At 35.6% G+C, this 121983-nt stretch overlaps 1 protein-coding gene and 1 long non-coding RNA gene across 8 annotated transcripts; one reads left to right on the top strand and one right to left on the bottom strand.

Annotated features, from left to right (window-relative positions):
* Positions 1–1318: 1318 nt before the first annotated feature.
* CD36 (CD36 molecule) lies at positions 1319–78484 on the bottom strand. 5 transcript variants are annotated; one of them, XM_009203547.4, is made up of 16 exons: positions 39230–39358; positions 31738–31831; positions 31588–31655; positions 31087–31295; positions 21280–21440; positions 17342–17489; positions 15062–15241; positions 13748–13839; positions 11796–11842; positions 8365–8434; positions 7227–7414; positions 6374–6492; positions 5574–5647; positions 5011–5065; positions 4235–4399; positions 1319–2204 (listed from the first exon to the last, which is right to left on the bottom strand). In XM_009203547.4, exons 4-15 carry the CDS (start codon positions 31204–31206, stop codon positions 4235–4237), a joined length of 1419 nt encoding a protein of 472 aa, XP_009201811.1. In that variant the 5' UTR covers positions 31207–31295; positions 31588–31655; positions 31738–31831; positions 39230–39358; the 3' UTR covers positions 1319–2204. The 5 variants fall into 5 exon arrangements, with proteins under 5 accessions (XP_009201811.1, XP_003896447.1, XP_009201810.1 ...); XM_003896398.3 differs by lacking the exons at positions 31588–31655; positions 39230–39358 and adding an exon at positions 78262–78484; XM_009203546.4 differs by lacking the exons at positions 31588–31655; positions 39230–39358 and adding an exon at positions 78194–78378.
* Positions 15364–50494, top strand: LOC103883116. Of its 3 annotated transcripts, XR_001901073.2 has the most exons (8): positions 15364–16027; positions 20924–21007; positions 36874–37019; positions 38649–38772; positions 45936–46082; positions 47784–47867; positions 48889–49095; positions 50348–50494. It is a non-coding gene; the product is annotated as an uncharacterized LOC103883116 (long non-coding RNA). The 3 variants fall into 3 exon arrangements; XR_004183190.1 differs by lacking the exon at positions 38649–38772; XR_645223.3 differs by lacking the exons at positions 38649–38772; positions 50348–50494 and having other exon boundaries at positions 48889–49134.
* Positions 78485–121983: the final 43499 nt, after the last annotated feature.

Raw genomic sequence — 121983 nt, 5'->3', positions numbered from 1 at the left:
GATGCTATTGATTTTCAAACCTGTTATGAGTAACTGCTATGATTCTGTGGTTAATAACCAACTTTGGAAAGAAAATGTGCTTCTACCAAAGGGTACAATTTTTCTAAGACTAAAATATATAAATTCATCCATGAACAATTGCAAGTGTCCAAACATTTACCCTTTCTGAACAACATTCACTTCACCAGGGCAAAACAAAGTCACACATGTAACATATTCCCCAAATTGCCCCACTCCCACCACAGTGCACATGCGTGTGCACACATACATTTCCAAACCCCAGATTTCATGTAAAAAAACCTCCCCTTCTTTAAGTAATTGTTTTTCCTACTGCATATTTTTAATCTCATTGTCTTTGTGTATGAATTCTTTCCTCTTGTATTCCTTTTACAGAATTTGAGAAATGAAACAATGAGGAATGATAAAGATTATACATGTATTCAAACAATATTAAAGATATATAGGTCAAAACCTTTTCTGATATCTAAATGCTATTAGATCATCCCTGTATTAAGATCTGAGTAATGATTAGTCATAATATACAGGTCAATATGTATATTCTCATCCAATTATCTGTAGAAGTTTCTACATTATATAACTCAGCCCTACATGTCTTGATGATTAAAAAAAACTTTATATTAGATGGAAATATCCACAAATATCCTAATATTCTAATACAAATAAAACTTGTATTATCAGAATAACATGTCTACAATGTTATCTTACATATTAATATCTTGGACAGATACTTTTATCCTCCCAGTTAAAAGGAGAGGCACTAACTATGCTTTAAGCGCCTTCAGAGATTCAAAAGATCTTTCCAAACAGGTAGAATCTTGGTTTGTGGCTTTTCCAAAGGAATGTTCAGCATTTACCCTGGCAGCTTTCATAGGGAGGCTAAGTTATTTTCAATTTTAGTATCCAAACAGGCCAGTTACTACTCCTTTGTCCTGTATCCTTCTGTGGGTAAAACACAAGATAGAATTTGATTTGTCCTCCCTTTCTTTTTAGGAGGACTAACGCTCTCAGAAATAAGTGAATCCCTGCTAAAGAAAGCAGGGTTACCTATTAATGTGTCTCCTTATGAAAGAGCAAAAACCCTTACAATTGTCCTACTGCTGTAAAGGATGAAACCAAATGTCTTTTTTGTTCTTCAATTAACTTAAAAAATTAGCCTACAGTGGTCAAAATTTAGAAAGCATATTTCAGCAAGAACTATGGATTTATAAAGAAATGTGGATTCAGATAAAATATACTTCGGACAGAAAATGAGGATAAACATTTTATGATACAACAGGAACTAGAAAACGCACAGGAATGTAAGGAAGAACATTTTTTAATGGTTGAAACCAGTCTTTATGAGGCGATTATGATGCAAAAAATATTACAATGAATAACAACGCATATTCTACTCTTTGTAATATTTCATACAATAATTCCTTTATCATTTACATCTCTTAATGCTAGAAAAGCATTCTGAAGATGCCAAGCATAAGTTGCAACTGAGTACAAAAAACAGCAAAATTTACTCTATTTCCAGAAGAGTTGCAGAACAGAGAATAAAAGTCCTTAAAATATGAATAGCTAAAGTGTGCTAAAATGTTGTCCATTTGCATGATCAGTGACAAAATATATAAGCCCATAAAGAAAAGAGTTATACTTGCTGTATGAAGGAATTCATAGAGAAATGTGAGTCATAAGCGAATTATTTATAAATGTCTTTCAAAATATTTGGTGTGCATGAAATGCAATATGCTGATGGTCCTGGAGACTTGCAATTGAAGGATGATGGTGTTTTCCCCTGGATGAGGATGACAGGAATGCAGGGCCTAGGATTTGTTGAGAATGTCCACTCTTCTGAATTGGCCACCCAGAAACCAATTATTGAATCAGAACAACACAGAGAAACTGGTTTGTGCTTGAGCCAGGTCTGTAGAAATGGAAATCAATTCAGTTGTGGAAATGATGAATTTTAAAAGCTGCTGGAGATTTTTGTGCAAGGTAGAGATTTTCATAACATCTCAATAATCCTTTTGAAATGTGCAGTTGCTTAATACAAAAAAAGAAATAGTGCCACCATTTCTTCAACTAAAAGATAAGATGTGCTTTGTAAAAGTCAAGCATATCCAATTTTCATCCTGTAGGTCGGTATTACCCAGGGTCATGACGTAGCTGGTGCATAAATGTGAAGAATCATTTGCTGCCTGTAAAGTGGAGGAAATATTACTAATCAGAAAGCAGTGGAATATTACAACGAATAATACTTAAATTTTCTATCTGAGATATCATACTTTTTATTAATCAGTTCAATTTCTCTAGCTGCAGAGAGAAGTTCTCTAATGGGCTTCACCAATAAGGCAAAACACATTCCTATTCCAGAAAGGCACATAAAAAGGGTGCTTCTCAACCCTCAAGACCAGCACACACGAGACAAGGAATGGTAGCTAGAAGTACATCTGTCTTGGACCAGCATTTCCACACCCTTCAGACCAACTTCCATGTAAAGGTATATGTACTACTTTCCAAAGGACCATTGGGTTATTTTCCTTGTGACCCCCTGAGTGAAACCACACATTAGCTCCACCATCTTACACTTTGCTCCTTCTTGCATACCCGTCTTCTTACTTGTTCCTATTGTTCACAAATCTGCCCAAAGATATAATTTTTATGATATTAAAAGCTGAACTTTGCTTAAGAAAATCTACATCTTTTGTGATTCTTCTAAATCTAGTAAATCAAGTAATCAACAGTTTATTCTCTGCTTGTAAAAAAAGGGCAGTAATTTTTCCTTATAAAAATCAAATATATAAGCAAAACTAATATATTCATTGACAAAGTTGCTCCAGCAAGCCTTGAATTTTTCATTATAGTTTAGCTATAAATAGACCCAAGGAATCTGACATCCAAGAATCATTAAGCAATCATAAAAATGTATCACATAATTTTAATTCTGAATACTTACAAAACATGTTTATGACTTCTGCATTTCCTTTTATTAAGTATGCTTTCCCATTAGGACAAGTTTTTTTGTTATTTTGTTTTACTTTTCAGTGGATGATCTCTTGAATTACATAGTCATACAAATACCTTTGTTTAGTCATAATTTGTCAGTAGGCTAATGACAGGTATTGAAGGTAATATTTAATGTTTTATAATGTGAATATTTTAGGCTAGCATTTTGAAGACATTCTGTCCAAATAGTTTGGAGGCAGAATTATTGTCTTTTTGGTGACTAAATAGTAGTAGAAGTGATTAGAACCAAATATTAGGTTGCCTTCTCAAACACAAGCTCTCAATCTCACAAAAGGAAATTACGGGTCCCCAGATTCCACTTTAACTGATTTATGCTTTGGTAATAGACAATTCAAATTTATAATTTCATGGAAAACCTCTAGAAGATAGAATGGATGCCGATGAATCCAGGCTATTGGAAAATCATGAAATTGTATTAGGGATTAGATGAGATATAGAATCTTTAGCATGTACTGGCACATAGTAAACAACTAAATAAGTTATTATAGCACATATACTGCTTTAATTTACATTGCCTTGAGGTGAAGAAAAATAGAGAGAAAGTAAAAAATTCTCCCCCACAGGCGACACAAATGCTACCTGCGATAAATAAAAAAAGGTTTTCCATTTTATGTATAAGAGTGCATGGACAATAATATCTGAAGCACAGAGGCCTAAAGTCTCTCTACAATTCTGCCAGAACTCTTGTACACATCTCTTTTTTCCTCTAAACTCTGAGTACTTGGTTTTACTATGTCAAAGACTATTTTCCTCTATTTCCTGATACTATTATATTCAAATTTTCGTTCAGGACTTTTCTGGATTTGGAAAATGCATGGCCAGCATGTCTACATGCAGCAATCCTGTTCTTATGAAACCATTTCCTAGTCAATTATTTTTAAATATCAGATAATTTAATATATAACTAGCTATATAATTGAGAAATGAACCAGTCAATTTTGGACAAGTTTTGCACAAGTGCTATATTTGTGCTAATGTTACAATGGTCACAAATACATCTTTTATCTCATTTCTCCCAGAATTAAAGGTATACTTTAGTGATCTGCTTGATAATATTTATAGGTTTATTTATATTTAAAAATGATTATTGGCTAGACATGTCTAGAAATATATATGGCCTAATATATAACTTCTCTTTGATAAAATGAAAACAATATATAAGCTAATATTATTGAAGCAATATTTTTGGGTATGTACTTACTTATTTTATTGTTTTTGATCTGCATGCACAATATGAAATCATAAAAGCAACAAACATCACCACACCAACACTGAGTAAGATCATTTCTATCAGGCCAAGGAGGTTTATTTTTCCAGTTACTTGACTTCTGAACATCTTTGCCTTCTCATCACCAATGGTCCCAGTCTGTAATCAAGTTAATAATCAACATTATTTGGGTATATTAGTAAAACAAAATATTCAAACCCTTCAATTGCCTATCACCCTTTTTTCTAACACCTCTACTGGTGTTAGTCATCAGTGTCTACAAGACAAGTCAATGGAATTTTGCAAGTCAAGAAAGGCAATTAAGTGCCAGATAGGGTGTAGCCCTCTTCAGAATGATCTCAGAATGATTTCCCAATGGGTGTTTCCCCATGACAAAGGGTCACCAGTTCCACTTGCTCCAAAGACTTATTCAATGCTTTTCCTACTTTATAGCTAATCAATGCACGGATTTATACTAAAAATCCCTTGTCAGGCAATAGGATAGACTATCTTAAGACAAATGTTACAACAAGAAAACATGTTTAATAGATGAATTTTTGAAGAAAATCTTATAGGAAATGTTTTCTAAAACCTGAAAACTAATGCAAACTTGATATTTTTGTGCAATTAGGTTATCTCAAATAGGTTTAATAAATGTCTACTCGTCCATATGGGAAATGGAAATACATATAGCTTTAAATACTATACATTCTTTTGAAACATCAAGAGCTTGTTTATTGTTTTAATAACTAACAGCTGAAAATACAAACCTCGTTAAGCCAAAGAATAGGCACAATATAGTTCCTCTTCAGACGCTTTAATACTCTGTAATATACATTGAAAATAATTATGAACATATAAACTAATATTTATACATAACAAACTTTAAAATAAATGTTCAGAAATTAGTTGCTGTTGCTAATTTGGTCTTGTTCCTGTAATGACTCATGCACATTTTAATATAGTTGTTTTTTACTTCCTTTGCTCTTATGTGTCTTCTAATCACATTGATTTTTTTCCCAAGTGTGGATTTTCCCTTTCAATAAATTCTCGGGGAACTAAAATATGAATTCCAACAATTATTGTCATAGAAATTTTTGGGCAGCTAACAAAATGAGAGATGCTATCAAACGCTCAAATAAAACTATTCCAAAATCTGTGCAAGTACCATTTCAATAAACACAAGATATGGTACTAAGGTATAGGTGAAATTTGTCATAAGCATTTAATAATGATATTGGATGTTCTTTCCACTTACTTACATAGATTTACTCATGTTCTTACAAGAAGATACTACAGATTTTATCAAAATAACCATTTTCAAGAGACTCACTGAATTTTGTTTGATGGCTTGACCAATAGGTTGACCTGCAGCCGTTTTGCAAATTGTAAAGTGAATCCAGTTATCTAAAAAGAGAACAACTAAATAATTACCAACTTTTTAAAACATTCTTTTATACTATTCAAAACTTATTTTTCTTACAGCAGAAGAGAAGGTAGTAACTTAAGGTCAAACAGGACTACTTGAAACTTTTAAAACTCTCTATATAGTTATATTTATATACACACGCATCCATATAGATACACAATTTATTTGCCCAATCGAATGTCAAGGTTTTAGTTAGATTTGTGATTTACTTGAAATGGTTTAAAGAAATCAACAACAAAATATAAGATCTCAGATAATTCCTAGTCAAATATATATGCTGTTAGAATCCATGTATCATTAGTTATAATACTACTTGTGTCATTGTTTAAACTAAAACATGACTAGTAAAATTCTAGAATTTCATTTACTTTTTGAAAAGGAAAATACAAAAATAAAGATTAAAACTGTTGTGCTATAACAATTTTATACATTTTAACAAAAAGTATAGTCAAATTCACATACACTCACTCTTTGAATTTTACATAATATACAATAACTCCTCATATAAGCATAATTTTATATAAATATTTTAAGCCAATTAGAATCACTTCATAAACAACAATAGGAAAAAATCAACGTAAGTTTCAGTAACTTAAAATAATGTGATTCAATAACTATGATTAGTGTTATCTCCAAGATTATTTTTATTTCAATTGTATTGTTTAAAATAGCAACCAAATCAGATCAATAATGTGTTTTCTTACAGGTTCAATATCCAAGTATGTCCTATGTTCTTCTTCATTTGGGTTTAATCCATCAATAGTTTCTGAAACGTCAGGACTTGCATATAGAAAATGAGGAAGTGAAATGTACACAGGTTTCCCTGAAGACGAGTTTTAAGAGTCAATTGGAATTAATAGGTTCCTTCATTTCATGTATAACTCAAAAAATATTTCCACAAAACTAAAACTTCTTAAATTAAAAAAAAATACATATTTGGTTTTTAACATGGGTGGGGAAGAATTATGTCAGTTGATTTCTACTGTAAACCCCTTCAGTATTAATTTTCGATATGTAAAGTTTTGTTGATGAACCCAAAGTTTCAACTATACATGTTCAGCTTTCAGGCAGTAATATGTCTAGGGACTAAGAATTTATTTAACAGTAGTTTTTTTTTCTTCCTCCACACCCATGTTAGTATGATAAATATGTACAGTATAAGCTAGTCTTCAAATTTTATGTTTAACTCTAGCTTTAGATACATACTGAAAATACATTTACCTGTACCATTTTCTAGTGAAAAAAGTTAGAACAATGACAGATGGATAACAGGATGCGCAAAGTGTTCTCGGAATTATTTTCATTTCACCCTAAATCTAAAAGCAGCCACAAGGAAATGCTGGTGTGGTTTTAACTAAATTTTGTAACACTGAAACACATATTTGGGACCTTCCCAAAATACAAAATCAGCACTAAAATTTTCTGCCACCATTCTGCCCTAATTACTTTCTTACTTTAATTTTAAATTTTGCTTGCAAAGGGATTGTGGTAAAGGTCTCATTTTAAAGAATATCACAAATTATGATATGGACTGTGCTGCTGAGGATATTTACTCACCTTCTTTGCATTTGCTGATGTCTAGCACACCATATGATGTACAATTTTTTGAGATAATTTTTTCTGTGCAGAAACAATGGTTGTCTGGGTTTTGAACTGGAGAGGCAAAGGCCTTGGATGGAAGAACAAATCTATACACAGGAATTCCTTTCAGATTAACGTCGGATTCAAATACAGCATAGATTGACCTAAATACAGAGAAAAAAGAGCTGCATTCCAGGAACCTGAACTTACATTCTGGAGATTCATTTTTTCTTATTCTTGCTTTACCTTACAAACATCATACACTCTCTTAAATTCTTGTTTCATTCTTAGAAAAAGAAGTGATTGGGAAATTTTAACACATACTAGAACTCAATACCCAAGTATGAACTATTCTTGTTTGTGAAGTACCATGTTTATTTATACCAAAGTTAGTAAATATTTATAGCACTTCTTTCAAATACTTTATTTGTGATCAGTTTAAATGAAATAAAGCTTCTTTCACAGCTTAACTAGTGATGGAGAGAAAGACCACTCACTGGAGTGTGTGCATATACATGCTGGATATATACCTGGTACATTTCCATCATTTACCAAGTGTCTACTTGTATAGAACCATAGGGTTCAATACACATTTTTTTTCTAATCCTCAGATACACCTATATGAAGAAATACTGCTGTCTTAAATTTTACAGATAAGAAAAAAAATCCGAGATGTTAAATGCTTACCCACCATCATACAGTCTTTAGGGACAGAGCTTGGGCTCGAGGGTAGTGGTAAAGGCTCCAGTGTTCGTGGGTTATCTACTGGGCCCCACAAATTTGAGCAGAGCACATGAACACAGTTCTGTTACATCTGCATCATCTTCTCTGTATGTCTTTAGAAAGACTGGACTTACTCTTCTGGACTTCATTGTTATTAGACTACTAGTTTAGTTTCAAAAAGGCAAAATGGTTCTTGCTTAGATAGAAATAGCAAAAAAATGATTTACGCTATTAAAAATTGGAGGATATAGAAGAATATTTTGCAGAGTTAATGAACATTATGAATTTTCTATGCTGTGTTTAATCATTATTTGAGAAAAATAATAAAGTTTCTTGGTCTGCATTTTGTCACCTGGGGTCTGACTCAGACATACTTCAGTTTTTCTCTTACCTGCAAATGTCGGAAGAAAAGAACTGCAATACCTGGCTCTTCTCAACAAAAGGTGGAAACGAGGCTGCATCTGTTTAAAATTCGAGTGGCAAATGATTAGATGTAATATGTGTTCTAGAAAAAAACCTAGAAATCTCTCCTCCAGTGTAGTCAATAGAAATATAATGCAAACTACCTAAGTTATTTATCTAGCAGCAACATTTTTAAAAGGTAAAAAGAAATAACCGGCCAGGCACGGTGAGTCAAGCCTGTAAGCCCAGCAGTTTGGAAGGCCAAGGCGGGTGGATCACCTGAGGTCAGGAGTTCAAGACCAGCCTGGCCAACATGGTAAAACCCCATCTCTACTAAAAATACACAAAATTAGCCGGGTGTGGTGGTGGGCACTTGTAATCCCAGCTACTTGGGAGGCTGAGGCAGGATAATTGCTTGCACCCAAGAGGCGGAGGTTACAGTGAGCCAAGATTGTGCCATTGCACTCCAGCCTGGGCAACAAGTGGACAACTTTGTCTCAAACAAAACAAAACCAAATGCTATTTTATTTAACTTATTAATATTCAAAATATTTTAACATGTAAGCATTATAAAATATTTTAAATTCTTAAAATCTGAAAATCCACGGTGCATTTTATATTTACAGCACATTTCAAATCATACTAGCCGTATTTTGAGTCCTTAACAGTTACACATGGCTAGGGGCTGCTATAGTCAACAACAAATCTACATACTATACATATTTAATGGTACAAAATAAAAGAAACTTAAACATAAAATGAAATGTCAAGGCTAACATTGTGTTTGTTTTTTGAAATGCCCCACCCCACCAGCAGAGTGGCACTTTTCTTCCAGGGAAGTTCATTTGGAACTCCTGCTATGTCCACATTTCTTATTTGTAGTGATTTTGTTTTTCATTGGCCCTATGGCTGATGAATACTTCTAAAAATACTTACTAAAGTTCTCTCACTAAACAGAACTTCAAATGCTTTGAAAGTATATAAAAAAAGTCATTTATTGAATTTACTTTTTGCTACAACTATGATCCATGGCAAACATTGGATATATGAAGAAATAATTAGTTAACTCCTCCATGTACTTCTCACATGAATATCACTAATATGAGTCATCATTGAATAAATTTTAAATGGTAAGTCTCATCTTCAATTATGCATTGCAGGTTCTTTCTCTGGCAAGTGTGTCAACCTTGCGACCTTATTTTCATTACTTTACACTCTTGTGACAAGTGAAATATAAGCCCCCATATGGACATTGCCAACACCTGCTTTCCCATTTCCTTAATAATTAAAGAAAAATACATTGAAAAACTTTTAAGATCATTATCTAAAATATCATTGAAGATTATGTGCAGAGCTTCCCCCCACCGCCCAAAATAAACATTCTAAATGTATACCAATACTTCCATTTTAAGTCTTTTCAAACTTACTGAAGAAGGTAAAGAGGATGCACTTCTAAATTATGATGAAAACACATTAGAACCTTACTGTTTTATTACTTTCTTTTCCCTGGTGCCATAAGCAAGAATCTCTCTCACAGGGATCATCCCCTGCTCTGTCCAAATTCCCTCTTTTCCTAGTTTGTTTCAGGTCTATTTTCACCCTAGATATTTTTAACATCATGCCTGATGCTCATGCATTTATATTATTGTCAATGAATCCTCTTTTTAAAGATTTCACCCCTTAAACCCATAAAGAATCCTTCACTAGGAGTAACACAGTATATTTATCTCTGCATCTAAGGACTAAGTATTCTGCTTATACAACTACTAGCATTGGTAGTATTGAGGACTTGAAAATTTATTTCCAGAAATGCTTTACTTAGAAAATAACTTCTTTACCCACTCTTATGGCTTAAAACCCTGCAAAACCTTGGCTGGTCACGGTGGCTCTAGCCTGTAATCACAGCACTTTGGGAGGCCAAGGGGGATGGATCACAAGGTCAAGAGATCAAGACCATCCTGGCCAACATGGTGAAACCCTGTCTCTACTGAAAATAACAAAAATTAGTTGGGCGTGGTGGCAGGTTCTTGTAGTACCAGCTACTTGGGAGGCTGAGACAGGAGAATCACTTGAACCTAGGAGGTGGAGGTTGCAGTGAGCCGAGATCGCACCACTGCACTCCAGCCTGGTGACAGAGCCAGGTTCCATTTCAGAAAACAAAACAAAACAAAACAAAACTCCTGCAAAGCAAATTCAACAGTGTTTTTGCTGTGTTTTTTTTTTTTTTTTTTTCCCTACCAGGCAATGATAGAAATAAATATGCATAGGAAGTCAATAATCATACCTTTGGCAAAGAAAACATTCTCTGTGCTTCATTTTTACTTAACTGTCTTTATCTTTATGGGATATTCCCTAATTTTGTGAACTTCGTGCTTTTGTTTCCTAGTAGTTGAAAGCTTGCCTCTGATATTAATTCATGATATTTGATTCCCACCACTTTTTCCTTTTTTTTTTCTTTTTGAGACAGGGTCTCACACTGTTGCCCAGATTAGAGTGCAGAGGCACAATTATAGTTCATTGCAGCCTCCACCTCCTGGAATCAAGTGATCCTCCTGCCTCAGCTTCCGAAGTAGCTGGAACTATAGGCATGCACCACCATGCCCAGCTAATATTTGTATTTTTTTGTAAGGATGGGATTTTTGCCATGTTGCCCAGGCTGGTCCCAACCTCCTGGGCACAAGCAATCCACCCACCTTCGTCTCCCAAAGTGCTGGGATTATAGGCGTGAGCCACCATGACCAGCCTCCCATTGCGTTTTAAAAATCTTAATTCTTAAACTAATAGGCATATCTGTACTTTGCTTATCCTGAAGGAGAATAAACCTGATCTAACCATACCCTAAATCTAAGTTTATAGCTCTTTTTCCCAATTCTAATTTGGAATGCTCATTTTTTACATATATTTTTCATAGTTAAGAAGACATCTGACCTTGTTTTTGTTTTCTCTCTTATTCTGACCACCTTACCCAAAAATGGATGTTTCTGTCTTGCAACTTTATTCTATCTCAGCTATAAGCCTTGCTTAGATATGTTTTCTCTTTTGTAATTAACTTTTTTTTATTCTTTCAATTCTAACTTATCTGTATACTATTTATAAAAGATTGGAAAAGTAAAGTGTTTTTTGTTGTTTTTTTTACCATTTACTTCTGTTGCCAGGATGACAGTTAAGTTTTTTCAAAGCAAACATTTCTCTGAGTCATGCAGTAAGAGCTAATTTTTTATGATTAATCTTCACAAATCCCATTACATTGAACACACATTTACTAAGCCTATATACAAATAGGGACTCTGAATTATGTTGTGGGGATATAAAGGCAAGTAAACACACACCCTCAACTTTCAGAACACTGTCAGTATAATGGTGGATTTGTGGGAAAGGGAGGTGGATTCACTGTGACGACCACAAAACAAATATTCTTACCTGTACCATTAATCATGTCGCAATAACTTTCCCAATAGGAGAGATTCCTTAAGAATAGAAAAAGACAATGAATAAACATTCTCATTTAAAGAATACCTTTCTTACATTACTTTTTCTATTATAATTCAATACTTCTGTTAATATGATGCTTTTAAATGTGACAATACTAAGTTTAAGAAATGTTTAATTCTGTTCATGTTTTGTTTGAACCTTTTATCTTATTGCAATGTACCTGATGCCATTAGGTGGCCAGATCATAAAATAAAAACTGCCAGGTGTTAATTAGAAACATCTTGGAATAGGGAAAAAATTAAAAACATTTATCAGAAACTTAAATCTCTACTTAGGGGAGAATTTTTTTTCCCAATGGGATACATGAATTACTCGCTCAGTAGCATAAGTGTTCAGAATGAATAGATGGAAAGTGTTAAATGAGTAACTGAAGTAAACTCAGTATAAGGCAGACAGAAGAGAGAAGCAGGGAAGAGGAAAGAAAGAAGTTGATGTTTGGATCAGCAAACATTTAAAACATGTAGATGATTGATTTATATTCCTGCCCCTTCCCCCCTTTAATTCTCACATGGACTAACATTAAAGTAGGAAAGAGTTTATTAATCTATACTTTGTTGTTTAAATAAGCTATATATATCTGAAAGTGATAAAAACAATAGTAATAGTTCCCCTGCATCCTCACCTTTTTGGTGATGGAAAAACTTTTTTTCTACTCCTAACAGTGACATGTCAAGACAAGCCATTGCATACTTTTTAAACAAAATAAGTGGTTAATCATGTTCAGTCTTGCCATGAGTTAAATCAACCTTATAATCTTAAAGTGACGTGAAATTCTTACTCTAATTAGGAGCTCTTTGCAACTCCCCTCCACACCTCTGTAATATTAGTGAAATGTTCGTTATGTCTCAATATAAAAAATTGCTGTGATTTCCTCTTAAATGAATATTTAGAAGTGTTTTTTTCCGTCTACTGACTTTTCTTTAAAAATATGTAACTGTGGACTCTTTAGAAGAAAAAGTAATCCATTAATAATATTTTAGCTGTTAAATGCAATTATTAGATAGACTCAGTTTGAGGTAGGGGTTACTTTAGATTCATAAAAACATTTTGTGTCTTTTGGTTTTGATCACTTCATTCTTTTTCAGAAAAAAACTGGTCTAAAACACAATTGTTAACTTTATGGAGAAGAAAGCTTGTTCGTTCCCCCTGATATTAGGGTTCTTCCTAGTTTACATTTATGATAAATTATAAATTCTTTAGATGAATAGGCCAAAACTAGGGAAAAATAAGGAAATAATGGCTTAGGAAGCTGATTTTTTATTTTACCACTTTAAAAGTGGCATAGTCTTCATTTTCACATTTTGTATGTACATTGTAGAACTGCACTTGAAATATTCATTCCATTTTTGCATTGATAAAGACTGTTTGCAGGGGGAAGGTCATGAAAGCACTTGCCTGGATTCATTAAGCTTCCATGCTTCCATCTTTATAGACACATTTAGGTCATGGCACTGGAATATAGAATTTGATCTGCTCGATTTAAAAAGTAAAAAAAAAGTTTCCATCTACTAGACAATCAGTTTTTTTTTTTAATCTTTTCATTTATGGTACCTAATTGTAAGAATAATTGTATTATAATGCTGGATATGTAGCAGAGATGAAAAAATAGTCCCTTTGGGGATTTATGTAACATAACCTATGCAGAAAGGTGAACCAAACCCTAAAGTGGAGCTGATAGTCAGCAGCTATGCACTGGTGTGAACGCACCAGTTGCCACAACTAAAGGGTTAATACCTAGCAGAACAGGAGTTTCCAGAGCTGAATTATAACCAGGTCTGTTCTATAGTTTGGTGTCTGTGTCTTATGAGACGTTAAATGAATACCATTCCTGTTTAAGAGTACCCTAGTAACACACATGCACATTTTACCCGAATACCTACCTTTTACCTTTATAGGTGTCGATTATGGCAACTTTACTTATGCTGTCTTTTCCATTGAAAACTTTATAAACTCCATCCGCAGTATTGTTGTACTGAAAATATATGTATGGGAAAAATTTGCTTCTAGAACAAATCATTTTTTCAAAGTTATACAATATATAACTTACTTTCACATTTCTCAATCACTGGTTACTCATATGACTTGAAATACATCTGCAATACATTTTTAAAAAATATTGGCCTTAAAAAAATTGTGAAAGGTGCCTAGAAATAAGTGCTAGATGCAGAGACAAAGAAGCTACATATCAGAAGCTGACAAGATGTGAACTCTAGCACTCTTTGTCATCATTAAGCCAATGAGGGCATTTTGATCACTATTCTTACTATGTTGAGGTGAGGGACATTGAACAAACCTATAAGAACAATGATTTATAGGGGTATTCTAAATGTTATGACCATTAATAAGTGGTTACTAAAATGATAAAAATTAGGCATCCACAATTTAAAGCATTAGCCAAAGAAAGAGCTATGAGTATTGAGTTAAAATGAGAACGAATTTGATTCGTTATGGCTTTCTACATTCTTATCTAATTGATATATAACCTTGTCATCCTAACAGTATCTAAAAGTAAAACAATGAACTAGAGAACATAATATTCACATATAGTGCCAAATGAAGTCATAGTCAAACTTCCAATTCAATAGTTAGCTTATCCTATTTGTAATTCAAAACATTAAGCTGTAATGAAGTATACCACCAAGTTCACATTTTCCTTAATCTTCAAGCTGCCATCTCATGACATTGTGGACTACTAAAAATTCTTATTTACAGACCCCATTAAAATGAAGTCTATTAGCTTATCAGTATTGAGATGTGAACATTAGGCTAACTTTTAAGTAAAAATTAAATGTGTAAGAGGTCTAGAAAAGGAGGAGTGAGGAGTATATTTAAAACAAATAAAAATATGGTATTAAACTTGATTATGTGAAAAGGGAAATAAAAGCCAAAAACAGCACTCAAAGATTTACAGACTAGCTTACCAGCTAATTTAAAACAAATTGTATATTTATAAATGAGTAGAAACCTGATTAAATCTGATCTTCAGGTTTAAATTTAATTGTTAAATTCAGATGAATTTCCTAACTAGGAAAGCTGAAGCTACAATGGGAAGGGGACTTTTTAAAAAGTTAGGATATTTATCTCCAGATCAGCAATAAGACTAATGAGCTAAATTATAAAATTATGCCTTGCCAATGCCATTGAATTAATTCAATTAAAATGTAATAATATTGCCATTCATATTTGGTACTTACAGGATAAAACATACCAACTCTAGTAGAAACAGGGTATGGAACCAAACTCAAAAATGGATCTGTATAGCCCCATAACAGTTCTCTCAAAGTTCTGACTTGGAACATAGAAGATTTTGACTTGTTAATAAGCGAATTGAGTACCACTTGAACAAATGGATTTGGATAGATATGGGATGCAGCCTACAAGAAAAAAAAGTCACTGTTTAAGACAGGAATACAATATTAGATTTTAACAAATAAATGGATTAAATACTAATACTGAGCTTAATACAAGACTTTTTGAAGCTTATCTTTAAAATTACTGCCAAATCCTACCAAAACTCAAAGTATAATTTGTCTGATTCCTAGATGATTACATTTCTTTGCCTCAGTGCCAGCCACAAGAAGAAGATATTCCAAGTTAAGCTCTATTTATTTAATGATACACTTAAACTGGTCTTCTCAAATACCTAATGCATTAATGTATACGGGGCTTAAAACCTAGATGACGGGTTGATAGGTGCAGCAAACCACCATGGCACACGTATACCTATGTAACAAACCTGCATGTTCAGCACATGTATCCCAGAACTTAAACAAACAAACAAACAAACAAACAAACAAAAAGCCAGAGGTCTGGTCCGAAAGGCTCTGGAGCCATACGTGACAGAAATGGTGCAGGCAATTGTTGCAGGCATGTTCATCACAATGGCAGGTTCCACGTCTAATGGCACGAGGCTCTCTGCCAGTGACCTGACCAATGGTGCAGGTGAAATGCTGACCACAAGCTCCAACAGGTCTCCGTACAGCATCTCCAGGGTGAAGACCCTGGTGTCCCAGGTTGGGGAGGACGAAGAGGATTATGACGAGGACAACTGACGTCCTCTCCATTTCAATTTCAGCTTCAGGAAAATGTTTAGGAAAAGAAGCTTCTTTTTTTAATGTGGGTTTTCTGTTTCCTTTTGGCCTACTCTCAAGAAGATATTGGTAAGCTATTGAACTTTGACATGCACCTCCGGTAAGCAAGGATTGTTTCCCATAGAATTAGGATGTGCTGTGGATGTGCGGTTTGATGCCAGTGTGCTGATGCAGAGCCTTCATATACTTTTTAGGATTTTGTGTTTTCATTTTCTATTTTTCTTAAAATGCAGAGTTCATTTTTGCCCCTTAAGGGTTTTTGCTGAGCTTGCTGAAAAATTGTACTTCATCCACATAAACGCCCTCGTGTTGCGGATGGTGAGCACCAAATGCCGTTTATTTGCCGTGAGTTAGGACGGCACCCCCTGTTGGCGGATAGCGAGACTCGGCGGAGTTTTATGTTTGTTCAGTGGTGTGGTGTCTAGAGCTCCAAGCAAACAGCAGAATTCGACTTTCCAACGAATAGACACCGTCAACCTTATCGACTTTATTTTCCCTTAAATTATATTGACAGTTGTGATTCCAATCAAGTTTATACACTCTTTTCTCTCCCCATTTTGCAGCAACAAATTGCAAAGTGCTTTTGTTTGTTTGTTTTGGCTCTGTTTGGTTAAAGGTTATTGCCAGGCTGGTACAGCTATGGAGACTGTCTGGAAAGCTTGAAATGGTTTATTGCTTATGGTAAAATTTGGCTGATTTCTCACAGGCAGCGTCTGGAAACCTTTTATTATACAATTGCTCACATACTTAAAAGTCTATCATTTAAAGACATACTGAAACAAATGTTATACTTGTTTCCTAAGCATCTTCCTGTAATCTATTATAAAATTGAAATTAGGCGGGGCGCGGTGGCTCAAGCCTGTAATCCCAGCACTTTGGGAGGCTGAGACGGGCGGATCACGAGGTCAGGAGATCGAGACCATCCTGGCTAACACGGTGAAACCCTGTCTCTACAAAAATACAAAAAAACTAGCCGGGCGAGGTGGCGGGTGCCTGTAGTCCCAGCGACTCGGGAGGCTGAGGCAGGAGAATGGTGTAAACCCGGGAGGCGGAGCTTGCAATGAGCTGAGATCCGGCCACTGCACTCCAGCCTGGGTGACAGAGCGAGACTCCGTCTCAAAAAAAAAAAAAAAAAGAAATTAAGTATAGAGAATGTTTCAACAAAAAATAATGAAAAAAAATAAAGTGGTCTTCTAATGCAGTTGATTCTTACGATTTTTTCACTTTCCAAATGACCATGCCTCCTTTCAAAATAATGACATGGGAATACATTTATGACAAAAATGGAAAAATAAGTAAAACCTAATAATTCTAATGATAGGATTAATTACAGTGAGTTCTAGAGTGTTTTAAAATAGATAACTTTGTTGTTTGTCTACTCACTGCCACAGCCAGATTGAGAACTGTGAAGTTGTCAGCTTCTGTTCCAACTGATAGTGAAGGTTCAAAGATGGCACCATTGGGCTGTAGGAAAGAGACTGTGTTGTCCTTAGGGTCCTGGGTTATATTTTCCTTGGCTAGAAAACGAACTCTAAAGAAACAGAAGTAAGCAAAATTCAAAACATTTGTCATATGTGAACGTTAAATCTCAAATGTCATTCATTCATTCAACAAATGATTTTTGAACATATAGAATATGCCAGATATTATGGAAGCAATGGTGTTAAAATGAGAAATCAGCCAGGGTCTCTAGCAAACTAATCAGAAGGGGTCTTAAACTGGTAAACTGGAAATTAAAATAGTGAGGGAGAAGGAATATTGCTATAATGGAGACTCCATGGGAAAACACAAAACAGATACAGATCCAGATTTAGAATGGTCAGGGTAGGGGTGAGAGTTAAGACACTTTTTAGTACAAGTCTACATAAGTGGTCTATGTAACAAATAGAAGTTTAGTTAGGTAAAGTAGGGCAGATGGTAGCATGCATAAGAACGAACATAATATATTTTGGGAAATGCAGATATTTGACTGTGGTTGGATTACAGAGTAAGAGGTGAGGAGAGTAGTGGAAATAAAGCAGCTGAAATAAGAAAGATCTCAAACATAAAACAGTTGCATGTAATACTCAAATGACAGACTTTATCCTGAGGGTAAGGAGGAGAAAGTACAAGGACTTCAGCTGGGGAATATTTAGAGCACATTTTCTTATATTAGAAAGAATGATCAAAATATGTAACCTATCCAGCACTGCTTTTTCCCTTTTTCAGTACTTTAATGAGAATTAGAGATAAGAGAATATCATTTCCATTTTTAAGGGTTATAGAACAACCTCCCCAACCCCTCAAGTATATTGAATACTTTTGTTAGTTCTAATCTCCTGACTCTAACATATCTAGGCTGCAAAGTACCAACTACATTTTAGGAATGTAGTGAAGGGTGATTATTACAGGAAAAATACATTTCACAAGTGGAAGATATTCACTGAGAAGAAATAAGATATACATCATAATTGCACTGTCATATTTGAATGTCTGTGAAGTGAGTAAATAGCCAAGGTAAAGACTTAAACAGTTGGACTGAATTTTTTAAAAACCCTTTTTATTCCATTATGATAAAAATGTAAATTCCTACAGGGTAGGAGTTTATGAGTGTTTTGTAGCTCTAAGCATCATACCTGGTATATAATGAGTTCTCAGTAAATATATTTACTAAATAAATGTCTCAGATTCTTTAAAAAGAGGATTCAAAGTTGGCTAGAAATATATTTTCAATATAATTTTATTAAAACTTTATTATTCTTGAAGTACTGCAGACATACAAAGAATATAAAAATCTGAAACAGCACTCAGGAAAATTGTATTTTAAATTAGTGTGCATATTACTAATATTTCAAATCAAAGTACTTTAATTTTCAGAAATATGCACATATATTAAAACAATAGCAACGTGATTGTCACGGGTACTGACAACATTATACCAGTAGATGGCAGTCACTAAAAGAAAAATCCTTAAACAGCCCTGTCTTTAGAATGTTGTTTTAAAAAGGGAACATAATTACTGAATTTTTTGTTTAAAACTTAGATTGTATGGAAGTTTTGGAATGTGTTTGTTTATAAGGTCAAGGGAAGGAATTTAGACTTTTCTCAAGATTACTTTATGTTCTTTTCAAAGCAAAGTAACTTAAAAAAATGAATTATGGATCTAAGGATATTCTGAAGGAATTACAGCATCTTCGTAGAGTTGGTGTAGGTAAAAACACACATAAGATCTAAACCTGAGCAATTTTGTGCTTTGATTCAGGTCATATCTTACTTTAGCAGCCATTGGCCAAATAAAGCCTGTGGTTCTGTTTGAGGAAGGACATTCTCACATACTTCCAATGTCAGATGGATTTAGGGTATAATTAATTATGAAAAAGCATGTTTAGCTCAACACAAACACTATCAAAGTGTTAACTTTTTTCTAAAAGGTACTGGTTGTTTTTCCATTATTTAAGGCACTCAGGCAAACAATAAAAGACTATTTTGGTGACATCATGAGACAAGATGATCTATAGTTAATCAAGAATCCCTTTAAAATTGTCATAGAAAGAGCTGTTTATGGATTCTAAAATTTAGCTGTAAATGCAACTGTTCTTCTCCAGTCTTTGCTCCATTGCCTCTCTAAGCAAATCAAATATACCTAACACATTCCCTTTTTGTCCCTTAGAGAGATAGGTTAAAAGCTCTAAGAAAAAAATATAGATTAGTTACCAACTACCAGAGGAGAACTATTTCAATAACATGTTTTCTCATATCCCAAATAATATACTTAAAAGTGAAAAATATGGTCGGGCATGGTGGGTCACACCTGTAATCCCAACACTTTGCAAGGCCAAGGCATGTGGATTGTTGGAGCCCAGGAGTTTGAGGCCAGCATGGGCAACATGGCGAAACCCTGTCTAAAAAAAAAAAAAAAGGAGGAGATTCGGGTAAAACTGCTAAGACAGGACATGCACCGAGGCCCTCTGTGGCTTCCATGTCATGTGCTATGGTAGTAGGCACCACTCTCACGACATGCCTGTTATTTCATTTTATTTTGAGTGTGAGTTTTCAATGTGGAAGCATAGTAATGCTTTAGAGAGGAAGGAAAATTATACAATCATCTGATAACCAAAACAGATAAAGATACTAAAACTATAAATTATAAGAAATCACTGGAAATACAAAATTTTATGATAAGAACTAATCATGATGTATAACTAGTTGTGATTATCCGTGAGGGAAAATACACATTTAGGTAATGAATTCTATAGCAGAACATAACTATGTTTCCATATGGATACCATAAATATATTCCTAATCCTTGGTTAAGGTGATGTTTTTAGCACCTTAATCTCCCCCCTTTTTTCCCTTTTTTGTGAAAAAGATAGAGGCTATAATTGAAATAGGAGAAAATGTATATAAAAATCTAGGAGTTACTAGTACCTACATCTGTGTGAACACAGACAAGTGACCTCACATCCACTAGATCAGGCATTTTTAATTCACGAAATGACAGATTCTGGCTGATCATTTCCTCTAGTTCTAATACTCTAAGATTCTGTTCAAAAGTGTATTAAACTATTAGGGAAGGCAGAGGAAAGATAAAAATATTCAGTCTCAACACTAGAGAAAATATAAGAGTGAAACTAAAATAGATCAATGTAAACATCTATATGACCTGGAAGTTAATTTGAATATAAATCCTGAGTAGGTACCGCAGCTGGGAAAAATGAATTGAGCACTGTGGTTCTCAAAAATTGTGTATTCAAATCACCCAGGGTTTGTAAAACTCTTTAGTGGGCCTCAACTCTTTCATTCATTTGTTTTGGGATGAGGGGTAGGGATTTGCCTGTTTCCCAATTCCCTGTTGATGCTGATGCAGCTGATGCAGCTGGCCCAGCACATTGCTGTGGCCCAGCTATACTTTGAGAACCACTGTTAAAATATGCTTTAAATTTCAAGATGTGAAAACTGATTTTTTTTTTTTTTTTTTTTGCTCAGCGGGAATATTTCAGAGTTGTTGAGAATATATGCCACAATAACAAAACACTAACTTCATAAACATAGGGAAGTTATTTGATACTGGTAAGTTTATAATAAAATGTTTACCTTTTCTATATACTGTCTAATAAATATTTGGATAATGTATATATCTTCCAGTTTTTTGAAAATAAATACCTTAAAATCATTAAATTCTTAGATTAGGATGCTACACAGATAGGAAAACTATTTTAAAGTATATTTTTGGCAAGAAAATAAGAAGTACATTTCAATACAATGACATTTTTCAAGTAGAAGACTTCTCAGAAATATATGTTCAAGGTAAGGGTACCTCATATTTGTGGGGACTCACTCACCTGTACGTATAAGGACCTCTTTGCTTAACTTGAATGTTGCTGCTGTTCATCATCACTTCCTGTGGATTTTGCACATCAAAGATCCAAAACTGTCTGTAAATTTCTGTGCCTGTTTTAACCCAATTTTTAAAAGCAATTGTACCTTCTTCAAGGACAACTTCCTACGAAAAAGAAAATAAGTTTGGGTTATGTCTTTGTAGTAAGTACAGGCACTTCTGGGCGATTGTTTGTAGTCTTGAGTCAGCCAGAATAAAAGGACCAAGTTCAAGTGCCTCATTCATGAGAACTTTGGCAACCTTGCCATACACTTGCAACAGAAATGTGTTCAACAAATTATTATCACAGCAGTCTTTTTAGCCTTTTACAAAGAGAATCAGTGTGTAATAGTGAAGACATGACTATTGATTTTAAGGCAAATTTTAAAGTGACCCTTTGGCAGCTTTAGAGTGACCGTTTGAAAATATTGCAACAGTCAACATGATTTATTAAGCAAATTTTACCGAAGTTCAAAAAAGTTCTACTGAGTTGAACATGAACTTCTTCTCTGCCCCTAAGCTGGATTGATGAAACCAAACACAAAAACTGAGTGAAAAATCTAGTGGTATAGGAAGCTTTTTCTTTTCCTTCAAGAGTTAGTTAGACACTCCAGGGGATGGCACTTAACACTTACTACATTAAGAAAATAAAAATATCTACATGAAGAACACAAATTTGACATCACGTCTTCAAAATCCTGCTCAATCTGGCTTCCCCAACCCCCCCTTTTTTTTTTGAGACAAGATATTGCTCTGTCACCCAGGCTGGAGTACAGTGGTATAATCTTGGCTCATTGCAACCTCGGCCTCCCAGGCTCAAGTGATCCTCTCACCTAGCCACCATGCCCAGCTAGTTTTTGTAGTTTTAGTAGAAACATGGTTTCACCGTATTGGTCAGGCTGATCTTGAACTCCTGAGCTGAAGCAATCCACCTGACCTGGCCTCCCAAAAGGCTGGAATTACAGGTGTGAACCACTGCATACAGCCCCTAACTTTCACTATATTTGCAACAACCCATTAGCATATGTTTCTAAAAATTACAACAGCCTCACTCACCATCATTGGGTTGTAGTTTTTAAAGAAAAAAACAGGACAAGAAAGCTGTCCTATTACTCCTTTGTGAAATCCACTAAAAATCACTGATACTCCTTTTGCTAAAAATAGACAAGTGGAAAATACACCAATAAGAGAATTAAAAATCCTGTATTAGGAACTCGATTCCTTGCTTTAGGAGCTTTGGGACTGGGTGGAGAGTCATCAACCCTCCCTAGGGTCACTTTCATTATCCGTAAAATAAGGGAGTTAACATAAATATTCTTCTAGTTTTCTTCCACAGCTTTCACGCTCTGAGCCAGAAGTCTATTACACTGTAGTAGATAGTGCAAACAAAGGTGATTTTGAAGCAGGCGGTATTTCCAATGAAGTATTGGGAAGAATGCCCAGGTTAAAGAACTCCAGCTTAACCTGAGTGTGCTAGAGGAAGAGGAATGCAACTATTTCATGGAAAATGAGCCTAAAGAGAACCATGACCACAGGAACATTCTGACCTATTTGTTTCCTTCACCTGGAAGCACCACTTCACAGAATGACAGATTAGGAAAGGACATTGAACATGATCACATTTTCCAGTAGAGCACACTGAAGCTCTGAGAAACCAGACAACTGGCCCAAGGACAGCCTAGGCAAACAGTAGTGAATTCATGACAAAAATCCTCATCCCTGACCCTTAGACTAGTCCTCCTTTACACCATGCTATGACTGTCTTTTTTTTTGTTTTGTTTCTGTCACCCTCTGCACTTAGTTGGTAGAACTCAAATTAAGCTTCATATCTTCAGGATATTTTACTTATTGCTTAATGCAGGGAATAAGGGAATTCCTTAGAGAAGAACTGGGCATCAAGTTAAAATGGAATTACAAAATCCAATGCTGCTGTTATCCACTTATACGGGGTACACTGGACCTGCTAGAGTGATGGAATCTTTATTACTTTTTACAACAAATTGTCCTTGAAAAACTTTTTATTTGCTCCCAAAAAGACTTATTTCCACACTAAGTCTAACAGTAAGACAAAATTGCTTAAAGTATTATGGATATTCTTCTAAATGTAAATATGTTTGATGAGGATGTTGAAGCTCAAAGCTAAATAGAAGCTGAAAATGGCTGATTTCTCCATTTCAAGAGACTTAAGAAGGGAGAACACACAAACACACACATTATTATCCTCACACTTTTAGAATCTTAATGCTCGAAAACAATACCTGTTATTCATCAAGTGCCTCTCAAGGTACATATTAGGTTTGTACACAATTACGGTTTTTGCGACTTTAATGACAAAATTCACAATTACTTTTGCACCGACCTAATATCTCTTAATGAAAGAAACTCAGTCAATTCTTATAGAATTGAAGAGAGTCTGTGACAGAATGTACTTGACAGGACTGAATGCCTTCCTAACTCTACAATGAGTGTCCATCTAAACACCAAAAGACATTGTATGTGTATGAGACCATTTTTCTAACCACAAATCACTTTTCCCTTAAAAAATATCTCTTGCAACAAATAAGGCAAAGGTGAAACACAGGGTTGAAATAAGTGTATTGGATTATCAACTGTTAGAATCGGGACCATCTAACCCCATCCATTTTTTTAGAGGTGGAAAATGGGTTCTAGAGAAAAGAGATGTCTGGCTCAATGTTATGTGACAAATTTACTAGCAGATATAGAAAAATCAGGTCCTTTCACTTCAATTTTGTATAGTTTCCATAGCATCATGATTTGTTTAGAGACACAGAGAAAAATATTGAAGTAGTCAAAGTAGGAATACAATGCTTCTGATACTACCACTACTATATGTATTAAATTGTAGTCACTCCTTGAATACCAAGACTAAATATGTCACAAGAAACAAAAGATGTTATGTCCTTTGTGAATTTAAAAGAACTTGATTTTAAATTATATTTGGACTATCTAGCTGATTTTGCAAATATTTTACTAAATTTGAAGTACAAAGCTGATAAGTATGCACACAGAAAAAGCAGTATAAGATTGTATCACTTGGCTAATGTGTACGTGTATATTTGTCCCTGACTCTAGGTATGCAGACTACCCAGCCCCAATAACAACAGGATTTCAGCCTGGTGACTCTCACATAGCATGGTCTATAGCTGAGTTGAAAGCATTGACCTTGAAACTTCTATTCTGCTACATTAATTTGAAAACAGACGTTTGCTGGGACCATGATATCCTATATGTAGTCATACACTCACTTGAATACTGTTTTCATGCAACTACAATAATCATCTACATGACTGACAACTTTCATTATTAAAATGCCCTTCATGTCTTGCTATGCAAGGAGTAGAGTACAAATGTAGAAAACATTTTGTTTCACTTTTTGAGGACTTTACGAGGTACTATCAAGAGACAGATGTGTGTTTAGCAGATTTTAATCTATGAGTTAGATTTTTTTACCCTATCCCCACCCTAACAAAGTATAGTGGCTTCTTCCCTAAAGCATAGACTGAAGTGGCCAACAATGAAATTAGATGCTATGAATTTGATCACTTAATAATAACAATCATTTAAGTTTGAGCAGGTTATTTAATTTCTTTATACCTCACTTTCCTTATCTGTGAAATTATAACAGCAATGTTAGATTGAACCATACAAAATTAGTATTTTTGAAAATCAAAAAAGGTTGAATTTTGTCATTTTCATGTGACTTATGTATCCTCATAGATTGTTATGGGGATCAATAAATGTGAATACTTAGAACAGTGTTAGTACAAACCAGACATTCAATAAATGTCAGCTATTAGTATTTTACAAATTCTATCCATCCTTTAGAAGAAGAACTCTAATACCATTTACTTCTCATATTGCTTTAATTGCTTGGTTCGTAGCATTTACTGTCTAAGCCCGTCATGTGCCAATAACTTATGTAATATCCTGTGACAATTATTTTTCTGTTATTTAATCATAAAACTTATCTTTCTAGTAAAGTTAAAACTTCCTTAAAAACCAGAAGCATACTAAAAATAGCTTCCACCCTTCCCACTAACTGCTACCATTTGCTTGTAATTGGGCCTAAAGAGAATCATTTCCCCATGTTTAAAGAAATTCTCATGTTTTTGCATTATGCAAGTGTGTGTAAGTTGAGAACAGAATGAATTAGAATTTTAGTGACAGTTGTGCAGAGAATCTGAAAATGGCTTTAGTTTCAGACCATCATCATCAACTAAAACCCAGAATAAAATTTGGTGAAATGTATTGGAGTAGTAAGCTTTACTATGTTTCTGAAACCCAGAAATTAGCCTCCAAGAATTCATGTAAGTACCTAAAATGGAAGATTTTGTGTCTGGCATGAAAAGTAAACTAGGTTGATATTAAATTGGACTAGTGGAAGAAATATATATGCTTGTCTGCTATTTCTTGAAACGTTGTCTTTAAGTGACTTTGTTATTACAGCTATATGCAAATATATGTAGTGTTTAATTCCTTTTTATACTGCTATTTTAATTTAAATATTTTGATTTGTTCTTACTTATTAAATATAAAACAAATGTTACCATCTTTAATATTTCAGTCATTTCTTTCTGAGCTTTTAAATACTATGAAAAAGTACAAATTATTTTATATCTGGAAATACCAGAAGCATACATTATAAAGTTAATGTAAACAAATTATATGATTAAAATATGGACTATTCAAACAAATTTTTTGTGGGGGAGACAGGGTCTCACTTTGTCATCCAGGCTGGAGTGCAGACACGTGATCGTAACTCACTGCAGCCTCAACCTCCTGGGCTCAAGGGATCTTCCCACCTTAGCTCCACAAAAGCTAGGACTACAGGCATGTGCCACCATGCCCAGCTATTTTTTTTTTTTTTTTTGTATTTTTCGTAGAGATGGGGTTTTGCCATGTTGCCCAGGCTGGTGTCAAACTCCTAAGCTCAAGTGATCTGCCTATCTCAGCCTCCCAAACTAGGATTACAGGCATGAGCCACTGTGCCCAGTCAAGTATAGCCATTTTAATGATTCATTAAATTTATTTTCTCTGAAGGCATTTCTTACAAGCTACAGAAGGATCACTGTTTTCAAGAATGGGAGTAGGAAATAATGGTATCATTAATTGAATGATGATATTTAATACTAGTTCTCTAATAGGAACAAAGAAACCCATAATTCCTTTTTGGTGTTCTATGGTTAGTTTCATAGGGAAATTAAAATTTATTTAAATTGTAGTTTTTTTCTTCCAACTTTTATTTTAGGTTCAGAGGTACATGTGCAAGTTTGTTATATAGGTAAATTGTGTGTTGTGGGAGGTTTAGTGTACGGATTATTTCTTCACGCAGGTAATAAGCATAGTACCTGATAGGTAGTTTTTTGATCCTCCCCCCTCCCACCCTCAATTAGCCCCAGGTGTCTATTGTTCCCTTCTTTATGTGTATTCAATGTTTAGCTCCTACTTATAAATGAGAACATGTGGTATTTGGTTTTCTGTTCCTGCATTAATCTGCTTAGCATACCTGTGTTATGTTATACAATATTCACTAAACATTTTATCAACTGACATTAATAATGTCAAGTGATAAATTATCTTTTGTAAATGGTGCAGAATTTTGACCCTTGTCCACAGTGCGTTGGTAGTTTGTACATTCATGGCAGCTCTTGCTATTGACTTTCAGTTTTCTTTGAAAGACTGCATAAACTTGCTGGCTGCACACTACTCTGTTAAGAATCATGGTCAAAAATACTGGTAAGAAAGATTGCAGCTATAATCCATAAAAAGCATGAAGATACCAGAGACATCCCTTGAAAATAAAGAGCAAAAATAAAATATAAATAAGGTTTCTGAACTGTTTTAGACTATTTCAAATGATAATGCCATCTTTCAGAATTGGAAGGTATTAGAGCACTCCAACTCTACACTTAATATGAAATGATTTTCTCATCATTCTCAATTAAACAGTTTAATTCTTTTTGCAAAAATCACTTGTATACAATAGCTTTCTTAATTTTCTATTAGTCAGTTAAACAAAGTAATATTAAATGAGTTTTAATGGTACACAAATAAGAAGTCACCAGTACCAAAACTCATATGTTTGTGAAATAGCATTACCCTAAGTATTTCTGAGGCAGCAGTAAGACACTTGGCTCTCTAGGTTTACACAAAATTCAAATATTTGACTCCTACTGTATGCCAAAGATATACGTATGCCAGTATCATTTTAAAAATAATCTGTAAACTGAAGAAAAAAGAAACAGTCTATTTAAACAAAATTCCACCTACTTCATACAACTAAAATTGACAAGGTCAACATGGTTGTGTAGGAATCTGAGAGCACAATGAAGCTTAGCCTTAAATGTACCATACACCTTGACCAATATAAGGATTTTGATGATGAGTCTTAGTCTATGGACATGTAGGGGGCTTACAAAGTGCGCTGTCATTTGACAGTTTTTATAAATCTCTGTTGTACCACACCTCCTTGAGTTTGAATCTACACTGGGAAGCCTGAATCTCCCGTTTTCCTTGTAAAAGATTGCACAGATAATTCTTATTTCAAAAACAAGAAGGAAAAGCACTCCATTGATTTAATTCCCCCTTCTTTATCACACTACTCAAAGTATACTTTCAAAATTATTGGTGACCATGTTCTCGAATCATTATTTTCTTAATTTTCATCTGCCTGAGAACATTTGATCCTTTCTTTCCTTGAGTTCTGGCCTCCTGTTAACTTCTAGGATTGCACTCTTTGTTTCTGTTTCTTCATATAAGATCATTCTCTTCCTTTTCTACTTTTGTCTTCCTGCCTCTGAATTATGTACAAATTCTATAATAATTATTCTGCTTTTTTCCTCTCTCCATTAAAACTCTGAATCTACTGTTTAGATTTATTTGTAATCTCTATAGCAATGATCAAATCTATTTGAACTCTGAACTTTGAAACACAGACTGACGTTCATAACACATCACTTATAAAATCTGTTTTACTTTGTAAGGTATATACATACCTTCTATCAATAACTCACTGGACATCTTGAGTTTGATGCTTTTACTCCTCTCTCTAATTGAATCTCTCTCCAAGCTTCCATTTCATCCTATTATCTATCAGCTTTTTTTATATACTCAACCACACCAGACCAGTGTACCTTTTGTTATGTAATGTGCAGATTATGCAAATATCTTTCTAAAAGGGAATCTCATATTTTCCTTGAAAGTGGCCATATCCTACAGTTTTTTATTTGTTTGTTTTCCTATCTCTGGTATCCTCACTTTGCAACCTTTCTGCTGTAGAGTAGTGTACAAGGCTAGGTTTTTCATTTAGGCTCTTCCTACAGATTGCTTATGTTTGGAGAATGACTTCTTTCCCTATTGGCTAGGTGAGCTGGCAAGTTGATTTAAGGACTTGTGCCTGTAAAATGGGTGAAATAACAGCAACTTCTCAGAGATATTTTTGAAGATTAAGTGAACTAGTATATAGGAAACTCTTAGTAAGAATTAAATGTTAGCCATCTAATCTCTAAATGCAGGCTTTATTACGTCTTACAGTTGCTGGAAAACATACTGACAACTATTGTGTATCATATCGTCAACTAAGTATTTTTCTGCCTGATGTTCTAAGCTTGCTTCCTAATTCTAACCCCATGTTAACTTCTAATCTTTTCTCCTGTTAATAAAGTATTCCGGGCACATTCTCTACCTTCTTTCTTCCATCTTCACTGCATTTGATAGCATTTTCACAGGATTTTTCATACTATCAATCAGTCCTTTGACATGGTTACTGCAGTTATTTGGGACTTTCAAAATTCTACACTTCTTTAAAATCTGAACCAAGTACTACCTTTTTCCTAAACTGTCTTGAATACTCTGAGAGATTTCTCTCTCAAAGTATTACAGCATTTACTTTTCCAATTCAATTCTAGAGTCTCATAGGTCTCAGTACTTTTTATTATAATATACCTTCCCGTGGTTTTAGCTTACAATAGCTGAGATGATTTTATTCTCTTAGTCATTATACAAAAGCACATTTTGATGTCAGAAAATTTACTTTCTCATGGTTAACTATTATGAGCATAAAGATAAATATTAAAGAATTACAATAAATGCTAGCCCCTCACATGCTATCCAAAAGAATCTACATGTACCAGTTTTGTTGCATGACAAAGAAAAAATTAAATGATCGATACTCAGTTATTGACCAATAATTTTGTGTCAGAAAAAAAAAAAAAAGTCTAAATTGCTATGCATTGGAAGATTATTGTGATTTTTTATTTTGGAAAACTTTTCCAAATGATGTTATAGTCTGTGTGTTAACACAGACACTGATCTTGTGCTTTCTCTGCATCAGATCTGGGTGAGAACACAGTTTATAGAGTAGGAAGGATGTCAGATCAACGGCCACTCCATCTCACTATTAGATAAGCCCCATACCTCACTATTACCTGTCTGTTTCCATTGGCCTATATCAAAATACTATCAAGAAAACTAAGACTTCCAAGGCAGGGGATACTATCAATTTACATGTTTTTTTCAGTTAAATGCATGAGGCTGAAGTTCTGCAATATGTTAGCAATAAACACAATACAATCAGCCCTCTGTATTCATGGGTTCCAGGTCTGCAGATTCAACCAACTGTGGATCAAAAATATTAAAAATGGTAACAATATAGCAATAAAAAATTAATAAAAATTCAATTCCTGCTGTTCTCCATTGTGCACTATGCTTACTAACCCTTTGTCTAGGTCATTGCCATCCTAACCAGGTAGAGAGTTGAAGGCAGAACTCATGTTTTATTTGGCCAGTATTATGTTTAATAAAATGAACATTTATGTCTTCTGGCAGGAAACACACAGTCTAGTTCACAGCAGTTCCTGTTCTTCATTTTATCTTGTTCTTGGCACCTTAAATTTTGTTTAACCCCTGTATCCAAACTCCTGAAGCCATCTGAATTTGCCATCCCTCATTTAGAACTTCAGCAGATCTGCTTCCCTCTATTCTCTTCTTCCCTCTATCAATCAGCATTTCTGATGAGTGAGTGTGTAGCTAATTCCAATAAGCTGTGGGGGCTGGGGGGAGATTAATTCTAGATTGTTGTGCAAAGCCCATCTATTCAATCACTCTGTTTTTTCACACTATAGTCAATTTGTTATATACTAATATATGTTCTGCATATTTCTGAAAGCCTTTTTCTAAGATTCAAATATGAAGCTTCATAAATAGAAAATATTTATGAGATAATGAGATTACACATATATAAAAATAGTGGATTACTAAACAGTGTATTACCAAACAACAAGTTTACCTAACAATAAGGATTTGTTTCAGTATTAAACACATCTCACACACACACACACACACACACACGCACACATGGTTTTACTTTTGTCAGTATTAACTAAAGTACAACTTCTTTTATAAATGTGCTTTTACAGAATATACTCACTTATTTCCTATTCAAAAGCATGCCAACATGCTCTTTGGACATAACTTAAAACAATTATTTCTAACATGCATACCTATAGACAGCTTTTAATAGAATTTGGTATTTATATTTAAGATAGCAATGGAGTCATGTTAAATATACATTATACTTACAACATTTCACATACAGTCACATCATATAGAGTTGCAGTGGTTCATAAATACCTTTATGTCAAAGATACAAATTAGCAGTTACCAGGAAATATAAAGCAGGTAAATATAAAGCAAAAAAAGAGAAGACAGAATGAATCAAAATGACAAGGCATATTCTTTGGACTACTTGTACCTTTTTAATTGTCTTCTGGATAAGCATGTCTCCAACTGGCATTAGAATACCTCCAAACACAGCCAGGACGGCACCAATGACAGCCCCAGTGATGAGTCCACAGTTGCGGTCACAGCCCATTTTTCTTGTTCAGGAGGTGAATTAGTGTTAAGCACCTGTTTCTTGCAAACTCCTGGATACGATTGAGGTGGTTTCTACAAGGTCTGGTTCTATCATTAGAAAGAGATCATAAAACAGAAGCTTTAATATCAGTACAAAAAGATCAAAGTACAAAGAAAACACCCACTGAAACAAATCATTTTGCCAGTTATAAATAAACAAATGCTTTTCTTTTTGTTTCACCAAAGTGACTTACTCAGTCCACCTCCCTTTTCTTGCTTCTAATGCTTACCAGTGACAGAACTAATAATGTCATATCTGAAATTCTTCAAATTCCTCCTTTTTAACTTTCTTTCTACACATGATTAACATATTGAAACCTTATCTAAGGAGAACTCTCACCCTTATCTCAGCAACTTTGTTGCATCCTCACATCCAACACAGCTTGCCACACCTTCTCTTGAGTTCTCCTGCAAACCGAATGTGGGTTGACTGATGTGTTTTCCATTAAATGATAAGCAAGTATGGTAACAGATGTTTTATTTACTATACCTTATTCACAAATCAACAGCGAGACATGAATTTTACAGGAAATGAACTGATGAGTCGCAGAAATAATCAATTCTTCTAATCATTTGAAAGCTATCTGTGAAAATGAGAAAAGCATGGGTAAATACAAAAAAATATGCCCAGAAATTTTATACTGGGGCACTCTCTAATATCACCATACTTAAAATAACTGTTGAAAGAAAGTCTAATGTTCATGAATACTGAGTTCAGGCCTGAATTGTTTGTCCTAAAAACTGTTTAAAACATGGAATTATTTTAAATATCTTATTTTCAGTTTTATTATTAATGACTTTGAATAGCCTACAGGTATAAAGAATTTGAAGAAAATATAAAATGTAGAGGATTTCTTGTTTCAACTATGGCATTGCTTTCTTACTAATCTCAAATAATTTTTCCCTAAATATTCAACTACAATATAGTTTATTTTGTCATTTGCAGTTGATGCTAATTCTGTGAAAATCAGGTAGTTTGTGTTAGCATATGTTTGTCAATCTATTGTTTGGTATCTTTATAAAATGTGTGATTATTATTTTTTGAGATGGAGTCTCTGTCACCCAGGCTGGAGTGCAGTGGCGCGATCTTGGCTCACTGCAACCTCTGCCTCCCAGGTTCAAGTGATTCTCCTGACTCAGTCTCCTGAGTAGGTGGGGTTACAGGTGTGCACCACGACACCCAGCTAATTTTTGTATTTTTAGTAGAGATGGGGTTTCATCGTGTTGGTCAGGCTGGTCTTGAACTCCTGACCTCATGATCCACCCACCTCAGCCTCCCAAAGTGCTGGGATGACAGGCATGAGCCATCGTGCCCAGCCATAGTATGTGATTATATAAAGATTGCAAGAGCTGGGCGTGGTGGCTTACGCCTGTCATCCCAGCACTTTGGGAGGCTGAGGAGGGCAGATTACCTGAGGTTGGGAGTTCAAGCCAGCCCGACCAACACAGAGAAATCTCATCTCTACTAAAAATACAAAATTAGCCGGGCGTGGTGGCACACACTTATAATGCCAGCTACTTGGGAGGCTGAGGCAGGAGAATTGCTTGAACCCAGGAGGCAGAGGTTGCGGTGAAGAGTTTCATGCCATCACACTCCAGCTTGGGCAACAAGAGCAAAACTCCGTCTCAAAAAATAAAATAAAATAAAATAAAATAAAATAAAATAAAATAATAAAGATTGGAAGAAAGAATACAATTTGTGAAATGAGTGGATCCTACTGTAATAATAAGAGTTAATTCTAACTAGTATTTGAAAACTCATTTATTTGAACTTTTTTGTTGTTGTTGTTGTAATGACATTTTGTCAATAATGGAGTTGGCCTGTCATTTATAGTCAGAATGCGCTTTATAGTCTATAAACAATTATTCTCTACTTTGAAATGCTCATGGCCAAAGAAAACATATGTGCCAACAGAATGAAGGCTACAGTCAAAAAAGGGCACATAGAATATCGTTAATGTTGTAATTGTATTAAAAATTGTGGTTTGTTATAATTTCAGGTTTTCCCTCCACACTCTCTTGCAACAGAGGTACCACTCTTATGATTGTATTAGTATTTATTTCCACTTTAATAATCATATGGTTTTTCAGAAATATGACTTGTAGAGCTAAGAAAAGAATACAAAAATGATATTTTCCCCAAAAATGTAGGAATAAATGTTAAATTTTTTTTTCTTGCCAATTTTATTATTTACATATGTTCCCTTCACCTTTGGGATTCCCCTTTGCCTACTCCCTTACATAGGGTACTTTTCAGTATAAACCATAGGATGCAATAAACTTCATTTACATCAAGGTCTTGGTGATTAAGAAGACTGACTAGTTCTTTAGTGTCATTTTTCTCTAATGTAAAGGGAACACACATAAATCTAAACAAGTGATTTGTTTGATTTGTTTTTCCTATGGAATTTTATGTCTCACTGAGCAAGTAGGGCTGGCTTTTATAATTGTGCAGGGGTGGACTGGTAACAATAGCTTTCCCTGCCCTTGGAAATCATATACCATGCTACCTCATATGGCTTTGTCCGTGGCTGTCCTAATGCAATGGAACGAGTAATTTAATGCTGGTAATCAGGACTGGATATTGTCAAATAGAATATCCTTTGCAATGTATAATTGTAAAGCACTTGAAACTTTTCTTGAAACCATCTTTTAAGCAACCATAGTTATTGCTAACTAGAGAATGTCATGCTGGTGTTCTGTATGTTATGAACTGATAATAAGATTTAGGGTAGCTTATTAGGTACATAATGTTTTATTGAATGCCCATTTCATAGACCATCCCCAACTATTTTCCGCAAGTTATACTTAAGGAAACAATTAAAATACAGGAATCCCAGCTGGTTCAATTGAGAATAGGGGACAAGATTAAGCCAAAGACTGATTTGTCACTGTCTTGCTAAATGAAAGTGGGCAAACCACGTAATCTCTCTACACCTCAATTTCCTCATGTGTAAAATGAGATCAGCCATTTTTAATTTAAGCAGCTGAACTGGTTCTTCAATTCTTATGTGGAAGTCTATTAGGTAAAATGACTGTGATTCCACAACAGTGGTTGGAACCCAGAGACTCTGTTTCCTAACTTTGTCTCCCTGTTCCTGCCTAACACTCCACTCTTTATCCTCACTGCTAGGAAGCTCTAGGACAACCTCTGTAGAAACCCACAGCTTTATGAGCCCATATAAAAAATGCAGCAGGAAACCCCCAGTGTCATATTCCAGTTTTGTTAATATAGTATGAAAATCTATTTAAAACATATATAACTCAAGGATTAAGTTATCTCTCTAGGAAAGTTATTTTATGTTCCACATAAACGTCACTAAAAATTACTCATTCAATATTAATATCATTTGCAACTCTGACAAATGTGATACAAAATGATTTAAAATTATAAATATATAGCAGTTAGAATAGGTATATATGCATATATTTGCCCTTCTCCAGATTCTATGCCACAACCTAGTTGTAAATCTATCTGGCCTTTCCCAAATCATTCTTCTTTATTCAAGTAGCTCTATGCACTACAGAGAAAAGTTTCTGCAAGGGGTAAAGAGTTCCAACAGTAACCACCGAAGAACCCAGGGAGTAGTGCATGCTCTCCAATGGCTCCCTCTCTAGACCTGAAAACTAATTATTATAACTTCTATGGACTCTGAGCCTAGATATGTTGAGCAATGGACAGGCCTCGGTACTGCCTATGTCTGCTGTGAACTTAAAACTGAAGTGAGATAGTGTACACATCCCACTGCTGTCGTCACATACATTAGAAAACAGAAGTACCTAGTAATTTATTCCGTTGAATTCTATGGTTACACAGTTCTTAATCTAACATTGGTCAGGATGATATAAGCAAAATTACAAGTATTAACCTAACAGAACTTCAAATCCATGTGCTATTTTGAAAAAAGAGCTAGACAAACTGAACTTGTCTATTTGTTCAAATTTTCAACTGATTGATTCCCTCTTATTAAGTTTCTACCCTGTTCCTAAGAATAGGCAAAATACGTGACACTAGTTGGGTTCATTTATCACTCAGTGCCTTGATACCATGAGTAATGAAGTATTGTTATTATAATCATACTCTATCCTTAAGTTGCATATGACAAAATTATAATTAGTTTTATTCACCTGAGGCAAAGGAGGACCAAATATCCTACGTAAGATGTGTACCAAATACAAAAGAGAAAAGCTCAGGTTAAATAGCACATTGCAGTCAACAGCTTTTCCATCTATATTTATCTTCAGAGAAAGAATGTAGTTTGTCTCCACCATTCCACCAAATTTAGCCATCTAGAGCATAAAAAATTTGGGTCATGCTTACTCAGTTTTCTTAATAACAAAGCTCCTTATATATTAAAATAGGTAATTAATTTCATTTGCTAATTGTAGATTAAATTTTATTCTTTACTAATTGTTACTTGTTCTTTATAAGAAACAGAGAAGATATTGATACTGTATCTGTAATAATTTACTTCCTGCTTAAAGTACTTAAATTTAGAAAGCCAAGATACAGAAAACTAATTGAGACTTGTATAAAGAAGAAAGGGAAAATAAGAAGACATGTTTTAATAGGCAACTAATTTCATGCCTTTCTTGATTCTATAGGTAGCTCAGTTGCCTGCTGTCCAGTTTATAGATTATAAATCCTATTCCTTTTGTAGAATCCATGAGTGGAGCCTATTCCGTTGGGTCATCTTTGAAAGAGGGAGGAAAAATATAACTTGTAATTTCTTTTTCTTTTTTGGTTGTCAGGTCAACAGTGTTTCTGTAATGAACTTTTAAGCAAAATACCCTTCCACTATATTGGGAACCCAGTAGAAACAGAGACTTTTGTGAAGTCTCTGTATTTTGCAAAGCCCGCATTAGGCTGAGATATAAGAAACCTCTTCAGTAAATAGTTCAGAATATTAGAGCAAGTCTCCGGAGCATCTATAATTAATCCCTTGTGTTTATAAAGCTGTGTTCCCTGGGAAACTCCACCCAGAAAAGGCATGGCCCTGAAGTAACATCTGCTGGGATGTAAACTATGAAATCTGAAAAGTTTTACATTTCCAGGGTACTTGTACCATAGATAATTGTCAGACCTAAATGACGTTTTCTTACTGATCAGTAGATAGCTAAAATTTTCTTTTTTTCTATCTATAAGCCTTCCTCCCACTTTTTCTTAGGATAGAAAACCAGACTACACTCTTCTGTTTTCCATTCTCTTGATACAGAGAGTTCCTTACCTAAAAAATACAGTGTCTGTCCATAAAATCTAGTTTTTGTAGGACTTGGGGGAATTCATTCAACAGTTTACGTAAGTATAGAAGTTAGTTTTAAAAATTAAACTTTATTCAGATTCTTATCATGACTATGTATATTTATAAAGACACAGTTCCCTAGACATGAGTAAAAATGTAGATTCAAATTCAAGGTAGTAGAAATGGGTGTAAAACAATCACTTAACTGTAATTATGTTTCATCAACATAAGGTCATTAGGTCACTCTTTATAAAATCGTGTTTAGAGATAGAATTCCCCTTTCAAGGTAAATTTTATGCACAATACCAATATACAAAGATAGTTCAAAGAAGAGCTATTTGGTAAAAGAAAGGAGCAGAAACTGTGCCTCTTCCCTTTTCCAGGTACACTTCACTCGGGCTCTGAGTCATCTCCAAAGAACCCATGGGCTCCACAAATAATTTTCAAGTAACTGGACTAGGAAATCTCCTATACCTTATCTTACTGAAGTTATCTCATGTCCATTTCCATCCTATCAGAATATATGAAGGTAAAAATGTATAACAGAAAAAAAACTTGATAGACATCTGTAATATAAAATTATATACTTCTCAAATATTGCAATTTGAAACTTGTTTTGATGGTAGTCTTAAAAAATTAATGTAATAAATAAACTCGACTTTATATATTATACTTGGGATCCTTCTAGAGCAAGTCCCATCTTTTAAAGACTCATGAACCAGGGATTACTACAGGTTTGAAATTATTCTTTTAAGTTCATACTGACTTAAAGAGTATTATCTAGACCCATTCTTAATTTTTGAACCTTAGACAAGAATGCTAATGTCTTTTTTCCACACCCCAAATTCCACTATAAACAGACACTATAAGGTTTGTAATGCCAAAAATGTTGGGCCTTGAAGCCAAGAAATGTAGATTCAGTTCTGGGTGTTAGTATTGAAGTTTGTCTGTGATACAGTTTTCTCTAAAATGAGTTTATTTACATCAAAGAAGGCTGCAAGTGTTAAATGAAATGAAGTAAAATAATGTATAAATATTTCTATTATAGAAAATGTTATTGTAATTTTGAAATATTACTATGAAGTGTCATTTCAAGCCATAATAGTAAAACGGCATTTAATATTGGCTAAGTGTTTTAAAAATCTAATAAATGTGTATATTTTACAAAAGTAGAAATGATTATTTGCAAAACAGATTATAATGAAATGTGATCATATATGTATGAAATTAAAATATGCAAATGGAAAGACAGCCAATAGTTTAGAACAATGTTACTTGCAAGTTTTAGCCACATCTTGGGCCAGTGAACAAAAACATCTCCTGATTAGATCTGAGGATAGTTACAGAATTAACTATCTGATAGTTACAGAATTATCTTAAACTTTCCTTTTCAAGAAAGACACAGGAAATACATACACATGCAGGATTCAAATGTGTTGAAGCAAACAAGGTTAAAAAAAATTCCCTAAGAGAAAAACAGGTTGGCAACTATAACTTCTGAGGTGAATTCCAAATTCAGTACACTCTGTGCAAGTACCTGCAATTGTAATTAATATTCTTCCCAGGCTAACCCATTATCTGATGGTTCTCTGTTTGGTTTATTGTTATGGTTCACTAATGAGCCTGGTAAATTAAAAGATTTCTACTTTAATTCTTATTTTCTTATAAACTCCAAAGGACCACTGGACTTTTTGTATAACAAACATTTTTAAATATTTCATTTTGGTTTCCTTGTGAACTAATATTTAAAGCAATGTTTTCTTAGCTTCAACACACATTACTGACTTAAAACTACACAGAAAAAGACTAAAAAGTACATGCAAATCTTTACAAAACAGGTTTCAATATGCTACTTGATTTCAGAAACTGGGATGTACTCTAGAGAATTTATGCCATTTATAGTTATTTATAATTTTAGTTAATATAATTAATTTGAGGCTTTTAGTTAATTCCTCCAAATTGATTTATACTTTACTTCAACTTGATATCATCATCTAATAATTCAGTACTATTTGTAATAAGCTTCCTGAATTGAAATAAACATTAATTTTGATTTATTTTTATTCTACTAATCTACACTGAATTAAATTTCAGATTATTTAAAAGTAATATACTTTGCTATTCCCAGTAGCAATGACAATATCTTTGTTCATTACAGAAAAGCACTTAAAAAGCACATATCCAAAATACACATTGCATTTGATCATGTAGAGCAAGTCAGATACACCAAAAGTTGTGCAGTTCAGATTGAAAATTAAACAAGTTAATGACTCTGTAAACTGGTAAGTAGTTAACAATTGCATATTAGAGAACATGTTGACATAAGAGCTGTAAGTCATTTATAACATCTAACCTCATTATATTGGTCTGCATCATAATGATCTTCATCATTTAAACATCATGTATAAATAGCCTAAGTATAAAATGAAAGTTTTATAATAATCCAAATTGGATTGTAAATCACTTCAAATATCAACTTATACATATGATGTGAAATGCCATTGGGTATGGTTTTAATACTTTTTAAGCATAAAATATAGGAAGATTGATAACTTGAAAATAATGCAAACCTGATTTTTAGATAAAGCCTAGTGACTAAGCAAACAGTTACCACCTTTTTTCCTGTCCTTGTTATATAACTTCTTAGGAGTATTTATACAGTAGTGTCATCTCCCATCATCTGGGTGATGGGAAAAATCCCTTAATCTTTTTTATTTAAAGAAAAATCATACAACTTACCTTTAAAATGGCTAAGACGGATTTTTCAATCAAATGCTCCAACATTTGGACAATTCTTAATGGGATCAAATGGTATTCTGCAGAAAAGTCCTACACTGCAGTCCTCATTACATAAATGTGTGAGAGTTTAAATATGCAACCACACCCCCCTCCCAAAAAAAAAAAAAAAAAAAAAGCCAAAAAAAAGCACTCTACAATGTTAGATCCCAGTGTGTGGTTTGTTGCCAGAGGAACTGAAAGAAAAAAAAAATCCCCACATAGCACATTACTGATATGGCTAATAAGGGTCTATTTTTATGTTCTGGTGAAGACCCATTACCTATATCTGAGATATTCAGCATTACTTTTTTTTTTTTTTTTTTTTTTTTTTTTGGCCATTTTCCATCCAACTAAGTCAGAGGCCAGAAAAACAAAGGCAACTCACTTGCTGAGCTTTCCCTAACATATTCTCAGAGGCTGAACTGAGACCGGGGGTGAAAAGAGTAAATTGAGAAGAATAATCATATTCTCACTTCCCTGTCTTGACTGAGCTTGTAAAACTTATTTCATTAAGTTTAAATTTAATGTACTTTTTATACAGTGTAATTCTGAAATACCGTGAGACTAATAATTTTGAAAACAATTGGAGACTGTCAATCAGCAAAGATGACAAACTGACTTTCAAAAAGGAAACAGCCTATTGTTCTAGCTGGGAATTCTTAACTGTTTATCATTTCTGTTAGTTTTGCAAAAACTTCATGATCACAGCACAGTCCTCCTACAAAAAATAAATTACTTAAATTTCTTCAACCGAAATATATCTAAGTAGAATTACTATTGAGGATAATCTTTTAACATAAAAAAGTACTTAAATCACTTTCATAAAAAGTATTATGTTGATATTGAATCAAAATAGAAAGCCTTGCACTTTGGGGAAAGAACCTTCACTATCAAGACCCTGTTCTCAGAATCATACAGGAAAACCTTTGCAGGGTTAACCTGGCATATATTTGATAGGATAGCTGGATAAATGCATTCAAACAGCCTTAGAAGTAAAGCAACCTAAGAATAACAGGCAGAAATATATTTAGTTCATTAGATCATATTTAAACCAGTCCTTATAGTTAGAATGCTCATGCTGTCTTTTCTGGGCATGTAAGGCACACAATGAATCCTTTCATTTGCAAGTAGTGCTTCACAACTGAAAAAGAACCCCAAACACTCTTTCCTCCTCGAGCATTGTTTTTTTTTCCCGAGGAATTTTTTACTGACACATTTATCTAAAAAATAATAAGTCATAAAAATATTGTAAGTCTATTACTTTGTTTTCAAGTCTCAGACCACTTAATTAGGATTAAGTAAAAATGACTGTATGCAATCTCTTTATAATGTATTCTTTCAGTTAGAAAAGAGTAACTCACAGAGATTTCATGAAACTTAAGAAGGTAATTCCCTTAAATAACTGTGACCTTTTTTCTTGGTGGCACGACATAAAATGGTAGTATAAAGACGAATATTATTTTGGTTAAGAATATTTTGTAGATAGCTATTTTGTATTTAGGCTACTTTGATATATTTATTTCTCAATCTTAATTCTTATGCATTCACACTCTAATATGACAATTCAGAAAGAGCTTACCAACACAAGGGTTCAGATAAGACCAATTTTAAAAAGCATATTTTAAACATAGCAAAAGACTAAAGTATAATGAAAATATGATCACAATCAGAGAAAGATATTTCTGAAAAAAATACATGCAAAATAGATGCCTAAGTTGACATTAAACTTACTTGGGTATTATTTAATCAGTAGCCTAATGCCATTCAAATCTGCTGTCACTGGAGAGGAAAATGTCACAGAGTCCCATGAGTAGTCCAAAGAATCAAATTTACATTCCCAGAGACAGCTGTTAAGTGTTCAATCCCATAGACAACAGTTCCTGAGTAGCTTAGCATACAAGACCCGAAAGCACATAGCTGAGTCAAATCTGCCACTGTGGATTTTGAGAAAAATATATACCTTAAACAATAACACAATAAAATGCTGTACCTATTTTAGAGTAAAGAGTGTTGGGGTTTTCATTTTTTAAAAGACTGTGCACCCACTATATTATGAAGGGATGTGTTTTATGTGAGAATATACCTTTATGTAAATCCACTATAACACTAGATTAACTTATTAGAATGACAGGATATAATTTTCAATCTACTTCAGTCAGTTTAGACACAAATCTTTTTTTTTTTTTTTTGCGGGAGATCACATAGGGTTAGAAATCGGAAGGATGTAAGTTTAAATCCTCAGGCTACCGGGTCCTAGTTATATTGACTTGCAATTGGAAGTTAACTGCTTGTTCTTCTTTTTCCAGATTTATCGAGGTATGAATCATTTTGACATGTGTATACACTGTAAAATGATTGCCACAATCAAGTTAATTAAAATATTCATTGCTCTCATTTTCATAATCAAAGAATAGAGAAAACAATAAAAGAGTAATAATAAGAGCTGAGATGAGAAGTGTACAATACTTGACAGGAGCCTGAAAATTACTAGGCACTCAACCCTCCCCATTTCATCACCCCCACTTCCTACAAGCCTCCTCCCCTCTCCATTCTCTGCTTTATTTTCCACAGGTCACTTATCACCATCAAAGAAATTCTGCCAATTGACTTTTGCTTTTGTCCTGTCTTTGCACCTGCTAGAATGTTGTATTTTTGAGGAGGGGGATGCTTCTCTGTTTAATTCACCACTGAACCCCCATAGTATAGAACAAGCCCATAGTTGGTAATAAGTTGAATAAACAGACACACACAAGACTATTATAACCATAATAACGGTTTACAAGTAGTGAGAATGAGTGGAAATGAGAAACTATTATGCTGCTTGTTCATACCATGGATATGCAATGGTTTGATTCGGATTAAGAACATCTGCTAGGAAAATGAATGGAATCTGAGTCTGAATTTGTAATTCATCACTTCCTAAGTATATGACTTATTGCTAACTACTTTAACCTCTCTTAAACATAGTAGAAATATCTCCCCCACAGAATTGCTGTAAAGATTAAAAGGGATAATATGAAGGATTTAGCACAGAGCCTGACACAGTTTTTGTTTAACAAATAATTGTTGCTGGGCTTGGTGGCTCACATCTGTAATCCCAGCACTTTGGGAGGCCAAGGTGGGTGGATCACTTGAGTTCAGGAGTTCGAGGCTAGCCTGCTAACATGGTGAAATCTTCTCTCTACTAAAAATACAAAAATTAGCCAGGTGTGTTGGCACATGCCTGTAATCCCAACTACTCAGGAGTCTGAGACAGGAAAATCACTTGAACCTGGGAAGCGGAGGTTGCAGTGAGCTGAGATTGCACCACTATACTCCAGCCTGGGCAATAGAGTGAGACTCTGTCTCACAAAACAAAAACAAAAACAACAACAAATAATTGCCATGGCCATCACTGGCTATTATGCACAATTTTATTTTAGAAAATGTATTAAGTATGGAGAGAAATATTGAAAATTATAGAAAAGTATAAAATGATCAATCCCCAATTATATTCCTCAGAAGTAACACACGTTGTGTGTTAACCTTCCCTCAGTAATTTTATAATTTTCTAAAGTATATTAGCCATTTTTATTTTATTTATTATTTATTAATTTATTTATTTGAGATGGAGTCTCACTCTGTTACCCAGGCTGGAGTGCAGTGGCGAGGTCTTGGCTCACTGCAAGCTCCACCTCCCGGGTTCACTCCATTTTCCTGTCTCAGCCTCCCAAGTAGCTGGGACTACAGGTGCCTGCCACCACACCCACCTAATTTTTTTGTATTTTTAGTAGAGACGGGATTCTACTGTGTTAGCCAGGATGGTCTCGATCTCCTGACTTCGTGATCCGACTGCCTCGGCCTCCCAAAGTGCTGGGATTACAGGCGTGAGCCATGATGTCCTGCTGCCATTTTTATTTTAAACATTTGTAACAATATCCTTTTCACCTTTTTTATTCCCATAAATTGCTTTGCCCCTTTCTTAATAATTAGTAGGAAAATAGTCTTCAGACATTTGACAAATTTTTTTTTATTTTGACAATTTTTACTTTTTTGTTTGTATGTGTAATTTACAGAAATGTTTACATTTTTATTCCATAAACTTTGAGTCATTTCCTGTTGAGGATTGTATTATGCTTTGAAAACCTTTATCCACTTTGAGAATACAATAAATAAATAAATAAATAAATAAACTTTCATTTAGCATTTGTATAGTTAAAAAAAAATCCTTTTAACAGTACTTTTGGATAAGCTGATTCATGGAATGTAACACTTGTGAAATAAAAGAGGAAGAGTACAGTAAGTTGAGTAACAAATATTGCAACATATTTGAGAAGCAAATGACAGATGCATGACAAGAGTTCTGGAAGAGGAATCACATGACCCATGTGATTCCTTTATTAGCAATAGGATTTGTGAACTAGGCAAGACATAAAAATCATTGTATTCCTGTTGTCCTTTCTTGTTAAATGGGATAACCTATAAAGTCTACTTACCTTTAAGCTGAAGATCAGATAGTAGATTTAAACTTCAAAATGTAAAGTTATATACAGACACAAGAAAATCTTATAGTAGTAGATACCATTTAAAAGAAAATTAAGTGATTTTTTTTTAACAGTTCAGCAAATGAAAAGAAGCATTTTAGTATAACTTGTATTGTAATTCTAGACTGAATGGGTGAACAAAGTCTCATAAATTACGAAGATGATCATACAATAACACAGTTAACACATAATAGAAGCTCACTACCTGTCATGTGTGGAGCTAAGTATTTCACATTTATTACCTTGCTGACTAATCATCCCTCACTAGACTCTTTTTTTTTTTTTGAGACAGAGTCTCACTGTCGCCCAGGCTGGAATGCAGTGGCGCCATCTCTGCTCACTGCAAGCTCCTCTTCCTGGGTTCACGCCATTCTCCTGCCTCAGCATCCCGAGTAGCTGGGACTACAGGTGCCCGCCACCATGCCCAGCTAATTTTTTGTATTTTTAGTAGAGATGGTTTTCACTGTGTTAGCCAGGGTGGTCTCGATCTGCTGACCTTGTGATCTGCCTGCCTCGGCCTCCTTGCTAGGCTCTTTAGATGACTAGCTGAGTTCACACAGCTATTATTTGGCAGAACAAGGGCTGTAACCCAAACAGACTGACTGAAGGACTTATATTCTTTTCTTAAAAGAAAAAAAAAAAAGGATACATTTATCCTTGATCAAAATCTAATTTTACATATTTTTCTCAAAATCTTTGCACAAGTTGAATAATTTTAACCTGATTATTACATTAAGAGCAAAACAATATCTAGACACAACAAACAATGAACTGTGAACATATGTCGGTGGCAATCAACAGAATTATTTTAGGTTAAATAAAACATAAAATTTCATTCTACCGACCTATGAACTATCTCATAACATTAGCTACCAATGTAAAATTAGGCAACATTTATCACTTTAGTCTTTAGGAAATACTAATCATGGAGATTTATACATACAAACATTTAGGCATATTGTACACACTTATGCTTATATATATGTAATATATGAACATTTTCAGTTGCTAGCTCATTACTTAAAGAAGTATTAAAGTATTAGTATGTTCTAACTGCTTTGTAAGTTGACGAAGGACTTCACATGCAGTAATAAAAAATCTATGTAATTTGAATATTAAATTGCAAAAGACAAGAGCATCATGTAATGCCAGTGAAATGTTGAAAGACTGAAATGGAGATTTCTAATATCACCTTTAAAAGAAAATTCAAAAACATTATTAAAGGTGAAATTCTGAATATCAGAATAATTTTGTTTAGACTTAAACCACATGGACTAATGAATCAAAAGCCAGGATAAAAACAAACACACTCCATTAAAAGTAGAAAATCATCTTACCTATATGTTTAATAGAAGTCATGCTTGTAACATTAAAGAGAGCACTTCTGTATATGTAGATAGTTCTCATGTGGGCATGGCCAAATCAATATGCAAATTTTACAGGCCATCTGAAAATGTTGGCAGACCTAATTCTTACTAGAACAGTTTGCAAAAACAATTCTCTAAGTAGGAAAAAAAATTAGTCAACATTTAAATGATGGTAAGAAATATAAGGAAATGTCATGGTCAGCACAGTTAGGTAAATTGTGTTCATACAGTAGATAGGAAATTATTAGAGGAAAAACAGAAACATTTAGGTAAAAGAATAACTAGGTCTCAAAACATGGTGTGATGAAATAGCAGGAAAAAAATCAATAATTCATAGGCAAAACAAGCATTTAGTTGATGAGTACCACATTGTTTAAACGTTGAGAAAAAAAAATAGCTATTAATTAATTTGGAATTTTACCAGGCAGAAGGATAAAAAAATTCATTGTAATTAAGGGTACCACAAATTTTAGTTCTGAGAAATATTATGATAGCCCTGGACTAAAAAGGTAGTCCCTAAAGTGGAGTCTTAAAAATAAAATAAAATAAATAAGCTTGGGCATTAGCTTCCTAAAAGACTGAAATGCATATACAGACATGCATGTGTACACACACACAAATGTTTTCCAGGGGCACAGAAGCATGCCTGATTACATTTTTTCTCAAAGCTTGTGGGGTGAAGTTTCTAAGAAGCATACAGAAATAACTTTAAAAAAACACAGGAAATAATACATCTCTGATACCTTGTTTTTTTTTTTTTTTTTTTTTTTTAAATAGAGAAGTGATCATTCTGCCCTGAGACTTCACAGAATTATTTGGCACAAACCACACAGTTGAGTGGCACAGCAGCTTCTGCTAATAGTTTCAAAGGAATGTAAAACAATCTATCAACTCCTATAGTGAAACCATAACATCATTTTCCAGGTTGGTTCTCAGAAACCTTAAGGGAAGGTTTTGCTCTTGGACAAGCTTCAGTTTTCTGAGTTCTAAGAGACCAACAAGTTTAGTTTGGAGTGCTACTTCTCAAATGAATCTGTTCTAGTAACTTGACACATATTCTTAAGATTTCTAAGCATCTATAGAATTAACAGTGGGAACATCTTACACTAAATGCATTTTTGGTTTTAACAAAGCCTTATATATTACTTTGTAAAAAAAACACATATATGTGTGTTTTGTACATTGTTAATATATATCATTTATGTATATATGTAAAATATATATAAAACTTCCAGAAATGTTTTTTCTGGAAATGTTATGAATTATTTAAATCACTTTGTTTTATATCATGTTTACATGAGTATATTCTAGAAAATATTAGAATTCAGACAGTGAAAAGTGGCAGACTATCATAATACATGAGACAAATATCTTAGAAATTCAGAATCATCCTAAAACGTTGAAATCCTTCAACTGTCCTGTATGTGTCTTTGTGATAGCTGGTTATCTTCTTGAATTAAAAAAAAAAAACATTGCAAACTTATCAGCAGTAGAGTAAAGCCTTCCCTTTGGAATTTCCACATTTAAATTTTGAATAATAGAGAGGTCTGACTTACCCCTTAAACTTCATTTTAGCCCTGACACTTAAGTAGCAGCATTTAAAGTTTGCTTCACATTATGGAGCAATTACAATGGATTTGATAAAATACTTCATCTCGTGGTTATGCAGAAAGAAACCTTTCATCCTTCTAACTTTCCTAGGTAGGTTTAGTTATGAGCCATGTCTTTATGAAAGTGTCTCTCCTCTTTATTGTTCTCCAGCAAACAAGGAAGGACTCAAAACATGTATACTGTGATCATCCCATTTCAGATTCTGAATGTCACTTTTCTTTTGTATTCTGGGGTTGTGAATTAAGTAAACAATATTAGGTATGGAATCTTAATTGCTGCAGAATGTCACTCTCAAAAGACACCACTAGCCCTGCTACTTTTGCACTGCTCATTTTGTACTTAGATCCTCAGAGACTTCTTGGACATGATGTTTTGTTGGCTTTTGGAGCCCGAGGTCTTTCAGCTGTGGTATGTTGGTATGCAAACTGTCCTGTTCTACAGTGCCCCTGTTCATGGGTAAAGATAACAAATCTGAATGGAAATGTTTATGTTTCCTATGTTTTGGCATACTCTGCAATACTCCTTTTGTTAACCACACTGTGCTTTCGTGTTCAGAGTGAATACGCTAAGCATATTTATTTTCCCAAGCTGCATTTACAAGGCTTGGAGTGGCATCCTCCATGTATTCCAAGGACTAAAAACATTTTCTGGACATGATCCAAGATAATTGCTAGGCCTGTTTTCCTCTCATTTTCAACAACCCCTCTGGGAAAATTGGGTAATCACAATAGGCAGGAAGAAAGGAGCCTGCAGTGAACAAAAATTTGAGGTGAAATAAATCCATAAAAACATGGAAACCACACCATTTCTGGAATCCCAAATTAAAAGCATCAAGTATTTCCTATGCTATAGAAAAGTACATCCCAAGATTGGTTTGTATAAGCTTTCAGTATAGACTTTTCTCTTAATTTTTTCTTCTTTGATTATCCTACATTTGTCTGTTCTGGTTGATTTTTGGCTATTTGATATCTCATTTTTATCTTAATTTTCTTTCAAAATGGTCCCTGGTTTTAGGTATGTAAATTTGTAACTGTCTCCAAATCAACTTCATACAGTTCCACAAAGAAAAACACAAATATCTCTAAATTAGAAGAAACGGTAAGTTCATTAGCTCTTCTCCTTTTATGAATGTGCTCATTTTATCCACTTAACAGATCCTTGTTTTGATGGCCATACCACCCCAATGACAGTTTGACACACAATAAGGGGTCTTCAAATATCATCAAAAAATATTTCCGAAACTAAACCTTATTCTGCCACTTAGTCTCCTAACCTCACATTTAGCACCTTAAGTATTAAATATTTTGACTTTTCAAACTATTAAAATTCAAAAAATGAAGATGAAATTTGTGCTATTTACTAATTTTTCCCTTGCTTATCTGCCATGTCATCTAGGTTAGGGGAAAAATAAAAGAAATATAGCAGTGATTTTCTTTTTAAGTCTTTGATGCAAATTAATTACCTAGAAAACTTCTTTTCATGATATCAAAAAAAAAAAAAAAAGGTTGCTATTGAATATATCAGTCTCCAGACAATCTTCATCCCATCCTAGGTGAATAAAATTTAAACTAATAGGCAATGTCTATTTTAGAATAATCCAATACATGAGTGTTAAGGTGTATGTTGAGGGATTTCCTTCTATTTATACACATGAAGCACAATGAATAAATCTGACAAAATTCAGCCATCTCAGTTAACTGAATTATAACCTCTAAGGACTAATTCAATATGCTTAAGCATTTTCCAGAGAAAAGAAAGCAACATTTCAAGACTTCACAACTCCAGATGTATAATTCATCTTGTGTAGTGAGGAGTACCTTCAACAAGGCTTTCCAGAAAGTCTTGGCTGGCTAGTTTCCAGAGATGCCCTCTAACTCTAAGTTCAGAGGGAAAGATTCAAAAGTTTCTCCATATGTTGATGTGGAGCTATTAATGTGGTATTGCCTCTAAAAATGTCAAGGTACTATTTAATATTCTCATTTAATTAAACAGCGAGTGTTATAGGAACATACATTTCCCCATCACTCCTGAAAATGTGCTCCTTTGTTGAACAGCAGTGGGAATTGATTTTTCTAACATCATCTATTCTCTATTCTAATCCCCACTGCTTATGTATAAGGAGGAGGAAGCCTAGAGCCGTGCTGCTGAAGCCCTCTTACAACCTCAAGGAAAGCCAGCCTGTGTCAAACCTACCATCCACATAAGGAGAGAGCAGAGAAAGTTAAGAAGAGCCAGCAATCTGATCCACCTGTGCTGGAAGAGTGCTAACACTGGAGTTTTCAATGATGTGGGCAAACCTGTCCTCCTATTGATTTAGCTAATTTAGGTTTGTGAAAGGAAAATAAATCTTGGGACCCCAAAATCACTAAGCTAAAAGGAAAAGTCAATCTAGGAACTGCTTAGGGCAAACCTGCCTTGCATTCTATTCAAAGTCACTCCTCTGCTCACCGAGATAAAAGCATAGCTGATTGCCTTCTTTGGAGAAGTTAATCGGAAACTCAAAAGAGTGCAACCATTTGTCTCTTATCTACCTATGACCTGGGACCTCCTCTCCACTTTGAGTTCTCCTGTGTTTGCTTTGTGTTGTCCCACCTTTCCAGACTGAACCAGTGTTCATCTTACATATGTTGATTGATGTCTCAGGTCTCCCTGAAATGCATAAAACCAAACTGTGCTCTGACCACTGTCGGCACATGTCGTCAGGACCTCCTCAGGCTGTGTCATGGGCGTGTGTCCTCAACCTTGGCAAAATAAACTTTCTAAATTAACTGGGATCTGTCCCAGGTATTTGGGGTTCGCAGGTTGAAAGCACCCAAACTGATACCTTGTGATTCTATTTAAAACATAGGCATTAGATCACAGGTATTTTTAATAAACTAAAACACTTAAACGTCTAGCTCATAAGTGCAGTCAAGAAACATGGCTTAACCAGTAGGTCTCTTAAAGGAGGAGAAAAAAGATGTTTCTGCAACATGGTTTTCTACACTCTATGTAACAAATATAGATATTAATATAACATGAAGCACATATATCATGTGACTATATTTTACTCATTTATACAGCTTTAGAATATTTTAGTGTTCCACTTATACAAAGGATTCCAAAATAGCTCAGTTCATCTTTTGTTCATTCATAAGTAGCAAGAGAGTAGGTCACAATGAAACTCCCTATAACATATTACCACGGATCATGCTGGTAGTGTTTAGCATAACATCCCAGAGTTTTAAATAGTGCCTGATACATAATAGGTGCTCAAATGTTTTTTTAATTGATTCTGAATAAACTATAACTCTAGGTATCACAGCATAGATTTTTAAAAGGCATGCATGTATATGTTAAATACCTTTGTAGGAGAAGAGGTACTTTTATTTATCCTAGTATCTGATCAAGTCTAAATGCACTGATGATTTTCCAGATGTGCATTTTTTATGTGTAATAGACACCACGCATGTAATGGAATAAAGAACAGATGTACTCTTTTCCAAGCAAAAATCTCAATGTAGTAAACAGGTAAATAGATTGATTATTTCACATTAGAAAATATTCTTATGAAGGGCTTTAATTCTTCCCTTTCACAGGTATTTATAAACTATAATACAAGAATGAATGACGTACTTCTACACAATGAGCTTTTCCCAAATATTTTAAATGATGCAATGTACCAATTGTGTTTATGTATCCATTGGCAGAAACAGACATATTAAAATAAAGTTTTGCAAAATTTATTAAAATAATTCAGTCACACCAAAAAGCATGATTAAACATCAAATGTGTATCATTCAATAGTTGTATTGTTTTGCTTTTGCCTGTTGAAAATCCTTTCCAAGTCTTCTGAATATTTGTACTCTACCACCGAATTTTTTTACATGCCAAACTACTATCTCCTTAAAGGCTAACACACATGATCCCTTGATAAGAGTTTGGTTCCTTTGGGTTGTTGAGTGTTCTGGACTGCTCATTTATTCTGTTAGAGAGTAGTGGGTCTGTAGTTCAATTTAAAAAAAGCCCCTCTGTTAAGGGAGGAGTTCAATATGATGTGCTAACTGGAGGCTTAAACAAGGACCTCTGGGAATTGGGTTTTCTGTTCCAATGAGAATTAATTCCAATAAAATAATCTAAGTTCTGTCTTTGTACCTGTTGCCATCTGTGAGATGAGACATATCATCCACTGGGGCATAGCCTAGTTGTACTGATGTACTACAGGATTCAAAAATAATTTCATCATTTGCAGAATTACATGGCAATAGATAAAATATAAAGAAAAATTTAAAATATAATCAAATGTAGCATTCTCCTGTAAAAACCCGAGTCAGACTGATTCTTTCAATCTCAAGAGAACCTTTAATATGATGAAGTCTTAAATATCAAAACAAAATGCATAAATGCCAAAACCCAGAAGTAAAGGACAGAAAATAGAATCTTGTAATAGTCTGTCTCAGGAGGGAATCCTGGCTCTACTTCTGCTATTGACTGTGATAAAAACAAAAGTTGGAATCAATAGGGAGATAAGATGAATGCAATACTTACATATGAAGAGGTACAGAGAAGACTGTAGTTTATATAGAGAGTAAAACAATAGAACCTGTTATTAAAATCTAAAAGCATGACTAAAATCAGAACGGGCAAAATTGTTGTAAATGTACTACAGGGAACAAATACTCAAACAAAGGATGAGAATATGTTCCCTAATGTCTTTCCCATGATTGCAAAAATGTGCTTTTTAAGTAAATTGGTTTTCTAATACATTTGTGTATCAGATTACATGGTATATTATTTAAGACATAAGATTTTAAAAATACATAATACTGTAAAATCTCTTACACTTATATATGAATAAAGAGTTTGTAATGTAAAACAAAATTATTAAATTATACTATATATACATAAATTTATCTATTAATTGAAGTATTAAAGTTAAATTTGCAGAGCATTTTTATTGGCACATAGATAATAGACTGTACTAGTTTTATTTTCTCATGCTCTTCATATAGTACAAATTACAAATCACATACTGTAGATTTAAGCTAAGGCAATGGCCTGGTAACCGGCAGACAGTATAAATTTGAAATCTAAAAATACATTCAGAATTTAAGCTTCATTTTCATGTAGTTCTAGACCATTATAAATCATAATTTATTATTTTCAAAATTTGATAAATATTTAGCTCAATAGTGTAAATAATATAAATACTAGTATGATAGAAGAACTTATCTGAATATTCTTACCAGCAAAATATGGAGATTTGCCACAATGCCAGCTAAGTTAGTTTTGCAGTCACTGATAAATTGGGTTGCCATAGCAAGCCCATAGTCACTGAGTTTCTAAGCAACCTGAGACTCCACACACTGCAGATAGTTAGGAGTCCACTGATCTTTCATCATCCCTTAAGGAAAAATATAAAAATTTGTGGTACCAAACTCAATAGCAGATCCCCTGATTACCCAAGAGAGCAGTGATCTCCATGAAATACCCCTCTGTATTGATACTCATTTAATTTATTGAATAATAATATTTGTCCTGGGGAATTATTGGATTATTCACAGTGCTAAGTGGATGAAATTAGTTACAGAAAATGGTCAGTGCCTGGTGTGTATTGGGCAGACAAATATTTGTTGAATCAATGAACAAAATGCGATATATCATCCAACTATTTAGAGACAGTCATTTACATAATACTAGCCTTCATAAATTCCTTGCCTTTTAATATAAACACATATCTGTTTAGTAGCATTACTGTATAGTACATCACTTCAATTTCTTTGTTTCTAATTATTGTAGCATAGGTAATATGGGTAATTGTAAATCAGTAATTCCTTGAGGTCTTCTGTTGAAATATTTAATCGCAGCTTGTCTATAACACTGAATACTTGAGTCACAATACTAGCCATCCAGATGACAAATAGAATTACATAGATCTGAAGTACAAGCAAGGTTATGATTTTTTGAATGAGCATGCAGTAGCATTTCCTGTGTCTGTCTATAAACACCGTCTTCAGTCCCTTATCTTCACACAATGCCCACTGCGGCAAACCATGACCTCTTGTACTCTCTTTCAATACATCAGACTCAGTTTCCAACTGTTTTAGATAATCACAACAAAGTTAAGGCATATAATTTGTTTCTATAGAACAATGTATCACAATACAAGTCCAAATAAAATGTAACCAATGGAAATAATCATGTGTGACCAGCAAAACAATTACACCTGTAATCTGTCAAATTTTAGCTAGTTCCAGTACCCCCCATTTTTCTATATTTCACAGTATCATTCTGTGTAGCTAATTCTTACCATGGAAAACATGTTAGAAATGGTTTGCAAATTGAAAACTGTCTTTAATGGTTACTTTTTTAAAACACTACTTCATATATCCTATTGGCTGTTGTATCCAAGATTCACTAGCCCAAGCCAATCCAATCCAAGGACTAAATTCTCTAACCTGAAAGTAAAATAAATGTTCAAAGTCACCTCTCGAACAAGTCACAGTAGTCACTGTTGACCATGCCAGGAATGCCAGCAGCAGAGACTGCTTGTGACCTCTCCTTGTCACTATTAAACATCAAAAGCAGGGGAGGATTCTGCTTGCTCCAACATTGAGAAGTCAACCGCTCTGTCTTACAATATAAGATCATCTAAATTTTTATAATCATATTCATTATAATACATCTTTGGCTAAAAAATGACTATTTATAACTTAACAGTCTTCCTAGGATATACTAGGAAGTCTATCCTAGTATTGTATTATTGTATTTTTGGTAGAGACAGGAGACAGGGTTTTGCCAGGTTTTCCAGGCTGGTCTCGAACCCCTGGCCTCAAAGTGCTGTGATTACCATGCCTGGCAGCATATATGTATTCCTAAGGGTAAAAGATAGCTGCACACGAATTTGCCCTATTAAGATAGTCCTCCACTGTTGTATGCATATAAGCATATGTGTGTTGAAGCGCTTACATTATTTCAAATATTTTTGAATGCCCTCTTACCACTTGTTAACATAATAATTACTGAGAACTCATAGTAAAAGTCATTTGACCCACTCCCTTTACTTTCTTTTAGATACAACTTCTTATCTAAAAGTTAGAAACAGGCTGCCTAAATGCCTACAATACCATAAATTCTACTCCCTGATAGAAGAGAGAGAAATGCAAATATCTATTAAACTGGACAAGAACAAAGCAAAAGTCAGAACAAAGTAGGAAATTTTAAGTATTGCAAGCAAAGTGTGAAATCTTACATATTTCAATTAAGTAACTGTACTGTGATTACACAGGCATAATTACCGTTAGAAGTCCGACGAAAGAGCGCAAGGCCAGAAATGTTAATGCACTTTCAAAATGCTAGTTGGGAAGACCAGGGAATTAACACCGAAGACTCTGGTTGTGTTTGCCCCAAGTGCTGGGTCAAATCACTGCTGTATATCAGTCAGTCCCACCTCCTAGTGTCCAAGAATGGCTGTGGAATTTTGATTGACACTCCTGTGAGACAGTGGTATTCCTAAACCAAAGTAAATCCTGCAACCAGTGTTTGTTAACCTCTCCAACTTTGAAAATCAGCGCTCTTCACCCTGGTTCTTTCCTTTAAAAAAAGAAACAATTATTCTGTGACGTCTAAAAGCACACAGAAGCAGTCCCCTCTCCAGGGATATTCCTTCTTTCTCATAGCAATTCCCTTGATTCATTCCATCCTGTGTCTTTGTTAGAGGACTTTACAGTCCTCCTAGGAACCACATAACAACATGTATACTGGTCTGGGAGAAGAAACAAAGCATCAGTGAATATTCCAGTTTGTGGAAAGTTGGGGATGAGGGCAACCTTGGGCAGGGCCCTGCAAGACTAACAAGTTCAGGCTTATAATAGCTGTTGTTTTGCAACATGAAAGAATTAAGCAATATTTGATGGGTACAATGTTATATATGCAACACAAATCAAACAAAAATAAATGCACCCCCAAAATAAGTATTAATTACAGTGTACGCTAAATGAGACCAGAAATCTGGCTTTTTCCCAGAACACTTAAGGCAGTCATTCTCTGAGAATATTGATAACATACATCCTCATACACTCACATACTGAATATTTATCACATGGTCACTGTGTGCTCAGAACTCTGCCACAAAGTGGAAGAAAACATGACCCTTACTGTGAGGATCTCTATAATGTACTTCAAATACTTTGATACATATTATTGTGTATATATGAGAGTTTGGTACTTTTAGTCGACTTTCATGAAGTGGACAGTTATCCTGGTTGAGAACATTCAGTCTAGAGCTGGTCCTTAGCCTTTAATAGAAGTCCAAAATTTAGTTAATTTTTATCTCTTTAGAACAGAAGATTGGCGTAATAAGTACTAACAGTGAGATTTTCAATAGAGAAATTAATGATTTATGAACTGGCTAGAAATATTACTAGTTAAGTCTCTACTTTTACTAACAGAGTAAAAAAAAATCTACCAAGGACTGTTGTCTAAAGTTTAGGTCAGAGATTGCCTGTTGTCTAGCTATAGATTTTAGAGCATTCTTGGTTTTTGAAGTTACCAGTATTTACCAAGACAACTCAATAGTGCTGTCTGTCTAAATTGGCCTAGGTAATTAAGCGTTGCTAGGTAGTTTCAAGGAGTTCACATTCTAGAGATGCAGCTTATACACAGAGGACAATTCTTTATGTAAATGCATGGGTAGAAGACCACAAAGTCTCCAGCACTAATAGGAAATGCACATTTGTTCAGATATAAATAGCTGTGACTCACAGTTTAAGGAACTTTCCCCTACTTCTGTGTAGAACACATTTCTTGTCTTTCCTTTCTTATTTTCTCACCACAGATATCTAGATATCTAGTCCTGATCATTTAACAAATGAGGGTTCAGAGACCCCCAGAGTTACAAACACTTGTTCTAATCATCCTAATGATTATTTTAAAAAATGTAACTAGAATATTGCTTTGTTTCACTCCTTTTTCTATTTCCACTTGTTATCTCTTTTTAACATCTTTCTCTAAGTTCTGCTGTAATGTTTGATACAGTAATTGCTTTAATTTTTGGTGTATGCCATTATTCTTCTTTGTTCTCCTTCAGCAATGCTAGTGATGTAGGATTTTTCTTCTTGGTCACTTTGCAAGCCGGGGACCCTCTGCCAGCCATGCCCCACCTGGGCCTTTCTTGGCCACACTGGCGTGTCTCAGCTTATACCAGCATTCATCATTTCCTGAGCTCTTATCTCATGCCCAAGAAGAATGAGGATATGGTGAATATTGGACAGTGAGGAGGACAGAGAATAATTTTATTGAGTGATGTAACAGGTTTCAGCAGAGAGGAGATGCAAGGGTGGTCCCCCTACCTGAAGGTGGGAAAGTCCCCCATGTGACTGGGTCTGGGGCCTTTTATGGACTCTGAATGGGGAGTGTGTGCTGATTGTGAAAAAGATTAAAGCAAAGACACCACTCAAAGGTGGGCATGACAGTGTAGAAAAACCAATTTGGAAAGGGAAGGTATTTGTAAAATAGGTGAAGGGTGGGGATCAATCAGAGGAAAGCACGCCAAACAGGAAGAAAAGTTCTCAATCTAGTCTGAGGATTTAACTTGTAGTGTGGCTTTCAGACTTTAAACTGTCTTCAGCTGGAGGTGGGATTTCAGCGGGGACCTGCCGCTATCTGCCTAGGCATTTGGCTGTCTCTTGCCACTCTCACTAGTTAACTTAATATTAAGCTCCTGGATAACCGGAATAATATATACCTCTTTTTCATTTCCATACACTGTTACTAGTGCCCTGTTACTAGTATTAAGTTAATTTTTAAACTTATTTTGATTCTCTAGTGTTCTTTGGATTTTTTTAAATGACCTTTAAATTATTTAAATTATGAAACATAATACCTTATTTTTGTTCTAATACATTTATTTATTTCTTCCCTCACATGTGAGACAACTTGAAAAATTCTATCAAAGGATATGGAAGGGGACAAATTTTTTTCAGCTATTAGCATGAGTCAGCTATCATGTTAAAGGCTTCCATGTACTATTTGTCCCAAAGCATTCTATAAATTATTGCTAGTCACATGTTTACAGATGAGATAACACAAGAAAATTTTGGGAAAATTAGATCAATGTAAACATGCCCAGAATATGGGCATCCTCTGTAGATATTGGAAGTTTGGTTTCAGACTGCTATAATAAAGTGAATATCACAATAAACTTGAGTCACACAAATTTTGTCTCCCACTGCATAAAAAAGTATGGTTACCCTATACTGTAGTCTATTAAGTGTGCCATACCATTAAAAAATGTACATCCTTTAATTTTAAAATACCTATTGCTAAAAAAAAATGCTAACAATTATAATAATCTTTTTGCTGGTAGAGAATCTTGCCTGGATATTGATGGCTACTGACTGATCCAGGTGGTGGTTGCTGAAGGTCAGGGTTGCTGTGGCAATTTCTTAAAATGAGACATTAAGGTTTGCCGCATCACTTAGAAAAATCATTTGACTTTCCTATAGCATGCGATGCTGTTTTGATAGCATTATACCCAAAGTAGAACTTCTTTTAAAACTGGAACAATCCTCTCAAACCCTGCCACTGCTTCATCAACCAACTTTATGTAATATTCTATATTCTTTGTTGTCATGTGTGGTGTTATGATATATATTGGTTTTTGTCCACCTTTTGTGGTTCGTAATTCCCATAGCCCTAGTTACAGACTTTTTGTTATCATGTATATCAGGCCTCAGAAAGCAGAATCTCCCTCCAGCCCTCCTTTCACTTGCCCCAAGACAGGACACTAATCTTTCCCCTCCCTTCTGATTGTTAGTCTCAAGACTCCCCAGAGAGGGTCCCACTCTATATCCTGGGGGAAGGAATGCTGAAGTCAGGAAGCTTCCATAAAAACTCAAGAGGACTGGGTTTGGTGAGCTTCTGAATAGCTAAATGCTTGAAGGTTCCTAGGAGGTGGCATGCCAGGAAGGGCATGGAAGCTCCGCATACCTTCCCCCATACCTTGCCCGATCCATCTCTTCATTTGTAAGCTCCACACACCTTCCCCCATACCTTGCCCCATCCATCTCTTCATTTGTATCCTTTATAATAAACCGGTAAACATAAATGTTTCCCTGACTTCTGTGAGCTGCTTCAAGCAAATTAATCAAACCCAAAGAGAGGGTAATGAGAACCCCAGTTCGAAGCTGGTTGGTATTCCTGGAGGCTTGGACTTGTGACTAGTGTTGAAAGAAGGGGGCAGTCTTGGGGACGAAGCTCCCAACCTGTAGGATGTAAATATTTCCATGTAGGTAGTACCGGAACTGAGTTGGAGGACATCCAACTGGTGTTCGCTGCTTGGTGTGTGTGGAAAACCCCCACACTTTTGTAATGATTGCTGTGGCATGAGGCAGAGGAAAAATATGGTTTAGAGAGTTTTCCCCTACACATCATGTCAACAGTGTTCATAGCATCTTCACCGGAGATTTCATCTTCAAAACAAAACAAAAAACAAAACCCAAAACAAAACATTTTCTTTACTCAATTAAAAAAGCAACTTCTCCTTCACTGAAGTTTTATCATGAGATTCCACCAATGCAGTTACATCTTCAGGCTTCACTTCTAATTCTAGTTTTCTTGCTATTTTCACCACATCTATAGTTGTTTCCTTCTCTGAAGTCTTGTAACCCTCAGTCATCCATGATGGTTGCAATCAACTTCTTCCAAACTCCTATTGACGTTGATATTTCAACCTTTCCTATGAATCACAAATACTATCAATAGCATCTGGAATGGTGAATTACTTTCAGTTGGTTTTCAATTTACTTTGTCCAGATCCATCATATGAATTACTATCCTTGGAAATTATAGTTTTTTGTTTTTTTTTTTCCGTTTTGAGACAGAGTCTCACTCTATCACCCAGGCTGGAGTGCAGTGGTGCGAAATTGGCTTACTGCAACCTCTGCCATCTGAGTTCAAGCAATTCTCCTGCCTCAGCCTCTTGAGTAGCTGGGACTACAGGTGTGTACCACCATGCCCAGCTAATTTTTGTGTTTTTAGTAGAGACAGAGTTTCATAATATTGGCCAGGCTAGTCTTAAACTCCTGACCTCAAGTGACTGCCAGCCTCCTAGTTCTTAAGGAATAAGTCTTGAAAGTCAAATGACTCTGATCTCTGGGCTACAAAACGGATCTTGTGTTGGCAGGCATGAAAACAACATTAATTTCATTGGACATACCCATCAAAGCTCTCAGATGACCAGCTGCATTGTTAATCATCAGTTGTATTTTGAAATAAATCATTTTATTCTGAGCAGTAGGTCTCAACAGTGGGCTCAAATTATTCAGTAAACTATGCTATAAACAGATGTGCCAGCATCCAGCCTTTGTTGTTCCATTAATAAAGCTCAAGCAGAGTAGACTTAGAATCATTCTGAAGGGCCCTAAGATTTTTATAATGGTTGTAAGCATCGATTTCAACTTAAAGTCACCAGCTGCATTAGCCCCTAACTAGAGAGTTAGCCTGTCCTTTGAAGGTTTGCAACCAGGCATTGACTTCTCCTCTCCAGCTATGGAAGTCCTAAATGGCACCTTTTTCCAATGGAAGGCTGTTTTGTCTACATTGAAAATCTGTTGTTTAGTGTAGCCACCTTCACTAATGATCTTAGCCAGATCTTCCAGATAACTTGCTGCAGCTTCTTCACTTGATGTTTTATCTTGCACTTTTATGTTATGGAGATAGCATCTTTCCTTAAACCTCATGAACCAACCTCTGTGAGCTTCACACTTTTCTTCTGCAGCTTCCTCACCTCTTTTACTTTCATAGAATGAAAGTGAGTAAAGACCTTCCTCTCGATTAGGCTCTGTTTTACAGGAATATTGTAGGTGGTTTAATCCATCCAGACCACTCAAACTTTCTCTATATCAGCAATAAGGCAGTTTCACTTTCTTACCACTTGTGTGTTCACTGGGGTAGCACTTTTAATTTCCTTCAAGAACTTTTTCTTTGCATTCGCAACTTAGCTAACTGTTTGGTGTCAGAGGCCTAGTTTTCAGCCTATCTTAGCTTTCAATATGCCTTCCTCACTAAGTTTAATTATTTCTAGTTTTTTATTTAAAGTAAGAGATGTGTGACACTTCCTTTCACTTGAACATTACAGGCCATTGTAGGGTTATAAATTGACCTAGTTTCAATCTGGTCATGTCTCAGGGACTAGGGTGGCTCCAGGAGAGGTAATGAGAAAGGGGAACTGTGTAGCAGTCAGAACACATACAGTATTATGTTTGCTGTCTTCCATGGTACAGTTTGTGGTGTCCCAAAACCATAGTAACATAAAAAATTACTGATGACAAATCACCATAACAGATATAATATCAAAAAAGTTTGAAATACTGCAGAAATGACCAAAATGTGACACAAAGACATGAACTGAGCTCACACTGATGAAAAAAAATGACACCAATAGACTTGCTCAAAGCCAGGTTTCCATAAACCTTCAATTTGTAAAATAGTAATAACTGCAAAGCACAACAAAATGAGGTATGCCCGTAGTATGCAGTAGGTGACCTTGAGGTTATGCATCCAGTTGGCTGGTGATATCAAAGATTAGTAGGAAAACATAAGGATATGATATAGTTTGAATAGCTGTCCCCTCTGAACCCTTGTTGAAATTTGATCCCCAATGTCAGAGGTGTGGCCAAATGGGAGGTCTCTGGGTCATGGGAATGGATCCCTCATGAATGGCTTGGTGATGTCCTCCTGGTAATGAATGAGTCCTTACTCTATTATTAAATAGTTCCATGGGATCCGATTGTTAAAAAGAGTCTGGCACCTTCCTTCCCTCTCTCTGCATGTAATGTCTGCTCTCCTTCCCCTGTTGTCATGGGTGGAAGCTTCCTGAAGCTGCTATCAGAAGCAGATGCTGGTGCCATGTTTCTTGTACAGCCTGCAGAACCATGAGTTACAAATAAACCTCGTTTCTTTAAAAATTACTCAGCCTCAGGTATTTCCTTATAGGAACATAAAACAGACTAAGGCAGAATGCATGGTAAAGGACAGGCATTTTCTGGTTCATGTCTAAATCCTTGCCTTTTGTCAATATAAATCTCTCAACAGATGCATTTATCTATGCAACTTTGACGTTTTAAAATTATTTTTGTTATTTCCATATACATTTCAGTTAAAACATTTATTCACATAGTCATTTATTTTAATAAAGTAATTATTCTTGAAACCAGATATTTCTGGGTCCAGAGAATTTAAAAATAAATAAAATCAATAACACCCTAGCTTAATGGTAATAAGCTTACACTGAAATTCAGAAAATTATAAACTAGCACAATAGGTACTATCATGGAAAGTTTATAGCACAATCTACAAAGCGAGAAGGTTTTAGGAGAGATGGCAAGCTCCATAAAGAAAATGATATTCCAGTCTCTTTCTCAAACAAGAGTCAGAGATCAGTTACCATCTATTGGTCAATGCAGAGGAGGGATAAAAGCAGAGGATATTTCCCCATCCATAGAAAGATTTGGCAATTTTTACCAGAGGCCAGGGACTTTGAGAATGAAAACATAAAAAAGATATCGTGGTTACTTCAAAATAAGTAAGTCATTTCAAATTAATTGAGCATCTGCTATGTTCAGGTATTATTAGGGAAAAGGTGTAATTTTCATCTTCCAATTCAAAAGCAATTAGTTTTAAACTGCTAAAAGTTCTATGTTGACTTATATGAAGAAGCACTAATAGAGACTAAAAATTCTGCTTCAGAGCACAAAAACTGTACATAATGCTATAAAGTGAAGAACTTACTGGATGTATTTTATAACCATCTTTATTATTTGGTAACTTTAGAGCTGACTTATATAAACATATCCAAGTTTACTTTGAAAATAATGAATGCAAAGTTAAAGGTCTATATATAAGTTTGAAAGCATTTTAATGATTTTTAAATCTAAAACTATTCAAGCTTAAAATATTAGGAAGTATTTATGGCAGTTATGAATTTCTTTGCTCTTTTGTTATGTAAACATTACAAAGACTTTTAGTATATTCAATGCCTCTTACTATGGATAAATGCATATCATCTTACTGTGAATGTTAGGGGTAAGAAAAATCAAACACTTATATTCAGGCCTGAGAACATGAGAAACCCGAGATGGTGTAAATAACAGTTCACAATAAAATAGAAAGTAACACATTCTTAAAGCAATTAAATACAGAATAGTTTTTTCCATTTGAAAGCAAAGATGAAAATATTTTAAATAAAATTTTCTTTTTCACCCTAAAACATTCTCTTACACTAATGGCTAATGCTGAGAGTGTTTACTGCAGAGCAGACAGTGCTTACCACAAACCATATCCTATTCTGAAAACACAGGACGATCTAAATTGATCTTCAGAATACTCTTTAAGTGTCACTATTTTCACAGTATTACAAATGACAAAAATGATGCTCTGTAAGGTTAGCTAAATTGCCCAAGGTCAAACAGTGCTGAGCTAAGAGTTAAATGCTGGCTGCTGCATTCAGACCCTGAATGCGTGGTCTAAATATATATATCACACTGTAATCTATTCCTATCCATATGAAACAATGTAAAAAACCAAAGCATTTATGAAATTTATAAAAATTTTAACAATATTCATGAAAGAATATGTATTATGCACGACAGAAAATGGTAATAATCTTTACATAAATGGAATAATATTCTGTCCTAAACTAAGTAATTTTTGCAATGAATTTAGGCGTGACCAACTTTTGGTACTTCAATGTCTTATCAGTTTCACCTTCCTCTAATGACAATGCACTAGAAGACCGCAGCACAGATATAACTGAAAAGAATGTCATAGCCAAGTGAGAAACAGAAACTTCAGCATCCAATGTATATTTGAAGAGTTTGTTTTTCTCACAGCAATTTTTTTTCTTTTTTTTTGAGTGGAGTCTCGCTCTGTTGCTCAGACTGGAGTGCACCAGCACAATCTCTGCTCACTGGAACCTTTGCCTTACGGGTTTAAGCAATTCTCTTACTTCAGTCTCCCAAGTAGCTGGGACTACAGGCACCTGCCACCATGCCCAGCTATTTTTTTTTTTTTTAATTAGAGATGGGGTTTTGCCCTGTTGGATAGTCTGGTTTCGAACTCCTAACCTCAGATGATCCACCTACCTCAACCTCCCAAAGTGCTGGGATTATAGGCGTGAGCCACCACGCCTGGCCCTTCACAGCAATTTTACTTTTTAAAAATTATTTGGAGGAATAACTTTTAAGTTCAGGGGTACACATGCAGGTATGTCACATAGGCAAACTGTGTCATGGAGGTTTGTTGTACAGATTATTTCGTCACCCAGGTATTAAGCCTAGTACGCATTAGTGATTTTTCCTGATTCTCTCCCTCCACTGTCCACCCTCTGAAAGGCCCCACTGTGTGTTGTTCCCCTGTGTGTGAAGACACATATATTTTAATTTTCAAAAATTGAACTCATGTAAATTAGAATAGGATGTACTGTGACAGAAGTTACTTCCACTCTTTCCACCTCATCTCTCCTCACTGAGCTCTGATTTTGTATTAGATATTTCATGTCTATGTGATTATGAAACCTCTCCTAAGCTACACAGGTTGAATATTGATTAGTCTAAGCCACATTCTGCTTGATAATGAGATGTATACCAAGTATCTAAAATGCTGACACTGAGGCATAAAAACAAGTCAGCTACAGAGCTGCAGTGATCGTTTTCTGTTTTAAAAGACTGAAAGAAGACAGAAATTTGTTTCTTACTGCTGTTAGGCATTGTTATATAAAGACATGATCCTTCCAACTGCTGTAGTCACTTTGTACTTTTAAGATAACAGTAAGAAAAACCAACCTAAAGCCCTACGAATTAATTAATATCAGTGAGCCTAAGGATGATTCCAAGCTGGTTAATTCAGTCTATTGACTCCTTATTATATGAACAACAAAAAAAGTCCCTCCGAAACTGCTTTTTTTTGGATTGTTTTGTTACTTGCAGGCAAAATCATCCCAACTGGTCACAACTGTAGACTTAAGAAAACGCTTGAGATTTATTCTCATAGTATTTGTCAAACAATAAATATTAGAAAATAAATCAGTTTATAAAATGCTAACTTTTCTCCAGAGTAATCACTTTAAAATATTGGACTGTCATACCATCTTGGTAACACAATTATTTGCTCAAACTGCATATGTGTGTGTGCGCACGCATACACACACACACACACACACACACACGGTCCCCAAGTTACAATGATTCAACTTACAATCTTCTAACTTCACAATGATGCAAAAGCAATACACATTCAGTAGAAACTATAATTCAATACTAGATTTAATAAATTCCATGATATATTCAACATTTTATTCTAAAATATGCTTTGTATTAGATGATTTTGCCAAAATGTAGGCTAATGTAAGTGTTCTGAGTACATTTAAGATAGGCTAGTCTGATCTTTGGTATTCAGTAGGTTAGATGTGTTAAATGCAATTTTACAATGATATTTTCATATTTTTAACTTTAGTAGATTTATTGGGATATTACCTTAACATAAAGTCAAGGAGTATCTATAGAATCAACTCTAAAGAACAAAGAAATACCATAAGATTTCCTATTGCTTATAAAGATAGAGTTCTTTAAAGGAAGAAAATGATATCTGTTAAGGCCTTAAAAACAAATCAAAATTAAATCAAAATTCAAAATTAAGTCCAAGCTTCTATCCTTCCTAAAAACAGAATTATCCTGACAAAGGAAAAGTGAAATATAAAATTAATCCATCTGAACCAAAGAAAAGCTATCATGGAAACCAAGAAAGAGTCTTCCATTTGTTTTGGTAAGACTATTAGAGAAAACTCCGAGTTTTCATGAAGCTTGCCACCTTAGAATTTTTTGGGAGAAATTACGAAGAGTAAAGCAATAATACGATTCCAGGCTGTGAGTTAAGAGAAAGGAAACGTGCTAAAGAACTAACTTGTTTATTCAAACACGAACTGACCTTTCATCATACTCCAGACTTTGAGCATGACACTGGCATACAAAGATGAATAAAATGTGGTCTTGAACAGATTGTGATTTTGTTGATAGGAGATAGATTGTAAAATAACAGAAGGGCTTCAATGGATGAATAGATATTTTCTAATCACAGAAGATGGAAAAAGGGCAATGGAAGCAGAAAGAACAGCATGCATAAATTCAGAGGCAAAAAGGAAGTGATATGCTTGCAAAAGTACAAAAACTGTTTTCAGGGAAGTGGCAAAAAGTGAGGAAGATGGGTGGATACCAGACCTTGAAGCCCCCTGCATGATATTCTAAGGAGCTTGAACTTTATTCTATAAGCAGAATAGAACAATTAAGTAATTATAAGTTGGGGGAGTGACAGGATACGAGTTTGTTTTTTAAAAGGTCACATGAAAAGCAATAAATTGGGTTGAGAAATTCAGCTAGATGACTAATAAATGAATGCTGGAAAAACACAAGACCCTGAACTAAACTTGTAGTCAGCCTAATGAAGGGAATGTGATCTCATTCTAGGCAAAGTTTGGATTAACGGGGAACGTGCTTGCAGTTTATAGTGGCAGCCATGGCAAAGAGGGCTGTAAAATTGAAAAGCAAGCCCTAAGAGTCATTATCACAAGTGGGAGAAATACTTTTGGTTAGCTTTCATCTTGATGGCATTCTGGAACATAACAGCAGGGGTAGATAGAAGAGAAGTAATGAAAATTGGATATGTCCCTATGCAAGCAGAGGCGGAAAAAAACACTAACGGTCAAAGGAACAAAGAACTTAGCATTTCTTTTATATTGGCATTAGTTGAAGTGACAAATCCAGTATAAAGCTAACGAGTAGCAGAGCAAATAACAAGGGCACCCACTGTTTTCAACTGATAACAGGAAATATTTAATCCCGCAATTTCCCACTTCACATTATAAACTGGTGTATTGGGATTGGGGTCAGGAATCCAGATCTGGTTTCCAAGGAAGGGCAGAATCAGGGAAGTACTTCAGTGTCATGGTGGGGAATTTGAGGGAAAAATGGAGCTGCGAAGCAGCAGCAGCAAAGATGAAGACACAGAAGGCTCCCTTGCAAAAAAACCACAGACTAATGAACAAGAGACATTGATAATTTCATTTTTATTCTGCAGTCAGGAACTGGACTTAAGTAAAGAAGAACCTAATCAGGAAGAAGGAATGAATAAACTAATTGTACGAACCTGCTTTTTAGTGAACATATGTATAGATTCTCTTGTTGGCCACTGGGTGTATAAAATGTAAATACATTATGACTGTCTAAAAATGTAGGACAAAGAGTGAAAGAGAACCTATGTCTAAACCCAGTGGAAAACAAGGAGGCTCTCCAAGAAATAATCTGGGTAGTTTTTGCAATTAAAAACAATCACCATTGTTTCTCCACAACACGAATGTGCTCTGCAGAAACAAGGACTCGATGTAAACAAAAAAGAGAATGATGCCCATTTTATTCTGGTATAATTTATACAAGTAGTTTAAGACTATCTGTGATGTGTTAAGAGTTTGTGGAAAAACATTAAGTATAGGAATATTTCTAGTAAGAAAGCTGATTGGCATTAATGCTCTTTTATTTTCATTTCAAATAGATAACTGCTGCTAAGCCGGGCATACAAAATATCCCTTTGACTTTCAGAAAAATAATAAATGTTTATCTGTAACAACTTTTCAGACAGTAATATTACAGAGTATAGACATCCAAAAGCATATTAGCTAATTATATGCACTTGGTTCTGTATAAAATAGATTCCAAAAGTACTATCTTAACTTCCCAAGTAACTAGTAGATATTTTATATTTATTGATAGTATTTACCTTTTATTACTGTTAACAAGGAGTCAACTCGGTTATCAGGATCCTACTCTTTTTTTAACTTTTGAACCATTCAAATTTAAGAATCTGCGCAGTGGCTCAAGCCTGTAATCCCAGCACTTTGGGAGGCCGAGACGGGTGGATCACGAGGTCAGGAGATCGAGACCATCCTGGCTAACACGGTGAAACCCCGTCTCTACTAAAAAATACAAAAAACTAGCCGGGCGAGGTGGCGGGCGCCTGTAGTCCCAGCTACTCGGGAGGCTGAGGCAGGAGAATGGCGTAAACCCGGGAGGCGGAGCTTGCAGTGAGCCGAGATCCGGCCATAGCACTCCAGACTGGGCGACAGAGCCAGATTCCATCTCAAAAAAAAAAAAAAAAAAAAAAAAAAAAAGAATCAAAAGCGCTGGCTAGACTTAAATAAACTCCATCTCTTAGGCCCATGACAAGCATCTCTCATCTGTAAAAGATTCATGCCTCTTTGTCCCATTAAAAGTTAAAATTTTTAACTGGGATTTTTACTTCTTAACTACAGTTTCCTGTTCAGTAAATTATTTCTGGCTCACATAAAACAGAGCTACATGTTTTATTCCAAAATAGGAAAGATGAAGCAGGATCTTGTGAAAGGATAGACCTTAAGGAGGAAGTGAAGAATGACATCTTTCTTGGTTTAGATGATATCTTCAAGAGTAACTGAAGGAACAAACTCTATAAAATAGAATCGAAGTAGCTTATTAACAAGATACTATGATAAATACAGCAGAGGTTAAAACACACTATTTCGCTTGTATTGCCTTTATCATATTTTAAGACCGACCCCCACCTCCCTGCAAAAAAAAGAATAGAGAAACTTAATTTTACATACAGCACTGAAACATTGAATTTATCATGCAGCTCATGTTTAAAACGCATATATGTATAATGTAAATAAAGTAGTACACATATGAATATTAAAAATGTCTTAACTATTACATTACCACAAAGAAAAGATGCTTTTTCTTTGTGTGACTTATGGAATCCAGTTAATTTATAGCCTTATCTCTCCTTGTCTCTCTACCACTACTTCCTCTACAGATTTATGAGAAGTTACAAAGTAGATTATTACCATGGGATATTTGTCAATATTTCTACTCATTTTCAATCCATATGCTACCTAAATATATGGAATATTATTCAATCACAGACTTGAATCACTTACTAGATTTTTTTTTTTAATTTAAGCAAAGCTTATGATGAAAGTCTGAATTCTTAAAAAAATGCTTAGTGTTCTCACCACAAAAATAATAGCTATGTGATATAACACACATGTTAAGTAGCTAGATTGAGTCCATTCCACATTGTTTATACATTTAAGACACAGTGAATACATACAATTATATCTGTCAATGTGGAAAATTAAATAAATAAAAATGACAAAAGAAAGTCTATGGTTGTATCATAGAAAAAGTCAGATTATCTCTTCTATTTCAGGTGATATCTGGAATATCTAAATAAAAAGTTGAGTATATGTATTTAACCACATTTGTATAAATTCCACAGAGGTACATATTTTCAGAAATACGTTGTAAGATAATTCCCAACTGCAGGATTCTACGATCTGATTAGCATGCTATTCATCTATATACTAAGTAGAAAGACCCCTTAATTTCTTCATAAGAAGCTTTGAGTAATTAAAATTTCATTTCATTGTATTTTATATGTGCCAATGGCATAATTTTTTCATTTATATAACAAATTAGTTTTTATGGTATATGTGCAAAGAAAAGAATCAATTCCCCCAAACAATTTGTGCACATTATCATTTTTATACACAGACTGATCTCTTGGTTTTTCAGGTTGCTAGCATAACAGGAATGATATTTTGTACTAAAGTACTCCATATATTGAGCATATTATAGAGCTTAAGAAGGACATTTAAAAGAATCTTATTTCAACAGTCAAAAGTAGTAGAAATTGGATTTCAAGGGTGCACATTTAATTACTGAAGTAGCGAAGAACTTTGTAATGTAAAGAGAAAACAGCCCCTCATCCAGGAGCTGGCCTGGTATTATGAGTTAGGTCTTGCTGTTTCTGGACGTAGGTCCAGCATTCACTGCTTGGCCTTGGTGTTTGTTCTGCTGAACACAAACAATTCACAGAACATTTACTTTAGATAACACCATTCTGTGATCATGATGAGTCAAGACAAAATGAGACCCTTTTATGTCTGAACCCAGAATGATTATGAACACTGCCCAAGCCACAGATACTACACATTCCCTTCCCACTTACTATGAGTGACTCTGCTTCTTTATAAATTACAGCTTCAGCTTCAGTCTAGTCTTCCCTTGTCCTAGATAAGATTAAGGCAACCAATCATAAGATTATCCTGCCTCCTGACAACATCCAATTCAGAGTAAACCTCTATTTCCTTCAGTATCACCCCCCAACCCTCCCTAGTCAACAACCAAAGTCCAAATTCTAGAACAGATTTTTCCTAATATCTTCTTACTGGGTCACTGTCAGTTCCCTATGGTACACTTCTCTCTCTTTGCAATGAGTAATGAACTTGTCTCACTACAGGTGTGTTCCTGTTGTTCTTTGGTTAAAGAAAGGACATTGGCAGTAATAAAGCACCTAAGAAACTTGGCTCCTAACTCCAGTGCTATCAGGAGGCTCTGATGTATATGCTAGCACGATCTCTCAGAATTTTCAAGATGACTAAAGAGAAACTCGAAGAAAAATTAGAAGATGCTAGAGTAATGAGAAACAGGAGAGATTATTATGGATGTGCAAAATGACATGGGACAACAATTTTGAGGTTAGAGCTTCTGTGTCATGTATGGGAGAAAGAAGCAGGCCGAGACAAGAAACATGGCCAGGTCAGAATACGGGGGCAGAGCATCCACTGAAAGGCCATGAAACACCCAAGAGCTTTATTATAATTCTGTTCAAGGCAGGGCACAGTGGCTCATGCCTAAAATTCCAGTGGATTGCGGGGCCCAGTGGGGAGGACTGCTTGAGGCCAGGAGTTTGAGACCAGCCTGGGCAACATAGAGACCCTGCCTCTACAAAAAGAAACAACCACAAAAATTAGCTGGGCATGGTGGTGTGTACCTGTAGTACCAGCTTCTTGGGAGGCTGGGGCGGGTAAGATTACTTGAAGCCGGGAGTTTGAGATTACAATGAGCTATGACTGTGCCACTGCACTCCAGCCTGACTGACAGAGCTAGACCCTGTCTCTAAAAAATAAAAAAATCTTTCTGGGTGCCATGGCTCAGGTCTGTAATCTCAGCACTTTAGGAGGCCAAGGCAGTTGGATCACGAGGTCAGGAGATAGAGACCAGCCTGGCTTACACGATGAAACCCCGTCTCTACTAAAAGATACAAAAAACTAGCCGGGCGTGGTGGCGGGCGCCTCTAGTCCCAGCTACTCCGGAGGCTGAGGCAGGAGAATGGCGTGAACCCGGGAGGCGGAGCTTGCAGTGAGCGGAGATCCGGCCACTGCACTCCAGCCTGGGCGACAGAAGGAGGCTTCTGAAATAAATAAATAAATAAATAAATAAATAAAATAACTGTTCAAAATCTGTTCAAAAGAAGATAGAGGAAAATTCTGTTTCACTAAAACTTCACTAAAGAAGCCTCAGTGACTGCACTGAAGGTATACTATTCTTGTATTTATAAAAGATGACATAAAAATAGCATAATATCAGGAAACTAAATTACCCTCTCAGTAAATGGCTACCAAAATAATTGTAGGTGGATTTTAAATAACTTCCTAGAAGGGATTAAAAATCTTAGGTAGTCTGAGGTGGGACATACAGAGCACAAATATAGATTCAGGGAAACAATAAGGGTAATGATGATGATAATTACAATGACAATATAGTAACAATTTTTAAAAAGGCATTGTGAATACCAAGTTAAACATTTTTTTATCGTTCTCATGCACCAATTTTTGAGAACTACTGTGATAAATCTAGGCTCATTTAATCAGCTGTTAAAAGTGAGCTGTGCGCTTTTGGATAATACTTCTCACTCTTCAGTTTCCAGTATTCACTTGCCAGTCCTTGTTTTCCAAGGAAAGATTTAAACCTAGATCAGACCCAGAGCTTGGCTCACCCCTCACAGTGCACGTCCTTTCCTAATCTTATCTTGCCCTCAACCCTTTGCCTACATAGCAAGCACCTGCTGGGTGATTATACTTGTAACCTGAACCAAATTCTGATCTGGCTCCCCTCACCAACAGATCACAAGCTAGAAGACAGGCAAATACTAACTCAAGCTTTTTGCAACTATTTTTTCTGACTCTAATGCTGTATTACATCTCCTAACAAGCTCTTGTTGAAATCTTCAGATTACATGTGAAATTATTCTGCTATCACAGTTTGAATCATCACCTTTCTTTTATTTATATATGCTTTTATTCCCCCCAATTACATTGGCAAATATTTTATTAATCAGTAGCCCTTGCAAGAGTAAACTTAAATATATTCCTACAGTATTTTTAGTTTGGACTTCTGATTGATTGGAGAAAACGTGAGAATCAACAAAACAAAAACCTGACACCCCGCTCAAGTAGCTCTCAGCAGGTCTAGGAAGGCAGATTCATAAACAGACACTTCTAACAGGCTGTGATACCTACACTCAGGTGGGGAGAGTGGATGGTGAGGGAGGGAAGGTGTTAAAGAACAGTGGTGGAGGAAGTGGTTCCTTATGCCGCGACTGCATATAAAGATCCGGGTACAGAGTGGGAGAAGGTAGAGTGGATCATAGGCATTTCCCCAAATAGAGATACATAAAAAAACATACAAAATAATAAACATACAACTGGGAAAACAAAATTCAGTAAGACTTCGGTACAGTGTATGAGTTTTGGAAGAACAAGACAAAACACCAGAAAAGTGGCCACAAATGACCACAAACATGATACCGTAATTTAACACATAATATACCAAACTTTATATTATATGTGTGCCTTGATTACCTGGAATTCATTCTCTTGAGGGTTTATCTTGAAAGCAACACAGGACTACTCAAGGATTTTTAGGGAAGGAGTACATGATAAAATTTGGGTTTAGGAGATGGCCTTGGCATCAGCATGGAGAATGGATTGGAGGGAAGGCCAGAGGAAGCCTATCAAAATAATCTAGAAAGGAAATTATGTAGTTGAACTTAAAAAGTGGCTATGGGGGTGGGGGTAGGAAACGTGGGAAAGATTTCAGAAATATTTAGTGGATATGGAAGATATTTAGAAGGTAGCATGAGTAGCTAAGGCTTGGTGACTAATTAGCTAGGTAGAGAGGAAAAAAGTGTAAGTCTCAGGTTTTACGCCTGAGTAACAAGACAAAAGGAGGTACTGGAGGGGAAATACAGGACCAGGTTTAGGGGTGGGGTGGGGTTAGTTCTATCAGGGTTTAATATTGGCATTTTCACTAACTGGCTGCAAGATCCTGAGCCAATTTCTAAATCTCTCCAAGTCTGTTTACTCATTTGTAAAATGGAGATAACACTATTTATTTTAAAAGTATTGTAAAACTTAAATAATATTTAACCCTTCTATGGCATTTACAATATGCAAGACACTTTTATGAGTATTTTGTATGCATTAAGTTGCTTATCTTGGACAGTTACCCTATGACGTAGGTATGTTTATTATCCATGTGTTACAGATAGGGAAGCAGAGGTACAAAGAAGTTTACTAACTTGTCCGAGGTCACAGAGCTGGGGAGTTAGAGAACTAAGTTTCAAACATACGCAGTCTAACAGTAGAGAGTATGCCTCAGGCAATAATTTACTTCTCATTAAATACTAGGCACTTTGCATAATTATTTTTAGAGTGCTTTACAGGTACTACATAGGTAATAAATAGCTATTAAAATTTAACCATTTTATTTTAAAATAATTTGCAGGGGATATGTTATATGCATATATATTATTGAAGGCTGGGATCAATTCAAGCCTAGTAAAAGACACTCACTTGGGGATTATAATTTAATTTTGAACATAAAAATGTACATCTTGAATCAGAACACATTAATAAGGTTATACGGCTCAGGCCTGTAATCCCAGCACATTGAGAGGCTGAGGCGGGCGGATCACGTCAGGAGATGGAGACCATCCGGGCTAACACAGTGAAACCCCGTCTCTACTGAAAATACAAAAAAGTTAGCTGGGCGTGGCGGCAGGCGCCTGTAGTCCCAGCACTTGGGAGGCTGAGGCAGAATCTCTTGAACCTGGGAGAAGGAGGTTGCAGTGAGCCAAAATCGCACCACCACACTCCAGCCTGGGTGACAGAGTGAGACTCCGTCTCAACAACAACAACAACAACAACAACAAAAAGAGTTTAGATACTTTCAACTCGAGAACCTGACCTACTGGTATGGAGATATATGGATCTGAAGTTGAGAAGAGTGATTGGAGCCATAAGATGTAGATTGAGGTCTCCTCAACATACAGATTATAGGTGAAGTCATGAAAATTGATATCACTTAGCAAGTGGGGGATGGGGAATGGGAGCCTAGAAAATCTGCAGAAATGGAAACTGAGGAAAGCAATGTGGCTAGACAAGGGCATAAAAGGTCACTAACTTCTACAAGCCTCCACGTCCTTACTTGTAAAAAAATCAGTAGGTCTTAGTTTTAGGGTGTGCTAAGAACTATCTCCACTTCTGTTTGTAGCTTTTGCTATGAAAAAAATGTAAACATTGGGAGAGCAGCTGAAAGTCAACCTCCAGCCCTAAGCCTCAGAAAAAAAGAAAAGGCAAGCTTCATAGCTGTTGCCTTGCCATGGTAAATAATTAAGTGCTTTTCTTTTTCTTCTTTTTTTCAAAAGACCATTCAGATTGTTTCAGTTGCTTTTATTTATTCTACAGGATTTCAGCTTCAGAAACTCTCTTGCTGTTACTATGTACAGAAGTTTTGCATGGGAGAGTTGAGAGAACAAAATGCTACCTTTAATACTCAAGAGGAATATTAATGGGGTGGAGAAGATAATGGGAGGAATTATAGTAAGTTTCCTGTTTGCCTCTTAATAATAGAATTTATTTTTCCCCTTGTTTAATCCTGTATTTCCCAGCTTCAGCTGGTAAACCATACAGAATTTTGTTGAATGATTATAACAGGGCTGTAGTACAAGGATACAATACGCAAAGATTGGAAGACTGAAGGGGAAGGAACTTTCAAGCAGCTGTCTAGGTCAGAAAGGAACTAAGGGATGGAGAAAGAAAATGGGTGATGCCTGTACTTTGACCACCAGCTGGCCACCATCCCCAAACGTCAGAGAGGGTTTTGAGGGGATACGTGACTAGGCTAGCGAAGAACAGTACTGTGTATGCTGTGGTTGTTCACGAAGTGAAAAGTGGAGAAATCACAGCCCTTTCCTGGAGGAAAGATTAGCAAATCTCCAAGATGACCCTTGGGCCCAGAGTGAAACTGACTGAGCTAAATGTTTCTCTCTGGCTTCATCCAAAACTCAGTACATGCGGCAAAGAGATCTAAGAGACTGTACACAGTAGCAAGCACATCTAAGTTTTGCATGCAGACTGCGGAAAGGACTAGGACATCAGTGAGAGGCATTAGGTGAAATGAATGAGCTTCATGAACTGATTTACTGAGACATTCTCAACATCTGTGATTTTATATATTTAGTGTCTTATAAATTATAGAATATTTCTCTGTTAAATCCCATAATTCATTTTATGAGTAGAGGATCTGTCTTATATTATAAAAATAAACAAACCCACAGACATGCTAGGAAGAACAGCAGTAGTAACATTCCATTAAACTACCTACCTGAGAATTTAATACAAAAAAAAGTTGCACAGCTCTATGTATTACGTTATAGTCGAGAGCTATGTCAATTTGGATATTTTTAGAAAAAGTGCTAAACATAAGAAACAAATGTATCTAAGTTATTTCCATAATGCAAAATTCTTAAAATTTTAGTCATAGTCCTTAGAAGAAGATGAATATTTTGATTTAGGAAATAGTTAGACAATAATTTAAATAAATGAATAAAATCTATTGAGTTATTATTATGTATGAGTCAGGCATGGGGGACATTGCTGTTATTAACACAAGTAGTTACAAATGGAATAACTCCATTACCTTTATGGCGTTTATATGCAGGCAAGGTGTTCCAACTCTAGGCAATAGCAAAGGTCTGTAAGGAATGCTCTTATCCCTGTATATTAAGCTTATCACAGCTCATACCTTTCTGCCCTGTAATTCCGTGTCTATGGCATCTGCTTAGATGTACCTATTGACCAAGCAGCTCTTAAAAGGATAGGGCTAATAGAAATTAAAAGTCTCCCCAAGAGACCAAGATAAAATCAAGAATAGTATTTATTCCCCATTTCAGATGAAATAGTTCAAGAAGAAATAATGTAGGAAGTTATCAGTCCTAAAGCTTAGAATCCAGACTACAGTTATTTTATTCTGGAGAGGCTTCCTATGTTGTGTGAAGTTACTTAGCATTTTAAGAGTAAATGATGCAATAACGAGAAGCTTAGAGTAAGCAATGGAAACAACTCTGCCAATATCTTCCTTCTAGTCCTTCTGGAAATATAACTGTCACTCGTTTGGTCCATTTTTTCCCCCAGAGACTGATAACACTTTAAGGGAGCTGTTGTTGTGGGGTCATGGGGAAAAGTATCCATAAAATGATGAATATGCTTTCACCATTTACTAACAGTTTTTGTTTGTTAACCTTCATCAAAAATTTCATTCTATATGAACAAAGTTCAGAAAACCGCCTGTAAAATGATCCTAGATTCTTATAAATGTTCAGCACAACATTATTTCTAATAGCATTTCCTAAAGCAGTGTAGGTGTTCATTAAATATTTTTGAAAGAGTATGTCAATGAATAAAGGTATTTGACAGATAGCAACTCCATCATGTATTCAACCAAAATAGGTATTTCATGTTTTAGGGCTCAGTCTTAAAGGAGATATCCAGTTTACTTAAAATTTTATATCTTCTCTAAAAAGACAGTACGCTTTGGGTTCTATTTTATGAGACCATTGTATTGAACACACTAATGTTTATTACTTCATTTCTAAAACTTACCAGAATGAGATACAAGAAGTAGATCTTGCAGTAGCATTTGCTACATTTTAAATAAAGTTACAATGAAGTTTCAACATGGGACCAAAGGAACCTCCAAATGAATTTCAGTTAGACTGAAGTGTTCTTATTAAGTCATGGTTGTAAAATAAGACATGACTTTTTTTTTTATTTTCTAAAAATTAAAATGAGAAAAGTAATATTTATAAGAGTTAATGAGAAGAAACAACATTAATGAAGAGATGAAACTAATAATAATTTATTTTTAAAAACTATCCTCATTTCACCTTTAAACATCACAAGCACTGAAGGGCAAACAATGCTTTTCCATTTGAGCACAGTCCGGAGTCCTTGGTGAATGAGCCAAGCTGTCTCCTATGTCCCCTCTAATGCTTGCCAATTTTCTGTCATTTCCTTCTTTGTACGATAGTGTTTGTGTGACAAAGGTCTCTGGGTATATTTCAAAACATCTTTAGCTATTTAACAGGGTACCAACGAGCACGTATCTAAAAGTGTTACTTCTTCTCCACATGGTTTGTCAGAAGATACAAATCAGAATTCACTTTACCCTTTCCATAAAGAAATGACTTGAAAGCTTATTGTGGAACCAACGGCATACTTTGTTAAAAAACAAAGAAAGAAAGAAAGTTTCCAGTGACTTAGCCAATTACTGTACTTTTACATACAACACTAAAACTATTTACTGGACTATATTTTTTCTATTCCTTGCACACTTACATTTGAGATCATTTTCTTTTCCTGATGAGCATGTATTGTTTGTGACTAATCACTGTGGATTAGACATAACTGAGGATTCCAGTCACATGATATGGAAACCCAACCTCATTCCCACCCTCTTCAGTACCTCCACTTGCTCCTCACAGAATGCAATAAAGTGATGCACTTCACAATTTTTATCTGAATTGCAATCTTTAGGAAAATCATAAACATCAGACAAATACATTTTTCCTTTTCACTCATTTTATAGCATTTATTTCAAAATTGGGATTTTTTTTCAAATAATTTAACCTGAAGCTTTATTAGTTTGTAAATACTAAGAATATCAGATTAAATTCCTTAGTCATATTAATCAGTAATTTGTGGTGAAAAGCAAAATAAGCCACAGTTACATCAACAGCTTTATATTATATTTCTTTGCTCTGAAACGTTTCCTTCCATTTAATCATCCTACTCTACAACTCTACAACCTTAAGCTGTCTTTTTTCAATGATTTGTCAGCAGTTTAACCACCCCCCTTTTTCTTTTGCCTGACAGTAATTCTTGAGTTCCAGAGCATATCTTTTTCCCAGGTGAAAATTGTTTTATTATCCTCAGGTGTTTGCTTTCTTGAACTCTTAGAACAGTTAATTCCACAGTTGTCATTATACTTTACAAAAGGATCAGATTCCAAATAATTAGTAATTGCACAGTACATCATTTGAAAATATTTTTCCTTTCTTCTTGTCAGGATTACAGGAGTCTCATATATTGCCCCACAAATCCACTTTTATTATTTAGTCAGTTATAACTGAAAACAGGATAGCTTGCCAATTTCTCTTTGAGACAGAGATCCCATCTGAATTGTGAGTCCTCTCAAGGAGTGTGAACAAGAAGTTTACCCCTTTGGAAGTATTAGCCTTAAATGGTTCCCCAGAATTCGGTCTAGCACCAAGCAACCATTCCCCAAATAATAAAAGAAAGTGACCTTTTTTGTAAAGGCAAAGAAGCCTATCTAATTCATTCCAGGGCTTGTAGAATAGCATGGAGAAACAGAAGGAATTGCTTTTTTTTTTTTTTGTATCAACCTTAATTGTGTCTCAAAATATGCGTAACTCGACTTTCTGTGTAAGTAACGACTTTGTCATTCTTGGCGGTGTTGTCTAATCTTATGTAGTCATATTATGAAACACACCATATAACAAAAATTCTGCTAGGTGATAAAATCTCCCCCTACCCCACAAATAAGACATGCGGCACCCACACTCAAGAAAATTTTTATGATCACTAATGATTAGTAAGTTTTATGTATAAAAATATTTTTGTTTTCTTCTGTCTAGGAGTCAAATTAAGATTGGTCTTTTAGATTATTTCTTAAATATATTTGTCAGTTGTGACAGCAAGCCAAAAAACATTTTCAGAGTCCCATGAAAGAAGGTCATTCAAATTCTAGTCTCATTTTAAATACAAACTTTTCCAGGTTGGAAGAGGATAATCAAATTGGCCAGATTTTTAGAGTATCCTTTTGAAAATATTAATCTTCTTAAAAACCTATCAGAAAACAGAAACAAGAAATCTAAAGGAAAATAAGTTTCAAGTAAAATTACACTTTTTGAAATCATGAGAAGTTTGGGTTTTCTGATGTTTTCTAAGTAAAATACATGAAATAGGCAACTAGAAATCCATAGCATCCTATGGAATTTAGAGACTTGTGGAAATGTAAGGTTTAAGGGTTAAAAAGCAAATTTCTTTAACCATTTCGTTAAAACTTACAAATAAGTTAAAAGAAGCATCACAGACTAAACTATTATATCAGACAATAATTGCGTTTTTAGAGAGCCCCAAAATAATAGTTACTTACTAGATGACAGGGCATCAACTACAAAGACATTTACAGCCACACTTCTAAACAAAAAGCATTCTGCTCACCAACTTCTAGAAGAGCTTGCTTTCGCAGATGTAGGACCTCAAGACTGGCTCCAGAGTCTTGCAGGAGGAGATGCAGAAAGTAAACAGGATTTCCACGACATAGCAGCTGAGAACTCAGAAATGAGGCACAGGCTCTCAACCCTTCATCTATCCTTAAGGGTATCCTGACATCTGAAAACCATTGACATCCTGAGACTTCCAGCACTTCGGATGCACGCCTAACACAAGATAAATATAGATCCCTGACACCTGAGCAAAATGGAATGAATGTTAACTTGAAAAATCTCACCCTTTTGGGCCTCAGTTGAAGAAAATAAAACCCTTAATCCTTTCCCTGCTAGAACCTGTTATTCCCTTTAACAGATGGTTGCTCTATTTATGAAACATAGAAATTCAAGTAATCAATAATCAATAATAAATTAGCTTCACTTCATGATTGCCATTTGCTCTGATAGTAAAGAGAAAGGCTCAGATTTTCCTGTCTTAAGTATAAAACAACATAAAAATGAATATTGATTACTATTGAGTCAACAGATTTTTGTTCCAGTAACTTTTGTAGGTGAGTCCCTGTAAACTTTCTTAGTATTTTTTCTCCTCTATGTTTTCAGTAGTCATTTGGTCATTTTTTGTTTGCCTCAATTAATGAGGCAGAAAGTGCCATGCACTGCCAGAGTTCTTTGGTTTAAATTATTGTTTTTTGAATCTTTTTGAAGGGTTGTAGAATGTATTTGGTTTACAATAAATTTTGCTTAGGACTTCCGGTAAACATGAATAAAGCTCCACTCTCAGCCCAAACAGACCCTGTGATGAAAGTTATTACTCTGAAGATATAATGACAGGATTTCTAAATTAATTTCTAGGATTTATATATTAAGAATCTCTAATTCTATATACTAAAGCAAAGTGAACAGAGAAACTGGAAAAGCCATATTGCTCTCCTGATATTTACATATTTTCAATTAAAATTTCTTTTACAGAACCACATTAAAGGAAAATTATAGACTAGAGTTAGCACTCTTTAAATAAAACTATTCTGTATCAAGTAGTAACCACTATTCACAAAAAAGGTTGTTTTGTCAAATTACCATAACAGTATTTTCATCATATTTTAATAATAGGTCCTATGTATTGAGCACTGTTCATGTGCCTGACGCTTTACGACATAGATAGCATCTAATTAATTCTCGTTTTCTAATCCCAAAATAAGCTTTCAAATTAACATTTTAGGCTCACTTTCCAGAGAAGAAACTGCAACTAAAAGGCTAAGTTTTGATAATGAACACATGGTGAATAACTGATTCATTTGAGAGTCTAACCCACACAATTTTGACCCAAACGCAAGTTTTTTCCATCCTCCAACATAGTTGCAGGCTAAAAATGACTTTCATCCACGCTTTGTCTGTATCAGATTAGCCACCCTTTGAGCAAGTCCAAAGCTTTTTTGCTTTTTGGTTGCTTAAACAAAGTTACAGAAAGCACAGAAATGGTCCCTAAAGAGTATTGCTATGACACCAGGACATTCCCAGAAGCATTATGTCCTTCACACAGGAAAAAGAGAGAAGATCCGTAAGCCACCACTCTAGCAAGGGAGATTTTTCATTTCTTGCATTTATGCATTTCATGTTCTCCTTGCCAGTTTGTATGAGCAGACTTTGATCTTCCAGATCCTGGAAGGCCAGCCCTGATGGCTACCTCTCAGCCAGTCATAGGTCTGATATGTGACATAGAGAGGGACAACCAGGTGGCAAGGAATTGGTCCTTTAGGTCAGATGGTCTTTACATGAAAAGTAGGGTCACATATCTCCAAATATTATAGAATGTGACCTTTTTAATTAAGGAAAAAAATGTTGTTTCCTGTGTGTAAAAGTTTTCTCTATTATTTAAACTTTTACACAAATTATTTTATCAGAGAAGAAGCCATGTGAAAAATTCAGTGAACACAGCTATGCATATTTTCTATGAACACAGTAAATATCATAGACTGCCTCTGACATTGTAAGGATTGTTATCTTCAAATATGGATTATGTCCCATAAAAATAGGAAATCCTGTATTTCCTTTCCATGAATCACATATGCATTATCATTAAACTGTTTACTCCCTGCTGGGCATGAGCTTATAGGGATAGGTGGTGAGGGAGAGGGAAACGTGGTGGTGGATTGTGCTAAAAAGCATGATGGCTCTGTGGTAAATCACTGAGACAAGACCATTGACTCCCTCCATTTAGGGAATCCCTAGAAGTTTTCTTCACCAACTGTCTTCAAACCTGAGTATTTCACCACAGAATGTCAATTGAAACTTAGGACTTTTTTTTGTTGATGTTGTTGTTGTTGTTGTTGTTTTTTCCAGTTGGTTGTCTGGTCTAACTTTAAGCCATTAAAGTTGAACCAACAATCCTGTTGCTAATAGCAGCTCTTTCCAGCTGTTGACAGAATGTCCTTCACAAGACAGTACCGTAGAATTTCCCATTTCTGTGTGAACATCTTTTTCGCAAAACAAGTAATTAAGTTCAGCTGCACATATGCAAAGCATCATCAATATACAGGCAGTAGTAGGATTCATGTTTTCACTTCTACCCAGCACTTCCCATGTCCTGTTTCTCTGAAGTCTTCTGAGTGCTATTCCTCTTTCAGATAATTTTCTTCACTATTCCATCACCATCATCCAAATGTGCTTCAAGTATTATTACTGACATTGACTTCATCCTTGCATATGTAATGCTGAGTGGGTTTAGGACTTTTAAAATTAATAATATGATGCTTAAAAATTAAAATTTTAAATCAAAGATTTGCCCCTTACTTGTATATTTCTGTCCATCGTGTGAGAGTTAACGGTGAACTGTTCTTGAACCCCTGGCTCTGAAATGCAACCAGGAAGGAACAGTTTGTGACCTTCTAGAGAAATTTTGGCATAAACCCCTCTGCCCACTTGAAAAACAATGAGTATTATTCAACAAGATACTTACACATTAACCTTGCTAACTTGTGTTTAGGAAAAACATATTTGAAAAAATGCCCTAGTGTCATTATTAGCTTGCCTAAACTATAAATTCAGGCTCTGAAACATACTTGAGGGCTAATATGTAAGTGATTCTATTAGCGCACTCTTCTTACCAGGGTTTTTTGTTTGCTTGCTTGTTTATTATTATGGAATAAACAATTTCTCCCAAGCACATCCTTCGTTAGGAGCATTTTTCTACAGGAAAGCTATGACAAAGGTTTACTATTAGTCTTCTCAGCTTAACTTGCTTTGCTCTAATCTAGCATATGTGAAATGTCCTTATTCTAAACATCAGATTAAGGTAAAGTTTTTATTGCTATTGCTGCTCACAACTGACTTCAATATATATATTGCTTTCTCAAACAATGCTAAGAGAGTGAATTTTAAGTGTACCACATACATGATAACTATGTGAGGTAATTTATATGTTAATTAGCTAGATTTAGTCATTCTGCAATCTACGTATACTTCAAAACACATAATGTTTTACACAATAAATATGTACAATTTTATCTGCCAATTTAAAAATAAAATAACATTATGTATGTTTGAAAAAGCTGACTTTAGGGAAGAGTGCTTACTCTGTGTTTGGTCTTCAAATGTAATGAAGATCAATGGAAATATATGCTATTAAAATAATTTAGCGGAGTAATGTTTCAAATCTTTGAAGCCTAAAATTATTGCTAAATTAATATCCTTATTTATTTCCTCCATTCTATTGTCATCTTTATTAATTATAAAAGCCTTGTCAAGAATTTGCAAGAGACAGTATGGCCCCAAAGCAGCATTCTTCCCTTTTAAGATGGTTGGGTTATCAGTTAATCATTTTTCATTCAAAAGCAAGCTATATTGCAATTCTGTTTATATTTACGTTTTGTGCTACTCCTTTGGGGAAAAAATGGTAAAGAGTCAAAATTGTACTCTCAAGTATATTATTGTTTAGTGAAGAGGAAAAAAGTTGCAATGTGAAAAGCTAGACTGAGAGATCAGAGGGGCTTTCCTAATAGATCATACATCTATTACATACATGTATCCACATATTCATACATGTATGTTGTATATGTATGTGTGCATATGGATATATAATGTACATATGTAAATATATGGATATGTATGGATATTATATGTATATGTATATGGGAATGTATGTATACATATGTGTGTGCACATGTGTATATACATATGTACATGTACACACAAATATATACACATACATACATACATAGACACATATATATACACACAAACACACACACAAATATGTATACATACATTCCCATATACATGTACATACAAGATTGAGCTAAATAAAGAATATCTAAAAATGAGTAAGTTTTAACTGGCAAAGAATTAAGGAAAGCATTCAAAGGTAAGGGAGCAGCAACTGAAATGAGCCAGCCAGGGACAGTTAAGAGCACAGTAGGTTAAAATAACTGAAAGCAGAAAGCAGAAGGCCAATGCCCCTGGATGACAGAGAAAAGGGAAAATAAGAGATGATGCAGAAGGTTCAGAGGTGGGCCAGATATCACAGTAGTTTCTAAGGATTTATCCCAGGAACAACAAGAAGCCTTTGAAATATTTTAATCTGGGAAGATTCACGATTGGATCTGAATTACATTGAAAAGAAAAAGTCTCCAACAGCAGCATGGTTAATAGATTGAAGAGAGATAAGAATTCAGGTGGAGAAACCAGCAAGGCAATTACGATCGACTGTAACAGCCACATGGCCTAAAAGGATGCAGAAAAAAGTGGAGAAAAACCAATGGATTTAAGACATATTTAGAAAGTAATATCAACAGGTTTAGTGGTGGTAATGGTGTGCGAGGAAATGAGAATGAGATTAATTGAGGAAGTCTCTAAATGGGAGCTATTCTAGAAATCATTCTATACCCTACCATGAACATTCATTCTTTGGATAACAAATGGGAACACATCTAGCTACATGATTGGTATACAGCAGGTGCTGAAAAGATATTTCCTGAATGAAAGAATAAATAAATGAATGAGTGAATAGAACTGAATCCAATGTCAACACAATTGAACAGTGATATTGAAACGTCAGTATATCTGTTTAGTTCGGTTACCATAGGAGGCTTTCACAAGGCTATGGCAGGGGAGTTACAACACACCAAGTGACACTGTAGACACTGTGAGTCCAGGAAGATACTAGTTAATTCTCACAGAGAAAGGACCAAAGGAAACTAAAAGAAACCCAATACTAAAAGGAAAAAAGCTAAGCATGATTTACAGAAATTATGCAAGAGTCTTGTACACATCTGGCTATGCGCATAGAGCTTGTAATCTAATGGAAACTTGGGTCCCCCTGGACCAAGAACAAATAATATCCACAGGACATAAAGTCCCTCTTCCAGCACAACAAAACAGCAGGCTGGTAGCCAATTATGGTAGCAGCCAAGCAGATGTCCCACTGGTTTGTAAATCAGACACAGAGACTTGGTTTGTTATCATTATTACTTCCATGCTGTAGCACTTATGTTTATGAAACTTTGTTTTGATGTTATCAGAGAGTAATCAGCAACAATCAAACAATTCTTATTGTAATTTTTGACAAGCATTGTACAAAGCTGTATCTAGTGAAGCATAGCTCCATCCTCTTTCTTAGAGCAAAACATGGGAGGATTAAGTATGACGGTCCTGAGGTAGATTGAAAAGTTCTAGCAAAGCTCTGCAATTGAGACCTCCAGCCCTTAAATACACTTCATATATCACTCTTTCACTTTTGCCTACTTTTTAATATAAAGATTAGAAAGTGACCTTCTTGGCTGCTGTTTCCCTTGTCTAATTCTCTTGTCTGTCTAACACTGCTCTACCTACATTCTAAGTATAGGTATCTATCAAGATCTAGGCTATATTTTTTCTTTTCTTCCTATATCTTCTCTTTCTTGATAATACATTTTTCTCTGTGGGTCTAATTTTGCACCTCTGCACAATTAATTCCAAATTTTAATTTTTGACCCCTAAATTTTATCCTAATTGTAAGATTAGTTAGCATTGTTATGACTTTTCTACATACTGGTACAGTGTTTATTATATCAATTTTTTTGTTTTGTTTTACTCTTGGGGTGATACGAATATTTACTGCTTTACAATTTAAATAGAGGCTTAGAAAAGTTAAGTAATTTACTCCACTGTTATGGTGCCCCACATGGCCAGACTTGGACCTAGATCTCCATGGACCTGGGCCTTGAACTCTTGGACACTCTGGTGTGATTGACTCACTGTGGTATAACTGCATGTCAACATTTTGTGGCCATCTCTACTCAGGTGCCTTAAACACACATCTCCCCCTCCCTATCTCTAAGTCTGTGTTCTCAATCTCCATAAATTTCATCACCATACCTACTGTCACTCAACTTAAAATTGTCACCCATACACCTAACCATCTTCCAATTTCTAACAGTTTTAACTTCACCATATTTTTTTCTATTTGTCTCCTGTGTTTTATTTTTCACTGCATCCACTTAAGTCAGGTTTCAATCACCACCACATTGACCACGGCCATCGCAACCTACTTGATCTTCCTGCATGAAGATTTGCTCCCTTCTCATTTGTCAGATTTATCTTCTGAAAGCCCAAATTTGATTATTTGACTTATTTAAAATAAAACATGAATAATCCTCATTGCCCAGATAATGGACTTCCAACTCCTCAGTATTTAAGGCCCTCACCTATTGTTTCTGTTTTGAATCATCTGTTCTTCAATGAAATTGTCCCTGCATTCTCACTTTGCATCTCTCACTGCTTCAAATAGTTCTTATATCTAGAATTTTCCATTCTCTACTAAATGTTACTCTCCAGATTCAGTGATTCTTAACAAGGTGTGTATACTTGAAGCATTGAAAAAATAATAACATGTCCAATATCCAACCCGGTCAAATCAAATCTAAATTAACGGGTATTTCCCTGTTTAAAAATGACTGCTTGTGCTACCATTGGCCCATAGGGTAAATGCAAATAAAAGAAGTCATTTCTTCATGGCATTTTACTGCACCCTGCCAGATAATTGTCATAACATGTATATACATTATATATAGGACATATATATCGTATATAATATATCATGTATAATGTATGATGTATATATAATGTATCATACATGATATATATTTATAAGTATGCTTGCTGTACAATATTGTATATTTGATAATATATTGTATTACTATTTTAATAATAAGTTGTATGAAATTGGATACTATTTGGTAATATATAATATGAACGACACCCTTTAGTATTGGGCAGTGTACAGCAAGCATTACCATATTCAGTAGCACACAGTGGTGTTACCTTAAGATTCAGTGGCAGCACCTTATTTCTGTGCTATCTTCTTCATTTCCCCTTGGGCAGCAAAAACCACTCCTGTATTGACCTCCCATAATATTACATATCAGGCTTTATTTTACCTGTCCATTTAAATCTTATTTTATCATACTTAGAAACATATTTAACTTCATTGGTGTAATTGAGGGCTTATTTGTTTAATTTAACAGATAGTTCCCAGATACTAAACAATTATTTAATAAATGGATTTCATATGAATCATGGTTTTAGAAAGAAATATTTCAGATTGGCAAATGTGGTGATTTTATTGATTTTTTAAAATTGTACTTATTTCCAAAGGTATTTGAAACAGCAGTGAATAACATAAAATCAATGGTGACATAAAATAAATAACAAAGAAAATAGTCATGAAGGAGAGGAGATGAATTTTTCCCAAAACCTTAGCTAAGGACAGTTAGTTCACTGGAGCTCAAGCTTGGTGTCTCCTGGCAGCCAGGACCACAAAGCAACTGCTTTGTGTTTCAAATCTCTCATCAGATACAAGAAAATGTAGCAGTCCTTCAGAAGACATCATATTTCTTCACACACTAAACTCTAAGATAACTTCAGTAAGTATGTCTTTATAAAAGATAAACATTAGGCCAGGGTGCAGTGGCTCATGCCTGTAATCCCAGCACTTTGGGAAGCTGAAGCAGGAGGATTTCTTGAGCCTAGGAGTTTGAGACCAGCTCCCCTGACAACATAGCGAGACCTGTCTCTACAAAAAATAAACAAAATTAGCCAGATGCAGTGGCATGTGCCTGTAGTTCCAGCTACTTGGCATGCTGAGATGGGAGGGTCACTTGAGCCCGGGAAGTCAAGGCTGCAGTGAGCTATGACTGCGTCACTGCACTTGAGTCTGGGCAACAGAGTGTCTGAAAAAAGGGAAAAAGATAAATATTAAAATATTAAATGTCTTCAAAGCATTCTAATAAAGGGTTCAGAAGTAGAGATTATCTTCAGATATTCAGAATCTATAATACGTCACATGATTTGGCCCTTGATTAGTTCTCCAGCCTTATCTTTTACCATATTTCACTTCATGTACTCTACCAAAATACACAGCCCCTTCTGGAAAATGCCAAACTATATTCCACCTGTGGACCTTGCACTGGCTGTTCAGTCTACTTAGAATCCTTTGCACTCATACACTTGTGTGCCTGTTCTGCTCTCTGTCTTCATTTAGCTACTATTTCAAATAACCTGTCGTCACACTCTATCATCTAACCCACTTTATTGTATTTATTTATTTATGCTACCTCATTTTATTGCACATTAGTTTGTCTGGTATTTTAAAAATCTTTAATATCTTTCACATGAAAATGTAAGCTCCTTGAGGCCAGGGAAGTTTTACTGTCTTGTTCACTGCCATATCCACACTGCTTAGAAGACTACTCAGCACATAGAAAACACACCAGAAATATCTGTTGGCCAGTTGAATAAACTATTTCTCATATATTTACTTTTCACATTAATTTATAATGAAAAATGTTTACAGTTTAATGATGAACTTTAATTCTATGAAATAATATCTGTGAGGAATGAAAAATCTATAGTCCCATACATAGCTTAAAATTGTTTGTTGGCCGAGCACAGTGGCTCACGCCTGTAATCCCAGCACTTTGGGAGGCCGAGGCGGGTGGATCACGAGGTCAGGAAATCGAGACCATCCTGGCTAACACGGTGAAACCCCGTCTCTACTAAAAATATAAAAAATTAGCCAGGTGTGGTGGTGGGTGCCTGTAGTCCCAGCTACTTGGGAGGCTGAGGCAGGACAATGGCGTGAACCCGGGAGGCGGAGTTTGCTGAGAGCTGAGATCGTGCCACTGTACTCCAGCCTGGGCAACAGTCTCAAAAAAAAAAAAAAAATTGTTTGTCATGATACATAAAATGATAGGAATGAATAGCAAAAAAAATAAAATAGCACCCCTAATGTATTCATTTTCTGTCGCTGCATAACAAATTACCAAAAACTGAATGGTTTAAAGTCATAATTACCATTAATTATTAATTACCTCATAGTTCTGTGTGTCAGAAGTTGAGCATGGAATGGCTGGATTCTCTTCTCAGTGTCTCACAAGACTAAAATCAAAGTTTTGGTTGAGTTGAATTCTGATTTGGCACTTGGGGTCCCTTTTAAGTTCACAAGATTGTTGACAGAATTGAGTTCCTTACGGTAGTAAGACAGGTTCTCCTTCGTTGCTGGCTATCAGCCAGATGTTGTCCTCAACTTCTAGAGGATGACCTCAGGGGCTATTTTCTCCTTCCACTTTATGTATTTACTTATCTATTTATTGGTTGATATATTACATTTCTCAGTAAGCATAAAGCATTTATTAATTTAGTTTTTGTTATTCTTATTTTCAAGTAATATTTCCAAACATTTTCTGACCTGTGGCCCATTTTTATATTTATGTAAACCCTCCAGTTCTTAAAAATATTATTCATTTTAATATTATAAGATAGTTAGATTTTTAATTATATTAATAAATTGTTAAGGATTATGTATTCTTTAATAATACCCCAATGAAGAGCTAAATTTGATTTTTTCATACTAACAAATAAATTTTACTCTAAAATAATCAGCTAATAAAAGCATAATGTGTTAACACATAAATTAAGTTTTAATGTACTGTGTTTTAGAACCAAATATATAGTGAAAAGTAACCTGAAATTTAACTACCTTTTTGGTCATCAAATATAGATAAACACTTCTTTTATTAATTGCTATTTGAATTTTTGTATTTCACACTTTAAATTGTATTATTTTGTTTTTCATATTTCTAGTATTTAATTTCTTAATTATGAGGTAAGAAAGAAGGTGCAGTTTGCTTAATAAATATACTTCTCCATCCATGTGAATTATTCTTATGCTAATAAATAAAACATTAAATATGTGTGTGTGTATATATATATATATATATATGATACTACATTTTCTTTTTGATAATTGGTTTTGAAATACCAGACAACACTTCTTGCTTTGTTGGAATACAAATCAACTGAATGTAATTTTCAAATCCAATAAAGATGGTGTTGTAAATTTACAGAGAGAGATTTCTCTACTTTCAACTGTGATTTTCAATATACTTATATTTGCCAATACCTTTAACCAATGATATCTAAAATAACTTTAAAAGTAATAATAATAACGATGTAAAATTGAATAAAGTTTGAAGGTCTCCTTACAGCTAGGACTGTTCAGTTTGATAAGGTGAATGTGTGCTCATTTGATAACCACTAAGAGGATCTCAAACTGTTTTCCTTTTTAAGCAGTTAGAGTCCGAATGGATTTTAAAATCAAAATGGAAACAGACACATTTACCAGTTTTGTTATTGTTAATCCTTGAATATTGGAAACCAGTGGTTGGGAAAAACTGCATTATAATAGTAGACAGACGAGAGTTATAATAGAAAGTAGCTAATTATTAAACCATAAGATATGCATAAATAATTTGCTTTGACATCTCAGAATGAGATGAGGAAATGCAGAGATAACAGGATATTATGTAAAGCTTTGAAAAAATCGATAGGATTTGAACATGTGGAAAGGGAAAGAAATGAGCTTCTAGGCAGAGCAAACGGTTTAAAAAAAGACTTGGAGGCCCTTAAACATATGGGATATGTACATGAAGCAGAGAGGCATTAAGTTTGCCTGAAGCTCTGCCAACTCAAGAAGTAGGAAATCATTTTCAAATTTGGGAAAAAAAAAAGAAGAAAACTGAGGAAATATCACAGAAAATGTTAAATGCTTGGCCAAGGTATCCATTCAGTAAGAATTGGGAAGACACTGAAAAGGTATGAAAGGTTAGTGCAAAGGTTTATTCTCTTCATGTTTGGCATATCTTGGCTTATAATTCCTCATTGCTTCATTATTTCCAACTGTCTTTGAAAACCTAAGTGTCCCAGATTTGTAAAAAAGAACCTTACAATGATATTCAAGGTATCTGTGGTATCTTTTGCCTTGATGTTTCTATTATTATTATTTTAAACTTTGCAATTCATTATTTTCCATGATCTCCCATTTCCTTATTCACAAATTGGCATTAAATTGCCAGATCTGTATGCTTTACCTTGGAACTCTAAGTTTATAAATTGAATATGTTTTGCCATACTATTTTGGGGTTATGATCTAGGTACCTCTAAGAAATACTTTTATTTTAGCAAATATTGTATATTCTTTATAACAATTTACAATTAGAGGAAGATAAGGGGTGGCATGTCATGTTCATGTATCTTATTACCAAATTCAGATCATAATCAGTGGTCATATCCATGGTCCAGGAGGTGACACAACATATAGCCAGAAATCAGTCATAAATATGAGAGCATAGGAGAAGAGATTTCATCTCTATCAAAATTGAAACATTTTTAGCAAAAAACCTAAGACCTAATAATATTATATAACAAGATATTTTTATAATTGTGTGTGAGATACATTTCAAATAGCCATTTAATAACTCATTGCTATAGTCTCTTAGATGACAAAGAAAACTTACACATTTTCTGTTCATACTTGTTTGATATATTATCAAAATTAGGGACTGTAGTCATAGATTCCTGAAAGAAGTGAGCTCAGGTTAGTGACATTAACCCTTGCCTTTCTGTTTGTAGCTGTGATACAAAATTTTAATCTTTGATGGAATATTTCTGACCAAAATTAATATGTAAAGTATATGCTAATACTTGGTTTTAATTCTGGTTTATTACCTTAATGTCTTAATTGATCCATAAACTTGAACATCTTTTGCATTACAGAACACACTTGTAAGCAATTTTGGAAGCTCTTAAAATTAAGGTTGGGGACTTTCACTAATATTTTCAGTTTGCTTTTTATCTAGAAGTTATATATTTTGTTTTGTTTACATCAAAAGAAGTACAGTGAATAACTGTCTGTGTTTTTGCTTTTCCCCTTAAATGATACATAATATAAAAATTTAATAATACAAGGAGAATATTAAGCCATGGAAATACTCAGCTATATTTTAAAGACAATTATTAAAAGTTTACCTGAATACTAAGCTACACTTACAATGCAAATTGGAATGTTTCCCATAGACTTTTTTTTTTTTCTTTCTTTGCATGGAGATCACAATTAAGCAAGTTTGGAGTGTGCTGTCTATTTTTTTCTTAGCTTCATCTGGTATCTCCATATACTGTTTGTCTCCTTCTCTTTCCCTTTCCACACTATTCCCTTAGAGCTTCCTTCCTTGTCCTTAAGACATTATTCCAAGCTGCCAGTTCAAGGACTCTATACTGTAATGCCCTGCAAATGACCGCATGGAAGCTATTGGTAGGTATAAATTTTAAGATAAAAAAGAGAAGCAAATAAGAAGCCATAATCTAGTCTAAAGGAAACATCTGGTCCCTACCAGAAGTGATGTGCTAAAAATGAAACACAGACCTGTGGGATTTGAATTTTAAGTTAATAACAATGACCACAATATAGCAATGAGTGATTTAAGCAGCTAAGATTTCAAGGTCTAACTCTGGATTAAGGTTTATATGACATTACCCCTTCCAGGAAACTTAGAAACATAGGAGATTGATTGTTAAATGCAAGCAAAATTCATAAAGCAGAAAATATTTGTGATACTTGTGTTTTTGATCGACAGCAGATACAGTTAGGCCTGCTCAGTCTTTCTGTAAACTTTTCTTCCTGTACAGTTAAAAGTCAACTTTATACTCATTTTGTTCATAAAGGCAATATCTAAAATATCTTTCATTATTATTTTTTGTCTTTTGACTTTATGTTGTGGACATTTAAGAGAGTAGAGATAATGGTATAATGAGCCCAGGTGATCATACCTCAGCTTCAATGTTTATCCACATTTTGCCATTTTGGCAGTAAATCACTTTTAGACATTCAATCTAAAGACCTTAACATAGAGGACAGACATGATATAAATGGATATTTGAATATTGGAATTTGGAGGCTAAATCAGAGATGAGATAAGAATTGCAATGACCAAGGTCAGAGGTCACTAGGAAAAAACACTCGCTAAATTTTATGTTTGTATTACATGCATGCCAATTCACAACACAGAACTGATTGAATTTTTTTATCTACTATGTGCTAATTGTAGTGTTAAAACATCTGCAGGATCAAAGAGATCATATACAACACCGTGTCCAAAACGGTCACATCTACTTTTCTTGATGATAGCTCAAATAAAAACTCTATTCCATTGCCTTAATGCTAAATAGAAGCTTTGGCACATTACAATATAAATTCCCTTGGAGGTTTGGCATAGTTATTTGCAGGTCATGACTCAGTGTTAGCCAGTTTACCCTTGTCCATCTTAGGGCCTGTCACATTGAAGGCTTTCCATGAAATTGACCAAATGAATTGTTTCAATACGTAATGCAATAAAATACATTTCTAGGTACCAGTATAGGCAATTGAGAGATGTGTTCAGATTTTCTGTTTCTTAATAATTCAATCTTGGAAGATTGCACATGTTCAGTAATTTATCTATTTCATCTAGGTTTTTGCAAATTGCTAGCATATAACTGTTCATAATAATTTCTTGTGATCTGTTGTATCTTTTCCCTTAGATCTCAGCATTCTCTCCAACGTTGAGCCATTCTTCGTGAGTTCATTGGTACAGATATTCTAGGTAAGTCTGACTTTTGAGAAAATCCTTGGATGGGTTGTGATTATGAAAATCAGACTGACACACACATGCATAAAGTAATTAATTCAAAACAAATCCAAATTAATAAATAGAGCCACCTCAAGTCACCCATAAAGCTGAATGCTTTGCTCAGGATTCTACAGCAATTAGAAGCCGACTCCATCAGACTCTTGGTCTTTTGACCACATTGAGTTTTTATGTCCAAAGCATAACTTAAGGCTTATGTCTCCTCATTGTTCAGTTTATACCTATTCTTGTATCACCACTACTTCTGTGCCTCCCTTACAGCTTATAGTTCTCATTAGCCACTAAATTAGAAGCCCCTGGAGAGAAATGATTATGGCTTTGCAGTCATCATTGTGCTTAGTAGTAAGTACCCAATAATATATTTGATTAGCAGTCAGAGAGCTAACACATTAACCATTTCACTTAAGCCTCATTAAATCTCTTAGGTGAAGAGCACTACAGTGCAGGTTATTGACTAGATGAGGAAACTATCTTATTTATCATCCAGGTATTATGCTTTATCCTTGTTCTCAGACCAAGTGACACCAAATGTCAAAATGTTGTTTGATTATAATATCCTTCCTTATCTTGGTAATCAGCTGTTTTTACCCTTAAAACTTCAGTTCTGAATGGGGAATAATTGTCTAATAGATTATCCATGAATCTGTCATACACTGTCAGATGTTTTCCAAACACTGCCACTCAAATGACTTCTCAACACTCAGCTGCCTTAATTAACCTTTGAGATCAAAGACCCCATTTTGTTTTTTCAGACAGGGTTCACTCTGTCACTCAGGCTAGAGTGCAGTGGTGCAATCATAGCTCACTGTAGCTGCGACCTCTTAGGCTCAAGTGATCCTCCCACCTCAGACTCCCATCACTGAAATTACAGACATGATGTGCCACCATGCTTAGCTAAGTTTTATTTTTACTGCTTTGTAAATATGGGGTCTCACTATGTTGCCCAGGCTGGTCTCAAACTCCTGGGCTCAAGCAATCCTCCTGCCTCAGCCTCCTGTGTCACTGGGATTACAGGTGTGACCCACCACACCCAAGTCACATTTTCTCATATATGAACAAAAGGTGTTAGAATCCTGGGCCCTGAAAGGTGAGATTGTAATTATATGGATTCTAAACTTGGCCTTGAACTCATCATTATATAAATTTGAACTTGAGATGCACAAAAGGCCTGAATTTCGAATCAAAGTTTTTTTACTATGCTCTGCAGATATTTGCTCTCATCAATATCTAGGTATAGCAGACAAAATGCAATATAACAAAAGGTATTTGGAAAATCAGAAAAATTCTCCCCCCACCCCAAATAAAAAAGTAAATCCAGTAGAATTAAAGCCTAAATGAATGAAGAGGATTAGACTGTCATGATCAATTTAGGAAGTACAACTACGTTAAATCTATGATCCCTTAAAAATTTTAATAACATTTATTTTTTAAATTATTATTATTACTATTTGAAGACAGTTTTGCTCTTGTTGCCTAGGCTGGAGTGCAGTGGTGCGATCTTGGCTCACTGCAACTTCCGCCTCACGGGTTCAAGCAATTCTCCTGCCTCAGCCTCCTGAATAGCTGGGATTACAAGCATGCACCACCACGCCGGGCTAATTTTGTATTTTTAGTAGAGACAGGGTTTCTGTGTGTTGGTCAGGCAGGCAGGCAGGTCTCAAACTCCTGACCTCAGGTGGTCCACCCACCTCGGCCTCCCAAAGTGTTGGGATTACAGACGTGAGCCACAGCGCCTGGCCAATTTTTTTTTTTTTTTTTAATTTTTTGATGCTATGCAACAGTTGCTCTTTGCAAAGTGCCACTCTCAAGTAATAATAAGTATCTCACTGGAAAGAAAGATACAAAGGTAAATTGAGTGATCATCCTTAGATAGCAGAATAAATTATATAGATATGTTTTCCATTTTAATTATTTGCCTGATTATCTATAAAGAGTGTGTTCAACTTTATAGAGAAAATAACAAAAACTATTAATATGTAAAATGGAAAATCATGACTAGAAGCACAATATAAAGACAATGGTTTGAATATTATTCCAAGGAAATATCACTTTAGGTTACCTGCTAGAGTTATATTTACACTTTTAGTTTATGTAAGAGTATAGCAATAAAAATGCAAATGTTTATTTACATATGTTAGTATAAGAAATATAACTGACATTGTCTCACAAACTGTTTTTTACAACTATCTTAGGAGTATTACTTCAGTTTAAAATTAGTATTCATTCAATTTGGGGGCAGTTGGTTAAGTAATTGAAGATTCCTTACAAACTTATACAAAATAGTACTTCAAATCATTGCTTTCATAGATTTGGATCAGTTTTTTTCCTTCTTGTACCTTCCTCTCCCGAATCATCTACAAAATCCAAGATTTATACAGTTTTGATAAAATAAAAAAAAACAACTAGTTTCAAAGGCCAAGAACTTGATGGAGAGAACAAGCAGAATGATTCACGAACAATTGTCTTTTATCTGGAGGATTCTGTAAATGAAAAGAGAATAAATACATTTCCTTCCTAGAGAAATCAAGCTGGAAATAAACAGAATGAGCTTATATCCTGAATGCTGACATGTTTTGTAGACCTCATTCCCAAAATGTCTCTTTTTGTAATACTAACACTATTTACAAAGTCTTGGGTACAGATAACTGATAACATTAAAGCTTCTGACAACAGAGATTATTTTTTAAAATGTCATAATCTTCAGGCTGTTTGACGAGAGACAGATGAGGGAACTTAGTGCTTTTCTCAACTATCCCTCACCACAGTCATTTTGTAATATTTATTGTACATAAAAGTAGAGTGTAGTGATCGCTCATTTTTTGCCAAATATGTCAACTTAAGGGAAGGTGATTTTGGAGGTGATCAGAAGACAATGGTGCATAAAATAGGAAAAATCCAGTATGAATGGGGAACCCCTTCCTTTCAATTTTTAAAAAGTGACATTTCAGAGATTGTATGAAAGAACATTCTCAGACTTTCCCAATCCTCCTATAATTATTTGAGACAAAACCTGCAATGAATTTCAGAAAAAAATGAAGTACAAACAATATCAATGAATTCACCAGACAACCCCCCCGCACCTACACACACACACCCTAAATTCAGGGTGCGTGCTCTGCGTTGCAAAATACCTATCTATTTCTTGCTTTTGATCATGGATCAAGTGGCCTAATAACTTCTGACACGATTAGATTCGGAATTTTATTGAAACCTCTTTGTATCAGCAAACTATAACAGCATGGTTGTATCTATTGGGCTTCCAGTGCAATGTGGTAGCTGTTCTGTTCATTTCCTCTTTTCCCCTTTACTTTGCCTGTTCCTTGAGCTTCCTCTATTCACTTTGTCCTGTACCACAGTATCTGATTACATGATCAAGGCACTTATGCAATGTGCTGACACACCTCCTGCCTTCCTGGCATTGTGGCCAACATGCTTAGGGTAGAGATTACCATGGGAATTTCTGACTGGGTCTATGTATTTAAACTAATTGAGCAATACATACAATATCAGCAGCAAAGTGCAAAAAGTGCTGGAAAATAGAGGAAAGGATAGAGAAAAATGGTGAAGCAGTAACAGAAGCAAAGATAAATGGATACAAGATGGAAGAAGATATGACAATGTCTTATAGAAATCATAGGTCTAAGGTCTAAATTGTAGTTCCTGTTCACAAAGAACAATGAGAAATTCTGAATTCTATTTTTTGTTGTATATAGTGAAGTATTATTTTTTAATTTTATATATTTATAAGGTACAACTTGATGTTTTAATATATTTATACTTTGGGGAATGATTAAATCTGGCCTATTAACATATCAATCACTGCACATACTTATCCATTTTTTGTGGTGAGAACCCTCAAAATCTACTCTCTGGGCAGTTTTCAAAAATACAATACATTGTTATTAACTATCGTCCACATGGTATATAATATAAGTCCCAAACATTCCCCCTGTCTAACTGACACTTTGTATCTTTTAAGCAAGAACTCCAAGCCCTCTTCCTAACCACCCAAGAGGGGTTACCAGCCCCCTGGTAACCACCCTTCTCTCTCTACTTCTGAGTTCAACTTTTTAAGATTCCACATATAAGTAAGATTGTGCAGTATTGGTCTTTCTGTGTCTGGCTTATTTTATTTAACAATTCTCGGCCGGGCATGGTGCCTCACGCCTGTAATCCCAGCACTTTGGGAGGTCGAGGCAGGTGGATCACGTGGTCAGGAGTTTGAGACTAGCCTGGCCAGCATGGTGAAACCCCATCTTTACTAAAAATATAAAAAATTAGCTGGGCATGGTGGTGCTTGCCTGTAGTCCCAGCTACCAGGGAGGCTGAGGCAGGAGAATTGCTTGAACCTGGAAGATGGAGGTTGCAGTGAGCTGAGATGGAGCCATTGCACTCCAGCCTGGACAACAGAGTGAGACTCTGTCTCAAAAAAAAAAAAAAAAAAAAAAAATTCTCTCCAGGTTTATCCATGCTTTCAGAAATGACAAGTTCATTCTTGATGCAGTTCTGTCAAAACCATCCCCAAGAACCTTAGGAACCTCACTTGCACAAGCTCCCTGTGTTCTCTTTTCTGTTAAACGGAAATAAACATATTTGGCCTGCTGATCTTGCAGTCTTGTTCACTGTGGCATGACCCAGTGCCTGTAATAAAGCTTGGGACTGAGCAGGAGCTCAGTACAGCTGTGAACACCCAGAATGAAAGCCTTGCAAGACTCAAACACCCGGGGCTCTTCCTAGGCAAAAATCTGAAATAAATGGAAGTCTATTCTGACTTCCTTGCCTCCCATTCTCGTGAAATTTCACTATTTTACTATTGGCCTTTCCCTGTCCCATGAAAAGGAGCTCTTGAGTCATTTCCATTTGTTCCTTCATTTGAAAAGAAACACTTACACTGTTTATTTAATTTTTATGGTAGGTAAAACTTAATCATGGGTCATAGAGATATTAGTATGTTAAGGCTCAGTTTTATTTGGAGAAAGGGCTCTCTTTATTTCATAGCTAAAGCCATGTTTTAAATTATTATAGCACTATACTGCTCAATTCAAAGGAAGACAAAGGGCCTGAGATCAGGTGTTAATGACCAAAAAAAGTGATCAAAGAGAACTGTGTGAGAAGAAGCTGGGAAGGTAAGATTTCAAAGCAGGAAAGTACAGAGCTGGAATTACAATGCAAAGAAGGAAACCAGTCACACAGAAGACACAATGTCACTCTATACTCTGCATTCAGGCTTCCTTGGGTTGTCTAATATTTAAAGCCTGATGTAGCCCAGGCCCAAATCCAGGAAACTTTTTTTAAGGTCTGTGTTGAGTGGGAATAGGGGCAAGGCAGGCACAGAGGTAGGAGAACTACTTTCAGTAAAAATTATATATTTGCCTCACAGTTCTCAATAGAATATTACAAATTATATATTCTTGATTTGAAGGGGGTAAATTAATTTTGTATAAATTTGATTTTACTTACATTCTATTAACTAAGACATTCAGTTACATTTTGAGCAATATATCACTTATATTTTAACTATTTTAACCCATATTATCGAGATCCACATATTTTGGAATGTTTTCGGTTTTAATGGAACCATGTGGTTTTAAGATGTTCTTCATGGGTGGCTGACGTATTCTGCTATTTATTTGGAAGAACTTGAAAATTATTTTATTGTTACCTGTAGGTTTATTTTGTTTGGCTAAAGCCATCATAAACTTCATTATTCGATGAGGCTCTTTCAAACCCTTTAGATTGTATGTGTATTTTTTTTTTTTTGAGACGAAGTCTCGCTCTGTCACCCAGGCTGGAGTGCAGTGGCCGGATCTCAGCTCACTGCAAGCTCCGCCTCCCGGGTTCACGCCATTCTCCTGCCTCAGCCTCCCGAGTAGCTGGGACTACAGGCGCCTGCCACCTCGCCAGGCTAAGGTTTTTTTTGTATTTTTTAGTAGAGACGGGGTTTCACTGTGTTAGCCAGGATGGTCTCGATCTCCTGACCTCGTGATCCGCCCGTCTCGGCCTCCCAAAGTGCTGGGATTACAGGCTTGAGCCACCGCGCCCGGCCTGTATTTTTTTTTAATGTGGTTAACTGGGATAAGTGAACACGATGGCAAAATACATACATTTCATTGCTGCTTCTGCTATATTCTTTTCAATGTTAAATATTCTGTAATTCTAGTAAGTGTGTGACTTTATATATTTACGACCAAGTTTTAGTGTTAGATTGAGCCCTTAGAGACTCTGTTTTCCAAGCAATAATTGATATGTTTTAACAGTTTTAATTTGGAATAGTTAAAACATCACTTAGCATGGTTTATTGCCTGTAATAACCACCTGTGAATATTTGTTGTGTGAAGAGACTTCAGTTTAGTAATATTAATATTGAATAAAACAATACAAATATGTTTGCTATTTTGCTGTTTTCTATAAATAATGCTTTGATGTGCAAAGGAGTCTTTAGTTTCCCAGCTTTAGTACTACTTAGCCCTCTAGACTCAAGTGTTACTTCCTAAAAGGTGTCTTCCTGGACCCCTAAAACTGGGACCTTCCTGTCCTGAATGCTTCCTGTGCGTATTTCTGTTCCTGCAGTTGTCATGCTATTTTGTGTTAATGCTGCTCTCTCTCTGTGCCTGTTTTTTTCCACCAGACTGTGAAATTCTTAAAGGCCAAAAATATAGATTATAATTCTTGTACTCTCCATGCCTGGAATATAAAATGTGCTGCGTATTTCTAGAATAAATGGATAAATGAAAATATTGTCTCTTTTGCTAGATGACAATCCATGATTCCACATCTGTATAAATGAACAAACGTGGCTGTGTAAAAGTTAAAATACTCTAAAGATGAGGTTGTTACTTCCTCATTTTAATGCAGCCCTCTATATATGCCCCAACATTTCTATTGAGCAACTTTTGTGTAAGATAAATGTATTCAATGTAACTGTCTGGGAAGATAATTTGTAAGAACATATTATTTTGAGAGTTCGACATTGTGTTCACTTATCTTGGTTAACGACATTAAAAAACTCAGTTAAAAAAGTTTTTATGGACTTTATTATCAGAAGCATAGCTGCCATTGTGCATGAGTACATGTGTGTTTCTCTTTACCGTCAAGTTTTTCTGATTAGAAGTAAAATCACATTCCTTTTGGAATCCAGATATTTTTGGTGTAAGACAAGCCTATTTTTAAATTGGCATATCAACACTCTTAAGCTCCAAACGATACTCTCCATCCTCCTTGAAATAACTGTATGTGACTAGATTGGTTCTCCAGGTTCTCACACACGGTATCCCCCTAGCATTTGGAGCTGGGACCACTTATTTCATCAGAGGCTCAGTCATTTCCAATATGCTGGACTGGGCTGGCTCACACCTCTAGGTCACGGGAGTGTCTCATGTTCTGGATCAAGGAGCAATTATGCTGCCTCTATAATAGGCCTTGCCGCTGATGTTGCTTTTACTTTGGTACTCTGGTTTTGAGTACTGGGGTCCATAATTTTGTCTTCATAAATCCTTCTAGGTATTAGATTCTGTACCAGAAAAATCACTTTCAATGAACTAAAGTTCCTGAACTTATTTTCTCCTAACAAGGTCTTAGAGAGCTGCTTTGCACATTCTCTAATACATTCTATGCCTAATATAAGAATATTGATTATCTGTTTCCACCAGATATGAAGGCTTTACATAGACCACCTCATTTGGAATATTTTATTTAATCCAATGAATACCAATCAAACCAAATACTCTTGAGTATTTCTTGTGCGAGTTGATGGTAGGGACTGTTGTTAGGCTCATAGAAGACAGCAAGCCTAGAGACTGGTATCTACCAGTCAGATCTTCCTTACTCTTTGGTACATCCCATCCTGGGATTCACAACTCCATTCACACCTACATGTTTGATACCTACTGTGATATACCTGGTATCAGGGGCCTACATTGCAACCAAATGGGGTAACTTGCTTTTCTGAACCCTATGAAATCAAGACACAAATGCACAGTAGGCTCCCTTCTCCTTGGGCTTTTCAAAAATTTTTCCATAATAAAAATGGAAAATGGGATTGCTGCCCTCATCAGCACTAAACTTATATCTCTGGAAATTTTTTGTTCCAACCAACTATACCATACTGTTAATATTCTGACATCTGTTTTACTTGGTTCTTAAACTCAAATTTTTCTCTTAGGAGCACTAGCATTAATTCTTAGACTCAGACACACTATAATACTTTGATCTGTAAATCACCTTGGCTGATTTTCTAACATTTGCCCTCTGGCATCAGGCACAGTGATGGAAGGACTCAGAACTCTCTGTGCTATCATTACAGGCTCAGAAATCCTGGTCCATTACTGGCCTGGTCCCCCACTAAGTCACAGAATAGCATATTCTCTTTTCCTTGCCTGTATGAAGCTCCAAATTTTGTAGAAAAAGAATTTTCTGAGATATTAGTTTGTATCTGTCCCTTCTGTATCTCCTTTTATCCCTCTTCCAAGTAGATGCTAAGAGCTTTGAAATTTCTTGTCAAAAACATTCATTTTTAGGGAATAAAAACAGAAGCTGCCTGAGGCCAACTGCTCTCACTGTCTTTTGTAAAAGCTAATGCTCACTGAAAAAGTGATGCTAATGACCTGGAGAAAAATGTTAAAAGTATGGAATATTTTTAAGAGTGAGAATTGTGGGGACAATCTCCAGCTTCTAGGAAGGAGACAAGAGACTGGTAAGATGACAAAGACCCAGGTTCCCGCTAATAAGGGGAGACACATTACAGAAGGAACAGAAGATAAAAGAACCACAGGAGCAGGTAGTGGTGTCTCGCACTTATGGAAACAACTTTATAATCATAGCCTCAGGCCTATCAGTTGGACAGTTAAGTCTCTGAATGCCGCTGAAGACTTTTGGAAAGCCAGAGAGATGGCACTACTTCAGACTCCCTGAAAGCAGGCTGCCAAGATGGTGGAAACTGATTTAAAATGGAAAAGCATAGTCCTGGGTCTTCCATCAATGTGTGGCCCTGTGACGTGCGCAGATAGTGTGATGTAAAGGAAGAAACCACCAGAAGACTATTAGGTTTTATCTCTAGTGCTCTGGCACACACAGTGTCCTGAGGTTGCATGAGAAAATCAAGCCTTTGTTTTCATCCATTATGTGCAATAATTTCTTTCTTATACATCTAGAATGGTATTTCTACTACACTGTCTTTTGGAGAATTGTTTTGTGGATCAGATGAGAAACTTGGTTGAGAAAGTCTTCAGCAAGAAAAGAGCACTGCCGTCTCTCAAAGAGAAAACATTCCTGATATCATGAAGAGGAAAGGGGAGAAGTTGACTTTGGTGGAGGGTGGAGGGGCAGGACTCCAAAAGGCCCCAAAAGAAAACCTTCCTCTAGCTTCATTACCCTTGGGGAAGTGGTAGGATCAAAATGGTTTCAAGCTGAGCCTTGAGAAGCATCAAAATTCTTGGTTTCAATAAAGGATTTTTGAAGCGACAGAATTCCATAAACTCAAGAGCACCAAGAAGACTTGGTCATTGAACATTTAATAACCATCAGTGAGAAATGTAGACTAGAGCAGCCTCCAGGGGCTTAAGTGTAGATTAAACTTCAGGACTTGTCCATGACTTGGACAGGAAGGAAGAGAACCTTCACGATCACAGAGATTGAATTAACCTCCAGCCCAGGGGCGTGGGTACTCAGAATATAATTAGAGTTAATATAAAGAAATGGGGCCTCCTTTGCACTCTTTGTTTTGTGACTGTAAGGTCATATTTACTACAAACATACCCACTGACATTGAAGGCACCTACTCTGAGCCCTATTGCTGCTAACTCCTGCCAGGTGGTTAGGAGATAAGGACTTAGTAAATCTCCCAGAGAGTAATGAAATGTTCACCAATCACCCATAACTCAAGGGCTCCTTCTTTCTTCCCCTTGTAAACTCAGGCTCCTTTCCACAATGAATATAGAGTCCCCCTCTTTCTTGATAATGTGCAGGGGCCTTTGAAAACAGTATGCTGAGAATAGATAGGGCTCAAGGACAGTATCTCCAACTGAACTTTTAATGAACTCCCGTAGGCGCCAAGAAGGCGGGTAGATAAGAAAGAATATAGAAACAAGGTACTGAGTAGAAGGTTACATGTGGGAAAAGAAAGTTTGTTTTGCATTGCATTCTTTCTGCTGACTTGAGGTTTTTGGAGTATAAATAAAGTGAGGCGGAGGCTCTGAGTGTGGCCGCCATGTTCTCTGTGTGTCTTTGTCTTTGTGTGTGTTCTTTCATTCTCCACCACCCCCGGTGCGGCCCCCAACAAGTGGCGCAGCGAGCAGGGTCAGCACGGGTGAGTAGGGGAGAACAAGAAGGGGAACCCCCTAGGAGCGGGTAAGGCTCAGATATTGTTAAGGGGAACCTTCTTAAGCTTTCATTATGGGAATTCCATCTCTCTGGCCTCAGAATATTTATGGCTGTTTCAAGGACTGTTGCTGTCTATGGGAGTAGAAGTGAAAGAAAAAGATTTTGAAGCGATTGTTTGCCCATGTTGAATAACATTGTTACTGGTTTCAGTATCAGACTAAAGTGCAGCTGAATCGGAAAAAATGGTTACAGGTAGTAAAAGCTCTGCTTAGAGCTCTCCAGTTAGGGGATATTATGCCTCTAAAATTGTGGACCTTGTGTAACTCTATCACTCAGACATTAGAGTTACTTGAGACTGATTCGGAGTGTGGTAATGTAGCCACAGGAGGAAAGGTATCTGAGGATTTGGAAAAATAAAATAAAATAAAATAAATCTGAAATGGAGCCCATTTGTGCCAGGGTAGCAAAAGGGGGAGAAGAGAAAAAGCCAGCTCTTCCTTCTTCTAAGGGAAATTCTGACATGCAGTGTATTATGGAAATGCTTCAACAAATATTACAGATAAATTCTTCTAATTCACCTTTGTGAGCTTTCCCTGTTTCTTTTCCTTCTGCCCTGTTAAAAGACGATTTTCCAGTGCCTCCAACCCCCCGGCTTCCTTATCTTTACCTTTGTTTGGCAAAGTTTTCTCAGTGCCTTGCCCGCCATTGGGGGAGGGAGAAAAGGAAAAAAAAAAAAAAATTTAAGGAGCTGGATCTGTTTCCAATTATTTGTGCTTCTTTTGCTCCTAATGCTCAGTTTTCAAATGGTGGCAATAATGTCCAATTTAATGCCTTACAAATTAAATTTTTAAAAGAAATGAAAGCTGCCATTTCTAACTATGAACCCCTATCCTTGGTCTTCTTGATATTTTTTCATCAGAAAATTTGATAATTTCTATAGACTGGAAGACTTTGGGGAAGGCTTTTCTTGATCGTTCTCAGTGGTTACAATTGCACAGCTGGTAAATGAACAAGGCGCGTGTACAGGCTAGAAAAAATGTTATGTGTGATCCCCCAGGAGCCACTGAGGAACAACTCACAGGCATGGGCCAATATGCTACTCTTAATACTCAGGCTGGTCTAGAAGATGTTGCCCTTACTCAAATCAAGACTTTGTTTTTAAGGGCCTAAAATAAGGTAGAGATAACAGGAAAATCTTCCCTTTCCTCTGTGAAGATTTTACAGGGCACAAAAGAACAATATTCAGATTTCGTAGCCCATCTTCAGGATGCTGTCTTGAAAATTGTGGGTGCTGACCTTGCTTCAAAAATTTTGTTACAAACGTTGTCTTTTAAAAATGCTTATGCTGACTGCCAAAAATTGTTAAAATCGTTAAAGGCCAATGGGGCCAACTTAGATAAATATATTAAAACTTGTGTTAATGTTGGAGGGGCTATTTATAATGCTCAATTATTTGCTGGAGCTTTGTCTAAAGCCTTAAAAGGAAATAACAAACAAGGTGTTTGCTTTCAGTGTGGTAAACCTAGACATTTCAAAAAAGAATGTCATAAAAATTGAACACTTTTATCCCTCAAGGCAGAAAGCTGCCTTTAGAGGTGTACAAATGTTGTGGTAAAGGTCGACATTGGACAAATAAACGTCGTTTCAAAACTGATAAAAGTGGAAATTTACTGTCTCCTCTCCTGGGAAATGGGAGCCGGGGCCCACAGGCTTGGGGCCCCAACAATTTATGTCACCAGGTCTGAAAGTGTAGTTGGTTTATCAGTCTTTACAAATGAGAAATATAAGAAAGGAAAAGAATGCACAAACTAACTAGGTTTCTTGTAATAAATCACTAAACTAGTCAAAGGACCAAAAAATACAAGATCAGCGTGACTCTGAAGGATGTGAGATTATGGTTCTGCACTTGTTACATTAAAGAGCTAAAATAAATAGACGTAATATTAACAATAATAACAGTAATAATAGCCATAGTATACTGAGTACTTACTATGTGTCTACTACTGTGAAAAAATCTTCACTTGCATTTAGTTCTTCCAACATCCCTTTAAGACTGACAAATTTTATAATTATTACCATTTTGTAGACAGGAAAACAGAGTTAAGACAGTTTTATAAAGGTATCCAAGGTCATATAGCTATCATATTTTGAAAATATGACCTTCTGTCCCCAGAGCTTACATGTTTAACCCTTTCCTCTAGACTGCTCTATAAAGTACAAAAATGGTAGTCACCCTCCTTGGAATAATCGGAGGAAAGAAAAATCAATAACTAAATAAAAGTTATATCTCAGCACCAGATCCAATCCCAATTTCAAGTATCCATTTAGCCTTGGATAGCATCACTGTGTTTTGAAAACCAAAATCCGTTGAGTATTTTGTGGTCCACCATCTTTTACAAAGCAGATACTCTATTGAATAGTAAGCTACGAACTGAATTTCTGTACCTGTAATCACCTTATTTGTTTACAAATATTTGTTACTGACTAAATCTGCATACAATACCCAGTGAGCAATGGCCTACAACATCAAGGAATAAATTCAAGTCCTCCTTAAGGATCCCACACCTTACCCCAGTTTCTCAGCTTTATGTGGCAACTAAGCAGAGCGCCGCTGCTGACTTAGTTATTACTCAGCCTTATACTTTGCCTCCTAATAGAGGAGTATATAAATTAGCTATTAGAGTGTGTGGCCCTTTGCCAAAAGGACATGATGTTACTAATAAAATTCTTATTATGATTCAAGTCTCACAATTTATATGCCTAGAGGCAGGGGAACGTATTCTCAAAAGGGAGGGTTTGGTAGCACAGAAAAAACTGTTTTTTGGGAAACTTTAGTTTCTAATCAAAAGCCCTTATGTTCATTGCACATTAATGAAATAGTTTTTAAAGGGTTAATTGATACGGTGGTGAATATGTCTATTATTTGTTTAAATTAGAGGCCTATACAATAGGAAAAAAGACAAGTTTCAGTTATACTCACTGGCTTGGGTGCTGCTTCTGTGGTTTATCAAGACGTAGAACCTTTAACCTGTGTCGGTCCTAAAGGTCAACAAGGTCAAGTGTTTTTTTTTAAATTTTTATATTGTTCCTATCAATATTAATTTTTGGGAACAAGATCTTTCACAATAATTTGCTGCTTTTTTAAACATTCCTCATATTTCCTCAGCTGCCAAAAATATGATGTTCAAAATGGGCTACAATCCTTTAAACTCATAGCCACCAGTCCTATTTAGGTGAAACAGTGACCATTATTTAAAGAAATACTTAGGACTCTAAAAGAGTAAGTCAAAAAACAAATGGCCGAGAGGAATATAAAGTCACGTATTTCTGCATGGAATTCCCGTCTTTGTCTTGTCTTAAAACTATAAATGTTTACATTAAACCTAGGGAAAGTTTACAGCCTGGTCTTCCTAATCCTGCCCTTATCCCACAAAGTTAAAAACTAATGGTCATAGATCTCAAAAATTGTTTTTTCTCTATTCAGTTACAACATCTTTTTTCTATTCTAGAAGGAGACAGTCACTTGGACAGCTCACGTCATTTAACTCCTTTGGCTTTACAGGAACTCCAGCTTGTGGAAGAGCAACTTCAAAAGACTCATTTACATTATATCCTTCCCGATGTTCCCCTTTCCCTTTGTTTATTTCATACTTTACATTCTCCTACAGGAATGATTCATCAGACCAATCGGCCGCTAGAATGGATCTTTTTGTCCAATAAAACATCTAAACGCTTGGCTACTTATATCGATCGTTTAGCTGAACTGATCATCAAAGGACGGCATCACTGTCGACAACTTTGGGGAGGAGATCCTTCCTTAATTATCTCTCAATTCACTCATAGTCAGATCATTTATCTTCTTGCAACTTCTGATTCTTGGCAAGAAGCTTCATCAATCTTGAGTTACAGTTTATCTTTATCCGTCGGTGCAACAGGGAGAATTGTTTGCTATTCTCATGGTCTTACTTGATTTCCCTACTACTGGTTGTAATATTGTTAGTGATTCTCAATATGCCGTTTATGTTACTTCTTATATTTCTCAGGCCACTTTACCTCTTTGTGCTACTTCTTCTCTTCAAAAACTCTTTTCCTTGTTATTTTCTACTTTGAGCCAACGTCAAGCTCCTTTATTCATCACTCATCTTCGTTCTCATTCTCAACTGCCTGGACCATTAGTTCATGGAAATACTCAGATTGATTCACTTCTAATTGGCCACTTGCAGGCTGCAGAACAAGAACATGCTCTACATCACACTAATAGTTCTGGCCTTCAACGACGGTTTCATTTAACTCGTAAATAAGCTTGTTCTCTTATTCGAGCTTGTTCTTTCTGTGCTCCTTTGAGCATTCCATCCTTCCATCCTGGAGTTAACCCGAGAGGTACTCAAGTTAATCAAATTTGGCAAATGGATGTTATACATATTCCTTCTTTTGGACGATTAAAGTATGTTCATCATACCATTGATACTTTTTCTCATTTTCAATGGGCCACTCCCTTGCCATCTGAGAAAGCTGATTCTGTTATTACACATCTCTTAGCTTGTTCTGCCATTATGGGCATTCCTTTTATACTTAAAACTGATAATGCCCCTGCCTATGTCTCTCATAAATTACAAGTTTTCTTACAGCAATACAATATTCAACATGTCACCGGGATCCCGGGCAACAGTCAAGGTCAAGCCATCATTGAGCGCGCAAATTTAACTTTAAAAACTCAACTATTAAAACAAAAAGGGGGAAATGAGCCCCCCTAAAAAAACCAGATTTTTTTGAAGGTTAACCTTTCTACCTTAATTTTTTTGATTTTGAAGGTTCTTTTTACCTTAATTATTTTCTGAATCAATGGAGACAATTGCAAGACTCCGCTGTCGTAACCCATCTTTCCTCACCTCCCTCGGTGATAGTCCCCGCTGACAATGTAAAGATTTGGTATCCTAATGAAGAAGGTAAGTATGTTCAAGGGCAAGTTCTAAAACAGGAACGGGGCTATGCTCTTGTCCTTACAGGGAGCGGACCTGAGTGGTTTCCTACAAGATGATTGAAACCCTGTTGAAAAGAAAACTGGATTCAGCATGCATTTCTTCCTTTGTTGGATGTGCCTCGGCGGGGGACTTATTTCCCTTAGTGAGGCTTTGTATGAATATTGCACTTATATTCCCTTTCCACCCTTGTATCAGGGAGTCGCCTGGGGAGAGGCAGAAATTAAGGTTTTCACCAATGACACTACTTGAATGCTGTCCCCCTATATAGACAAGGACAATATAGAACGGGAAACGGAAACTATAAACAACACATACCAATTTGGAGTGGAAGAACTTCCAATATGCATGGGAAATAGTTCTCATTGTCTCCAAAAATCGTATGAAGCCTGGGTTGTTCGCTATAATCATAGTTATGTGGCTGCTAATACTGTTATTATAATCATACTGTATATAGTAATGAAACTATTCCTAGTTCTTTACCTTTTTGTCCTATTCCAGAGGTTTCTCCTAATATTGAGGTGCTGGAGTGGCAACTATGTCGGGGAAATAAAATCCGGATTTTATTAGAATACAATGGGATGCAAATAACTGATTGAAGTGTGCACGGTGATTTTCAAATAAAATTTAGTCACATATCTTTGAAATGGCACCGGGTAAATAAAAGTATTGCTGCTAACAATAATGAAACCTTGGTATGGTATGAAGGAGGCCTAAGTACAGAGTCATCTTTGGAAGTTGTTAGCTGCAGGCGATGCCATTAGCACTTTTGTGGGGAATATGTCTCTTAATCTTTCTAACCCAACTAATTCCTTTCATATTCAGTTATATCGGAATACCTCTCGATATATTATTGCTTGTGTCCGTAAGCCCTACCTATTATTAGCAGGGAATTTGACATGGGATAATAATACGGGAATTGTTAATTGTACAAATACGTGTACATTTTTGTCTTGCCTCAATCATTCTTGGTGGCACAACTTTGCTGGGGATATTTATATCCTCAGGGCTCGTAAGGAAATTTGGCTACCTATTAATCTTATGCGACCGTGGGGGGCATCACCTCTTGAAACTTATATTTGAACTTCTCTTCAGCGAACCCGCCGTGCCCTTGGACTTATAATTGCCTCGGTGATGAGTCTTGTTGCCATTGCCTCCACTGCGGCTGTAGCAGGGCTCGCTCTTCATCAAAGCATACAAAATGCTGAATTTGTGCAGCAATGGCATGAACAATCTCACCGGTTATGGCTTCAACAACGAAACATTGATTCTCAACTTGCTGAAAGATTGGACAACATGGAGCAAGCATTGACATGGCTTGGAGATCAGCTCACTGTACTCAGTACTCAGGTAACATTACAATGTGATTGGAATTCCACTCAATTTTGTGTAACGCCTGTGCCTTTTAACATCTCTCAAAATTGGACTGTAATCCGAAAATTATTAATTGGCCATAAAAATATCAGTTTGGACATTCAAGAGCTCACTCAGAACATTTCCGAAGCATTTCGACAACAATTACATGTGCTGTCTGGAACTGTAACCTTGCAGGAGCTGGGGCAGCGCCTTGCTGCCTTTAACCCATGGACTCAGATAAAAACATGGATTTCTACAATCTCTGGAAGTATATTGCTTTGGGCACTTGGTTTGGGTCTACTTCTTTTGGTGATTCGATGCTCCCTCCGTAGCCACCAAAAACAAAAGAAAACACAGGAACAAATATGGGCTACCTTTTTAGGATTGAGGCAAAACAAAATTAAAAGGGGGGAAATGCAGGGGCCTTTGAAAACAGTATGCTGAGAATAGATAGGGCTCAAGGACAGTATCTCCAACTGAACTTTTAATGAACTCCTGTAGGCGCCAAGAAGGCGGGTAGATAAGAAAGAATATAGAAACAAGGTACTGAGTAGAAGGTTACATGTGGGAAAAGAAAGTTTGTTTTGCATTGCATTCTTTCTGCTGACGTGAGGTTTATGGAGTATAAATAAAGTGAGGCGGAGGCTCTGAGTGCGGCCGCCATGTTCTCTGTGTGTCTTTGTCTTTGTGTGTGTTCTTTCATTCTCCACCACCCCCGGTGCGGCCCCCAACAATAATGGGGTCCAAACTTCTCACTGTCATGTTTATTAAGATCTAACTCCCGTTGCCCATTCCTGAGCTTCACTATTTTCTTCAATCTTTGTGCATTTCTGTCCTTTCTACAATTACTGATAGCCTGAAATTTCAGTTGCTTCCAGGATATCCATTTTCACGTCTTGCCTTATGCCTACAGAGAGCCCTACAATTTGGATCCTTAATTCCACCAGCCTTTTCTATTATTGTCCTCTTGATTCAACCTGATCTCCCTGATACTGACCTGCACTACAATGCGTGTCTTCTGTTCTAAGCTTTGAAACTAAAACTGAATAAACACTCCTCCTAATATTCTGATACTACTATTTGATGTGACACAGAAGCATTTTAAACTGAACAGATGACACTATAAAACCAAAACAATTTAATGATATAAAGGAAACAATAATAGTGGCATAGGTTTTTGGGTTTTGTTGGTTTTACTTTTAAATATTTTCTCAATTTTGTTTGTTTTAAAATGACAGATAATATTATATATATTTATTATGTGCAACATGAATATATATATTGATATATATCATATATATCAATATACTTCAAAACATCACATTGCATATGATGCACATCAAGTTGCATATATATATATATATATACACACATGCACATGCGCGCACACACACACACACACACACACACACTGTGGAGTGGCTCAGTCTAGCTAATTAACATGCACCATGTCTCACATGATTATTTTATGGTGAGAACACTTAATATCCACTCTTTTGCATTTTCCAAGGATAGAATATATTGTTATTAACTTTTGTTTTAATGTAAAGTGCACCTCCCTAAGTTTAATATGGAACCTATCACATTTATTTCTGCCAACTAATAAACTTTTGGTAAAACTCATACTATATATCACCAGTGTTTTGTTATTTTTAAAAAACTTAGGTTGCAACAAATATTAGTGAGCAGAAAATTAATGTCTTATAAAGGAACTTCTTTATGGACACTATTAATCATATTCATTGTCCTGCCTTTGAAATTTGGGTTCTTCTATACTAAATAAAATCTGGATAACTTAATTCAGGAGAAACCACTAAAAATGGCTAGAAGAATAGAAGTATTAGAAAAGTAAAAACACAGTTGGAATAATTAATATGTATGTAGTACATAAGTGGATATGGTTGGGTGGTGACCATCACTGAAGGTATGGTTTGTTAATTTAAAATACAAATTGATTTAATTTGTATAAACATTACTGAATAATATAAAGCATTAAGCATGGTTTTAGAATTATCTTAAGAATATTCTTTAATACAAAGTAAATCATCTGTCTTAATAAGTCATCATGATTCAACAGGCAATCAGAAAGATCTGGGAGACCATTCTAGGCAGAGGACACTACAAGTGTTAATACGCAGGAGAAGGCTTTTGGAAACCTTTGGAAAAGCTTTGGATATTAAAGACTAAGACGATGAGTATTATGAGGATGTAGTAAAGAAGAAGAGATTGATAGGAGATGAAATAGAAGAAAGACAAGTCAGATTAGAAAAGGTTTGTAGGCCATGGTAAGAGTTATGATTTTATCCAATGAGTGTTTGGAAGCAATTTCAAAGTAGCACAATATAAGAGAAAGAGTGGAAGCAAGGGACTCAGCTAAGATACTAGTGTAGGAGGGTATGTTATCTTTCAAATTTAGTGTACAGACATGAATACTACTAAGGAAACAAAAGGAAAAGCAGTATGCAGAGACTGTGCTTTATTGAAACTGATTAGGCCACCATAGTTAACGAAAAAAAAGTAGAGGTTTATAAGGAAAATAACCCCCATTTTATAATGATGGAGTGTTCCAGTTTGAAGGATCTTAGAAGTCATCTTGTTCAACCACTTCATTTTACATATGGAAGTTGAGCATCAAAATTACTTTAAATTACTTTTAATGTAATTTTGCACAACTTTTTCTATCTTTCCCTATTCACTTAAAATTACACATTGAAAGGGCCTCAAGATGGCTGAAGAGAGGCATCTAGCATTCATCTCCTCCACAAAGAAGAACCAAAACAGCAAGAAGACAATTGTACTTTGAGTAGAGTATTTAATAGCGACACTGGAATTCAACAGAGAAGTGACAAGAAATATGTGAGACATGGAAGGAGATGGAAGTGAGACAGCCAGCTTACCTGTGACTGGCTGGGAGCTCAAAGAGGATCCCTAGTGCAGGGAAAGTATAAGTGAGAGATCTGCAGCAGTCCACACTCCTATTGCAGAATTCTGCAACCCTAGACGTGAGAGAGGCCCCTGACCCTCACAGGCCCTGAGACTAGCATAGGGAGCTTCCTGGAGACCATACAACAGGATTGCTTCATAGAGGGAGCACAGGCTGGGTCCCACACACCTCTGGAGTCTTAAGCAGTTGCAGCACAACACCATTTGAAAGCCCAACCTCCCCCAGGCTGCATCTTGCCATGGGGGTCAACAGCCTCTGCATCTCCACTCCCCTGGAGCCCAAATAACACCTCCCCACATCCACCTACAGGGATGCAGTGGTGCAATGATGTTTGGATCCAGCATAGCATCAGGGTCTCTAGTGTTCTGGCACACACAGTGTCCTGCACCCCATGTAACGAACAGTGTAGTACACTGGGATACTGACCCTTAGAGAAAGGGAACCGAAGCGCATACTCTTCTAGAGCCTGTATGCTGCCTGCCTGGGACTGGTACCCCTGATGGAAACCCTATCTCCCCATCAGCAGGGCTGCAGGGCACTTGCGTATACCCTGGAAACTTGCTCTCCCAGCTGCCACCATTTCCAGCACTGCTAGAGGATGAAGCATATGCTCCCTGAAACTTGAGAACTGCCTGTTGATGGTTGCTATCACCAATAACAACCCTGCCCCACTACCCCAGCAGCAGAGCCAGAGTGTACTTGTATGTACCCTGAGGAAAGGCTCTCCCTACCCACTGCCACCACTGCTGCCACCACCTGAGCACTCTGCTGGGGTCCTGGGAATAACTTTACCCTGCATATCACAGCCTCCACCTGTGCACACCACTGGGAGTTCTGAAGACTGGCCCTCCCAGCCTGGCACTACTTACCACAACGCCTGAGCATGCTGCCTACGGAACAGATGACACACAAATGAGGAAGAGAAAGGTCCAATTGTTACCACTGCAGAAAACCATCAAATCACAATCATAAACAATAAAACAGAAAGAAAGGAACAAAGATACACAAAACAACTAGAAAACAATGAATAAAATGACAGGAATAAGTCCTCACACATCAGTTATAACCATGAATGTAAATAGATTACATTTGCCACTTAAAAGTTATAGATAGGCTGAATGTATTTTTTAACATGGCCCAACTATGTGCTGCTTACAATAAACTCACTTCAACTGTAAAGATATATATAGATAAAGTAAAGGGATTTGAAAAAATGATATTCCATGCAAACAGCAAGGAGGAGTAGCTATATTTACATCAAGTAAAACAGATTATAGGTTAAAAAGAGTCAAAAGAGACAAAGAAGATCATTATATAATGATAAAGGGATAAGCTCAGAAAGAGGATATAAAAATTCTAATTACACATGTACCCAACACTGGAGCACCTAGATATATAAAGCAAATATTATTAGATCTAAAGGGAGAGATCTCTCAGCAGTAGATAGATTATCTAGACAGAAAATTAATGAATAAACATTATATTTAAACTGTACTTTAGACTAAATGAAGATAAAATACATCTATAGAACATTTTATTCAATATCTGCAGAATATACATTCTTTTCATCACCAAAGGGAACATTCTTCAGGGTAGACCATATGTTAGAACACAGAGCAAGTCTCGACAAATTTTAAAAAATCAAAATTATACCACAAATCTTCTCAGAGCATAATGAAGTAGAACTAGAAATCAGTAAAAAACAGGAACTTTGGAAATTACAGATACATGGAAATTAAACAGCATGTTCCTGAATGACCACTGGGTCAATGAAGAAATAAAGAAAAAAATAAGTAAAATTTGAAACAAATGAAAATGGAAATACAACATACCCAAACCTATAGGATACAGCAAAAGCAGCGATGAAAGGAAAGTACGTGGTAATAAATGCTCACATCAAATAAATAGAGAAGTTTCAAGTAAACAGCCTAATGGCGCACCTCAAAGAACTAGAAAAGCCATACTCAGAAATCGAAGGAAGAAACAAGGTCAGAGGTAAACAAAATGGAGTCTAAAAAAATGAGAAGTTAGGATTTTGAAAAGATAAACAAAATGGATAAACCACTGACTAGACTAGCCAAGAAAAAGAGAGAGAGAGAGATCTAAATAAACAAAATCAGAAATGAAAAAGAAGACATTATAACTGGTATGACAGAAAAACAAGCGATCATCAAAAACTATTCTGAATACCTACCTCTATGTTCACAAATTGGAAAACCTAGGGAAATCATATAAACTCCTTGATATGTACAACCTACCAGTTTTGAATCTGGAAGAAAGATAAAAGTAAACAGATCAATAATAAGTAAAAAGATTGAATCAGTAACAAAATGTCTCCTAACAAAGGAGATCCCAGGACTAGATTCCTTTCAAATTCTACCAAACTTGTAAAGAAGAACTAACATCAGTTCTCAAACTATTCCAAAAAATTGAAGAGGAAGAAATTCTTCCTAACTCATTCTATAAGGCCTGCATTACCCTGATACCCAAACCAGACAAATACACACACACACACAAAGGAAACTACAGGCCAATATCTCTGATGAACATATATGCAAAATTCCTCAACTAAATACTAACAAACTGAATCCAACAGCCCATAAAAAATAACGGTACACCATCATCAAGTGGGATCTATCCCAAGAGTACAAAGATGGTTCAATACATGCAATCAATAAATATAATACATCACATCAACAGAATAAAGAACAAAAACCATATGATCACCTCAAAATAGACACAGAAGCAGGATTTCATAAAATTTGACATCCTTTCATAATAAAAACTCTCAAAGAATCAGGTCGAGATGGAACATATCTTAACATAATAAAAGCCATACATGAAAAACCCACAGCTAACATCACAGTGAATAGGCAAAAGCTGAAAGCCTTCCCTCTAAGAACTGGACCAAGACAAGGATGCCCACTTCCACTACTCCTATTTAACATAGTACTGGAAGTCCTTGCCAGGACAATCAAGAAGGAGAAAGAAATAAAAGGCATTCAAATTAGAAAAGAGGAAGTCAAATTGTCTCTCTTTGCATATGAGATAATCTTATATTTAGGAAAAACTAAAGACTCCATGAAAAAGCTCTTAAATCAGATAAATTTAGTAAAGTTTAAGGATACAAAGCAATATACAAAAATCTGTAGCATTCTATACACTAGTAATAATAAAACTGAAAAAGAAATAAAAAGACAATCCTATTTACAATAGCTATAAAAAATAATAAAATAACTAGTAATAAATATGACCAAAGAGGTTAAAGATCTCTGCAAGAAAAACTATAAAACACTGATGAAAGAAATTAAAGAGGATACAAACAAGTGGAAAGGTATCTTGTGCTCATGAACCCAAGGAATTAATATTGTTAAAATGATCACACTACCCAAAGAGTTCTACAAATTCAATAGAATCTCTATCAAAATGCCAATGTACACTTTTCACAAAAACTGGAAAAAATACCCTAAAATTTGTAGGAACCAAAAAAGAGCCCAAAGAGCCAAAGCAAGCCTAAGCAAAATGAACAAAGCTGGAGACATCACACTACTTGACTTCAAAATACATTACAACTCCATAGTAACCCAAAGAGCATGGTATTGGTATGAAAATGGACACATAGACCAATAGAATAGAATGGAGAATGCAGAAAACAATCCACATGTTTGTGGTCAACTGATTTTCAACAAAGGCACCAGGAACATACATTGGGGAAAGGATACTCTCTTCAATAAGTGGTGCTGGGGAAACTAAATACTCATTTGCTGAAAATTTAAACTAGACCCTATCTCTCATCATATAAAAAAATTAACCCGAAATGGATTAAAGTCTTAAACATAAGACCCAAAACTATAAAACTACCAGAAGAAAAGACGGAAAACACACTACACAACATTGATCTAGGCAGATCTTATGGCAAAGATTTCAAAATCACAAGTAACAAAAACAAAAAATAGACAAATGGGACTATATTAAACTAAAAGCTTCTGCATGATGAAGAAAACAATCAACAGAATAAAGAGACAACCAGTTGAATGGAATAAAATATTTGCAAACTATTCATATGACAAGGGACTCACATCCAGGATAAATAAGAAACTGGCCGGGAGTGGTGGCTCACACCTATAATCATAGCACTTTGGGAGGCCAGGAGGGTGGATCACCTGAGTTCAGGAGTTTGAGACCAGCCTGGCCAACATGGTGAAATCCCATCTCTAGTAAAAATACAAAATTTAGCCAGACATGGTGGTGGGCACCTGTAATCCCAGCTGAGGCTGAGGCAGAAATATCTCTTGAACCCAGGAGGGAGAGGTTACAGTGAGCCAGGATTGCACCATTAGATTCCAGCCTGGGTAACAAGAGTAAAAGTCCGTCTCAAAAACAAACAAACAAACAAAAGAAACAATATACAAGAAACTCAAACAACTCAACACAAAAAAATAAATAATCTCCTTAAAAATTGAACAAAAAACATGAATAGACATTTATAAAAAATCATACAAGTGGACAACATGAATATGAAAAAATTCTCAACATTACTAATCATCAAGGAAATGCAGGTCAAAATCACAATGAACTATTATCTTACCCCAGTTAGAATGGCTATTACTAAAAAGACAAAAAATAACATGCTGAAGAGGGTGCAGTGAAAAGGGAACTCTTGTACACTGTTGGTAGGAATGTAAATTAGTTCCCTATTATGGATACAGGTATGGATATTTCTCACGAAACGAAAAAATAGAACTACCATATGATCTAGCAATCCCACTACTGGGTATTTATCCAAAGGAAACGTAATTAGTAGATCAAAGAAATACTTGCATTCCCTCTGTTTATTGCAGCACTATTCACAGTAGCAAAGATATGGAATCAACCTAAATGTCCATTCATAGATGAACGGATAAAGGAAATATGATATAGATTAATAATGGAATGCTAATCAGTCATAAAAAAGAATAAAATCCTGTCATTTGCAGCAACATGGATAGAACTGGAGGTTTTTATGTTAAGTGAAATAAGCCAAGCAGAGAAAGACAAATATCGCATGTTTTCACTCATATGTCAAAGCTAAAAATATTGACCTCACAATAGTAGAGAGTAGAATAATAATTACCAGAAGCTGGGAAGGGCTTTGGAGGAGATGGGATGAAGAAGGGTTGGTTAATGGGGACGAAAATACAGTTAGATAGAAAAAATACGTTCTAATATTCCATAGCAGAGTAGGATGACTATAGTTAACAACGATTCGAACAATTTTGAAATGACTAGAAGAGAGAACTTGAAATGTTCCCAGCATATAGAAATGATAAATGTTCTAGAAGATGGATACCCTAAATACCCTGACTTGATCATTACAAATTCTATGCATGTAAAAAAATCATACAAATGCATAAAAATGTGTGAATATTATATATCAATAAAAAAATTAAAGCACATCATTTACCCTTCTATCTTACTCTTGATTTCTTTAAAAAAAAAAGTATGGCTTGTAAGCTCAAGATACTGGATAATCCATCAATATTTCATATTATTTAAAAGCTAACAAAATGAACAAAAGAAGAACCTTCAGTTTATGGAAGGTTTCAACACACTTCTGGAAAGCGGTAAAGGGATAGGAAATGACAGAAAAATAAAGGAGAACCTGGGGAACCATGCCCTGACTATACACAGAAATAACTGCAGGGAGCAGCCAGACAAACTGGGTTATGTGAGTTAAATCTTCATTTATCTGTAGAAAATATTCTAAATATATAATTCAAAAAATAGTGATATAACTATAGTATTTAGAAATCTGGAGGTAGTAAGACTAGCTAATACCTATTCTACATGTCAAATACTATTCTAAAATATTTTAAAGTACTAGAACTTTTAAGATTGATACTTTCATCTCTATTTTTTGATGACAAAATGGAGACACCAGAAGTTATGCTCAGAGTTGTCAAGCTAATAAATGGGGAAGCCAGGATTTGAATCCAGTAGTTTAGTTCCAGATTCCACACTATTAGCTATCGCATTATTCTACCCGTACATATAATTGTGAGGGTAACTACAATAATAAATAAAACTAGGAATAGTTAAAGGAGGCTATGGGAGATGGGAGTAGGAGCAGGCAGAAATAAGACATAGTTTGCACCTTTGTTTTAAAGGGTCTATGTTGTTTTTTTTAAATTAATTAATTAATTTATGCTATCTTATTTTTTAAACATTTGCAAATATTCCTTAGACTTAAATAAATATAATGAAAAAAACCCAGGATATTACAAGCATTGAATAATACTGAGTAATATTAATGTAGTCAGATTGGCCTAATGTAGAATACATGAAAAGTTTTCTCTCTTTTTCATAGTTTCTACTCTAGGTTCATAAAGATTAATTTCAAAAATTTTACAAAAACTTTTACAGACATACAAAATGATTCTCCACAAATCAACAGACTCATATTTTTAAGCTTCAAATATTTCTATGACTACACTGGGTAATATTTAAAAGTGTTCATAGGATGAAAAGCTTAGGCCTAAAAAGCCGTAACTTAAAATTACAGTGAGTATATACAATTCAGACCCTCAGTAACATTTATCTCCTTTCCCCTACACACTTAGATTCTAAGAACAAAATACAGAAAAAAAAGTTCATTATGTAAAGCAATCAACACCAGGAATTGATGACCTCACTGTGTGAAGGCCACAGAGTCCCAGAGATGATAATTATGTAATGCAAACAATAATCACTTAAATTGAAATTAGTATTATTTACATCGCCCCGAAGCCATCATCTCCATGTATATTTCACATGTTTTAGTGAACCAGGAAAATATAACCAAAACAACACTTTGAAAGTGATAGTTTAAAACAAAGAGAAAATTAATAAACTCCAACAGTTTTCAAACAAGTACAGCAAAAATTAAGTATGAAGTTTTAAAATATATATATATATATAGATGGCTGGGTCATTACTTGGAGACTCTGTTTAGTAGGCTAAGTGTGCTGCAGAGAGATTGACAAAAATAAAATGAACAATAACAAAAACCCCCTCACAACTAGAATTTTAAAACATTGATCTGGTTATTGGAGTACCTAACTTTAAAATAGATGATTTCCACCTGAAATAATCTGGTGATCCTGCTGGAAATAATATCTATTCCAAACATACAAAAAGTGTAATATCCAGCCAAAAAGAAAAAAGTCAGGAGTTTACTTTATTTGTGCTGTTCCCATAAATTCTAGGAGAAATAAAACAAACAGGATAATAGAGAGTACATATATTAAAGAGTATCTTTGGGATATTTTCTGAAACAACTAAAATCAGACATTTTGTTTGTTTAAAGTTTGCCTACCAAGTTTTTCATACTTCTGCCTTCAAGAGGTGGATCTTAATTCCTTTCCTCCTGGGTGTGGGGGCTGAACATGGTGACACATTTTTCTGAGGTGGCCATGTTTAAGGGAGAGCCTGCAATGCTGCAGCAAGCAGCAAGCACGTACAATAAAATACTCCACCAATCTTTCCCCAAGGGGACCACAAGCCATTTACCAGAATAGTTGTACAAAAGGTGGGGGAAATACCTAGACCTTTTTAGGGCCTCAAGATATAATTTGACATGGATACCCTGGAGACATAAAAGGAAGGATGATTCCCCAGTTAGGGTGTGGGTTGAAGTAGATCCAGGTGATAAAAAGACTCTAGAGCCCAAGTCCAAAACGCTCTGTGGTTGTTTCCTCGATCTCTAAGTGCTGAATGGGGGTGGATACGTTTTGCAACTGACAAAACTTTTGTATTGGTTTATTCACCTATGGAATAAGAGTCGTTAGCATAGGGTAAGAAAAAACAAGAGAATGCCCATAGAATTTTTCACTTCTGAGACTTCAGAAACAAAACCATATTCTGAGTAGAATTGCAGGGATTAGTATCTTTCTCAATAATTTATGTGTGATGGTTATCATGACATTCCCATTAAATTCATTTGAATGGCTTTTGCAAAAACTCTATGGCTGGTAATGGTCTACCATAGACTAAACCAAGTGGCCTCCATTGCAGCTGCAATGTGAATGTGTTGTTTTTATTTGAACACATCAACACAACATATAGTACTTAGTGTATATCTATTGATCTGGCATATATTTATATATATATGGCAATCCCCATCAATAAAGACAATAAAAAACATCATTATGCTCTTACATGGGAAGCAGTAACCACTCATGGTCATGGAGCAGGCTATATTAAATTGGTTGCTCTCTGTCTCTTTCATAATACAGTACACAGGATGCATAATCATCTTTACATTCTGCAGAATGTCACTCTGTTTCTACAATGAAAGAGAATATAACATTACGCAAATTGGACCAGGTAAGTATAAAGCACAAGTATTCTAAGACTAATTAGACACAGTGATATTGTGATTTACAATAAAAAAAATATACATTTGGTCTTTGTCCCATTTCTGGCACAGAGTTTCTAAAACACTTAGAATTTCCTAAGTGATAAGAGCAATAAAGGTAAAGGAGCATTTTCTATTATTCATAACAATCCCTTTTTAACCACATCTCAGTTTATGTTAACGAGGTGATTTCTTGAAAATTCGCTAGACCTAAGAAAAGAGATAGATAGCAACATCATAATAGTGTGGTTGGGGGAGAGTGGCCAAGAAGGCCGACTAGAAGTAGTTCATGTGTGTGGCTGTCATGGAGAGGAATGGAAGAGGTAAGTAAATACAACACCTTCAACTGAAACATCCGGGTACTCACATTGGAACTAATCAAGGAAACAATTCAGCCCAAGGAGAATGGAGAAAGGCAAGGCCGGGTGAAGGCCCACCCAGGGGGCCAAAGAGAAGCTCCCCTTCCCTGAGAAACAGTAAATGAATGTGCAACCCTGGAAACCTACGCTTCTCCCATGGATCTTTGCAACCCTCAGGTCAGGAGGGCCCCTCATGAGCCCGCCCACCAGGGGCTTCAGTTTGACATACAGAGCTATCTGTCTCAGCAAAGGAGCCACTTATGCATGCATAGGGACCTGGGAGCTTTAGATAATCTGGCTTCCTGGGCATCCCAGCAAAATTAGCTGCAACTTTGGCAAAGTGGGTGGTTAGACCCCTGTACATACCCCTAGGAAAGAGGCTGAATCCAAGGGGCTGAGTAGTGATGGTTTGTAGGTTTTGCTTCCACAATATATAACACGCTGGCTTGGAATTCCAGCCAGCCACTGGTAACAGCTTTATGCTTCCCTGGGACTGAGCTCCCAGGGGCAGGGGCAGGCCACCATCTCTGCTGTTTGGGTGACTTAGCCATTATGGCCTTTGGGCTTTGGACAGTCCAAACCAACTGAGGACAAAAGGGATTTCCCCAGCACAGCACAGCTGCTCTACCAAAACATGATCAGACTGCTTCTTTAAGTGGGTCCCCAATCCCGTTACTCCTGACTAGGTGGGACCTCCCAACCAGGGCCTCCAGCCACCCCCACCAGTGTTCTCTGGCCAACAGAGATTTAAAAACTCCTGGGACAGAGTTCCCGGAGGGAGGGGCAGGCCACCATCTTTGCTATTTGGGCAACGTAGCCTTTCCAGCCTTCAGGCTTTGGAGAGCCCAAGTTGACCAGGGTTGGAAGTGGTACCCTAGCACAGCACAGCTGTCCTACAAAAATGTGGCCAGACTGCTTTCTAAAGCAGGCCTCAATTCCATTCCTCATCACTGGGTGGACCCTCCTAATGGGTCTCCAGCTATCCCCACCAGTCTTCAGCTTACAGAGGTTTCAGGTCTCCCCTGGGACAGAGCTCCCAGGGAGAAGGGTGGGCCTCTATCTTTGCTGTTTGGGTGAATTAGCCATTCCAGTCTTTAGGCTTCAGAGTATCTGAGGTGACTGGGGGCTGAAGAGGACCCTAAGCACAACTCAGCTGCTTTACAAAAACATGGCCAGGCTACCTTTTAATGTGGGTCCCTGATCCCATTTCTCCTGATGGGTGAGACCTCTGAACCCGGGTCTCCAGCTACCTCCTACATGTGTGTTTGGGCTGACAACAGGCCCATACCTTCCTGGGACAGAGCTCCCAGAGGGAAGGGCAGGCTGCCATCTTTCCTGTTTCACAGCCTTCACTGGTAATATCTCCAGGTACTAGAAAATCTGAAGTGACT

This window comes from Papio anubis, chromosome 4 (assembly GCF_008728515.1).
Source record: "Papio anubis isolate 15944 chromosome 4, Panubis1.0, whole genome shotgun sequence".
Lineage (NCBI taxonomy): Eukaryota > Metazoa > Chordata > Mammalia > Primates > Cercopithecidae > Papio > Papio anubis.
Note: the sequence above shows the minus strand (reverse complement) of the source record. Positions and strands in the feature narration are given on the sequence as shown.

Bases quoted from the DNA above. Each gene is read 5' to 3' on its own strand.
- CD36 (XM_003896398.3), bottom strand. From the start codon at position 31,206: ATGGGCTGTGACCGCAACTGTGGACTCATCACTGGGGCTGTCATTGGT. The intron at 6,493-7,226 runs GTGAGTAAATAT...ACTCGTCTTCAG, and splicing joins CATCAGCAAATGCAAAGAAG to GGAAACCTGTGTACATTTCA. The intron at 5,648-6,373 runs GTAAGAAAACAC...TTCTCTTTTTAG, and splicing joins CATACTTGGATATTGAACCT to ATAACTGGATTCACTTTACA.